Source organism: Staurois parvus, unplaced genomic scaffold (genome assembly GCF_062004578.1).
Source record: "Staurois parvus isolate SC_StPar_1 unplaced genomic scaffold, SC_StPar_1.0 ptg000860l, whole genome shotgun sequence".
In the NCBI taxonomy this organism is placed as follows: domain Eukaryota; kingdom Metazoa; phylum Chordata; class Amphibia; order Anura; family Ranidae; genus Staurois; species Staurois parvus.
Window position 1 is genome coordinate 532,672 of NW_028318656.1, and position 144,179 is coordinate 676,850.

At 44.5% G+C, this 144,179-nt stretch overlaps 1 protein-coding gene across 1 annotated transcript; it reads left to right on the forward strand.

Moving 5' to 3' along the window:
• Positions 1 to 14,962: 14,962 nt before the first annotated feature.
• LOC149443279 (vomeronasal type-2 receptor 26-like) lies at positions 14,963 to 107,707 on the forward strand. Its single transcript, XM_089655679.1, has 7 exons — positions 14,963 to 15,019; positions 17,182 to 17,326; positions 47,335 to 47,449; positions 56,220 to 56,511; positions 79,625 to 79,849; positions 92,443 to 92,566; positions 106,797 to 107,707. Exons 1-7 carry the CDS (start codon positions 14,963 to 14,965, stop codon positions 107,705 to 107,707), a joined length of 1,869 nt encoding a protein of 622 aa, XP_089511805.1.
• The last annotated feature ends 36,472 nt before the right edge of the window (positions 107,708 to 144,179 follow it).

A 144,179-nucleotide genomic window follows, 5' to 3' on the forward strand; every position in this document is an offset into this window, starting at 1 on the left:
CACGCTGCTGCTGAGCCCACAGTGTGACATGGGTCCCTGTACCGCCTCCCATTGCTCCCACTCTGCCATGTGCCACTTTGAGGTCTCCTCACACTCCTGCGGTTTTCCATTTTGTCATAGGTTGCTGGCAGATTACAGGCCTCCCATAGGTGCTGCCAGGCCCCAAAACGGCCATGGGCCCCCGTACCGCCTGGTCACGCTGCTGCTGAGCCCACAGTGTGACATGGGTCCCTGTACCGCCTCCCATTGCTCCCACTCTGCCATGTGCCACTTTGAGGTCTCCTCACACTCCTGCGGTTTTCCATTTTGTCATAGGTTGCTGGCAGATTACAGGCCTCCCATAGGTGCCGCCAGGCCCCAAATCGGCCATGGGCCCCCGTACCGCCTGGTCACGCTGCTGCTGGTCCCACAGTGTGACCTGGGTCCCTGTACCGCCTCCCATTGCTCCCACTCTGTCATGTGCCACTTTCAGGTCTCCTCACACTCCTGCTGGTTTCCATTTTGTCATAGGTTGCTGTATGGCCTCCCATTGCTGCTGCCTCCACCGCCACACTGTGGCTCCAAACACTGGTTTTGGCCCCGTGACTGGCCAAATGAGTGAAGTGTGCGGTGATTCTAAGATCGACGGCACTCATCTGCATGTCATACTGACTGACAGTATTATTTCTCTTCCCCAGCAGACTCCAAGGGCATTTAAATTAAAGGTACAGTGTTCTGCACTAATATTAAGTCTCTCTGAAGCCTAGAAACACCCTTTTTTAAGTTAAATTCACAGCGAATATATTCAACTCAAATCGAATATTTTCCACGAATTCGCCGAATCAGTCGAATCGAATTTTTGAATACTTCGCTCATCTCTACTCAATACCACCAAAAGAAGGCTCTATATATGTGAAAAAAATGGTATAAATTTAATTTTGGTACGTGCAATTGCCACTCAACGTAGTACAGTGTTGAAATACAAAAAAAAAGGCCTGGTCATGAAGGAGGTAAAACCTTCTGGAGCTCAAATGGTTAAGCTTTGACAACAAAAAGCTGGAAGCCGATATTTCTATGTGAAACTGCATCAGATTTCACACTCTCCAGTTTTAGTAAACCATCTCAAAGTTTTCACCTAAACAGGTAACTAACCCTGATTCTCATGTGTGGATTCTGATCTTCACACACCTAACTTTCCTGATCACTAGAATTATACATTTTCTATTCAAGGTTATGCGTAGATTAGTATGGATATCACATCCATAGAATGACGTTTGGTTATGCGTTACAAGTTTTCCTTCTCATTCCTTTGCTCTGCGGTTCTTGTTTGTCTCTTGTTGTTACAAGGTATCCTCACCACTGCTTACCTGTTTTATAAGGGTGTTCTTATCACTTCTCCGTTTCTCTTTTATGGATTGGATATTATTACTCTTCTTTTTCTTTACAAACAATTTTATTTTTCAAGAAATAGACTGTAAAATGATATTACAGCTTCAAATGGTGAGTAAAACAGTAACAAGGCATAACTGAAGTGTACATTTCAAAGAGGCACAATCATATAGAGTAAAGAAAAAGTTAAGAGATGAAGAGAGAATAGAGTTTAAGTACATGATCAATATAAATAAAGAGGTAGGCAGAGTTATACATCTACCAACAGAGTAAGTCAATCAACCCAAATAAGGAATGTCCTTAGTCATGTAGTAATGAGTTTTCCAAACTTCCCATTTTTTATCAAATAAGTGCATCCTGTCCAATAAAGTATAATGAATTCTTTCCATGAGCATCACAGCATCAACTCTATGTAGAACAGAGGCCAATGGTACTTTGATAGATTTCCAGTGTAGGGCGGTGGCCCATAGGGTGGATATGTAAATGGTATGGATTAGATGGCTGTTTGATCCAAGAGCTTCTGAATGTGAAGTCTATAATTTGCTGAAAAGAAGTCCTTCCCTGCTCCCAGCATGGTGAAACCGGATTGGAGGGCATCCGCCTCTTGGGCACCTCGAGAATTGGGCACCCAGCTCAGCGGTAATTGGGTATGGTAAAGATGAAACCCACACTTAAAGCTGTCCAGCAGTGTCCTTCCCTGTGGCCTATTGAAGAAAACCTATTAGCAATCGCTAATGATATAAAAAAGAGAGTTATGAGGGACATTAGAGCAGGCTTACTGAGCATCAGGTGCTTCCTTTGTGGGTTTGGTGTAGAAGTTGGAAGCAAAAACAAATTCACTGTCATCCAGGGAGCAGAACAGCTTCCTTGCACACGGCCACACTCTAGAGAGGAATAGAACCTAGGATCAAGAGAAATTGTGGCACAGAGCAAAATCAAGCAAGCGGTTGTGTGGTAGAAAGACTGTAAAAGAGGCTAGACCAGCAATGGGCAAACTACGGCCCGCAGGCCGTATACGGCCCGGCGGACCTTTTAATCCGGCCCGCGGATGTGGCTGTCAGGATGTGTGTAGGCGGGGCAACGTGACGAACGTGAGGGGAGGTGAGCTAGGCTCCTCTCACAGTCCGCCCTGAAGACCGGAACGGCGCAGGAACACGGCGAGAGGAACGCGCGGAGCAAAGGTAAGTGAATTGACACAGGGGGGAGTTGGCTTACTACTTGGGGGGGAATAGTACTGTGGGGGATGAAATACTATATGAGGGATGAATTAATATGGGGGATGAATTAATATGGGGAATGAATTACTATAGGGGCGATGAATTACTATAGGGGGGATGAATTACTATAGGGGGGATGAATTACTATATGGGGGATGAATTACTATATGGGGGATGAATTACTATATGGGGGATGAATTACTATGGGGGATGAATCACTATGGGGGATGAATTACTATATGGGAGATGAATTACTATGGGGGATGAATTACTATATGGGGGATGAATCACTATGGGGGATTAATTACTATGCTTACTATGGGGGAATATTACTATAATTACTATGGATGACACATACACATCATTCATCTACTCTTGGTCCGGCCCCCGGGTCCAATATATGAACCCATTGCGGCCCTCAAGTCAAAAAGTTTGCCCACCCCTGGGCTAGACACATCTCCAGATCATACAAACAAACAACAAAAGGTGTTAAGCCCAAAAAGTTACCAGAAGCCTGTAGCTGAAAAGCTACTTGGTGTAATGATCATTATCAGTTAAACCTCAGATCTGTCCCTGCTTCGTGGTAGTGATAGACTCAGACTTGCAGATTCACCATCTCTACGGTGCTGTCAGTCAGGTGGGGACAAAGGGTGAGAGCACCTGTGACAATTTCATTTATGCTGTACTCTTGTAATACAGTTGTTCGTCACCTCAGTCTGGGGGTCAACAATGAAAATATGGCTGTACCAGTCTGGCAGTTCCATCTTCGGTACATCCAGATTGTCACAGAAGAAATGGTGGTCATCAGGAGTGAGAAGCAAAGCAGTGCAGTCTCGTTGTGCAGCTACCAGACAGAAAGGAAATTACCAGCAATATGTAATTCTGTTCGTAGCATCTCAAGTAGAGGTCCCGAAGCATATCGCTGCTGTAGGGTAATGGAAGACAGGTCCTGGAATATTTTGATTTCAGTTCCATTATAGAGAATACTGACCAAAGCGGGTATATTACCACTGAGCTGGGTGCCCAATTCTCGAGGTGCCCAAGAGGCGGATGCCCTCCAATCCGGTTTCACCATGCTGGGAGCAGGGAAGGACTTCTTTTCAGCAAATTATAGACTTCACATTCAGAAGCTCTTGGATCAAACAGCCATCTTGTGCTAACCTGTGCCCCCAAGAGATACTATTATTTTTTTTTTTTTCCAAAAAAAATAATGTTTATTGTGAAATACAGATTGACATAATAAGCTAAGATAAACATGAAATGTGAGAAAGACAATTAGCAACACACACATCCAGTCAAGAGTGCATGAAAACAAGTACAATTACAAAAACAAAGCAGTGTGGGGTAACTAAACCACGACACGGTAGTGCCTGAAATACATTAGGACGCTTGTAATGAAACGCGTTAGGCCAGGAGGCCCCAGACCTCCTCTGATAACGTCACAAAGTGTGGATCTGCAGCGGGGAGAAGAACGCAAATGACGTCTAAGCCAGAGTCAGTGCTATAAGTTGAAAGTGGTGGAGGCGTCTGAGCGCGGATGTGAGAATGTGTGATCAAGTATACTGCTAGTATGAAAGGGGAAGTGATTCTGTCATCATAGCTAATTGTCCTTTGGGTAGTTGACCAATGCATGCAGAGGTTAGTCTGAAATGAAGAAAAGAAGCTATAGAGCGGAGAAAAACAAAAAAAGAAAGGGGGGGGGAGAGTAAGAGAGAGAAGAACAAAACAAAACAAAACAAAACAAAATAAAAACAAAACAGGGGGGGGGGAAGGAGCAGCACAGGGGGTGGGCAAATGAGAAAGGGAATAACAGAGTGAGTGTTATCCATACGGTGATACAGTCGCCAAACCTACAAAATTCCAGCCTGTCATCAGAATCGGTCGGTTGGGGGAGGAGGACAAACGGGGGTAATCTGCCCCCACAGAGTCAAACAAGAGAGAGTAGCGCCCTCAGGGGGTTCAATTGAATTCATACCGACTGGTCCATAAGAGATCGGTATACAGGAGTAGTCAGAAAATGTGTCCAACAGGCCCATACGTGAGAAAATGTTGTGGGGGTATCGTGTGCAGTTGCAATCAACTCCTCCATATCCGCTATTTTTCCCACTCGGGTGAGCCAATCACGTATAGAGGGAGGACGGGTGGAGCCCCACAGAACAGGAATACAAAGTCTGGCCGCATTGACCATATGCATGGCCAGGGATTTGAAGTATTGTCCCCTGGGAAGGGGAGAGTGGTGAAGGAGAAATTGAGCTGGGGAAAGAACTAAGGGCAAGGTAGTCACGGACACCACAAGCCGATGAACCTCTCGCCAAAACGGTTGAAGAGCCGGGCAGGACCACCAGATGTGAAGAAACGAACCAACAGAAGTTCCGCATCTCCAACAGCTGTTGGGAAAGGAAGGATTGAAACGATGAATCCTCAAAGGGGTGTGATACCATCTAGAGGCTATTTTGTAGCTGTTTTCCTGGGTCGAGACATTAAGGGAGCATTTATGGGAGTACTGAAAAATTAAATCCCAGTCGGAGTCTGATAGGTTAGTGTCTAAATCTCTATTCCAGGCCCGACAAGAGGGAAGAGAGTTGTATGTCCTGTTTTCCAGTAAGAGGGGGTAGATCTCCGAAATCAAATGTTTACATGGTTCTGCTTTAGCGCAAATAGACTCGAACAGGGTAAGAGGGCGGGACCAGTTCTGAGTGGGTTTATGTGATAGCAGGTAGTGTCTAATTTGGAGGTATGCCCAAAAGGGGAATTCGCGGATATCCAGACTCGTAAGTAATTCTTGAAGTGTTTTCAACTTGCCATTGTGGATGAAGTGTTTCGCCAAGACCTGTTTATATGGCCAGTGTTTAGATAAAAAATCTTGGTGCATCCCGGGAGGGAAATCAGGGTTAAGGCGGATAGAGGTTAAGGGGTTGGGTGTTTCAGAGATAGACGCGGATTTACACGCCAAACGAAAAATTTTTAAGGTGGGCCCTATCAGTGGGTGAGTAAGAAGGGCCAGTGGCGTATGTTTCGGTAAAAGCCAAGGGATTGAGGCCAGGGGTAGGGAGGAGGAAGCACTTTCAACATATATCCAATCCTTGGAGGACGAGTGAACGTGCCAATCGACTATCCGTGCGAGGTGACATGCCCAATAGTAGCGTTGAAGGTCAGGGAACCCAATACCACCCGCAAGTTTAGGGAGGATCAATTGGGAGTAGGCAATGCGCAGACGTTTATGGTTCCATAGGAACAACGAGCACATTCTTTTGCAAGATATGAAGAAGGTCATCGGTAACTGAATTGGTAATGTCTGGAAGAGATATAAGAGGCGGGGAAGTATGTTCATTTTGATGATCGCTGCCCGACCGCACCATGAGAAGCAAGGACGATGCCACTTACTGAGATCTTCCTGCATAGAGCGAAGCGCTGGAAGGAAATTTTTTGCATAAAGGTCACCAATGTGACGGGTAAGCTGGACACCGAGATAAGTAAAGGAATCCCTTTCCCAATGAAATGGGAATTGGGACTCACAAAAAGAGACTAGTGCGGCTGGCAGGGTCATATTAAGGGCAGAGGACTTGGAGAAGTTAATTTTGAAATTTGACAGGAATCTAAAAAAGGCAAGGTCTTTCAGTAGATTGGGTAAGGTAGTACGAGGGTCTGTAAGAAACAGGAGAATGTCATCCACGTAGGCTGCTAACTTGAACTCTTTGTCTGCTATCATGACCCCCTTAATATCAGGGTTAAGACGGATTTTCCTTAGCAGCGGTTCGAGGGACAAAACAAACAAGATGGGGGATAGGGGACATCCCTGGCGGGTGCCATTTTTCAAATGAAAGGGGTTTGACAGATGGCCGTTAACTCGCACTTGGGCAGATGGGTCAGAGTATAGGGCCATGATAAAGTTGAGCATCTTCTCACCCAATCCCAAGGCCACTAGAGACGCCTTTAGATAATCCCATGCAATCCTATCAAAGGCCTTCTCTGCATCCAAGGAGAGGTAAAAACCAGGATATCTAGAGCCATGGATCCAATGGTTGAGATTAAGAGCCTTAATCGTGTTGTCCCTTGCTTCTCTGCCCGGGATGAATCCAACTTGATCAACGTGGACCAGAGAGGGGAGCAAGGGGAGAAAGCGATTAGCAATGATCTTAGCGAATAGCTTAATATCCACGTTCAGCAAGGAAATGGGTCTATAGTTGGACACCTGGGTGGTATCTTTCCCACTTTTGGGGATAACCGTAATGTGAGCCTCCAGAAGACGGTTATGCGGTTGTGAAGGGTGGGAAAGCGTATTAAAGGCAGAAAGAAAAGGAGCACCCAAGATATCTAGAAAAGATTTGTAGTAAGCTGCCGTAAAACCATCAGGGCCCGGACTCTTACCCGACTTCATCTGTTTCACCGCGCACTGCAGCTCATTTAGGGAGATGTCTTTTTCAAGAGCGAGAACCAGGTCCTCGGAGAGGGCGGTCGGACCGTGGAGATGGAGGAAATCGGAAATCAAGGAGGCTCTGGATTTATCTGTGTGTATAGGGGGGCGCTCCGGAGGAAGATTGTATAAAGATTTATAAAAATTTTCAAATTGAGCAGCAATGTCAGGGTTAGATGTGGCCTCAATGCAGTCGGGGCCCCTAATTTTATGAACCGTCATGGATGATCGTTGTTCACGCAGAGCTCTAGCTAAAAACCGACCGCTCTTATTTGCGAATTCATAGTAGAGCTTCTGTGAGAGAATATATCTTTTCCTGACTACCTTACCAAGTTCCGAGAGAAGTTGTGTGCGAGCGTTCGTCAGGTCCAAGAGAGTGGAAGCGGCCAGGGTCCGCTTATGAGCTCGCTCCAGTGAGTGGATCCTGTCAGTAAGGAGTTTCATACGCTCTTGTTTGAGCCTTTTACGATTCGTCGCTTTAGCTATAAGAATACCCCGAATCACGCATTTGTGGGCTTCCCACTGCGTGAGAGGTGAAGTATCCGCGGAGTTATTCAAAGAAAAATATTCAGTTAGGGAAGAGCGGATCTCTTGTTCGGTAACAATATCCGCGAGCAGGGAAGCATCTAAACGCCAAAATTTAGAGCGCGGATGTGCAATGGGGAACTGCAATATCATGGTGATGGGATGGTGATCGGAGAAGATCATTGGCTCTATGGTGGCGGCGTGGAGGAAAGGGAGATCCGATTGCGACAGAAAGAAGTAGTCTATCCTAGAGTATTTATTGTGCGGCGAAGAAAAAAAAGTGTAGTCCTTAACAGTAGGGTAAAGGGTACGCCAGGAGTCGTGCAATTGCAGGTGTTGTAGCTGTATACGTATTTGTTTAAGGGCCTTGTAGGGCAAAAATGAGCAACCTGAGGAGGAGTCTAATAAAGGACTCAAAGGGACATTCACATCACCCCCCAGTATCAGCATCCCTGACTGAAAGGCGGCCAGGGAGGAGGTGAGGGAACGCATAAACGACACCTGCCTAGAGTTAGGAGCATAGACATTGGCAAGTGTGATAGGTCTGTTGGCGAAGGTCCCCTTTATAAACAGATATCTCCCTTCAGGGTCTGCAAGGGAATCAGTGATACGGAAGGGGAGGTGTCTAGCAAACAGGATGGAAACTCCCTTTGATTTAGCCAATGGGTTAGTGGCATGAAGGACCGTGGGAAAGTGGAAATTATGAAGCTTGGGGACGGAGTCTTGGCGAAAGTGCGTCTCTTGCAGGAACACCACGTCCACTTTCTGTTTGTGTAAATAGGAAAGTAGCATTGAGCGTTTTTCAGGTATGTTCAAACCCTTAGCATTAAGTGATAGGAGCTTCAAAGACAGTGGACCCGTCATAAAGGAAGAGGAAGGCATGACTAACGAGCAAGAATGAAGCCCGAAGCCTTGCTGCACCACTGCTTGGGAGAGAGAAAAAAAAAAAAAAAAAAAGGGGGGGGGGAGGAAGAGTACAGGTGATAGACGGCTCAAGGAACAGGCCCGCTGTTCCAAAAAACAGAGAGAGAGGAAGGGAACAGAAAGAAAAAAAAGAAGTACAAAGAGAGTAGCAAAGAAACCAAGAGAAGAGATAGTAATAATTGCCGAATAAGGGGTTCAGTATAAGCTCACAGAGCTCACTGTGTGGGGAACTAGATCGGCGTGAAACCAGGAAGCCGGCCGGAGGCCCCCTGTTTAAAATTATGCGAAAGGAAAGCGGAAACGAGGATGCCGGGGTCGAGAGGTGCAAGTACCGCAGGGGATCTTCAGAGTTGGTAACGTAAGAACGATCAGCGATCCTCTACGAAGGACGGTGCAGGGTGTATCGTTAAAGGGTGGAGAACCGGGGCGATAGGAGTTGTCGCGACGTGAGGCGAGCCAAGTAGGCAAGAATCATCGCAGTCGCCGTATATAAGAGGTATCGTAAAGTGTACCGGGGGAATGCAAAAAGGACAGACAATGTCGAGGCGAGGTCCGGAACGAGATGAGGCTCCTCGGTAAAAAAGGGAGTGATGGAGGATCCTCACCACTATTACAGGCAAACCGTGTCATGTAATATAAATGTAAACATAAGAAGTCAGCCAAAACAGTACAGGTATAATCAAAATCACAACAGATCGGGCATGAAAACGAAAATCCCCCCCCCTCCAGCCCCTCCCCCACCCCCCCATTCAACAAACAGTAACCCTCCAGACTCCTGAGGGACAAAACCAGATCCTAGAAAAACTACAAAAGGAGTAAACAAGTCCCCCAGGGTAGTAGAGTGAACGGGCACAACCCCCCTCAAATTAAGCATATGAGAGGGGACGAGGAGGTGGAAGGAGACCACGTATGGAGGAGGTCAGGGGCATGAGAACTTTCAGGTCAACCTCTTCAGCCCTGGCAGGGATCAGAGACCGGGCCGAGAATAAAGTACGACTCCAGTTGAGTCGGTCTGGCAGGTAGGGTAGAGAGGCGGTGCTCGTTCACTCCGCCACCCTCAGTGCTCAATATGAGCAGTTATGATCTTTAAAAAAAAACATTTACCCGACTGAGCAATCAATCACCCCATCAACCCCCACCACCCCCACAAAAAATATAATAAGCCTCGGCCAAATTTCACATATATTATACTTAACAAGGAAGCGGAGTCCTCTTTCGGTGAATCAGAAAAAAAAAAGGAGCATGCAATCCGAAGCATGTAGGGGTGGAGACATCTACAGCAGGACAGTCGCACATCAGCAGTACGACAACTTCAAAGGCAAAGAGGATGAGGTTCGGGTGTTTCAGGACGGGTGAGGCCATAGGACGGTGATCGCCCCGGAAACTCTCGGTCGACTGAAAAAGAAAACGGGAGGCCGGAAAAGGCATGGGACGAAAACTTTCTGGAGGCGGAAGACCTGTGAAGGGGTGTTGATTCGTCGGCGAAGAGAACCCGAGCAAAGCCCAGTAGTTGAATCCTACCATGGGAGGCCGAGACAATAGGAACATGGCTCAACATCTTGTTTGGCAGGAAAGAGGTACAGCGGCCCGGTCGTAGCTTGCAGGATAACAACTGTAGGTGAAGCTCGTGGAGTGATGGCTATCATTTTGGCAAATAAGTGGCGGCAACCTTAAAAGAGCTTGTGCAGTTGGTGAGGAGTGCACTGAAAAGCCATTAGCTGGTGAGAGTCGCAGACTCTTAGATTTCGCGCCTCGGCTTCCTGTGCGCCGGAGAGGCCGTTGGGCTGAGGGAAGCTGGCATGCCCCCTGCAGGGAGTCTTGGAGGAGTTGATGGGACCATCCGCCCCCTACGATGAGATTGGCCAAGCCGATCCATAGTGCTATCTTCAGTTCCTGGGTCCGGGGATGGTGGCACGCTCATGGAGCCATACCACTCAGGGAGGTCAGGCTGTGGGATGTCCAGGGAAGCGCAGAAAGATGGTAATTCGTCAGGAGTTCGCAAGTTGTGGGTGCGACCATTAGCATGCACAGAGAGGCAAAAGGGGAACCTCCATCTGTAGGGGATGTTACGTGATCGGAGCATATCCAAAAGAGGACGTAAAGCACGCCGTTGTCGCAGGGTAATACTGGATAGGTCCTGAAACAGTTGTATTTCCGCTCCCCCATATAAAAGATGCCTCCTATCTCTGGCGCAGCGGAGGATATCCTCTTTAAGCGGAAAACTAACCAGGCAGCAAACGACATCCCTAGGTGGGTCTGCGTCTCCCCTCCTGGGGCGGATCGCTCTGTGAACACGCTCGATATCAATCATGGTTGCAGGCGGGCGACCAAGGAGGTCATTAAATATGGCGATAACCGCTTTGGAGAGATCAATAGTTTCCACTGATTCTGGGAGGCCGCAAATTCTAATATTATGCCTGCGACCCCGATTGTCTAAGTCCTCAATATGCCTCTGGATGTCCCTGATAGCAGAAGCGTGGAACGCTGATTTTTGCTGCACATCCTGTATAGCGGACCTATTTTGTCTGGAGGCGGATTCCACCTGTTCCAATCTGGATCCCAGACCCTGTATATCTGCCCTTAAATCGCTAACAGCGGTATTTAGCGATGTAGTCAGGGTGGCTTTGATGTCTGCTGCCACCATCTGGAGATCCCTTAGGGAGAGAGAATGGGAGGCAGAAGGGATGTCATGCTGGGGCACTGTATCTGGGGCTTCATGTGTGGCTGAGCAGGAGGGAATAGCCATGTCTGCACACGTGGCAGTACAGGAGGGAATCGCCATATCTGCGGCTGTAGAGGGAGGGGGGGAGGGAGCTGCAGAGGGGGAAGGAGATGGCTGCTGTCCCTCTCTCTGCTGTTGGGAGCGGAAAAGCTCCTTTATGGGTCTCCCCTGCGCACTATTGCCCCGAGGGGATCGTGAAAGGGCACCGGATGATGTCCGGTCCGTCTTCCCCATCCTGTGACAGCTGAGGCTCACCCGACACCTCTGAAAGGCAGTTTAGAGGGATCCGGCCGGCGGGAGCTCTCGGGCTAAGCGTCCATCTTCCTGGCGCGGCAGACCACGCCCCCAAGAGATACTATTATAGCATGGAGAGAAATACATGAGAAATTGGGCCTTTTACCATTTATTTCCAAATACCTACCCATACAGGGCAATCAGTGCTTTCTTCAAGAATGCTGCATGAGGCCTTCACAACTTGAAAATTAAGGTAATAATTTCAGTCTCCTCAATATTTGACCTTGATTCCAGCAACTCATTTGTTTTTCAAGATTTAGCTTACAAGCTTGCTCTAACCACATCATCTTTTCAGATTATTGGCAATGTGTGAGCTAGGCAAAATCTTGCTTTCATGATAGGGACAAGAAGTTCCAGTCATCCCTGATTGATTGTCTCTTACACAATCAAACATACACTATATTGCCAAAAGTATTTGGACACTTGCCTTTACACACAAATGAACTTTAATGGCATTCCAGTCTTAGTCTGTAGAGTTCACTATTGAGTTGGCTTCAACTCTTCTGTGAAGGCTGTCCACAAGGTTTAGGAGTGTGTCTATGGGAATGTTTTACCATTCTTCCAGAAGTGCATTTGTGAGGCCAGGCACTGATGTCGGACGAAAAGGCCTGGCTCGCAGTCTCCACTCTAATTCATCCCAAACGTGTTCTATCGGGTTGAGGTCAGGACTCTGTGCAGGTCAGTCACGTTCTTCCACCCCAACAGGAGTCTGGTGGGCTCAAGGTGCCATTGCAGCACTGGGTCAGTAGTCCCCTCACCAGAACCAGTGGCAGTGGGGGGACCTGGACTGTAGAATTAGGTGAATATTGCTGCATTCACTGGCTAAGGAGGTAAAAAAAGAGTATTGGGATAGGTTAGACATGGGTGGGAGGAAAGTATAGTTCAAATTAATTATTTAATTAGAATTACCAAACAAACCATTCTACTAGTCTAGCAAAAGTCTGAGATAAAGCAGCTCACCTTATATTCTGTCACACAATATAAATATAAAGATAGTTGTCAGGACACTAATTCTCGTTATGCTTGCTCAATACAATTTAATTGTAAACTTGTTCAAAACTGAAACATGTTCCTCCACCCCAAACTCACTCATTCACGTCTTTATGGACCTTACTTTGTGCACCGGTGCGCAGTCATGTTGGAACAGGAAGGGGTCATCCCCAAACTCTTCCCACAAAGTTGGGAGCATGAAACTGTCCAAAATTTCTTTATGCTCTTATGCTGATGGTGATGCCTTAAGAGTTCCCTTCACTGGAACTAAGGGGCCAATCCTAACCCCTGAAAAACAACCCCACACCCTAATCCCCCCTCCACCAAACTTTACACTTGGCACAATGCAGTCAGGCAAATACCGTTCTGACAACCGCCAAACCCAAACACGTCCATCAGATTGCCAGACAGAGAAGTGTGATTGGTCAATCGAGAGAACACATCTCCATTGCTCTAGAGCAAGGGCGGACTGACCATTCGAGCACTCGGGCACTGCCCGAGGGCCCGGGGTCAGTAGGGGGCTCCATGAGATACCCCTGGTACCTTTTTATAGGTTTTTTTGGGTGTGATTTGAGTGTGGGCGAGGACACAGGGGCCCGATGATCCCCTATTGCCCGGGGGCCCCATGAGTTGTCAGTCCGCCCCTGCTCTAGAGTCCAGCAGCGGCATGCTTTATACCACTACTTCCGACGATTTGCATTGCACTTGGTGATGTAAGACATGGATGCAGCTGATTGGCTGTGGAAATCCATTCTATGAAGCTCTCTACACACTATTGTTGTGCTAATCTGAAGGCCACACCAAGTTTGGAGGTCTTTAGCTATTGACTCTGCAGACAGTTGGTGACTTCTGTGCGCTGTGCGTTTCAGCATGAGCTGACCACGCTCTGTCATTTTAAGTTGCCTACCACTTGGTGGCTGAGTTGCTGTTGTTCCCAGTTGCTTCCACTTTGGTATAATACCACTAACAGTTGACCATGTAATATTTAGTAGCAAGAACATTTCATGGATGGACTTATTGCACAGGTGGCAACCTATCACACTAGCACCCTTGAATTCTCTGAGCTTCTGAGAGTGACCCATTCTTTCACAAATGTTTGTAGAAGCAGTCTGCATGCCTAGGTGCTTGATTTTATACACCTGTGGCCATGGAGGTGATTGGAACACATAAATTCAATTATTTGAAGGGGTTTTCCAATACGTTTGGTAATATAGTGTATTTCGTCTCCGATATCTATTGGCCTTTCAACATGCAATTCACAAAATCTTTCAACTTGTCCTCGCAACCAATTGGGGCAAGGACTTTCCTTTTGACTCTTTTACCGACAAATACCTGAGTGGGTAAAACAGAGTTTCCCACCTGATCACCGAAATATGGCTGGAGTCTCAACTCAAACTTATTCATAAGGTTTACATCCCATTCCCCTCTGCAAACTCAGTCTGCAGGCTTCTCTCTGCCTTTTATGTAGTTTATCAAAACCAACGCTCCCATCATTTATAACCATTTCAGTTCTCTTCAGGCTTTTGGGAGTGGGTGATTATTTTATTCATGGGATAACACAATACAGAATCCCCTAGGATCCCCTTCTACTGCTCTTTATGAAAGTCAGACACCCCAATCGCTGAAATCTAAGAGGGAAAGAGCTTCTCATTTACTTTGAATCTTAATATGTTTGCTGGTGGCATTCAGGGCCATTCTGAAGAAATGGCCATCATCTGCTAATCCAACTATAACAGATGTCAAAAGGGAGTTGAAAACCCTTCTATACCAAGAAAAGCTGCACATTGAAATGTTCCCAATACCTCTAAAAAACACTTTACCTCCAGGTAGCTCAGAACTAATGTCTCTCCACTGCCTTCTGTTACAACTAGTGATGGGCTGAACACCCCCCTGTTCGGTTCACGGTCGAACATTGGAATGAAAGTTCGACTGTGAACTTTGAACCAGGACAATTCACTAAGCAATATTTTACCGCATCCGAGTATATGTAAAATACTGCGCTGCATTTTTCCCCAAAAATTGGCATTCACTAAAAACCACTACTAAAATACAGCAGGAGTTATTTTGTTAAGTCAAAGTGTATTTTAGTAGTGAAAACGTGTTAATGTTTCAGCTGTCAGTGGAATTCTCTACTGACAGAGTCTGGTATAGAATATGGGGGAGACCTCATGCTTATTAGATATAAATGGTGTTTTTGTATGACCTCAAGAGTGTGGTAGAAATTATGGAGGAACCCCCACACTATTGTTTTATCCCTAGATCCTTTGTTTACTTGGCTGAGGATTCTCTTTATCTATACCAGACTCTTATTCTAGATGAAAGTCTGATATAAATCCTAATGGGGTACCCCACACAAAATGAAGAAAGGTGTGAGGGTTTCAAAATAATTCATGCCAGGCCCTTCAGGTCTGATATGGATTTTAGGGCAAGATCCCATGTAAAATTTAAGCAACAAACAGAGGTCCCCAAAAATCTCCCTTAAACCATACTAAGCTACATGACCTAAACATGGAGAAGCACGTGGAAGGAATTGATGTGTTGGTGGAGACCGGTACAGGCTCTACGGTACAGGTTCCTAAATGATGAAGTACTCTATCCAGTGTTAACAGTGTAACCAGCTTGGACACGGGTTACAGAGAGTTAACTGTGCAACTTCAAAGTTTGGGAGATCTGCCTTAATGTTGATTTCACGTGATGGAAGCCCCCTGTCTATGTTTATGCATTAGTGAGTGCAGTTCCAATATGTCCCCACAAGCTCCACCCACATACTGCTTCCCCATGTAAATGAGTAAGGGGTACATAGTGTACCTACTCAGTCACAAAAAATGTACAAAAAATAAAAAATAAAGTGTCCATTAACAGAAAAAAAAATCGACAACCCTAACCCAATGACAGCCACTCACCAAATGACAGCTACTCGGGCTGTCATTGGCAATTAAAAGGAATGGGCAGGGATAATGATGACATATTTTCCCAAATATGTATAATAATAATAATAGTAATAAAATATGGCCATGGCCATGTTAGAGATGTGTTCATATTTAGGCAATGATGTCACCCATCCTATCCTTGCCCCTTTGCTTATATGAGCAGGTATTCCAGGCCATGTACGTGAATGGGCCAGGTGATATCAGTGGTTGGTAGGGATACCATGGGTGCAAGCACCTGCTGTCATGCTTTTCCATACTGAACAACCCAAACATTTGGCATTCAGGCGAATGTCCAAATAGCGAGTGTTTGGTCCAAACTTACATTCAGACTGAGCATTCATCCTATCTCCTGACATCTGAACAGAGCCACGTGTAAGCAAAAGGAAGGTAAGAGTACACTGCTGGGGAGGAGGGCATTAAAGTGAACTTGTTGCTTTGTCCTGCATGGACATAGTGCACATTCACTTAAAAAAATAAATAAAAAGATCATCATCAGAACCAATGTATTAAATGGCAGATCAGCATCAGAACCAATGTATTGAATGGCAGATCAGCATCAGAACCAATGTATTGAATGGCAGATCAGCATCAGAACCAATGTATTGAATGGCAGATCAGCATCAGAACCAATGTATTGAATGGCAGATCAGCATCAGAACCAATGTATTGAATGGCAGATCAGCATCAGAACCAATGAATGGAATGGCAGATCAGCATCAGAACCAATGTATTGAATGGCAGATCAGCATCAGAACCAATGTATTGAATGGCAGATCAGCATCAGAACCAATGTATTAAATGGCAGATCAGCATCAGAACCAATGTATTGAATGGCAGATCAGCATCAGAACCAATGTATTGAATGGCAGATCAGCATCAGAACCAATGTATTAAATGGCAGATCAGCATCAGAACCAATGTATTGAATGGCAGATCAGCATCAGAACCAATGTATTGAATGGCAGATCAGCATCAGAACCAATGTATTGAATGGCAGATCAGCATCAGAACCAATGTATTAAATGGCAGATCAGCATCAGAACCAATGTATTAAATGGCAGATCAGCATCAGAACCAATGTATTAAATGGCAGATCAGCATCAGAACCAATGTATTAAATGGCAGATCAGCATCAGAACCAATGTATTAAATGGCAGATCAGCATCAGAACCAATGTATTAAATGGCAGATCAGCATCAGAACCAATGTATTGAATGGCAGATCAGCATCAGAACCAATGTATTAAATGGCAGATCAGCATCAGAACCAATGTATTAAATGGCAGATCAGCATCAGAACCAATGTATTGAATGGCAGATCAGCATCAGAACCAATGTATTGAATGGCAGATCAGCATCAGAACCAATGTATTGAATGGCAGATCAGCATCAGAACCAATGTATTGAATGGCAGATCAGCATCAGAACCAATGTATTGAATGGCAGATCAGCATCAGAACCAATGTATTGAATGGCAGATCAGCATCAGAACCAATGTATTAAATGGCAGATCAGCATCAGAACCAATGTATTAAATGGCAGATCAGCATCAAAACCAATGTATTAAATGGCAGATCAGCATCAGAACCAATGTATTAAATGGCAGATCAGCATCAGAACCAATGTATTAAATGCAGATCAGTATAGAAAATATTTTTTTTATTTTTGGTGTCTGAATATCAACCCAATCTGAGTTGAATATCCAACTTATTGATTAATTCCCACATGTCTAGTCCTGACAAAATAAATACAGTTTCGGAATTTAAAAAATAACTCTTCTGTGTTATTATCTTGTCAGGTGCATCTTCGCTCCCCGTATTCCCCTGTCGATCTCTTCACCTCTCTGTACAAAGAACCTTTCTATATAAAAGAGCAAATTCTAGCCAGTGTGCTCCAGTGCCGGAGATCCCCAGACACTCTGCCGGTAGAGCGCCCTGTAACCTGTAAGTAGAATCATCTTCATCCTCTGTGTAGGAGGGAGGGAGGGGGAGATACAGAATAGAGATACACAAAGCTCATCACTTCATGTCATCTCATCTGACATATTACACAATGGGTCACCTTCATCTTAGGGGGGACATAGCACAGAGACCATCACATCTGAGATTAGAGGGACTCAGAGAGTCATAGAATAAGGAGATCCTACTAAAGCTGGCCATGCACTGATGAAAATTTGGCTGGCCAAGCAGAGACTGAATTAATTCTGATCAGTGTATGGTCATCCCAGACTGAAAAAGGTTGATTGATTGACATCTGTCAGCAGGACATACTAGAAATTTTTCATGATCAGCAGTTGCAGTCACTCAGCTGCAGCAAATGATAGTGTATTCTGGTCGTGTCTGTTTCTGAGGTCAGAATATAATGTCCTGGCCAGGGGGGGATCCCTCAATCCACCTCATTTGTGGCTAAATGGGAAAGAAAATTATCACTGTATGACCAGAGAACCAGAAAACAAATAAAATAAAACTATTGCACTTTGCCGGTTATATTACATCTGAACTATATTTAGCTATACCATAAAGCAAATAGTGAGAAGGCTCCGATAGACTCAGAAGATGCCGGACATATGGCACCTACTAGTCTCAGGGCAGTGACTTCACTTCAGTTTTTGGCCCTGGAGCTTGGAAGAGATTTGGTGATTAGAGGGTTGAGATTTCTATTAGATGCTTTGTGATATATCCCCTATAATTAAAGGGAACCAGACAATATTCCATGACCTGTGTGAGAAACCTCAGACAGAACACAGCACACAATACAGGGAGGGAGGGAGGTCTGCTCACAGACAAGGCACTGAATATTCAGGATTAGCTGGACTACAATTTCAAACATTACTAGCAGAAGGAGGTTATTGTACCAGAGACCTGTACTGGGACATTGCCACCCTTGAGGATCAGGGAGGAACATTTGGAGATCTGATCTTTGTTGGTATTTGTAGTTCCTCATCTCAGCAGCTGAGCTCCAGTTAATATTAATATGTCTTCAATGGAGGGGAAAGGGTTCTGACCTCTATCAGACTTTTATTTCTGTCTGTATTCCCACTGGGGATACATCCATGGTGTTCCTGCAGATCCTAATGCAGAAGAGCTTCTCCATGGAAGTCTTTAGTAAATAGCTGCATGTACTGTATGCAGCGTGAAGTGTGATTTTTTAAAAATCCCATTTTGTCATAAATTTAGGCCAAAATGTATTCTGCTCAATGTCTTCGCTAAAAAAAGTATTAATACGTGTAAATGAATTGGTTTACATGAAAGTTATAGCGTCTACAAATGGCGGTATAATACTGGAAAAAATTTTTTATACTAGTAATGGCAGCAAGCAATGACTTATAGCTGGGCTGAGGGACTGCGGCAGGCATTCTGACACTGGCGGGAACTGACTTGGTGTCCCTGACATCCCCAGTGACACTAATACAGTGATCAGTGCTAATAAAAAGCATGACACTGTACTAACTACACTGGGCAGGAAGGGGTTAATGTCTGGGGCGATCAAAGGGTTAACTGTGTGCTGTTTTACTAGGGGGGCATGCTGTTTTGTATTGCTCTGCTCTGCTATGCTATAGAGATGATGGAACTTGTAGTATTACAAATATTGGGTAGATATGTTGGGACTTGTACTATTTCAGCCACTGGATCGAGATGATGGATTGTACAACTTAGTATCGCATACACTGGATGGAAATTTTGGAACTTGTAGTATCACAGACACTGGATAGAGATGCTGGGACTTGTAGTATCACAGGCACTGGATAGAGATGCTGGGACATGTAGTATCACAGGCACAGGATAGAGATACTGGAAGTTGTAGTATCATAGATATTGGGTAGAGACACTGGACACTGTGGTATCACAGACACTGAAAAGAGATGATGGCACATGATGATGGGACTTGTAGTATCACAGATACAGGATAGAGATGATGGCACATGTAGTATTACAGACACGGGATAGAGATGCTGGGACTTGTAGTATCACAGACACTGGATAGATATGCTGGGACTTGTAGTATCACAGACACTGGATAGAGATGATGGGACTTGTAGTATTACAGACACGGGATAGAGATGCTGGGACTTGTAGTATCACAGACACTGGATAGATATGCTGGGACTTGTAGTATCACAGACACAGGATAGAGATGATGGGACTTGTAGTATCACAGACACTGGATAGATATGCTGGGACTTGTAGTATCACAGACACTGGATAGAGATGATGGCACATGTAGTATTACAGACACGGGATAGAGATGCTGGGACTTGTAGTATCACAGACACTGGATAGAGATGATGGGACTTGTAGTATCACAGACACTGGATAGAGATGATGGGACTTGTAGTATCACAGACACTGGATAGAGATGTTGGGACTTGTAGTATCACAGGCATTGGATAGAGATGATGGCACATGTAGTATCACAGACACAGGATAGAGATGCTGGGACTTGTAGTATCACAGACACTGAATAGAGATGCTGGGACTAGTAGTATCACATACACAGGATAGAGATGCTGGGACTTGTAGTATTACAGACACAGGATAGAGATGATGGCACATGTACTATCACAGACACTGAATAGAGATGCTGGGACTTGTAGTATCACAGACACTGAATAGAGATGCTGGGACTTGTAGTACCACAGACACAGGATAGAGATGCCGGGACTTGTAGTGTCACAGACACGGGATAGAGATACTGGAAGTTGTAGTATCATAGATATTGGGTAGAGACACTGGACATTGTGGTATCACAGACACTGAAAAGAGATGATGGCACTTGTAGGTTCACAGACACTGAATGGAGATGTTGGGACTTGTGGTGTTACAGACACTGGATAGAACTGTTGGGACTTACAGTATATTATTACAGGCATTGGGTAGATATGCTGGGACTTGTAGTATTTCAGACACTAGATCAAGCTGTTGGGACAACATAGTATCACAGACATTGGATAGAGATGCTGGGGCTTGTAGTGTCACTGGCAATACATAGGGGTCGTTGGGATTTGTTTTACATGGATAATAGAATGTGATATCAGACTCCACAAATGATGATACATCTGACAGGCGAAACAAATCAAGAGTCTACACACATCCTCTCTCCTCCCCTTCTTGCTGTGATCCAGAAAGCGATGTGTATGACATCACTTCTGAGTCATTGCTGTCAATTTCCCCGGCTAGAATAGCCAGGAAGAAATGTATTGCAATACATCCAGAGGAGCATCCTCTTAGACCCTGCATGTCCCAATAAATAGAACCTGTCACCTAAAAATCATCCCATAGGGGACTATGTGAAAGTTAAAGAGATTTGTAAAAAAATAAAGTTACAACCAAGCACATAACTCCCCCCCCAAAAAAAAAATAGTTGAGGCTCCCCCACCCCCACATATACACACATACAAACATAAACACACCCAGTGGGAGCCTACACGTGAAAATGTTGAATAGGATACACATGTTACATATTGTCATGCACAGGGGCAGACTGACAACTCATGGGGCCCCCAGGCAATAAGGGATCATGGAGCCCCTGTGTCCTTGCCCAAACTCAAAAAAGCCTATGAAAAAGGTACCAGGGGCATCTCATGGGGCCCCCTACTGACCCAGGGGCCTCGGGCAGTGCCCAAGTTTTCAAATGGTCAATCCGCCCCTGGTCACGCACACCAAACTGAGAATAATAATTCTTGCACAAGACCTCCTCATTAACACTAAACTGATGACCTGTAGGGGCTTTGAAGCATCGCCTATAGAAAATATAGGGTGCTGAAGTTTGTCGCCATTTCGCAGAGGCATGCAAGGTTTGACATGTTGGGTTTATATTTACTTGACGCAACCCCATCTTTTATATTTTACCAACAATTTGGGTAATTTATTGCATTTGTTTGCACTACACATTTGCGGTAATATTGTGTAACATTAAAAATTGGAACTACCACTATTTTGTTCTCTAGATAGTCTCCTTTCAGAAAATATACTGTATAATGTCTAAGGGTTTTGTGGAATCTTCAGGCCTAAAATTATTTTTTAAACATGTGTGCGAAAAAATGCAAAAATGGCTATGGCAGTGAAAGGAATTAACAGGCAGGGTAACAAAACAGATTTATCTAATGGCACATTTTCTATTAAACAGCTTGTCCAAAGGTGCCTCCTACCAAGTTGTGTCAGGGGTGGGCTAGAGTCGTTTTCCCACCAATACTGGGGAGGAAAGAATTTGCTTTTCTTGAGACTAATGAGCCGTGATGATATTCTTTTATGAACTCTCACCCAGTATGCCATAAGTCAGTCTTCTGGGTGGGCTAATTCCTCTCATTTGTCTTTGCTCCTTTGGCACTAATGGCCCCTCAGCAGAAGATACTTTTTCCAGCCCAGGGGGTGATTAAACAATCCTTTTTTCATTGGAATCCAGTGGAGTTGGGTCATCTTCCTGTACTTGATGGCCCTGTGGTATGAATTCCTGGGCCTCAGGAATTTAAGTCACTGATTCAGTCTATGCAGGAGGATGAGGTGGAATGGCATCCATTGGTGTAGAATAGATGATCACAACCAATCTGTGTAAACCTCTACCTCCTCAGTGATTTCTCTTTCACCCTTTCTGGCAATAGAGGCTGTGACCAAGTCACTGGAGCTTGTCTGGAGGAGGATGGGATGAGCTTGTTTCTTCAGGAATAGTATATGGTTTTATTGCCAAGTCTTCAGAGGTCCTGTCCACCTATCAGGACATATTCAGTATACAGGAAGGCCAGAAAACTGTTTGCAGATGATGTATGGCTGGGAACTATATAGTCAGGTATATTATGCTTCCCAAAGAGTCCCAGGTTTTTCAGCAGCACTTTATCTCCTGGTTGAAGATTACAAACTCTTTCTTTTTAGGCTATATGTCTTCTTGTTCCTCTGACCTCTGGCATCAGAAACATCTCAAGCTTTCTCATAGGCCTTCTTTAGATTCTTTTGGAGCCTTTTTACACAGTCCCTGTGAGTTTAGGCTGAAATGCGGGAATAGCCACTTGCATAATTTTCTATGCTATTGTAGGCATGCACCACAACAGCGATGTGCCCGCTTCAATGTTTCTTTCTGCACAGAGAATCCTTAACATATCAAGGAGAGTTCAATTGAACCTCTCTGGCTATAGGTGTTACGGTGTCGTTCTTGGATTCCAGGTGCCTAGCATGTCAAGCAGTTATTTAATGAGTCTGATTTCAAATTCTATTCCTTGGTCAGAATGGATTATCTGAGGCAGTCTGTAAGGTACAAAGAACTTTTTCACTATGACCTTGGCTACTATAGATGCTTGTTAGTCTTTTGTTTGGAATGCTTGGGCATAGTGGGTCAAATCTTCTGTCACTACCAGGACATTTCCCTGTCCATTCTAGTTTGGTTCTAGACAAAAGAAATCATGGCACAGAAACTCCATAGGACCTTGACTTTGGAGGTAGCCCATTGGGGCAGCTCTGGAAGGCAATGTCTTTTGTTGAATGCAGTGTAGGCAGTAGCTCTCAACTTCAGTCTGCATACTAGGGCAGTAAAAACAGTTTCTCATTAGCTTGAAAGTCCTTTCAGGCCATAAGTAACAATGATCATCATCTAGGTTGATCAACACTGTTTCTCTATACTTCTCTGGCAGGAACAGTTGCCACTTTTCTTTGGGATTGACCAAGGGGCCCCTTCGGTAGATCTTTCTGCATCCTGTAATCGATGCTCTGTAACTAAACCCATTTTTTATGGACCAGACATTTTTTTGACGTATTCACCAGTAGTGAACCTGAGCACCCACTTTCCAGAGTTTTCAGACTACAAAGTCAGACTACAAAGGGGGTCTTCTAACTGGTCTTTTCTCAAGTCCTTCTTAGAAAGTTTGAGTAGGCCTCAATCCCTTATTTGAGTGAGCTTGCCTGGGAACACCAGGAGCAGAGACTTTAATAGCTTCAGCCCCTGTCACTCCCTTGTCCCAGTGCTCAGTTCCCTGGCATAGAGTTTGTACCCCTTCTGATGTAATTTTGCTCCACCCTTGAAAGGGAGATTCAGGATCATATGGCCTTCTTGATAGGGCATCACCATCTCTCTTTATGACCCTTGGGCAATACTTCAAGCTGAAGTGTAAGCCAGATTGTGCAGCTAGTCATCAGTGTCCTCTAACATCCAACTTGGCTGTGGCAAAGATATACAGTATGTAAGTGGGTTGATATTGGTTTTGGCCACGAAGTCTGCACCATACAGGTAGCCTTTCAACTTGTCCACTACAGTCCACTTCAAAGCAAGGAACTCTAGCTATGAGTGAGATAGTTTTTCTCGGCAGGGGTGAGTCTTCAGCTTACATAGGCAACAGGTTGTAGGTGTCCATTATGCTCTTGGTATAACACCCCACCAAGCAGATCTTGGCTAGGATTGACATGGAGTTCATAGGACTTGGTTGGATCTGCATAAGCTAGAACAGGGGCATTCATCAGGCTCCCCTTTTGCTTATGAAAAGTCTGCTTACACAGATCAGTACATGAACTGACTCCCAAGACTTCTTGTGTCCTTTGACTTGTTTGGCTAGTTTTGATAAATCCATGGCATTTTTTTCACATTTCAGTAAATCAGTGAGGGGTTGGGTTATCCCAGCGAATCCCTCAAAAAATCTTCAATAGTATGAGCAGAACCCCAGGAATGACCAAAACTCAGTCACATTGGTAGGTCTTGGTCAGGACGTGACAGCTTCTAGCTTCTTGGGGTCAGTGACCACTTCCTCAGCAGAGACCACATGTCCCAGATAGATGACAGAAGGCTACTAGAACTGGGACTTCTCTGGGGACAAATTCAATCCCTCTTCAATACCTTCTTTAGCCAATCTGCATGCTCTTCAAGAGTTCTGCAAAAGACAGTGATATTGTCTAGGTACACAAGTACTATAGATTCATGATTTTCACTGTCTTTTTTCATTAGCTGCTGGGAGGTTGCTGGGGCTCCAGATAGACCTTGAGGCATGTTGTTGAATTAAAAGAACCCCAGTGGAGTAAAATAAAACTATCCTCTCTCTATCTTCAGGGTGCATGGGGATCTGGTAGTGCCCACTTTTTAGGTCAAGCATACTGAACCACTTTGCCCCAATAGACTCTGTAAGGAATATTTTATTCTTGGAGCAGTGTAATGGTCAGGGATAGTGTTCTCCTATCGAGAGTCTGGTAATCAATGCGCAAGCTTGGGGGAACCGTTCATCTTTTGCACCACTACTATGGGGGGAGCATAGGCATTCTATGATTCTCAAATGATGGCTCTTTCTTTAGCTCTGCCAGTTGCTCACAGAGATCATCCAGATCACCCAGTAGGATCTATTTAAGTCTGTCCCTCAATGGCTTGTCTTCCTAAAGGTGAATTCAGTGCTGGACACTCATTGCACAACCCATATCAAACTCACTCTTAGAGAACACTTCCTTCTTATGAGTTGGTTTTTGACTCACTCTTTCCATTCAAATGAAAAAAAGTTGTACTGCAGGTAGGACTTCTCTATGGGAATCCTATATTTTGCTCCCCTCTCAAGATCAGAGGGAGGAGGGGGGGGGCTGTATTCACTTATCCTAGCAGCATTTGAGCTTGTAACCTCACTGGAAAGTCAACAATGTTGTGAACACTGGCTGGAATCTTTCCATGACTCTGCTGTAAGACCCTCGTTGACACTACTTCAGGGATTACCTCCATCCCCATTTCCTCTCCCTGAGATTCATATTCTAGGACACCAAAGGGCCAGGGTTGATCCCAAATGGACTTGATTGAAGCTCATAGATTTACCACATGCCACTACTGGCTGCAGTATCTTCCTGCCTCTGTCTAGTCAGCATAACTTCCCCACTCTTTCCACTGGGGCTTTTTGTTCTTGTACCAGTTGCTGGTCTACTTTTCATAGCATAGGGTGTGTACCTTCAGCTGTTGATTCATTTCTTGCTGTAAGTTGGGTGAGTAGTCTCCTCACTAGATCTGTGTTTGTTCCCATAAATAAGGAGCTCAATTTAGCTAAAAGGGGATGACGGCATACCACGGCTAGAGTGTCAAGCATCTCAGACTGCCTAGCTACAAAAGAATCAAAACTCAACTTGATTGACAGGTCTCCATTTCAAGGGAACTTCTAGGACTCTGTACCTCAAATCTCCAGCGCTTTTAACTTCTGCAGGTGTAGGAGTTTAAGATAATTGATGTAGAAGTCCAGGTATAGTAATATCACCTCTGCTCCTGTATCTAGAAGGGACTTTGCATAGATGCCTTCTACTTGGACCGGCATGATGGAAGGGTTCCCTACTCTCACAGATCTTGCTTGGAGCAGGTAGAGCAGCAGATCCTGTAGTGTGTATCTGTGCCCCTTTGTCAGGAATGGATTTGCCAATAACGGTGGGACTCACCTGCCCTGTGGGCTGCAGTACCAGAGATGGCCAGCGGGTGCTCTCAGCAATCAGAGACTTACCCCTGTAGTCAGCCAAAACACCTGAAGCTGATTGCAGGGGTTGTATTTAAGGAATGGCCAGACTCACAGTCAGGGCCTTGGTGGGTGTTTTTCCATGGGCCCCTGTATCTTGTAACCTGCATTCCTGTTCCTGTTTCTGCCTGATTTGTTGCCGACCCTGCCTGATCCTGACCTCTGCTGACTTCTAATGTTTGATCCCTGGCTTGTGACCCTGACCATTCTCTGCCTGACCCCCTGGACCTACCTGCCCGTTAGTTGCTGTACCCGGCTCATGACCTGACTACTCTCCGCCTGCTCCTTCTGTACCTACCTGCCCGACAGTTATCGACCCAGCCTGCCTGACTACGTTGTGCTCTATATGTGTATGTACCTGTGTATCTATATCAGTTTAGGTTTGGGTTTGTTTCACCTTGTTGTATGTATTTGTGTTAGCTTGGGGTTTGGTGCACTGCGTTTATATTTGTATTGTTAGTCTTAATAAATTGTCTTATTTATACCATATCTGAAGCCTGCATTTCCCTGTGTCCGTCCACACACCTCTGGTCATACCGGGAGCCCTGACACCCTTTCTTTGGCTTTTGGTTTAGCTGGCAACTCAATGGAGCTGTAGGAGACTGGCGTGCATTGGTTTTCTGAGACTGCCTACCCAAGGTCAAGGAGTTAGATGGCCACTCACTTACAAAGGCTGCACAGGCCCACAACTTGTGCTGCCATCATGCTGTATAACAAAAAGAAGAAGTAAGAAATGGTGGGAATGTTGTTTACAAAAACATATATAGACTATATCAATCTCACTGAGATCAATTTGAACTACAAGTGGATTCATTTGGGGCAAACCTCCAAATCTGAAGTGGATTCATTTAGAATGGGCCTCCCAATAGGAATACAAAGTAGGACATAAAAATATGTATATGTATATAAATAGAGGTCCAATACAGTACTGTACAGGCTTTACAGATAAAACAATCACCAGCTAAGTACTTAAACACACTGTATCTAAAAACAAACAAAACTTCATCTATACTCACATCTCACCTTAAATTTCCAATCAAAAAATGGTGGCAGCTCTTGAAGGATATCTCCTCACAAATGCCTTCTGTTCTCCAACTGGTAAAGACTTGTACACACACAGCTAAGTCACTCCAGGTAAGTAGTATGGATCATCCACTTACCATTAGAGTGAAAGTGTATGCATGGCTCTGTGAAACAGCAAGGTAAGGAAGATCCAGAATCCGCTGCACTCTTCAATCTTTATTTGTTATATACTGTAACAAATTTGTTATTTAGTGATTGTGAATAGGCACTAGTTTTTAGCGTGAAACACGTTAACCTTTTTGTCCCTGACACTGTCTGTGATATGGATTTTACTTATAACGAATAAAGATTGAAGAGTGCAACGGATGTGTGTGTGATGGTGCGTTTGTGTGTTTCTCCGCATCTCGTTACACCAGCTCGGTAAGTGTGTATTAAAGTGTTCATATGTATTTATTGAAGTTTCCCACGACCAGTGCCATTTGAATAGTGATATGACTACATCACAGGAACACAGTGTCAGGGACAGGTTCAGTAGAACCTTACGGACTCTTAGTGACAATCCACTGAGATCTGAAGTAGGTCGATATCTACAAGTTAAATCTGATGATGGTACTGAATTCCTGACATATGAATTTAAAAAATTGGAGCATTTGATGATGAGAGATATGAGAGCATATTGGGATAAACATACATTAACTGAATACTTGGTTATGGAAATGATTCCACGAGAACTAAGAATAAAAAAGTTCCCAACTTTTGAACTCACGGATGAAAATCTAATAAAACAATGAATGTTCTCAGCAATTTTTCCTTGGAATTAATGAGGGTCATCATTACAGCCAAGGCTCAGGAACTTAAGAGACTACAGAAGGATATAGCGGATATACAAAGAAACATTACTTTTAAGAACATAGGGCTTTATGGGAGTACCCACGTTGTAGAAACTGGTGACATATAGCTTGGGATTCATGTGTGAAATTCTCTTCAGCCGAACATATATGGAGAACCCTAAAAAACTGTCCTACCAGTATTTCCTGTACTGCTCAGTAGTCTTAATAGGAGACCAGCGAGAGCACACGGTTGTAAACTTGTGTATTCGAGCTTGAGATATATGGATCAGTTCCTCCATCTCTTATTTTTTTATTCTGGAGAACCATTCCTTGATTAAGGGTACATGAGTAGATTGCCAATGGACTGGAATGCAAAGTCTAGCCCAGGGGTGTCCAAACTTTTTTCAAAGAGGGCCAGATTGGATGAAGTGAACATGGTGGAGGGCCAAACATTTTTCCGAACATTCTTTGAACCATTACAATTAAATGCAAATAAATTATTTTATGCCAAGTTAATTGCAAACGACATACTTTTCATTTCATAACATTAAGATCAACTGACAGCTGAGTTTTCACAATGTATTGAAAATAAATTTTAAAAAAACTTACCTGCACTAATGTGAAGGGTGAAAAAGGTAGCTGGAGCTGAAGTCTCTGCTCGGCAGCCAGGAGGGGAAGAGAAACACACTTCACGCTGGAAGCCCGGCCCTGACATCACCGCCCTCTGTCGCTCCCAGCGCGGCGGAGTCACGCATGCGCACTGCTCTCAAGCAGAAGACTGTCTGCCACAGAAGGGAGGGCCGTGCGACAGCCGCATTTACACAGACCAGGGAGAATGTGCCGCAGTCAGGCATGCGCACTGCCCTCTGCTCTCAAGCAGAAGACTGTCTGCCATAGAAGGGAGGGCCGTGGGAGGGCCACATTACACAGAGCAGGGAGGGCTGTTGGAGGGCCGTATTAAACCGACCCGGGCCGTAAATGGCCCGCGGGCCGGACTTTGGACATGCCTGCCCTAAAGGGACCACAACCCAAACAATGGTGACACATATCTACCATTCAGGACTTATCCCTGATGTCCTGTACAAAGGTTTAATTCAGATAGCTTTGTTCCTGTGCCAAAAAATGTCCCCTCATTTGCTTCATTATTTTATATTATTATTTTATTGAAATAAAACACAGACAGCAAGATAAATAAAACAATAATACATACATAAAGCCACAGTACACAAATAATGATGAAATACTTAAAGTGATAGTAAACTCTTAGTATGAGCTTACAGGAAAACCTTTAGTAAGTCTTATCTATAGATACCGTGAACGTCTTCTAAACTTCATTCATCATTTAGAACAGGGGTGCTCAAACATTTGATGAGCGAAGGACACTTAAGTGATTTGGTTACCGGTCGAGCCACAATGAAATGAAATGCTTCATAATTTCAAAAATGTAATTTTAAATAGTGTAATGAACATTTTCCTTGTGCAGCCTCTGAATTCCAATGGCAGGGAGAGGAGGAGAAGCCGTCATTCAGCAGTTGCAGGAGGAAAATGTAAAATGTTGTTTCCTGTACATACCACCCCTCCTGTTCTGTGTAAAACAGAATGTGACAGTGAGGCCCCCTGGAGCATGGAGAAGGGTCGCTATTGTGATCCCTGACACTGCACCAGTGGTTGGGGGGTGTGATGAAATCACGTCTCAAATATGGGGTTTTTAACCACATGCCGCCCAGCCACTGTAGAAATACGGCGACAGGGCGGCACGGCTGGGCAAAACCACCTTTTAAAACACGTGTTTTCAAAACAGGTAGGGGACACGCGCGAGGCGCGCCGCTGCCCTACCTGTCCCGCCGATCACAGCCGCGGATGTCAGTCGCCGGATCACAGCCGGTCGTTACCGGCTATGTCCCGGCGATTGGTGGCAATCGCTGACAGAGAGCACAGCTGCAGTATCTGTGCTTTCTGTCAGTTCCCTGGCAGCTCCAGGACATGCTGATTGGGACAGAAGAGTTTCTCTCTCCCGATCAGCGGTGTTCCCTGCAGTACACACCCTAGTAAAACACTCCCCCTCACACAGTTAACCCTTTCACTGAATAATAAACTTAACCCCTTCCTCCTCAGTGCCATTAGTACAGTGTCAGTGTTTTTTATTTTGCACTGATCACTGTATTGGTGTCACTGGGGATGTCAGTGACCCCAAGTCAGTACCCCCCAATGTCAGAATGTCCGCCGCAGTCCCGCAGTCCCGCCATAAGTCGCTGATCGCTGCCATAAGTCACTGATCACTGCCATAAGTTGCTGATCGCCACCATTATTAGTATAAAAAAAAACCTAAAAATCCCAGTATCTTTCCCGCCATTTGTAAACGCTATAACTTTCACGTAAACCAATTAATTTACACGTATTGGGTTTTTTTTTTAGCAAAGACATGTCGCAGAATGCATTTTGGCAGAAATTTATGACTAAATTTGATTTTTAAATTTTTTTTTAATAAAAACCGCACAGGCGATCAAATACCACCAAAAGAAAGCTCAATTTGTGGGAAAAAAAGGATGCAAATTTAATTTATGTACCGTATTGCATGACCGCGCAATTGTCCGTTAAACTAGTGCAGCGCTGTATAGCAGAAAAATGGCGTAACTTTCATACAAAGCAATCAATATACACTTATTGGGATTTTTTTACCAAAAACATGGAGCAGAATACATTTTGGCCTAAATTTATAACTAACTTTGAGTTTACTATATATTTTTTATAGCTGAAAGTAAAAAATATAGTTTTTCTTCAAAATTTTTGACCTTTTTTTGTTTATAGCGTGAAAAATAAAAAGTGCACAGGTAATCAAATACCCCCGAAAGAAATCTCTATTTGTGTGAAAAAAAAGACATAAATTTCGTTTGGGTGCAGCATTGCATGACCGTCAATTATCAGTTGAATTAGTGCAGCGCCGAGTAGCAAAAAGAGGCCTGGTCATTAAGGGGCGGTAAATCCTCTGGAGGTGAAGTGGTTAACTTCCTTCCCAAACCGCAAATGTAAATGAGCCCTTACTGTCCTCAGCCCCCTATAAGGATGCTTTCATACTGATGTGTTCTGGTCTTCCCGCACCACAGGTGAAGCATATTGCAGCTGGGGTTTCCTGGGTTATCTGTGCTTTGCCATAGACTTCTATTATATTTGCGGGTGTGGTGCACTTTCTGAAAGAGCACCAAAACTCCTGCATTCAGTTTGAGGTCGAGGACCACATCAGAGTGCTTTGAGGGCCACATGTAGGTTGAGCACCCCTGATTCAGAAGATATTTGCATTGGCTATAGCCGATGCATTCTTGGTAGCTCTGCATTTATCGCATATTGAAAGTGCAATGATTAGAGAGAGCACTATGAAGTGATGGTGACTCCTGTGCACATGTTTGAGTGACATCTTTGGCCATCTTGGGTTTGGCACCATCTGCTGCTAACAAAGCCTGTGCTTGTGATCACACTGGAAAAATAACATCAAAGGTCCAGTTCACTTCTGTTTTATTCACATTGTTGACAATCAAGCCCTGATAAAGGGGTGCTCTTGGATTCCTAAAATACATTGCATACTTTTTGGATTGTCCCCCTGACCTTTATTGGAATACAATTGTATCTGGACCTCTTAACACAGGGGTCTCCAAACTTTTTAAACAAAGGGCCAGGTTAGGGCCAGACTGAGGTCATTGGGAATAGTAATTGTCCTGGCATCAAAGGGAGTAAACAATGCATCTTTGGTATTAGGGGGAGGAATAGCACCCCATGGTTGGTGTTACTGGGAGGAATAGCACCCCATTGTTAGTATCAGTGGGAGCAGTAGTGCGCCAATTGTTGGTGTCAGTGGGAGGAATAGTGCCCTATCATTGGTGTCAGTGGGAGAATTATTGCTCTATTTATGGTGTCAGTGGAAGGAATAGTGCTCCATGATTGGTGTCAATGATAGGAATAGAGCTCCATGATTGGTGTCAGTGGGAGGAATAGTGCCCCATTGTTGGTGTCAGTGGGAAGAATAGTGTTCTGTCATTATTGTCAGTGGGAGAAATAGTGCCCTATCATTGGTGTCAATGGGAAGAATAGAATCCATCATTGTTGTCAGTGGGAGAAATAGTGCCCCTTCATTGGTGTCAGTGGGAGGAAAAGTGCCTCATTGTTAGTGTCAATGAGAGGAATAGTGCCCATACGTTGATGTCATTAGCAGAAATTATGCCCCATTTCTGGTATCAGTGGGAGCAATAGTGTCTTGTATCAGTGGGAGGAAAAGTGCCCCAGGGGCTAGATAAAAGCAAAAGAAGGGCCATATCCGTCCCCTGGGATGCAGTTTGGAGACTGTCTTAACAGTAGTGTGGTACTTCAGTTTCAATGTGGGTATATTACACCATGGCCAAGGAGGCCTTCTGGGGTGTAGAAGCTGCCTGCCCATGGATCAGATCACTTACATCAACATCAATACTCTAAGTTAGCCATACCAGTGAGATAACCATATAAGTCCACCACTATTTTTCCAATTTCCTCAACTGTGGAATCCTTAATTGGCACATTTAGGATTTTCAGATACTTTATCTCTGTATACATCTCATTTTGGTTGAGTTGGAACATTTGTGGTGATTCCCATGCGGGTCCCTAGAAAGATGAAGCCACTTTCATGTTATATTGCACAAAAATGAATGTTTATCAGTGTGTCATTAATCTTTATGCTCTATTTACAGAAAAGACTAAGGAGACAAGACCTGCTCCAGATATGGAAGTAAGCAATAAAACAAATTATTTGAGTACTTGTGAAACAATCATTTCAAAGAATGTTCCTTTTTTTTAAAAATATATTTATTTATTATTGAAGTTTTCACATATAGTAAAGTAGACCATCAAGTAGCTAGATAATAGCAGATAGCAAACATATGGTAGCATGGAGTCAGGGTCATATCACAGTGGGGTACAAAAAAATCCTTTCAAGGATCTAAATAAAATAACACTATGGTGTATGATGTACATTTGTCAAAGGCTTACTTCTGAATGGTGACAATTTGGATTGCTAGTGACCCTATACCCCGTGCTTACTCATTTGATTAAAATAAGAGGCAAAGGATATAAAGAGGTCTGAGCTGTGAAGATATCTAATGTCCCAACCAGAACATGTGCTTTTGGAGGGGACTGCAGGCTAACCTCTTGACTACCAACCATGGCTCTGGCATCTCAGGGGGCTATATTCTTTGAAAGGTGTGGGCCTGAGGGGGGACCTTTAGAGTAAAGACTCTGAGAACTGGAGGACCAGGATACAGATTTGGGATCTCTGTGCCAAAACTAGCATTGACTGCTTCAACGACCCCCCCCCCTCCCTTTCCTAGACTCATTGACTCTAAGAATATGTTGATATAATCAGCTCAACACAACTTGATGATGGGGACTCTTGCTCTAATCTATTTGTTAGGGTGTTATGTGTTTACTGTCTTTCTCCCTAGGTGTGTCTTCTCATTGTTAATAAAGTTGAGTCACCTATTGTTTCTGTCTGTCTCCTAGTCCTCCTGGAGATTTGATTAGTATTATGTGCACTGTACCTTGTTACCAAACCATTGTGGGATGTTTACCCTAATGTATAATATTTATTTTAATTGTTCATGCAGGGACTGCCCTATTCCTGAAGTGTATAAAAATGTGTATTTCTGATAAATAAACAGTTCCAGTTTTTGCACCTAAGCTAGTGTCGCTTAGTCTTGATTGTGATGCCCATCTATAATACCTTGGTTCTGTGTCGTAGCAGTGAGGAAGCAGTTCTTTGATGGAGTCTCCCAATTGGGGTGACAGGCATTCCATCCATTCCATTTGTGGCAAGCAGTGGGATTTGCTTCCTCCCTATGGGCAGTCCAAACCTCCACTGAGACCCAGTGTTGGGTGATATCAAAGAAGTGTTCCAGGAGCTGGTCGCCATGAAACTGGAGTTTCAGTGGTGAATGCAAGAGAATATTGCCCAGTATGGAGAGCCCGGTTCTGCCCTGGACATGCTGGAATTGAGAGACGTGATCTGCAGGGAGCTCTGGATGGAGGCTCTCTAAGTAGAGTGAGACTATTATGGAAATATTGTCCCTACATCTATGGATATGTACTGGCTGCAGTTGCACTTGTGTATACCATTCCTAGGAAAGCATATTGATGCTGACTGATGGAGCTGTATAGGCTGGTCCAGACAGTAATGGTGGTGTACGATAGTTATTGAACGCTGCAATGGTATGCTACCCAAGTGTGTCCTTGGCTGAAGAACACCAGTCCCAAAGAATGACTACGGCGGTCCAGGATTGATATTTGAGATGCTTCAGGAGGATCCACATTTTGGTAATGCAGCGAAGTGGAGATAAGATAACATTCAAGATTTCAGAGAGTTGGAACTATACCGTGAGCTCGGATTGAGAAGTGATTTGGACTTTACAGTTACACAAGAATGGGAGCTGGAATAAGCATATAAAAGACTGTTCAATGTAGCTCAACAGTATGCCCCAGCAACCACAGATGTTATGTATTACAAGTTACCCACTAGGCCCAAGTGCCACCAGCCCGTGCCCTTCATTTTCAGAAATTCCAGAGATTGTGGGACAACCTGCCTCCAGCAGATCGAGGAACAACCTGCCTCCAGCAGAAGAGCTGGCATCAAGGCAGAGCGCTGCTAACCTCTGCCTATGACAATCTGCAGCCTTGGAGAATTTGTGCAAGGCCACCGAATTGTCATTCTGTTTCCCTGGAGGAGAACTGGCATCAGGGCAGAGCACCACTGCCCACCAACAGCACTTCTGGAGCTCCAGGGAGCCAGGGCAGGAAGCCGTTCCCACCAGCAGCAGGCAGTAGAACGCTTAACTCCAGCTGAGGTGCTGGCAGCGGGGCAGAGTATCGCGAGTCAGTGCCCATACACAGTCCAAGAAGAAGCACTGGCAACAAGACCAAGGGTCCAAACCTCTTCCCCACACCCATAGCAGTTCTGGGGGCCCAGGGGAGGTGGTTGTTCTCCCTCCCCAGCAGCAGTTCCACAGTCCAGGAGAGAAGGTGGTTGTCCTCCCTCCGCAACAGTCAGCCAGAGCAGAGAAAACTGTCTTCCCTTCTCAGCAAGGATCCATGCACCAGTGAGACAGTGCCGGAGAAATGTTGTCCCATCAGTCAGATGAGGGTACAGGAGATGGAGCAACCGACTCATCTCCCCAAAGGCAGTTCCACAGTCAGGGAGAGGAGGTGGTTGTCCTCCCCCCAGTGGCAGATCTGCAGTGCAGGAGAGGAGATGTTTGTTCTGCCTCACCAACAGTCAGCCAGAGCAGAGGAAAATGTTCTTCATTCCCAGCAAGGATCCATGCACCAGGGAGAGAGTACCAGAGAAATGTTCCCCTGGCAACCGGATGAGGGTACAGGAGATGGAGAAACTGGCTAATTTTCTCAGCAGCCACAGTCCATGAGAAGAGGTGGTCATTCTCCCTCCCCAGTGGCAATGTAGTGACTTGGGAGTGCAGGAAGTCATCCTTGCTCCACAGCAGGAGTCCAGGAAATAGATCCACAGTTCAGGAGAGGAGGTGGTCATCCTCACTCCCCAGTGGCAGATCCACAGTCCAGGAGAGGAGGTGGTTATCCTTCCTCTGCAGCAGTAGTTCAGGGACTCAGGAGCAAAGGAAGTTGTCCTCGCTCCACAGTGAGAATCCAGGAGTCCAGGAGATAGAGCAGCCGGCTCATCTCCCAAGCAGCAGTTCAAGGACCAAGAAAGGGGGGAAGCTGTCCTCCCTCCTCAACAATCAGTCAGAGAAGGGGATGTGGGGTCTCCAGCTGAAGCACTGGCAACAGGGCCTCTGTCCAGTACCTACCATCTCTTCACAGCTCCAGGGAGTTGGGGCAGTCGGGTCCCTCTCCCCAGCAGCATACCAAGCCCTGGAATGGTGAAGATCCCCCAGCTGAAGTGCTGGCAACAGGACAGGGTGCCACTGGCCTCTGTCCAGCACCTACCGTGTCTTCACAGTTCCAGGGAGTTAGGGCAGTCTGCCCCTCTCCCCAGCAACAAGCTGAGCCCTGGAACAGTAAAGACCTCCCAGCTGAGGTGCTGTCAGCTGGACAGATGGTTCACAACCTCTGCCCCTCACCTGCCAATGAAAACTCTTTCCTATGGCCAAGAATGGAGATTGTAGGGGTTCACTCTGCTCAACTAAAGCATGGAGGTCTGAGACTAGGTTAGTTGACCTTTGAGGGGGGAGAAATGTGACAGTCCCAACCAGGATAGAGTCCTGTGTCCCAGCAGCGAGGAAGCAGTTCTCTGATGGAGTCACCCAAACAGGCGTTCCATCCAGGGGTGGACTGACCATTTAGAAACTCGGGCACTGCCCGAGGGCCCGGGGTCAGTAGGGGGCCCCATGAGATGCCCCTGGTACCTTTTTCATAGGCTTTTTTGAGTTTGGGCAAGGACACAGGGGCCTCATGATCCCCTATTGCCCGGGGGTCCCATGAGTTGTCAGTCCACCCCTGGTTCCATCACATCTAAATACATAAAAGTGCAGCACTTAAAAAGTTACAAATAATCAAAGGAAAACAGTGAAAAATGTGTCAAAAAATGTGTCAAAAAATAGTCCATCCAAAAAGAAAAGAAAAGTCCCAGATGCTATGATGAAACAAAAGAAAACCAAGGACAGTTGTCGTGTCACCAACCACTACAACAGAAGGCTTAGCAGAGAGGCATGCCCCCCTGTTAAGAATCCTCCTCCAGATCACCAAAACAGCAGATAAGGATCTTCCAAACAATAGACCATAATTAGGGTAGCTAAACCATTCAGGATACGGCTTGGACTCATAGTGGAAAATATGCAAAGAAAGAATGCTCCAGATAGTGTAAAACCATATTCACAGCATTTATTTAAAGTATGGTTGCACTCACATGTAAGCAAACATCATTAGGCATTGATTGGCAAAAAAATTTAAAATTTCCGATTCCCCAAATGGTCGCCGGCCGTTCGCATGTGCGCAGTAGCGTTTGTGCGTGGCTCCAACCTACGCATTTTGTCACAGGTAACGTCATCAGGGGCACACACTTAACCACGCTCCTTATATAGGATATGAAGCCCCAGAGGATCACACTTGATTGGCCACTCATGGTGAGTAAAGCAGGAAGTACACCTGCAAAGTAATCAGTCTCTAATCATCTGGGAACATTGCCATCTAGTGCCAGTAGATCAAAAGGCATTTAAAATCTGTATTAGTCCACCAAAGGTGTGCACAAAATGGAACACAGCTCCACCCTATGGTGACAATCAAAAATCATTGAAATTTACCAATTATTAAACCATCCTGCTGGAGCTGACTATTAGAGCACCATCTAATGTTCTTATACAGAACCACAAAAATTACAATATTAAAATATGACAAAATAAAATTATGAAAAATGTAAAATTAAAAAATTAAATAAAAAATAAATTGGGAAACATCAAAAGATCAACAATAAAAATGACCCCTCCAATCTTGAATATCAAAGGGCATGTACTGTATATATATCGGAAGCTAATCCTCTGTGACTAAAGGATCAAACAATACTATACACGATAAATTGTAGATAAATTAATAATTAGCTGTTATTGATAAAGCAGTTTATATCCCACTCAAAGTTAAGACCACATGGCAAATAAGTCTTGAGCCGATGAATCCAACTGGTCTCGGCTTTTTGGAAATCAGAAAATGTATATTTTTGTGCCAATCAATGCCTAATGATGCCTAATGATCACAAGCATTGCAGAGTATATAGTCCAATCTGGTTAATGTGTAGTGTGGGTAGGAATAGAACATGTATTCTTTACCTTCTGGGTGGGCCAGTCTCCAGATATCCACCAGTTTCATAGCATCAATGAAGCGTGACAAAGGAGTGTTAGGGTTGAGTGTAAGAGAGTTTTCCAAGAGATCTGTCTTCTGTCAGACGGATAACAGTGTTGAAGTCTCCGCCCACTATAAGGGGTGTGTGTAAGTATGGAGACAAGTGGGAGAACATCTTTTGAAAGAATTTATTGGTAGGAGAGTTTAGTGCATGAATGTTAGTGACAGTTAGATCTCGTGATGCAAAATGTAGGCAGATAGACACTAAACAGCCCTCCCCACCACTAGTTGTGGTTACCACTATGCAAGGCACATTTTTATGAATGAGAATGAGCACAACTGCTTTCTCTTTTACCGAGGCCAAGTCATATACATGACTGACCCACATTTTACACATTCGGTTATAGTCCTCTTCAGGCAAGTGGTTCTCATGCAATAAGCCTATATCCACTTTTAGCCGCCGCAGATGACATAGAACTGAAATGAGTTTGTCGGGTGAATGAAACCCTTTAACATTCCATATTACGATCTTCGCACTGATACTGATATAAAATGAGTGTATATTTGACAGATGTATAATCTAATCAAGACTAACCTAGAGGGTGTTAGAGTAGGTAGTATACTTGAGAGAGCTAAAAAAAATCGTTAGTATGTACACTATATTGCCAAAAGTATTGGTCGGCCTGCCTTTACACGCACATGAGCTTTAATGGCATCCCAGTCTTAGTCCGTAGGGTTCAATATTGAGTTGGCTCCGCCCTTTGCAGGTATAACAGCTTCAACTCTTCTGGGAAGGCCGTCCACAAGGTTTAGGAGGGTGTCTATGGGAAGGTTTGACCATTCTTCCAGAAATAAGTATAAAAGGTGCAGCACTAAAGTAATGAATGAATCAAATGAAATACTTCTACAACATGTACATATACATAAATAAATAATATAATAAGATAATGCAAGCGAGCACTAATTGAAAATAGATCTAAGTATTAAAGTAGCTGCTAGCACTCAAGTTGTAGGCAACGATCCCAATGTAAACATGTATAAATAAAAGTGCAGCACAATAAATGCACAATCTGTATATAAATAATGATAAAGTAATAAATATAAATATACTCCTATTAGGTATATAAAAAAGAATAAAGTGCCAAAAAGTGCAATAGTGCAATAAAGTGAATTAAGCAATGTTCGCAATATTGCTTGATATCAGTCAGCAAATATCAATCGATAATAGTCCTCAAATCAATTGCAATGTATCCAAGTACAAGCGTGCAAAAATCCACGAAGGGAATCCACCACCTTGGATGGATGTACACTCAACGGAGAGTAAGCATTAATAGGCATTTATGTTTAAACCTGTCACATCTGGAGGTGAAAAGGCACAGAGGCAGCCGAGGGGTTAATCCTACTGCTTCATCCGTATGAAAGTGGGGAGGGTATCCCTTGTCCTGGGAAAGATAGCTCAACTACAGGAGCCAGAAATGCTAATATAGTGTAGTATTTATTGTGATGTAAATTGTATCACAAACAGCTTAAAATTCCACATGGAGTATGATATAAAACAAATACCAAGATGGCCGCCGCTCCGTTCCTTGGCAGCGGCGGCGTTACGGCAGCAATGTAGACTCCACCCTACGAAACGCGTCAGTGAAGGAGCCTGCGCATTGACGTCATACCACACGAAGGACCGGAGGCCATCTTAGTGAGTTGTTTTACACTTTTTGTTTGTACTCTCCACGTGGATACTTTGTACCTTTAATAAAGTGCTACACTGTTAGCCGATTTTCTCTGGCTCTTTTGTGAGGTAACTCCTCAGGATTTCTCATCGCGGTTTGCATGCTGCTTGGTGTCATCGTCTCTATCTGAGATCATCCTGGCCTTCATGGTCCTATGACTGATGGGTGTGCTGCCTGACTTACCTGGGGAAGAAACCAGCTGTTCATGCGCATTTTATATGCGCTTCTGGTGAGTGCATATAAAGGAATACTTTTCATGGATCCACCAGCACTGGATGTCACCTGTTCACGGATTTATTTTCTGGACTTTTTTATAACTATTTTGTCATTTGATATATGTTCACTATCAGTCACTATTCATTTTATATCACCCAACGCTGACCGTGTCATGGATACCATCACCACAGTTATCAGTATATTAATTATTGTTATATTAATAACTCATGAACTCTCGCACATTAGACTGGTAGCGCTGTTCAAAGTGCCTCACTGTGTCTGCTTTTTAATATTGCTGCTATTTGTTCTATTGCTGATTCTATTCACCTTATCATCATTTATTATTTATTTATGTATATGTACATGTTTTAGAAGTATTTAATTTTGTTCATTCATTACTTTAGAACCATACCTTTTATATTTCATTCACTAATGAGGACACCAAGGGCGGTCCTTTAGTGCCAGCAGCTTATACCTTTCTACACACCCATAGTGCTCACTGACGCTCCATATACATTCTCCATTCTTCCAGAAGCGCATTTGTGAGGTCAGGCACTGATGTCGGATGAGAAGGCCTGGCTCGCAGTCTCCACACTAATTCATCCCAAAGGTGTTCTATCGGGTTGAGATCAGGACTCTGTGCAGGCCCTTGAGGTTCCTCGACCCCAAACCCGATCATCCATGTCTTTATGGACCTTGCTTTGTGCACTGGTGCGTAGTCATGTTGGAACAGGAAGGGACCATCCCTGTTAGGATAACTCAATTTTGTTCCAGCACCCTCCGTCCAATCATGCCAGATACAAAGCACTTTGGGAATAATGCAATTCAGACATTGAGGTGTGAAGTGCAGAATTCAAAGTCTTTATTATTGTTTGAGTTTAAATACAGAGATAACACCGAATACTTCGAGTGTTATCCATAAAGCATCAATCAGAATACGTTATAGATGTTACAATAACTCACCATATGGTGCGTAATGGAAATATAGCAAACAAGATCATAAGTTCTGCAAATCTTCATGGCCGAGGAAACTTATATAGATAACAACATTCCAGTCCCCAGAGAACATTCTGTTTATGAAAATAAAAGTTGGTTAGTTAGTACAAAGCAAAGGTTAGTTAACTATTAACCCTTTCAATCCCCAAACTGTTCCCACAAAGTTGGGAGCATGAAATTGTCCAAAATGTCTTGGTGTGCTGACACCTTAATAGTTTCCTTCACTGGAACTAAGGGGCCAAGCCCAACCCCTGATAAACAACCCCATACTATAATCCCCCCCTCCACTAAACTTTACACTTGTCACAATGCAGTCAGGCAAGTATCGTTCTCCTGGCAACTGCCAAACCCAGACATGTCCATCGGAGTGCCAGACAGAGAAGTGTGATTGATCACTCCAGAGAAGACATCTCCGCTGCTCTAGAGTCCAGTGGTGGCATGCTTTACACCACTGCATCCAGTGCTTTACATTGCACGGCCATGGAAACCCATTCCATGAAGCTCTCTACACACTGTTGTTGTGCTACCCTGATGCCACATAAACTTTGGAGGTCTTTAGCTATTGACTCTGCAGACAGTTGGCGACTTCTGTGCACTGTGCGCTTCAGCATTCTCTGACCCCGCTCTGTCATGTGACGTGGCCTACCACTTGGTGGCTGAGTTGCTGTTGTTCCCAGTTGCTTCTGCTTTGTTCTAATCCCACTAACAGTTGACTGTGGAATATTTAGTAGCAAGGACATTTCATGGATGAACTTATTGCACAGGTGACAACCTATCACAGTACCACCCTTGAATTCACTGAGCTCCTGAGAGCTACCCATTCTTTCACAAATGTTTATAGAAGCAGTCTACATGCCTAGCTGCTTGATTTTATACACCTGTGGCCATGGAGATGATTGGAACACATGAATTCAGTGATTTGGAGGGCTGGCCCATTACGTTTGACAATAAAGTGTATTTATAAAAGTAGGGAAACTTTTTGAAGACCCCTGGTATAACTTGTTGCTTTACTGGCAATTAGGTGGCACATACAAATGGTACCTCATAAGGAACAAGGGTGATACCAAGTCGCACACTATCTTGCCACTGCTCCCCATGAAGTCTGGGCATTTGGGGGGCTCCACATGACTGTCATTTCCCTCATAAATTCTTAAATGACATGTATAGCCCATTGCCCTCTCACAGAGCCTATACAGTTTGACTCCATATCTGGCACGCTTACTAGGGAGATACTTCTTGAATTCAAGGTGGCTAGAAAAATGTATGATAGACCGGTCTATGCAGATGTTTTGTTAGGGCACATACACATCTGCAAATTTTTGGAACAGATAATTTATGAGGGGCCAACTTTTTTGGAGTAAATTATATTCAGGGTCACCCCGAGGATGATTCTATTGTTTTTGAAATGTAAAATTATTGGGAAATGTAAAATCATTGATATCCTTGGACCATAATAGAATAGCTAATGCATTTTAGACTGCAGGTATCATTAAGGCATTAGCTGATATAATGTTTTGTTTTATTTTTTATTTCAGAATGCTAATATGCTGGCAAATTTTTTCAGTCCAGCCCTAATATTCTCTATTCTTAATGCTACCAAGCACTCGGTTAAATATTCAAGGTGTCATATGCAGGAAATCATACTCCCCAGGCAACGATACAGGGAAGGCGATGTAATTGTAGGTGCAGTTCTGCAACTTACTTATAGAGATTCCATCCCGAGTAACATTTATTTCTCTCGCCAACCTTCAGCCCAACCTTGCATTTTGTAAGTATGGACAAAATTTATCTGTAATATTGACATTGTTTTTTATTATATAGGTTAAAGTGTTACTAAACCCACAACAGTAAAATCAGTCTATATATGCAGTAAAGCATGCTTGTTATACTCACTGTGGAATCTAAAGGGTAATCCTCTGAATTGTGTAAAAAGGCTGATCCTTTCGTCTCTGCCCCTCCTCTTGTTGAAATGACCTTCTGATACAAACTGAACCCGTGGTCACATGCACATGCTCATTTTGGCATATATTGCGCAACGGATCAAATTCAAAATCCTAACACTGAAGTACAAAGCCATCCACCATACTGCCCCAAATTACATCACCGACCTAATATCCAAGTACCACCCAACACGCACACTCCGCTCGCTCCTCACAAGACCTCCTTCTCTCTAGTTCCCTGGTCTCCTCCTCCCATGCCCGCCTCCAGGACTTCTCCAGGGTGTCACCCATCCTCTGGAACTCCCTGCCCCAACCCATCAGATTATCACCTACTCTCCTCTCCTTTAGGCGCACCCTGAAAACCCATCTCTTCAGGGAAGCATACCCCACCCCCTGCTAACTTGCCAACCTCCTCCACTCTTCCTACCACCCCATCCCCCACAGCTATCTCCTCCTGTGCTACCATCCCCCCCTCCTAGAGTGTAAGCTGGAAAGAGCAGGGCCCTCAATCCCCTCATGTTTTGCATTGTATTGTTGTTGTTCTGTCACATGTTCTGTCCCCCTTTGTAATGTACAGCACTGAGTGAACTATTGGCGCTTTATAAATACTGTATAATAATAATAATATTGTTAGAGAGGAACTTAGCACTGCTAGAGAGCACAGTGACCAATGAACAAAAGGTAAAAAATACAGTTTAGAATAATCTTTTTTTTAAAAAAAGGTTTAAAGTAAAAAATTTGCTTGAATGAAGGCTAACCACCATTATTTTTCTAAATTTCAGCTTCCCTATGTAAAAATATACCATTAATGTACCTTTGTTGTAGAAAAGCAAAAGCTTTCTATGTATTTTAGGGCAGGCATCACCTCCCAGTTTGTTCCATAGAAAACTTCTCCATTATTTTCTGATATTAATCCTGGTATTTGGTGTAGCGCACCCCTGAATGAGCCATTAAGTGAATAAACCCTCTGAGACTAATCTGATATTTGAACTATTGATGTTACCTTTCTAACCACTCTGGCACACTCTTACTCAGTGAAATAGACAACACCAAATCAGTAGAAGATGTAGTTCTAATAATGTCAAACATCTCAAAGAAGAATGAAATAACACAATCAATGAACAAGAGAATGCAATGACCCCTAATACTATACAGAGACATGATACAGGTGTTTGTGGACAATAAGGCAAAGAATACCCAGGCCTGGGTTTCACCAGACACTAAGATCAGTTTAATCTATAATAAGGTCACAAGGGGTGCAATGATGGAAGCTAAGAAATATGGTAGCAATCGCACTATAGACTATGCCACCATCAGACCACCTGGAGTGACCTCGCTATGTTCAAGTTTGCCTGCAGGACTTTACTTTATACATATTAAACAACCCTTTATTGAAAGTGCAAGGCTTGGAAGATAAAGCCCTTGGGGGGGGGTGGATATATAAAAAAAAGAATTTGGTTTTGCCAGCTTGGTTGGGGCCCTTACGGTGGTGCACAATGCTGAAGTTCAACGGTTCATTGTCTGATGTACAGTGCAAGGAATGAGTTAACAATGCTCTCACCAACTCCTGCACTTCAGCTGCAGGTAAATTGATGCGATGACTTCAGCAAACATGCTTAGCACTTCTGGAACAACTGGGAGCAGACTGGTGATACCGCTTTGTGTCTCTGGAACAGCCAGGGACAGACTGGCGATCCCGCTAGGTGTCTCTACAAATAGACCATGCTGCTAGACAGTTGCTAGCAGATTCCATCTCAATCACCTGTTTCCTTGCCCGGTCTGGCACCAAGTACCCCAGATCTGCTCAGGCAGTTTGTAAAGGTTCTCTCCCCTCCCCAGTCACCGAGCCCCTTGGGTGCTGTAGTTTCTTCTCAACAAAGGGCAATTCCACCTAAATGTGATGGAACTACACATTCCATGATTCCCTCAGCACATTTTCCCCTCTGGCACACGATGTTGGTCAATCAGAGGAAAGCAATGAAAGTCAATAGTATCACAGAAGGGACGTGCTGGGACTTGCTGTCCTGCAAAAGTTTGCTGTAGTTCTATTGAACTTTACTTACAGAGGCTTTGTGCCAGTACTTGGGTACACAGGTGTTTGGGATGTGAAAACTGTTAAGAGTCATACTTTATACTTATTCTCATACTTATACTTTAAATCTAATCATACATTATGCAATCTGATTGTACAATCTCTGTAAAATTTCCTAGATTTACTAGAACTATGGAACAGGAGAACCTACGTGATCCATTTAATTTTTAGTAAAATCAGGCAGATCCTTGCACTACATAGTGAGCTGAGCGCAGGGCTGAGCTTTATCCAAATAGATGTAAACAGCCTGACTCAGGATTGAGCAAGTACGAGTACCCCCATAGGAAGCAGATTCCTATGGGGGCCCTTGGCGGGGGGGGGGGGGGGCAGCCAGGAGCACCGGTGGGGACTCCAAAACAGGAGGTTCTGGAACACTCTGTAAAAACATTGTGCAGACAAAATAAGTATGGCATTTTTGCTATTTTAATTAACCGCATAAGGACCGGCAACAGTGCATTTACTGCTGCAGGGTGGCCCCTGTGCCCCAAATTACTTATATACGGTATTTTTCGCTCCATAAGATGCACCTAGGTTTTAGAGGCAGAAAACAGGAAAAAAAAATTCTGAACTAATGGACTGCAGACATAGTACAGGAGATGACCAAAGACTGCGGACATAGTACAGGAGATGACCAGAGACTGCGGACATAGTACAGGAGATGACCAGAGACTGCGGACATAGTACAGGAGATGACCAGAGACTGCGGACATAGTACAGGAGATGACCAGAGACTGCGGACAGTACAGGAGATGACCAGGAACTGCGGACATAGTACAGGAGATGACCAGAGACTGCTGACATAGTACAGGAGATGACCAGAGACTGCTGACATAGTACAGGAGATGACCAGAGACTGCGGACACAGTACAGGAGATGACCAGAGACTGCGGACATAGTACAGGGGATGACCAGAGACTGCAGACATAGTACAGGAGATGACCAGAGACTGCGGACACAGTACAGGAGATGACCAGAGACTGCAGACATAGTACAGGAGATGACCAGAAACTGCGGACATAGTACAGGAGATGGCCACAGACTGCGGACACAGTACAGGAGATGACCAGAGACTGCAGACACAGTACAGGAGATGACCAGAGACTGCGGACACAGTACAGGGATGACCAGAGACTGCAGACATAGTACAGGAGATGACCAGAGACTGCGGACACAGTACAGGAGATGACCAGAGACTGCGGACACAGTACAGGAGATGACCAGAGACTGCGGACACAGTACAGGAGATGACCAGAGACTGCGGACATAGTACAGGAGATGACCAGAGACTGCGGACACAGTACAGGAGATGACCAGAGACTGCAGACACAGTACAGGAGATGACCAGAGAGGTCATTATGGGACGCATAATGGATTTTCTGCACAATATGTCCTCTAACCCTTCGGCATGGATTATAGCCTCCAAAGGCATTTCAGGTAATATCTCCCTACATAAGGGAACAAGACAGGGATACTCTATATTCCCCCCCTTATTTTTAATTTGGCCTTAGAAACTATTTCAAGATACCTGTTAACATCGGCTCTCTTCATGGCATCTGCATAGGCACGAGAGAGCTGCATACGGTGCTGTTTGCTGATGATATGCTAATCTTTACATAGGACCCCTTTTCTGATTTAGAGGCTCTGTGAAGCACCCTGGATACGTTTCTCAGTTTTTCTTGTTTAGTTGTAAACTATGAGAAAAGCAAAGTACTACCCCTCACATGTTTGATCTCACCAAAGTGGAATACACTATCCCATTTCTCGCTGGCCCACCATCACATTGTGCATTTGGGTATTAAAATACGGAGGGATCCATCTTTATCATCTTAACTTCCCCCACTGTTTCTGAAAATTTGGACAGAACTGCGGGCTTGGATAACTCTCCACCTATCGCTCTTCAGAAGATGCCACCTTGTTTAAATGGTGAGTTTTCCTTGCCTAATATACCATCTACAAACTATCCCCGTCCTCTCGAAACATCAAGACGTATGCAGACTCAACACAGCTGTCATTGCATTGTTCAAAATAAGTCTTCTGAAGAGTGAGGGAGGTGCTAATTTACCTGATATTAGGCTATATGTGGCTTGTCTAAGGAGGTATGGTTTAGATTGGCTTTCCCATTCTTCGACATATGCTAACTATGTTTTAGGATCTAACCGTACAGCAGTCTCTCCCTACCACCTGTCTGGCATTTTACACAGCAAATTGCAAACCCTCCCAAAAACCTTGCAAAAGAATATCTGTGACACTGGTATTGACTGGAGGGAGATGAGGAAGACACTCAGTCTTTCCCCACACATTTCCAGATACTGGATATACAAAGCATAGAATACAATTCCTGTGGCCTGTGGCACACAAAAAGCCTGGTAAAGGCGATCGCCCTGTTCCATTTGGTTACTTTGAAAACCAAAATCCTTTTCCAAGAAAGGCACTGAGTTCCAACTTCCTTCCACACATCTTTTATATTACCATCAGGTGCTCTTCTACATAAAGTCATGCTGTTCTGATCATTTGAAGGGAATCGGTCTCTTTCCTGTTGATCGCCTATTAAACAAATGCTCATATTCCTTCACTTCCCACTCAGCATCATGCCCACAATGCAGGATCTCTAAGCCCTCGTTGTTTTAATTATTTTGGCTACGCTCTCCAATCTCAACCTTCTGGGACCAAGTTATCACTTTCAGTTAATGCATTACTGGGATGCTCCTTTATAAGATGTTTCTCTTATTAGTATTTAGTGATAATAGTCCCTGGACACATACTCCCGGGTGAATGCAGTGCTTCTGTTCCCCAATGGACACATCTAAGCCTCTTAGCAGCCTGCATTAACATATTGAAGGTGTTGACATCCACTTCTCCACCTACAGTCACCACAGTTAAAAAGGATCTCACAAAACTTGTCTATCCGGAGAAACTAGACACCAATCTGAAGAACTATTTCTCTACAAATACAATCTTTACCATACATATCTTCTCCACTATGTAAACGATGTCTTTAATTCAATCTTTTCAATATAGAATGGTACCTCAAAGCTAATTTGACCAATTCCCTGGGCAAATTCAAACTCAACCCCCCATGACAGCCGATCAGTTGTTTTTTTCAATCTGACCACTTAATTTCCCCATCCCCATGAACAGGGTTCTTATGGAGGGCCAACTTCTCTCTCCACACCCCCCCCCCTTTTATCTTTTATTCTGTTTCCTTACCTCTAGATGCTATTAACCACTTGACCTCCAGAGGATTTACCCCCTTTAATGACCAGGCCTCTTTTTGCTACTTGGCGCTGCACTAATTCAACTGATAATTGCGCGGTCATGCAATGCTGCACCCAAACAAAATTTACTTCCTTTTTTCCACACAAATAGAGCTTTCTTTCGGTGGTATTTGATCATTTTTATTTTTCACGCTATAAACAAAAAAAGGCCAAAAATTTTGAAGAAAAACAATATTTTTTATTTTCAGCTATAGAAAATATATAGTAAACTCAAAGTTGGTTATAAATTTAGGCCAAAATGTATTCTGCTCCATGTTTTTGGTAAAAAAATCCCAATAAGTGTATATTGATTGCTTTGTGTGGAAGTTATAGCGTCTACAAACTATGGTATAGATACTGCAATTTACGCCATTTTTCTGCTATACAGCGCTGCGCTAGTTTAACGGACAATTGCGCAGTCATGCAATACGGTACATAAATGAAATTTACATCTTTTTTTTCCCCACAAATTGAGCTTTCTTTCGGTGGTATTTGATCGCCTGTGTGGTTTTTATTTTTTGTGCTATAAAAAAAAAAGGCTGACAATTTTGAGGAAAAAAAAACAATATTTTGGACTTTTTGCTATAAAACATGTCCAGTAAAAAAAAATGCAAAAATCAAATTTAGTCATAAATTTCTGCCAAAACGCATTCTGCGACATGTCTTTGCTAAAAAAAACCAATACGTGTAAATTAATTGGTTTACGTGAAAGTTATAGAGTTTACAAATGGCGGGAAAGATACTGGGATTTTTAGGGTTTTTTTTATACTGATAATGGCGGCGATCAGCGAATTATGGCGGCGATCAGGGACTTATGGCAGCAACCAGCGACTTATGGCGGGACTGCGGCGGACATTTTGACATTGGGGGTACTGACTTGGGGTCACTGACATCCCCAAAAACACTAATACAGTGATCAGTGCAAAAAAAAAAACTGACACTGTACTAATGGCACTGGGGAGGAAGGGGTTAAGTTTATTTTGCAGGGAAGGGTTATAGGAGTGAGGGGAGTGTTTTACTAGGGGGCGGGGTGTGTGCTGCACGGGACAAGGCTGATCGAGAAAGAGAAACTGTTCTTTCTCGATCAGCTCATCCTCGAGCTGTCAGGGAAGTGACAGACAGCACAGTTACTGCAGCTGTGCTCTCTGTCACTGTTTGCCGCCAATCGCCGGGACATAGCCGCTAAGGAGCGGCTGTGACCCGGCGACTGACATCTGCGGCAGAGAACGCCTCACACGCGCCCCCTATTTGTTTACAAAACACACGTCTTAAAACGTGGTTTTGCCTGTGAGTGCCGCCCTGCAGCCGTATATGTACAGTGGCTGGGCGGCATGCGGTTAATGATGGGCTCTATGTTCAAGTCGACCATGGGCTGTTCGTGTGTTCAGCGAAGGGCTATTTTCCTGCCGTGCCCCACAATCCATTGTGCCCTGACAGAGCATTGTGATTGGCCAATCAATTGGACATCATCACAGTAATAAAGAACTGTCAGACGGTGGGAGCCAGTGTTTTTTTTCGGGTTGGCGGTGGCGGCAGGCATCGTGATTGATGTTGGATCTACTTCAAGGGAAATTTTTTTTATTTTTGTTTTTAATAAAGGAATGTCAAAGACGGTCTCCTGTCATTTTTTACTACACTTTTTTTTTCATGAATGGGTACCGGTACCATGTACTGCATACTCATTCACATGGCAAGGGAGGAATCTGGGGGTCCCCTTGTTAAAGGGGGCTTCCAAATTCTGATAGGCCCCCCCGCCTGTAGACCCCCACACCCACCGGCCAGGGTTGTGGGGAAGAGGCCCTTGTCCCGATCAACATGGGGACAAGGAGCATTGGGGGTGAGCCCCCCAAAGCACCCCCCATGTTGAGGGCATTTGGTCTGGTATGGTTTGGGGGGGTGCTCTCTTGCCCCCCCCTTTCTTGACCTGCCAGGCTGCATGCTCGAATAAGGGTCTGGTATGGATTTTGGGGGGACCCCACACCAGACCCAACAGGCTTGGTATGGATGGGAGGGGTCCCCTTGCCATTTTTAACCACTTCAAGTCCGGACACTTTCACCCCCTTCCTGTCAAAGTCAATTTTCAGCTTTCATTGCTATCGTACTTTGAATGACAATTGCGCAGTCATGCAACACTGTACCCATATGAAATGTTTTCTATTTTTTTCAGACAAACTTTATTTTGGTGATATTTATTCACCACTGGGATTTTATTGTTTTTGCTATATAAATGAAAAGTCCAAACATTTTGAAAAAAAGTGTTTTTCTTATAACATTTTTGCAAATAAATAATCTTCATTCATAAAGCTTGGCCAAAATGTATTCATCTATCTTTTTAGTAAAAAAAAAAAATAAATAACCCAAATTAGTTTATAACCAAAAATTATAATTTTTCGAAAATGTTTTTGACATTTTTATTTTATTTTTTTATATTATTATTTATGTTTTTTTTTTCAACATACTGTCACCCTAGCAGTACAGTATCACTATAGTGACACTGTACTACTTGTGGGGGTGATGAAGCTTTTATTTATTTTTTTTTTACACTGATTGCTTTTACACCCATAAAGGCTGTAAAAGCAATAATTTCTCCTTCTCTCTGGCTTCATTCTTGCAGCCATTGAGAAATACTGTGTGAGATGTGATTGGTCACAGCTTGTCACATGGTACAAGGCTGTTGTGAATAGCCTTGCACCATGTGACCTCTGTGATCATTCACAGATTTCACAAGTAGTAAGCAGTGATGTCAGGAAGTGACATCTTGCTTACTACTATTCATGTGATCACTGATTGGCCAATCAGTGATCACATGATCAGGACCTCAGACAGAGGTCCCGTACAGCGATCGGTTCACAGTGCAGCACGCTCCCAGGGAGCGCGCACAGGCGGGGAGCCACCTGCTCCTGCAATGCTCCCGTTCGGCCTTTTATATACATGGGCCGGATGGAAAGTGGTTAAAAAAAAATAATTAACTATCCGGCAATGCTGACAATTCTTTTGACATTCAGCTATGATCGGGGGAAACCTGCTGACAGATAAAACATTAACCGCCTCCCGCCTGCCATATAGTCCAATGACGGGCACAAGGTGGTTCTCTCGTTCTGGGAGGACGTCATATGATGTCCTCCTATTCTCACCGCGCATGCGCGGCTTCGGGAGCGCGCAGCGCGGCGATCGGCGGTGCGTTATGTCCCTCGGACACAGCAGATTACTGATCCATGGAAAGAGCTGAAGATGTCGGCTCGGTCATGTGATCAGCTGTGCCCAATCACAGCTGATCGCATGTAAACAGAGAAATGCCGGTTATCGGCATTTCTCTCCTCACGAGCTGTCACGCTGACAGCTCGAGAGGAAAGCAGAGCCGGTAATCGGCATTCTGCGGAGGGGACATGTACACTGATCATCAGGGCACTGATGATCAGTGTGCCCTGATGGTCAGTGTAGCCCCTGCAGTGCCACCTGTCAGTGTCCATCAGTGCCAGCTCCCAGTGCTGATCCATGCCACCTGCTAGTGCCCATCAGTGCCACATCAATGCCACATATCAGTGTCTACCAGTGCACATCAATGCCACATATCAGTGCCCATCTGAGCTGCCTTTCAGTGTCACCCATCAGTGCCAGTCAGTGCCACCTAACAATGCCAATCAGTGCCACCTATCAGTGCTGCCAATCAGTGCCACCTATCAGTGCCAGTCAGTGCTGCCTATCAGTGCCACCTAACAGTGCCGCCTATCAGTGCCATATATCAGTGCTGCCTTTCAGTGCCCATCAGTGATGCCTGTCAATGCCCATCAGTGCCACCTACCAGTGCCTCCTCATCAGTGCCCATCAGTGCCACCTATCAGTGTCCATCAGTGCAGCCTATCAGTGCCCATCACTGCAGCCTCATTAGCGCACATCAGCGAAGGAGAAATATCACTTATTTACAAAAGTTTATAAATAAAACTAAGAAAAAACTTTTTTTTTTCAAAATTTTCAGTGGTTTTTGGTTTGTTTAAGAAAAAATAAAAAACCCACAGGTGATTAAATACCACCATAATAAAGCTATATCTGTCACAAAAAAATTATAAAAATGTCATATGGGTACAGTGTTGCATGACCGCGCAATTATCATTCAAAGTGTGACAGCGCTGAAAGCTGGAAATTGGCCTGGGCAGGAAAGGGGTATAAGTGCCCTGTAGGCTAGTGGTTAAAGAATGTTTCACTACTAAAATACAGCATGACTTAATAATATAACTCATGGGGTATTTTAGTAGCTGAGCGGTATCTTATCGCTTACTCAGGTGTGGCAAGATACCGCTCAGTGAATTGTCCCTGTTCGAAGTTTGCGGTCGAACTTTCTGTAGGTTCGAATGCTCGACCGCGAACCGAACAGGGAGGGTGTTCGGCCCATCACTAGATGCTTGGTTTAAACCTCTGGCTATGTGTTCAGACTAATTTACACTAATTTGGTTATTTTTCTTTTGCAACTTCCTTTTGTTGAGAGTCATCCAGCCTTCATGTTAGTTTTCTATCCACGTTCCATGCAAGAAAATGTATCACTATGGTATTGCAGGAATATTTTGCCTATACTATACATTATAACACTTTTACTTCTATTGGATCATACAGTGTTCTTGTAGCTTAAGTTCTTGGTATTGTTTTTCCATACTGCTGACCAGGTTCTATTTAACCTTATTGTTCTGTTAATATCTTAAACTCCTAATAAACATTATTTGAAAAAGGAAAAAAAATACATTTAAAACTTTACAATCACTTTAAAGGAAGAAGTAGGAAAAGTGGGTGGAAAAAAAATATGTGGTATAGTAATAAGAGAAGTGTAGTCCAGGGAGGTAAACATGCCCTATTCTGTAATGCAGTGAAGCAGCGAATGATGGGCTATGACATTTCTTAGTATGGTCACATGATGATACAGGAAATTATGGGTTCAGAATGCATATTTAAAATTTTGAACAGAGAGGTGAAGATTCAAAGCTGCCATGGACTAGGTAAGTGAACGACAAGCACATTGGGATGGCCTGGGCAGAAAAAATATTACAAAGGTCTTCTATTTATTATGGAAAGTGAAATTGTGTCTTAAAAGGGGACCTTAGCCTTTAAACCTGCCTGTGAAGTCACTCATCTTTATGATGTATTACAAAAAAAGTGACATTTATGATTCCATTTACCTCTAAATGACCTGTCTTTGCCAGCTTGTTTTTTTTTCCTCTATAAAAAACATGTATCTTCCTCAAAACAAACAGCCAAAAGGTTGCCTCAGTGAGGAGGGGGACACATCACTTAGTTCTCCCATTCAACGATTTGTAAACATCCAAAGTTCATGGCAAATGCTGTGCCACTGTCTACCTAAGCCTCATCTCAGCAGATCTCTTTGAGCACCTCATTGCAAGATCGCTTTTGGTTTTGCTTCCATTCTTACAATGTTACAGGTCCCCATGTTTTTCTATGCATTTGTCTGCTCCTTCTCTTTCTAAAGTCCTACAAATCCCTGAAACTGCATAGCAAGGAGGGTGTGTACTCCACAGTCACCATTTTCTGATTTCTTCAGAGATAAAGATTGAGAGGGATCTCCATCTCCATTCCAATTTCTACTGGCATCCAACATCAAATAAAAGCATAAAAAGATTCTTTGGAAAGATTCATTGGAATGCATGTGGATGTGGCTTATTGCCCAATGTGGAGATCAGTCACGAACATGCTTTCTAATGCCTGGGAAACAAGCTCGGAGCTTCGGTCATGTGTCCCGCTCCACCAGTGCAGTGATGATTGCCACCTCACTTCCAGTGAAAATGTGGGAATCCCATCATTCCTACAGCACAGACCTCTGTTGCTAACAAGATCTAACACTTTACTTGGATCCACTTCCCTCCCCTTCCTCATGACCTCCAGTCTAAGCGCTTATGTTTCCCGTGCTCTAAGTTAGGTCCTGGAAATGTGGGATAGCGATCACTAGAGGGGGGGTTCAAGTTCACCAACCCCCTCACTACCAGGGTCACCATCTCTCATGACAAGTCACATGACTACCTGCTGGCTGGCTGCTATAGCATTCTTCACCACTTCCCAGTTATTTATGGTGATGGCAGTAAATCCATTCTCCTCCAGACTACCTTGGATGGTCAATCCTTCCATGGTGGCCCTCTAGTATCTCCTCCTCATCCTCTTTGTACACAAGCCCTGTTCTTTGGATACTCTGTTATTGCACCCATTTAGTAACTTCAGATCAGGCAAACTAACAGAGCTTTTACTGAGGCAACTTCCAAACATTTTCCTGTACAAAGCTGTCTAGTGCCCCATAAAGTTGTCATACCATAGACAGACAGCAAGTTTATGAAAGTACAGTTGCAAGAAAAAGTATGTGAACCCCTTGAGATTACGTGGAGTTTTGTATAAATTGGGCATAAAATGTGCTCTGAACGTCATCTAAGTCACAACAATAGAAGAACACAGTCTGCTGAACATAATACTACACAAACATTGATGTTGCCATGGTTTAATTGCACATAACATGTAAACATTCACAGTGCAGGGAGGAAAAAGTATGTGAGGCCCTAGCTTAATGACTTCTCCCAGAGCTAATTGGAGCCAGGAGTGAGCCAACCTTGACTCCAATCAGTGTGATGATATTGGATGTGTTGCTGACAGCTGTCCTGCCCTTAAAAGACACACACCTGTTTTGGGTTTACTGGTTTCAAGAAGCACTGTCTGATGTGAACCATGTCTCGCAGAAAAGAGCTCTCAGAAGACCTACGATCAAGAATTGTTGACTTGCATGAAGCTGGAAAGGGTTACAAAAGTATCTCCAAAAGCCTTGATGTTCATGTGTCCACGGTAAGACAGACTGTCTACAAATGGAGAAAGTTTAGCACTGTTGCTACTCTCCCTAGGCGTGGTCGTCCTGTAAAAATGACTGCAAGAGCACAGCGCAGAATGCTGCATGAGGTAAAGAAGAATCCCAGAGTGTCAGCTAAAGACCTACAGAAATCTCTGGCACATGCTAACATTTTTGTTGACACATCTACAATAAGGAAAACATTAAACAAGAATGGAGTACATGGGAGGACACCTTGGAGGAAGCCATTGCTGTCCAAAAAGAATATTGCAGCACGTTTGAAGTTTGCAAAAGAGCACCTGGATGTTCCACATCACTACTGGCAAAATATACTGTGGACAGATGAAACCAAGATTGAGTTGTTTGGGAAGAACACACAACACTATGTGTGGAGAAAAAAAGGCCCAGCACACCAACATCAAAACCTCATCCCCACTGTAAAACATGGCGGAGGGAGCATCATGGTTTGGGGCTGCTTTGCTGCCTCAGGGCCTGGACGGATTGTTGTCATTGATGGGAAAATGAATTCCAGAGTTTATCAAGACATATTTGCAGGAAAACGTACGACCATCTGTCCGCCAACTGAAGCTCCGCAGAGAATGGGTGATGCAACAGGACAATGACCCAAAGCATACAAGTAATTCAACAAAACAATGGCTGCAACAGCACAGAATACGCCTTCTGGAGTGGCCCAGTCAGAGTCCTGACCTCAACCCGATTGAAATGCTGTGGCATGACCTTAAGAGAGCGATTCACACCAGACATCCCAAGAATATTGCTACACTGAAACAGTTTTGTGAAGAGGAGTGGTCCAAAATGACTCCAGATCGTTGTGCAGGTCTGATCTGCAACTACAGGAAATGTTTGGTTGAAGTTATTGCTGCCAAAGGAGGGTCAACCAGTTATTAAGTCCAAAGGTTCACATACTTTTTCCTCCCTGCACTGTGAATGTTTACATGTTATGTGCAATTAAACCATGGCAACATCTAATGTTTGTGTAGTATTATGTTTAGCAGACTGTGTTCTTCTATTGTTGTGACTTAGATGTCGTTCAGAGCACATTTTATGCCCAATTCATGCAAAACTCCACGTAATCCCAAGGGGTTCACATACTTTTTCTTGCAACTGTAATCCATAGCAAGGCATTGAGTGGCCATACAAAGTTCAGCAGCTGTAAACATAAGTCCATACAGTATCCTTTGGACCCCAGCTGGGATCCAACAAAAGGGGTAAACCGACAGCATACATCTTGTCAGTGTGCCCAAGAGCTTCTTCTCTTCCCACAACCACCACAGGAAACTAGTAAGCCCATATTTATATGGGTTGACCTGCAGGGGGTGGTAACCTAAAAAAAAAGCCTGGGAAGACTGAACAGAACCCTTCCTTCTCAAATCTGCCAGCCCAGCAGACCTACCCAGGACACATGTTACAACCAGTTAAAGTACCTTATACCATAGTGGATCTAAACGGCCTTAAACATGAACACAACAGAAGAAAGCTGTTAACCCCTTAGTAGTACCTGCTTACATGCATGTTTAATACGCCTCATACATTGTCATAGCTCATTTGTTGTAATTAGAAATTATGGTTCCATTTAGTAAAACCATAAGGTGGTTGGGGAGCATTGTTTGTTTTCTATACCTTGTATACAGTAAATAATTGTCTTTTGCAGCCCTTTATCACAGTATATCCAGCACATGCTGGCGTTCATGTTTACAATAGAGGAAATAAACCAAAGAATAGATATCTTACCAAACATAACCCTGGGTTGCTCCATCTATGATTCCTGCGCTTCACCGCTGAAAGCCTTGCGTGGTACTCTCAGTATTATTTCGGGAACGGAGAATATAGTGCCAAATTACAACTGTTATGAACAGGGCAAACTGGCTGGATTTATTGGGCACAGGCTATCCTCCTCATCTACCGCCATGGCCAGTGTGACCGGAATCTACAGGTACCCACAGGTGAGCAATGATTATACATACTCAGATTGGCATATTCACAATAATGTTTATGTATTTCTAAAGAGGTTGATTACAGACCACAGCTTTGCTAGAAACCAATATTCTAAGTTATTGCCAGCAATGATTCATGAAAGACCAAATGTGTCAAATAAATATGATTTTTTAGGGGGAAATATAATTGATTTAAAATGGAAAATATCCCATTTGGCCACTAAAAGGGTAATTATTATAAGAGATCCCTAAAATCTGTTGAGTAGCCAAATGCGGTATAATTCCATTTTTAATAGATGATTTAAAATGTGAACAGCCTATTTACATTCATTATCTGCTTTGTTCACACAGAATGTGCATATACATGTTCTTTCACTGGGTAAATGGCTATACAAATTATTTGTAAATTAAGCCTTTGAACCTTGCAGAAGGGGAAAGAAGAAAGTGTGGGGTCTCCTCACAATCTACACCAGAAAATTGCCAGGAAAGGGGGGTGTCACGTACCTTAGTAGTAAGCCTGACGTGAAGAGGCAGACCTCTCGTACAACCCCGGCTCGGGAACCGCTGAGAGTGAGACAGCAGTCACAGGAGCAAGGTGGGGTATGAGCAGTGGCGGACTGACCATTTCGAAACTCGGGCACTGCCGAGGGCCCGGGGTCAGTAGGGGGCCCCATGAGATGCCCCTGGTACCTTTTTCATAGGCTTTTTTGAGTGTGAGCAAGGACACAGGGGCCCCATAATCCCTTATTGCCCGGGGGGCCCCATGAGTTGTCAGTCCGCCCCTGGGTATGAGGGCCTGGGATCCGTCTGGTGAAGTAGCAGGACTGGGCAGGAGCAGACCAGAGCAGAATGCGGATGCATCCGTGTAGGATGGGTGGATGAGGCAGAGCAGACCAGAGCAGGATGCGGCTGGATCCGTGTGGGATGGATGGATGCGGATGCACCGTGAGGCCAGTAGTAGCAGAGTCAGGCGGGCTGGGTTTGGTATCCGAGGAGGCAGAGCAGACTAGAGCAGCAGGCAGAAGGATAGTCGGGTCACAGGCCAGGTTCAGCAACAGGAGGTCAAATGATCAGGAGCAGGCAGAAGAATATCCAGAGGCAAGCCAGGGGTCAGGGCAGTAGATGGTCAACAGTAGTCAGGAGCAGGCTGGGTTCGGCAACAAGAAACAAATCAGAGTCAGGAATCACAGGCAAAGGAATAAGACCATACGGCAATTTGGATCCTGCAGTGGCCTGTTTAAATAGCCAGCTCATCATTGGTGACAGGCGTGCATCCGTGAGCGTGAGTGCGCATGCGCGGCCACAAGTGCCGCCGTGCGTGCCTTGGTCCTAAAGCCCGCACGCCTGTATGCCTTGCCGGGATCCCGCACATGCACGATCTTCTTATTCCCTGACGGGGGGGGGGGATACTGAGCATGCAGCTTTCAACTCCTGAACCATACCAGGCCACATACCCTCAATATATACACCGTGTTCCAAATTAGTATGCAAATTATATTTTTCTAATTTACCTAAATAATTGATGTAATTAACAGTCAGCATAATTCTCATGTTATCAACTATTAAGAGTACAATTCACATTTTATTGAACAAACCTCCTAATGATAACAGGATTTTTTTTTAAACATAAAACACTTCCAATGACTGTTCCAAATTATTCCGCACAGTAAGTTTCAAAACACTTTATAGGTTGTAAAGAACTGAAAATTGTCATTTGTTGTGTTTGCAGCATATTTACTGAAATCAAAAGCTAATACAATCAAACTTTTAACAACATTTTAACTTTTTAAACATTTTAACAGGTCACGTTACATTGTAACATAGGACCCCTTATTTGATAGCAGCTTCACAAGTCTTGCATCCATTGAACTTGGGAGTTTTTGGACAGTTTCTGCTTGAATTTGTTTGCAAGATGTCAGAATAGCCTCCCAGAGCTGCTGTTTAGATGTAAACTGACTCCCACCCTCATAGATCGTTTGCTTGCGGATGCTCCAAAGGTTCTAAATAGGATTGAGGTCAGGGGAGGATGGAGGCCACACCATGACTTTCTCTCCTTTTATCCCCATAGCAGCCATTGATGCAGAGGTATTCTTTGCAGCATGAGATGGTGCATTGTCATGCATGAAGATGATTTTATTACGGAAAGCATAGTTCTTCCTTCTGTACCACGGAGGAAAGTGGTCAGTCATAAACTCCACATACTTTGCAGAGGTCATCTTTACACCTTCAGGGACCCTAAAGGGGCCGACCAGCTCTGTTCCCATGATTCCGGCCCAAAACATGACTCCACCACCGCCTTGCTGATGTCGCAGCCTTGTTGGAACATGGTGGCCGTCCACCAACCATCCACTACTCCATCCATCTGGAGCATCCAGGGTTGCACGGCACTAATCAGTGAACAGGACTGTTTGAAAATTAGTCTTCATGTATTTTTCTGCCCAATGCAGCCATTTCTGCTTATGAGCATTGGTTAGTGGTGGCCGAATAGAAGGTTAATGCACAGCTGCAAGACTCTGGAGGACTCTACACCTTGATGTCCGTGGGACTCCAGAGGCACCAGCAGCTTCAAATATCTGTTTGCTGCTATGTAATGGTATTTTAGCAGCTGCTCTCTTGATCCGATGCATGGATCTGGCAGAAATCTTCCTCAATGTGCCTTTATCTGAGCGAACCCGTCTGTGCTCTGAATCCGCCACAAATCTCTTAATAGTGCGATGATCACGCTTACGTTTTCGTGAAATATCTAATGTTTTCATACCTCGTTAAAGGCATTGAACTATTTCACTCTTTTCGGCAGCAGAGAGATCCTTTTTCTTCCCCATATTGCTTGAAAATGGTGCTCTGCTTAATAATGTGGAACACCCTACTTTAGGAGTTTTTCCTTAAATTGGGCTCTCCGGCCAATCTAATTATCACAGGTGTCCGAGATTGTTTTCAGTGATCAAAAGAGCCCTGACACACAATGCCATCCATGAGTTACACTGAAAAACAAAATATTTAATCTTTGTGACACTTAAATAGAATTTGCATAATAATTTGGAACACGGTGTAATAGGGATGTTAAAATCTCCGAGAATGATAGTGGGTAGTTCAGAGGAGAGAAAGTAGGGTAGCCAGGTGGAGAAATCATCAAGAAAGCGGGACACCGGTCCAGGAGGCTGATAGATCACTGCAATCCTCAGAGAAATGGGAGAAAACAGCCGGATTCAGTGAGTCTCGAAAGAAGAGAAGGATAGAGAGGGAGGGTTAGGGAGGACTTGAAAGGTGCTCAGTGGGGAGTGGGGATAGAAGCAAACCAACTCCACCACCTTTCTGGCCACTGGGTCTGAGTGAGTGGGTCCAGATGAGGCCTCCATAGGAAAGTGCTGCGGGAGAAGCAGAATCTGCTGCTTGGAACCAGGTTTCTGTAATTGCTAGTAGGTTAAGGGAGCGGGAGACAAAAAGGTCATGAACAGAGGTGAGCTTATTACAGACAGAGCGGGCATTCCAGAGTGCACATGAAAAAGGGAGGGTGGTTTTTGGGAGCATGGGGACTAATGTTAAATTGAGGGGATTGCGGCTATTCCTGGAGGAAAGAGGATGCCTGGTGTGGGGGTGAGATAGTGGAGGGCCAGGGTTTGGGGAGATATCCCCAGAGATTAGGAGAAGAAGAATGGTGAGGAAAGTAAGATGGGAGTGGGATGTAGATGAGTGCACATGCATTCTAGTCCTGGTGTTTGGGTCAGCAGGAGAGTGAAGTATCAGCAGGAGCTGATGAGAGCAGTAGTAGGGAGATGGTAGCAGTGAGGGTGAGATGTACAAGTTTTGGGGTGGAGCAGAGGGGTAAAGAAGTGAGATTTTGGGAACGCAGGAAAGTAATATGAAAAGGGGAGTAGAGGGGACATATTAAAAGGTACATGGAGTGGGACTCAGACTTGTAAGAGATGTTTCCCCTGGGTGTTTGCTTGCAGTCTGTCCAGAATGCAGTAGAGTTTCTTGTTGTTGTATCTTCCTGATGCTTGAGTTATCCTGCTTTAGTTTAACTGCTGTCTTTAACTGCTGTCTTTAACTGCTGTCTTTAACTGCTGTCTTTAACTGCTGTCTTTAACTGCGTCTTAGCACTCCATCAACGCAGCACTCATGCAAAAAGCAGCACCCCATCTGTGATTCCCCCCATGAGCAGATCTAAATTTATAGGGAGATGGTGAAATGAGCACTCTTCTCCGCCCCAATTAGGAACTGATAAGGGTCACATGAATGGGGGGGATGTTTCTCAAACAGACCAGACACAGACTACAGTCGTAAAAAGAGTGCAACTAGAGGTGAGAACTAATCAACATAGTCAAAACTATATATACACTATTTGTTCTGAAATTAACAGGAGTTTATGCATTGCAGTTGAGAGTAGAGAGGAGATTTACCCAGAGAAAAGCAGGAGTCTATGCGTTGTTGAGATGATCTAAGCTTTGTTACATGGTGCATTATCCTGCTGGAAGTAGCCATAAGAAGATGGGTACACTGTAGTAATAAAGGGATGGACATAGTCAGCAACAATTCTCAGGTAGTCCATGGCATTTAAAAGATTCTCAATTGGTACTAAAGGGCCAAAAGTTTGCCAAGAAAATATCCCCCACACCATTACACCAATACCTCCAGCAGGATGGATTCATGCTTTCATATTCATGACAAATTCTGACCCTACTATCTGAATGTCGCAGTTGAAATCGAGACTCATCAGACCAGGCAATGTTTTTCCAATTTTCTATCATCCAATTTTGGTGAGCCTGTGCGAATTTCAGCCTCTGTTTCCTGTCCTTAGATGACAGAAGTGGCACACGGTGTGGTCTGTAGCACATCTGCTTCAAGGTTCGATGTGTTGTGCATTCAGAGATGGCATTCTACATACCTTGTTTGTAACAAGTGGTTATTTGAGTTACTGTTGCCTTTCCATCATCTTGAACCAGACTGCCCATTCTCCTCTGACCTCTGACATCAACAAGGCATTTTTGTCCACACAACTGCCGCTCACTGGATAGTTTCTCTTTTTTGGACCATTCTCTGTAAACCCTAGAGATGGTTGTCCATGAAAATCCCAGTAGATCAGAAGTGTTTGAAATATTCAGGCCAGCCACCTGGCACCAACAACCATGTCATATTCAAAGTCACTCAAATCCCATTTCTGCCCCATTCTGATGCTCAGTTTGAACTTCAGCAAGTCATCTTCACCACGTCTCAATGCCTAAACGCATTGAGTTGCTGCCATGTGATTGGTTGATTAGCAATTTATGTTACCAATCAATTGAACAGGTGTACCTAATAAAGTGGCCAGTGAGTATACTGTATGATTCATAGGTAAGTTGAATGTCAGACATTAAACTTTCGTATTTTTAATGTTTTTATTTTTTACTAAAACAAATGTGTCATGTTTACAATGGTATTGCACAGAACAGCCTGAATCCTCCTCTTCTGTGCTCCTCCAGCAGAGCTCCAGTCTCCTCCTCTTTGGTGGGTGCCCCCATGGAAAGCTGCTTTCCACGGGGGCACCCATGAGGGCTCGCTTCTGAGCAGCCCTGTCTGAGTCCATTGACATAGAGGGGGCTGGTCAAACTCGCCCCCCCATTGGCATGGCACAGTATTTGATTGACAGCACTGGGAGCCAGTGGCTCCCTCTGCTATCAATCTGCCCAGGGAGGAGGGAGATAGTGGCGAGAGCTGCTACTCTTGTGCACATTGCTGGATTGGATCAGGATCAAGAAAGTACGAGGGGATTGAGGAGCATCCTGCAGCACAGAAGGTTTTTCACCTTAATCCATAGAATGCATTAAAGTGAAAAACCTTAAGGCTTTAGAACCACTTTACGTTTCCATGCAGTTATACAGTCATTAGGTTTAGCAATGAGGTACAAAAGGGACATATTTGGTAGTAGACTCAGTTGATCAATTGTTCATGGCCACCATTGTGTTTTCACAGATCAGCTATGGGATCAAGGATTCTTTTTTTAATGACAGAATTCAATTGCATTCATTTTACAGCATAGTTCCACCTTGGAGAAAGCAGTATAATGCTGTCATTTGGTTACTGAAGCACTTTGGCTGGACCTGGGTGGGTATTGTGTTCTCAACTGATGAGAGTAGCCAACGTTCAAGTATTGAGCTTCAGCAAATCATGGCTCAAAATAAGATCTGTGTAGAGTTCACATTGAAAATCCATAATATGCTTAACACGTATGAGAAGACATCAATACAAAGAATAGTAACAAAGTCCACCTGTACTGCCATCATCTTCATTGGAAACCAAGAATACTTTGAGCTATTTTCACAACTGACCAGTAAGACAGACCTAAGAAATGTCTTCATTTTTGTCTTTAACTTTCCGGACTATTTATCCCTTCCCCAAATTGTCGGACTGAATGGCTCTTTACTGTTACATCTGGGTAAAGCAAAAGTTCCAGGACTTAAAAACTACTTGCTGACTGCCAGCCCTGAGAATTTGCCAGATATTCCCATAATGAAAGACTTGTGGATGGACTTATTTGATTGTTTGCCTAAAAAAGTATCACCATACTTGACGAAATTCTGCAATGGGACAGAGAACCTCAGCTCCTTGCCACAGATTGATTATGACGTGGAAAGTTTCCGATTTGTCTTCCAGGTGTATGCTGCGGTCTATGCTCTGGCACATGCACTGCATGAGATGCTTTCTTACAAATCTAATGGCAAATCAGTCAAGAAACAGGAAAGCTGGAATCCATGGGAGGTAATACTCAGGCTGAGACATCATGTATTACAAGTTAAAGAGACAGGATTATCAGAATATAAGAAATGTCTGTGAAGATTCTCATTTCTCCAGGTCACGGTACAGCTAGTAGTAGTTAGTTACATTTAAATGGACATATTGTTAAATGTAACTAACTACTCCCTCAGCAGAACTCCTCATCCTTTCACAATCCCCCTCCCTTCAAATCCCCCCAGTACAAATTCCCCTTCTCCCAATCTCCCTTCCCAGCACAAATCCTCTCTCCATTTCTAGCACAAATTCACCAACTCATCTTGGCACAAATCCTTATTCCCCATCTTTTACCACCATCCTATAGGAGAAATACTGCTACAGGACGGCAGGGGTGTGCAAATTCACGTATATATACGTGGTTTTGCATTTCTGGCTAGGGGACGTGCACGCTGCCATTCACGGCCTCAGCTGTCAATCACCAGGTCCTGGCCAGTGATTACTCTCTGGCACCCGGTGATCACTGAGTAATAATGACCGGGGGAGAGAACTGTATGTAAACAATACAGATCTCTCCCCTGTCATCCTCCAGCACACTGCTTTGTATGGCTCTGCATAGCACAGCCATGCAAAGCAGTGTGCTTACAGTGCAAAGCACAGACACAGCCCAAGTAGGGAAACAGCACACAGTTAACCCTTTGATTGCCCCACGTGTTAACCCCTTCCTGCCCAGTGTAATTAGTACAGTGTCAGTGCTTTTTATTAGCACTGATCACTGTATTGGTCTCACTGGGGATGTCAGTGACAGCAAATCAGTTCCCCCCAGTGTCAGAATGCCTGCCACAGTCCCACTATAAGTTGCTAATCGCCACCATTACTAGTATAAAAAAACTTCCAGTATATACCGACATGTGTAAACACTATAACTTTCACATAAATCAATTAATTTACATGTATTGGGATTTTTTTTCAGCAAAGACATGTAGCAGAATGCATTTTGGCCTAAATTTATGAAGAAATTAGATTTTAAATTTGTTTTTACTGGATATGCTTTATAGCAAAATGTCTCAAATACCACTGAAAGCAAGCTCCATTTGTGCCCTGGTCAGGAAGGGGGGAAATCCTCTGGAGGATGTAAATCCTCTAGATGCCCTCAATGTGAATAGTTCTAATCTTGGAATATCCTACTAAATTCCCCATCCCTATCCCCAGTTCTACAATAAAACTCCAAAACAAAACATTCCCCTGGACTGGTCATTGAAGACATCGCGCGAAAGAGTGTGTGTACCTGTGTAAAATTCTTTGTGACTGACTGTGGGATGAGGCAAAGGGAGACCTGGGCGAAAATACAACCGTTCCTCCGGGGGGTAGTACTACACTAGCGCAAAAAATTATTAAAAAGAATGTTGGGATGCCTCACCAGGATAATTCCCAAAGTGTGGGAAAATCTCAAATATTGTAAATAATAATAATGATTAGGCCGACTCACCAAATCTTGCGGTGGTGTCCTCAGGACCAGAGAACATGCAATAAAAAGGAAAGAAACCAGGGGGGAAAAAAAAGGGGAAAGGAACCCACTGGCACAGAAGTCCTAATGAGAACAGACAGTGGCTGAAAATATAATATAATGTTTATTAACCACTTGCCGCCCAGCCACTGTAAAAATACGGCGGCAGGGCGGCACGGGCAGGCAAAACCACGTTTTAAAATGTGTGTTTTGTAAACAGGCAAGGGGCGCGCACGAGGCGCGCCACCGCCCTACCTGTCTCGCCGATCACAGCCGCCGATGTCAGTCGCCGGGTCACAGCCGGTCCTTACCGACTATCTCCCGGCGATCGGCGCCAATTAGTGACAGAGAGCACAGCTGCAGTAGCTGTGCTTTCTGTCACTTCCCTGACACCTCGAGGACAAGCTGATAGGGACAGAAGAGTTTCTCTCTCCCGATCAGCCTGTCCCCATCCAGCACACACCCCCGCCCCCTAGTAAAACACTCCCACTCACACAGATAACCCTTCCCTGAAAAATAAAGTTAACTCCTTCCTCCCCAGTGCCATTAGTACAGTGTCAGTGGTTTTTTTTTTGCACTGATCACTGTATTGGTGTCACTGGGGATATCAGTGACCTCAAGTCAGTATCCCCCAATGTCAGAATGTCCGCCACAGTCCCGCAGTCACGCCATAAGTCGCTGATCGCTGCCATAAGTCGCTGATCGCCACCATAAGTCACTGATCGCCGCCATAAGTCGCTGATCGCCGCCATAAGTCACTGATCGCCACCATAATTCGCTGCTCGCCGCCATTATTAGTATAAAAAAAAAACTAAAAATCCCAGTATCTTTCCCGCCATTTGTAAACGCTATAACTTTCACGTAAACCAATTAATTTACACGTATTGGGGTTTTTTGTAGCAAAGACATGTCGCAGAATGCATTTTGGCAGAAATTTATGACTAAATTTGATTTTTAAATTTTTTTTTACTGGACATGTTTTATAGCAAAAAGTCCAAAATATTGTTTTTTCCCTCAAAATTGTCAGCCTTTTTTTTATAGCGCAAAAAATAAAAACCGCACAGACAATCAAATACCACCGAAAGAAAGCTCAATTTGTGGGAAAAAGAGGATGTAAATTTCATTTATGTACCGTATTGCATGACCGCGCAATTGTCCGTTAAACTAGCGCAGCGCTGTATAGCAAAAAAATGGTGTAAATTGCAGTATCTATACCATAGTTTGTAGACGCTATAACTTCCACACAAAGCAATCAATATACACTTATTGGGATTTTTTTTACCAAAAACATGGAGCAGAATACATTTTGGCCTAAATTTATAACCAACTTTGAGTTTACTATATATTTTATATAGCTGAAAGTAAAAAATATTGTTTTTCTTCAAAATTTTTGGCCTTTTTTTGTTTATAGCGTGAAAAATAAAAAGCGCACAGGTGATCAAATACCACCGAAAGAAAGCTCTATTTGTATGAAAAAAAGGACGTAAATTTTGTTTGGGTGCAGCATTGCATGACCGCGCAATTATTAGTTGAATTAGTGCAGCGCCGAGTAGCAAAAAGAGGCCTGGTCATTAAGGGGGGTAAATCCTCAGGAGGGCAAGTGGTTAACAAAATAGAACAAATTGGAAAAAACATACGACCTCCACCTAACACAGAACTTAAATTAAAATTAAAATGACAACGTTGTCAAATGAAGGACAGCCCACGTTCCGGGATCCCAGCCACTCTGACATACACACATGCACGCACAGAGCAATCAGCCTTCACTAAGGAATAGAATAATGGACTCAGATGGAAAGGATGGAACAATGAAAAATGGAAACAGGAATAGGCCAGGAGAGAACGAGAATGAATATAAATAAATAAAGGAGGAACATATGCAGCAAATTCAGTACACAGTAATGGCTCTGAATATGAGATATGATGCCGGGTCTCACAGAGTACAAATATCTGATATAAAATCAACAATCAATAAATGGCACAAAATTGTTCAGTGGTAGAGGTCAGATGGATATAGTGCACTTTGACTCCCCAGTTGGGGGTGAATGGTCACTAGGTACTGCCTGATTCTCCAATCATGGACGTGGCCTCATACAGAAGTAGAGTATGCACCTAGATTGGTGCTATATAAGTAAATGGAGAGGCAGTAATTGACTGTGACCTACTGATTGCACAGTGGATCTGAAATTTGCAGATGATAATCACAGCATTTTGTCAGGCTGGTATAAATCAGATGGAATCATGTGGAAATGGCATGCATGCAGAGTCCAGCAATATGTACACTAGAGTGTGTTGTAGTTAGTATTAATTCAATTTCTTGATATCATCAATGTAGATAGAGTTGGTCATGAATAAACTGCTAGTATTCCCAGTATGGTCGCCCAGTAGGGTATATCTGAGACACCTGAATGTTGGTGCTGCACCCAATATAGGAAAGACAGTGTATATATATATATTTTTTTTATGACCACAAATCCTGTATTATCTATTAGATGGCAAGATGATAGGCTGCAGTAATTGGGATCCAAGATCTAGTAAATATCCGGTACACAGAAGTAGTGGAACATTTCCAAAATCCGCCCCTTCCTGACCAATGACACCACAAAACAACTCATCCATGCCTTGGTTATATCCCGCCTCGATTACTGCAACTCCCTCCTCACTAGTCTACCATTACACAGGCTACCCCCCTTCAGTCTATTATGAATGCTGCTGCTAGACTCATACACCTTACCAACCGATCAACGACTGGTGCCCCTCTCTGCCAATCCCTCCACTGGCTTCCACTAACCGAACGTATAAAATTCAAAATACATGGCTTACAAAGCCATCCACAACACTGCCCCTAGCTACATCACCAACCTCATCCACAGATACCACCCAAATTGCCCACTCCGCTCCTCCCATGATATCCTCCTCTCTAGCTCCTTCATCGCCTCCTCCCATGCTCGCCTCCAGGACTTCTCCAGAGCCTCTCCCAACCTCTGGAACTCCCTACCACAGCATGCCCGGTCAGCCCCCACCCTGTCTGCCTTTAGGCGATCATTGAAAACTCACTTCTTCAGGGAAGCCTACCCCACCTCCACTGTACTTGAATCACCTCCGCCAGATCATCCCCCCCAGCTATCACCTTTTGTATCACCTCCCCCTTCCTTTAGATTGTAAGCTCCACGAGCCGGGCCCTCCTATTCTTTCTGTACTGAAATGTATTGTAATTGTATTGTCTCCCTTATATTGTAAAGCGCTGCGCAAACTGTTGGTGCTATATAGATCCTGTATAATAATAATAATAAATTGAATGGCTGATGGTAAGCTTGATGTAAAGCTAAATAGCCTGGGGGTGATTCATCAGTATGGAGCAAGCCAAGAATAGGTGTAAATGTGGTAGTACAGTCCTGGTAAGGTCACAATGTTCTGCAATCAGCCTGTGAATGCTAGAATATTATCCCCATAGTATGATATGGGGTATTGCAGGTACAGTGGTCATACAGGGTAATGGCAATGATTGCCAGGATACTCTCACCCAACAGGAAAACCCCTGATTGCCAAGAATCCACGATGTGTGGTTCCCGAAAGAACATCCAGTTACTGCAGCCAGTGAGCGGTGTGAGGGCCAATCTGGTCAATACTGCTGAGAAATCAGTGTTGTGTACAGGCGCTGAGTGCGGACATGGCAATCAGGACGACAGGCCTTGTGGGCGGGCTGGGATGTTGGGAGCGTGGGCGTCACTGGACTGTGACATCAACGCGTTTCGCCCACCGGGTCACGTGGGCTTCTTAAGGATATGGCAGCCATGTCCTTGAAGACTTATATACTGTACCTCACGAGAACGTAATTTCCGGTTCTCGTAGAAAAAATGGCCGCCAGCAGACACACAAGTCAGCAGAATCAAAGAGACTACAAATGTCATGTAAAAATATTAACAATATTGCACCATAGATGAAAGATAACTGACCAAAATAGCTATATAGTCTATCCTGTATATGATGACAAAAAGGAAAACATACTAATGTGTGGTGTGATGGGAGCAGTGGGGGCAGGCGCCAAATCAACAACAATCAAAAATCCAAAAATAGAAAAAGCACACCAAAAAATGAAAAATGAAAAAAATAATAATAAATAAAAAAAAATAAACACAAGGTAAAAAAAGGAGATACCAAAGTTTCATGGATCCAAAAAGACCTGCAGGCTGAACTCATTATTCAGCCCTACTGGTGCTAATGATCCCAATTGAAATATCCATTCTTTTTCTTTACGTAGCAAAACTGTATCAAAGTCCCCCCACCTAGATGACAATTTCGAGGCATATATGGCCTTTACATGCAGTCCACTGGGAGATAAGCTGTGTGCTAGGGCAAAGTGTTCTGCCACGGGAGTACAATCATGATAATTTCATATACTATTAATATGTTCTCCAATACGTACATGCAGTGAACGTTTAGTTTTTCCTATGTAAATTTTGTCACAGGGGCATTGTAGCATATAAAGTATATATATAACCCTAGTAGTGGCACAGTTAATAAACTGCTTGATGTAAAAAAGGCCGGTACCGGCCGTATCGCTAAAGGTATCGGTGCGATCAATAAATTTACATATTCCGCAATGTCCACTTGGGTACATACCTTTAAGTGGCACTAAATTAGTGAGACAGTTTTTCTGAGGAGTGTGCGTAAATTCAGACTGGACAAGATTGTCACGTAAATTCATGGCCTGTTTGGCTACTATAAATGGTCTGGGACCTACAAACGAGGATAATTCAGATGTTTGGGTCAAAATGTGGCAATGTTTGGAAAGAATGGCAAGCACAGCTTTCCATTGAGTTCCAAATCTGGTAATAATATGAAATGGAGCTGAGTTATTAGGGGTAGGGGTAGGTTTAGGCCATTGCTTAACTAGTAGTTCATCACAGTTCCGTTTAGAAGTTATCGCTCAAGATCGTCAGAGATTACTATGTGACTAACCTCTTTCATGAAACTGCTGGTATAATTCATGGGCCTCATGAAGATAATCCCTACCATCACTACAATTTTTACGAATCCTGAGGAACTGCCCAGTAGAGATTGAGAAGAGAAACCACTTTGGGAAATGGATTGTAGTTAAGTTTAGAGTATGTTAATGTATCCAAGAGTTGACGTCTAATCTCACATTCATAGCTTGCCTCGGTCATGAGTACTACATTACCCTCTTATCACTTGGCTTAATGACCAAATTAGGGGCCTCTCTGAGTTATTTTAATGATTGTCGTTCAATTCGGGCAAGGTTATCTGTTCCTTTTGGGCCCCAGTCTAAGAGGGCAAGGTCACGATGGACCAGATCAAGAAACACACTTAGCCATCTATTTTTTCTAATTTGAAGCATTTTAGTGGATCTGATAGAAAGATAAGCTGATCTCAGCCAGGGGTCAAAAGAATCTACATCAGCATCAGAGTCGGATGTGACTTCATCCATCAGAGATAAAAGATCATTGAGGGATTGTTGATCATTTTTTGAAGAGCAAAATTTAAAGAATCAATGTCCATAGTGGTCTGAGCATTCTGATCAAGAGATCTTAAATACACCTTTCTAAGAAAGAGATAGATGTCTTTGTATACTTCAAAATGATTCATAGTATTAGTAGGTGGAAAAGACAGTCCTTTACGAAGTAGACTGAAGTGTCTATCAGAAAGTGGAAATTGGGACAGATTAATAACTCGAAAATCATCCAAATGAGATGGATGTTGGTCAGCAGAGGGTAATGTTATTTGCGTTTCTGGCTGTGAGTGATTGTTTTGGCTATATCGAGAGTGGATTTGTGACCCGGATTGTTTTCTCTTTCTTTTCCTTTTCCTATTCCGTCGTTTAGGTTTATACCCTTGTTTTTGTCCATCATCTTGAGGATACCACAAGTGGTTCCTCCAGCAGGGTTGTCTAAAAAACTGACAGACTTAGATTCATCATCCTCACTTGCTGAGTTAAGTCTATTTTTTGTAGAGGAATGTGAATGATAGTGATGGCGGCGTGAACGACTACAGCTGCGTGTATTCATAAGATCTAAAATTTCTCCCGGAGACCAATCATCCAAGTACCTTTGGAATTTGGTCTGTTTAGTAGATCGAAGGTTCTGTTGTATTTAATCTATCTCTTTCCTAAGAAGGTAATTCAATCGTATAAATTCAGAATTATCTTTATATGGTTCTAACGCTTTCTTGCTTTCCTCTATAGAATTTTTAAGTTCAGTAAGCTGAGTTTGTTCCTCCTCAACAATCAATTGCATGACTGCCAAACCATGTTCAATACATTGCTATTTCCATTTAGTCGAAAAGCGATCAGTGTGTAAGTGCTCAGCAGGAACCACCCTCTCCCGTAGACCTTGGGGGATAATTCCACTCTCAGTATAGGATTCCAAGAAAAGGATGTCCCACCTCCGCTTAAGATATTTTATAGTTAGTTTTTTATGATGTTTGCATAAACACTGAAGGGTCCTCAAACTTTTTAAACAAGGGGCCATTTAACTGTCCTTCAGACCGTTAGAGGGCCAGACTATAGTTTTAAAAAAAAAACTATGAACAAATGCGGACACAGTACAGGAGATGAGCAGAGACTGCGGACACAGTACAGGAGATGACCAGAGACTACAGACATAGTACAGGGGATGACCAGAGACTGCAGACAGTGCAGGAGATGACCAGAGACTGCGGACAGTACAGGAGATGACCAGAGACTGCGGACAGTACAGGAGATGACCAGAGACTGCAGACATAGTACAGGAGATGACCAGAGACTGCGGACATAGTACATGAGATGACCAGAGACTGCGGACACAGTACAGGAGATGACCAGAGACTGCGGACATACTACAGGAGATGACCAGAGACTGCGGACACAGTACAGGAGATGACCAGAGACTGCGGACATAGTACAGGAGATGACCAGAGACTGCGGACACAGTACAAGAGATGACCAGAGACTGCGGACACAGTACAGGGGATGACCAGAGACTGCGGACACAGTACAGGAGATGACTAGAGACTGCGGACACAGTACAGGAGATGACCAGAGACTGCGGACACAGTACAGGAGATGACTATAGACTGCGGACACAGTACAGGAGATGACCAGAGACTGCGGACACAGTACAGGAGATGACCAGAGACTGCGGACACAGTACAGGAGATGACCAGAGACTGCAGACACAGTACAGGAGATGACCAGAGACTGCGGACACAGTACAGGGGATGACCAGAGACTGCGGACATACAACGGCAGTGGGAATACTGGGCCGGCCGCTCCATAAGACTCACAGACATTTCCCCCCAAGTGTGTCTTACGGAGCGAAATATATGGTAAATGCAGGACACCTTGTTGGATCAGATCTGTGTACAATGTAAAGAGAGAAAGGGGGGAAGAGATAAGGAAGGGAGAGAGAGAGAGAGAGAGAGTGGAGGGTGGAGTATAGAGAATGGAGGGGAGGAGAGAGGAGGGGGGAGAGATGAGGGGGGGATAAAAAGAGGAGGGCGAGGCAGAGAGAGAGAGAGAGAGAGAAGAGGGGGAGGGAGAGAGAGGGGGGGAGGAGAGGGAGGGAGAGAGAGAGAGAGAGAGAGAGAGGGGGGGGGGAGAGAGGGGGAGGGGGTGAGAGAGAGGGGGGAGCGAGGAGGGGGAGTGAGAGGAGGGGGGAGGGGGAGAGAGAGGAGGGGGGAGAGGAGGGGGGAGAGAGGGGGATAGAGGAGGGGGGAGAGAGGGGGGAAGGGGAGAGAGAGAGGAGGGGGAAGAGAGAGAGAGAGATGTATTTTTCTGCATGTCTTTGGTAAAACAAAATCTCAATAGGTGTATATTAATTGGTTTGTGTGAAAGTTATAGCGCCTACAAATGGCGGTATAGATATTGTAATGTATGCCATTTTTTGCTATACAGTGCTGCGCTAGTTTAACTGACAATTGCACGGTCATGCAATACTGTAAAAAAATTTAATTTATGTCCTTTTTTTTGCACAAATAGAGCTTTCTTTTGGTGGTAGTTTTATCACCTCTGGGGTTATTTTTTGTGCTATAAACAAAATAAGAGCAACATTTTTTTTAAATAATATTTTCTCATTTCTGTTGTAAAAAATATCCAAAAAACTAAAAATTTGTCAAAAAATTTAGGCCAAAATGTATTTTGATATGTCTTTGGTAAACAAAATCCCAACAAGTGTATATTAATTGTTTTGTGTGAAAGTTATAGCATCTACACACTATGGTTTAGAAAATGGAATTTACACAAATTTTTCTTTCTGACTGCCCATCACATTTCTTGACATGCTAAAATACCAGGACAGTAAAAACATCCCCAAATTACCCCTTTTCAGAAAGTAGACACCCTAGGCTATCTGCTGAGAGGCATGTTGAGTCCATGGAAGATTTTTTTCCCCCCAAGTCATTGGAAAAGAACAATTTTTTTTTTTTTTACAAAAAATTGTCACTTAAATTATATATTGCTGACACATGCCATGGGCACATTTGGAATTACACCCCAAAATACATTCTGCTACTTCTACTGAGTATGGGGATACCACATGTGTGAGACATTTTGGGAGCCTAGCCACATACAGGAGCCTGAAATCCAATGACCACTTTGAAAGCCTGAAGGTGCGTAACTTCCTCATTTCACTTCCTCACTACCTATAACAGTTTCGAAGGCCCTGAAATGCCAGGATAGCACCCTCCCCCCAAATGACCCCTTTTTGGAAAGTAGACACCACAAGGAATTTAAAAAGAGGCATGATGAGTATTTTGCAGATCTCATTTTTTCTCACAAGGTTTTGAAAAATAAAAAAGGAAAAAGAAAAAATATGTTTTTGTTTGCTTTCTTCATTTTCTAAAAACTTGTGGCAACAAACGAGATCTGCAAAATACTCACCATGCTTCTTATCAAATTCCTTAGGGTGTTTTCTTTCCTGAAAAAGGGGTAATTGGGAGGGAGGGGGTCATACTATTATGGCATTTCAGGGCCTCCGAAACTGTGATAGGTAGTCAGGAAGTGTAATGAGGAAATAAAGCCGTTTAAAAGCCTGAAGGTGCTTAATGGATTTTGGGGTTCTGTACTTTGCTAGACTGCCAAAAAGTCACTCACATGTGGTATCCCTATATAGCAGAATGTATTTTGGGGAGTAATTCCACATATACCCATGGCATGTGTGAGCATTATATCATTTAAGTGACAACTTTGTGTAAAAAAAACTATTTTTTTGTCATTTTCCAAAAACTTGTGGTGAAAAAATGAATTCTTCTATTGACTCAACATTGTCTCAGCAAATGGTTTGGGGTGTCTACTTACCAAAAAGGGGTAATTTGCTGCTGTGTAAATTTGGATGGACGTGTCTGCGTGAATGGAAGACAGAACAAAAACATCCCATTTGTCCTTCTACTTCACTGTGAGCAATTCCTCATTTCTCAAGCAGGCTTTTCCCCCCTTTCTAAGATGGGTATTTACAAGCCATTGGGGGAAGCCCTGGTGATTAGGTTGCATGGTGCCACATGACCCTGACCCAATTCCATGATTGTACAAATGTCTAAATAGTGGCACGCTTGAATAAAAATTGTCCACGTATAAGTGGTACCCCATATTGAAAAAGGATGACACTAAGTCCCAAACTATCTTGCCACGGATCCCCATGTAGTCTAGGCATCTGGGGGGCTCCAAGTGACTATCTTTTCCCTTGTAAATCTGCAATTTACATATATAGCCTGTTGGCCTCTCACAGGTCTTATACATCTTGACCCAATATCTGGCACGCTTGCTGGGAAGAAATTGTTTAAATGCAAGGCAGCTAGAAAAATTAATGAGGGACTCATCAACACAGATGTTTTGCTGGGGAGTATAAACATCTGCAAATTTTTGGTTAAGGTGATTTACCAGGGGCCGAATTTTGTGAAGCCGGTCAAATTCAGGGTCACTCCGAGGATGACAGAGTGTATGGTCATTGAAATGCATGAAACGTATTATATTCTCATATCTATGCCTGGCCATGGCAGCAGAGCACATGGGCATATGATGAATCAGGTCTGCGGACCAATATAACAGCAATTTAGTAATTCCCATGTTGAGGGTTAGGCCCAAAAAAACTTTAAATTCAGAAACCGTAATAGATTTCCATGCAAATGGTCTGGCAAGGTTTGAATTTGGGTTGGCAGTGATAAACTGTTATGCATATAAATGGCTTTGATCCACAATCAATGCATAGAGATCTTCTGTGAAAAACAGCTCCAAAAAATCAAGGGGAGTAGTTAAAGTTGCTGTTTCCACCTGAATTCTGAGTTTGGCAGTGAATGTGGGAAGTATCCTGCAGAATCTGTGGGCTGCCAATCAGGATTTGCAAGCACATTCGGAAGAACACTATGGGCTTTACGGGTCTGTGTGCACATTCTTGGGGGTTGCAGGACACTACTTTTGCTAGCCACCACACCAGCTTTTACTGCACTTATGGGACTCACCATGTCACCAAGTGATACTGCAGTGATGGTATGCAAAAGAACAGGATGTACTAGGTCACTGGTGCTCACCAGCTCACCAAAAGGTAGAGCGACACTAGTACTGGCACCCTGCTGCATATGAGAATCATCATGTAATTGTAACATCTTAGCAACCTGGGAATGGTGTCAGGTACGCCTGACCTTAGCAGGGACCTCTACTCCACCATCTGAGCTATCTGTCAGGGTGCCACTGATGTCTACAGGTTTGTATTCTTAGGCACATTCTGTCAGTGAGGCTTCCCCTTCACTCAGAATCCTGTAGGCCCCTTCACTAAAGTACCTTTTGTTAGACATTTTGGACACTAAATTTTTAGGTACCTAGTGCCCCTCATGGGAAAAAGAGCACCTGGCTATCAGGGACTGCTTGAACAACTACAAAAAAATGTACCAGCAAGTGCTAGCAGAGATCAGGCCTGATTCTATGAACACTGTGGTTTTGTGTGCAATGTATCAACTGACAGTGACCTACTGACACTGCACTTGCTGGGGCAGAAGGGGGGGGAGGTTAGGCATAGGGGCTAAATACAGGTGCTGGCCAGTGTCGGGGCAGATCCCACTAATTCTGTGTTTTTGGGGACACTATACTAATATGAATGCTGGTATAGCGCTGATCTGATCAAAGATATTGATCCGGTCAGACACTATACTAGCAATGGAGGTTTATTGTGTATGTGAGCGTGTTCCTGGCAATTAAGGGGTTAAATGTGATGACTGATGTAATGGTGGACAATCTGATGTTATCTGAGAGGGACGCTAACTGATGCTAACACTATCTGAAGTTGCCGGTAACACTAATACAGTGATCAGTAAAAAAAATCTGTACTCTCTCTGGGATGGAATGTGCCCACAGAGAAAAGATTGCATAATTTCCCGTACCTGTGTAAATGTAAACACAGGTACAGGATGATATGATAGGCCAGAGATCAATCAGCAGATCCAGGCCGAACATCACTGGCGTGAATCTGCTGATTGATCGGGTCGGACACCGAATCACGGCACCAGCGGGTCGGTCTCTGGCCCGCAATCACGGCAGGAGAGCGCATATAATGCAATTTTGCGCAGAGAGTCCGTCCTTTAGCAGTATTACTATTACAGGACCGACTTAAAGCGGTTTACAAACATTTCATTCTTTTGTTTTTCAAGAAGAAATGAGACAGAAGCTTTTACATCCAGAAGACCCAACATCCAAACAAAGCGAAGTAACTTGGTATATGCAGTAATGTGCAGTGAGAAACGTAAAGACCTATACTTTGGGGAGACCAAACAACTTCTGAACATTATGGGTGGAGCTCCCTAAGAGTGCAGCTTACAGTAAATAACTTGTGGGAGTACAGTTGTGCGACTGACAACTCATGGGGCCCCCGGGCAATAGGGGATCATGGGGCCCCTGTGTCCTTGCCTAAACTCAAAAAAGCCTATGAAAAAAGGTACCAGGGGCATCTTATGGGGCCCCCTACTGACCCCGGGCCCTCGGGCAGTGCCCGAGTTTCCAAATAGTCAGTCCACCCCTGGTTGTGCGCAAAAGTTTGCATACCCTGGCATAAAAAAAATAAAATTTTGGCATAGATATTGAAAAAATTACTGATCATGCCAAATGACTGTCTTGTATTTGAGGGCAGTGATCAGCCATTCATTATCACACAGTTGTTTGACTCCTTTTTAAATCATAATGATAACAGGAATCACCCTGAACAAACGTTTCCCTCACCTGGAATGTTTGGCCTTGATACAGACACACAAGGTGACACACACAGATTAAAATGGCAATTAAATGTTAGTTTCCCAGATCTGTGGCTTTTTGAATTGCAATCAGTGTCTGTGTGTAAATAGACAATGAGTTTGTTAGCTCTCACGTGGATGCATTGAGCAAGTTAGATACTGAGCCTTGGGGAGCAGAAAAGAACTGTCAAAAGACCTGCGTAACAAGGTAATGGAACTTTATAAAGATAGAAAAAGATCTAAAAAGATATCCAAAGCCTTGAATATGCCAGTCAGTGCTGTTCAATCATTTTTTTTATTTTTTGATGGAGATCAGAAGCCTGCCTTAATGCTTTGGCACTTGGGTTCCAAAAATACACATGCAAATTATACAGTAGGATGGGTTGCCTCTGAGAAACAGTGAAGGAAAAGTATCTTGGGATGCTTGTAGATCACAGACTTAGCAATACATGCAACGCCAAGTCACAAATGACAAAGCCAGCAACTAAAGTTGTACATTCCATAATTGTATCCCTTTACAAACAGTGGTTCACTGTCATCTTTAACCCCTTGCCCTCCAGAGGATTTACCCCCCTTCCTGACCAGGCCATTTTTTGCATTATGGCGCTGTGTTATTTAACTGACAAATGCGTGGTCATGCAATGCTGCACTCAAATGAAATGTATGTCCTTTTTTTTCCCCACAAATTGAGCTTTCTTTTGGTAGTATTTGATTGCCTGTGTGTTTTGTATTTTTTGCGCTACAAAAAAAAAAGCCTGACAATTTTGAGAAAAAAAAAGATATTTTTGACTTTTTGCTATTAAACATGTCCAGTAAAAAAATTTTAAAAATCAAATTTCGTCATAAATTTAGGTCAAAATGTGTTCTGTGACATGTCTTTGCTAAAAAAAATCCCAATACGTGTAAATTAATTGGTTTACGTGAAAGTTATAGTGTTTACAAATGGCAGTATAGCTACTGGAATTTTTTTTTAGAATTATTACTAGTAATGGCGGCGATCAGCGACTTATAGCGGGACTGCAGGACTGTGGCGGACATTATGACACTTGGGGGAACTGACTTGGTGTCACTGACATTCCCAGTGATACCAATACAGTGATCAGTGCTAAAAAAAAAGCACTGACACAGTACTAATGGCACTGGGCAGGAAGGGGTTAACATAAGGGGTGATCAAACTGTGTGCAGGGAGTGTTTTATTAGGGGGCAGTGTCTGTGTGCTTCACTGTAATCACACTGCTCTGGATGGTTGTGCTGTGCACAGCCATCCAGAGCAGTTTGCCCTAGCTGACAGGGAGGAGAACTGTTAGTAAACAAAATAGTCCTCCTCTCTGTTGGAGATGCACGGGCGCTGGTGGGTAATCACCATCTGTGATTGACAGCCACAGCCACGAATGGCAAAGCTATTAGGGATCGCGCGCATTCCCTGCCCGGAAATGCTAAATCACGTATATATAAGTGATTTTGAGCACCCCTGCCACCCTGTAGCAGTATATCTGGGAAGGCGGTTAATACTGTATGTAGTTCAGTTTTGGTCACCAACCTCTGGAAAAAATGTTTTTGAATTAGAAAGAGTTCAGCAAAGAGCTGAAAATTATGGATGAGGGAGATGGAGGACCTCAGCAATGAGGATTAATTACATGGATTCCAGTTATCTACTCTAAAGAAAAGGCAATTAAGAGGAGATATTGACAAATATATCAAAGGTGACTTCAGTAACTATAACAAACTGTTTACTCCAAGGTCCATGAAGAGGGCATGTGGCCATGATTTTAGGTTAAAAGAAAAGAGGTTTAATCCTAGATTGTGGAAAAGATTCTTTACTGTTTGAGCAGTAAAATTTTGGAACTCCTTCCCCTAGGAAGTAGTATTAGCTTAGAGTGTTGACAACTTCAATAAACCTTTAGATGTTTGTCTCCAGAAGTAGAAAATACAGGGCTATGCAAATCACATACACTCTACGTAACATAGGAGGACAAATTCTACATGTGAAGACTTGTGGACAGTGAGGTGCATATTTTGCACAGAGAGGACACATGGTTTGCACGAGGTGTGAAAATATACAGCAAACTGGTAAAAGCATTGTAAAACAAGCATGGAGGTCTCTTCATCCATTGTCTCCCACATTTAGTGGGTTCTAGATTGTTATAATTTGTTTGAGCTGGACCAAGGGCGGACTGACCATTTGGAAACTCGGGCACTGCCCAAGGGCCTGGCATCAGTAGGGGGCCCCATAAGATGCCCCTGGTACCTTTTTCATAGGCTTTTTTGAGTTTGGGCAAGGACACAGGGGCCCCATGATCCAGTATTGCCCGGGGGCCCCATGAGTTGGCAGTCCGCCCCTGAGCTGGACTTCTACTTTAGGTCTCTCAGTGCCTATAAATGATCATTGCCTGGGTAGCTAAGCCCTAAAAGGACAGATGTACCTTGAACCAAATAAACACTTACCCACTCTCCAGCCACCAGTCTTGGAGTATTGCCCTATACTAATCTGTGATGGTGTAGACTACAGGTATGGCTGGTGATGAAGTGACTATCCATCCATAAAGAAGGTTACTGAGGTAAATAGGTAGCGTAGATGGGGGAGTTTGAATGTAGATTTGTTTAGGGGCCTAGGAAGGAAGTATTAATTTGTTAAACAAACAGCTGTACTTTGGACAAAGTTTTCAAAATATTTAATTAACACATTATTTTTCTTTTCCATAGCTCAATCACTATCTGAAAAATGTTTATTTCAAGACCCTTGGTGAAGAAGAAATGTATTTTAATGAAGATAGGAGTTTTCCTGCAAAGTTTGACATTTTAAACTTTGTGGCATGGCCAAATAGTACAACAGAAACAAAGATGGTTGGATATTATCAGGAAAAAGGTGGTGACTATGAATTATACATTAATAACAGAGACATCCACTGGTACCCGCTTTTCACTAAGGTATACAGGTGTAAATTCTTAGCCTAGCAGTATCCTCTTAATTAGGGATGATGTATGTATTCGCTGCCACCATGGGATTGAGGCAAATCAGGATCAAGATTTGTGGTCCAACAAATTTATGTGCAGATTCTCCCAGAAGAATTATTTTAAACTAAAATGGACTGCATAACGAGTGAACTATAGCTAGCAGACTTAGAAGGACCGATAAGAAGCTTTTGGTTAAGCCAGCCCCCTCACAATAAAAAAAGGGGGTAGAGCATAGCCATAGTGTCAGTTTATTGGAAGTTGTTGTAGGAAGAAAATAAGGAAAGCTGACAAATACAGAAGGAAAAATTAGGGTGAGATAGGAAACTGCACTTTAATTTTGATTCCTAGCTCTTTGGGCAGTCAACCCTGGATCATCTCTTCTTGGAGCTGCCTTTTGGAGTAATACACTACTCAAAAAAATGAAAGGAACACTTTGAAAAAACATCAGATCTCAGTGGGAAAAAATCTCATGCTGGATATCTATACTGATACAGTATGGACGGGGTAATGTGTTAGGAACGTAAGGATGCCACATCCTTTGATGGAAATGAAAATTATCAACCTACAGAGGACTAAATTCAAAGACACTCTGAAAATCAAAGTGAAGAAATTATGCAGCAACTTACTCCATTTCGCTGAAATTTCATTGCAGCAACTCAGAATAGTATTCAGTAGTTTCTATGGTCCCCATGTGCTTGTATGCATGCCTAACAATGTCAGGGCATGCTCCTAATGAGACGACGGATGGTGTCCTGGGATATTTCCTCCCAGATCTGGACCAGGGTACCACTGAGCTCCTGAACAGACCGAAGTGCAACCTGGTGGTGTCGAATGGACCAGAACATGATATCCCAGAGATGTTCTATTGGATTTAGGTCAGGCGAGCGTGAGGTTCATTCAATTATATCAATTCCTTCATCCTCCAGGAACTGCCTGCATACTCTCGCCACCTGAAGCTGGGCATTATCGTGCACCAGGAGGAACCCAATACCCACTTCACCAGTGTAGGGTCTAATAGTGGGTCCAAGGATTTTATCCCGATACCTAATGGCAGTCAGGGTGCCATTGTCTAGCCTGTAGAGGTCTGTGCGTCCCTCCATGGCTATGCCTCCCCAGACCATCACTGACCCACCACCAAAACGGTCATGCTGAATGATGTTACAGGCAGCATAACATTCTCCATGGCTTCTCCAGACCCTTTCACGTCTGTCACATATGCTCAGGGTAAACCTGCTCTCATCTGTGAAAAGAACAGGGCGCCAGTGGCGGATGGTGTTGGGCCGTGAGCACAGGGCCCACTAGAGGACGTGGGCCCTTAGGTCACCCTCATGAAGTCTGTTTCTGATAGTTTGGTCAGAGACATTCACACCAGTGGCCTGCTGGAGGTAATTTTGTAGGGCTCTGGCAGTGCTCATCCTGTTCCTCCTTGCACAAAGGAGTAGATACCAGTCCTGCTGATGGGTTAAGGACCTTCTAGCTCTCCTAGAGTAACTGTCTGTCTTCTGGAATCTCCTCCATGCTCTTGAGACTGTGCTGGGAGACACAGCAAACCTTCTGGCAATGGCACATATTGATGTGCCATCCTGGAGCAGTTGGACTGCCTGGGCAACCTCTGTAGGGTCTAGGTATCGCCTCATGCTATCAGTAGTGACACTGACCCTAACCAAATGCAAAACAGTCAGAAAAGATGAATTGGGAAAAAAATGTCAGTGGCCTCCACCTGTAAAACCATTCCTGTTTTGGAGGTCATCTCATTGTTGCCCATTTAGTGCACCTGTTGTTAATTTTATTAACACAAAAGCAGCTGAAGCTGATTAACAACCCCCTCTGCTACTTAACTGACCAGATCAATATCCCAGGAGTTTAATTGATGTGATGCTATACTCTGATTAAAAAGTCTTCCTTTCATTTTTTGAGCAGTGTACATCACTGCATTATTTGAAAAGAAAATGTAAGTGCAAGAACTGTATGCACCTAAACCACTTCACATTATGTCACTAACATTCACTGCACAACACATCCCCATAGTTAAAATGTAAGTTAGGAATAAACCAGTTAGGCTTGTTATCCCTGATTAAACGTGTCCTGCTGTTGGCCAATTTTCCACTACTGTATTCTATGCAGTATGTTAATTCTTGTTGTAAAGTCACAGCCTGTGCTTTTTGCATTCAGTACATTTGGGCATAGCCTTGTCCATTAAAATTGTCCTGCTCCAATTATACACTACTGTGTCATTTGCAAACTTTTACTTCTTGTAGCGAAACACATGCTTCTTATTTTTGTCTCTAGTATATTTTGCCCTATTATGCCTGATAAATATGGTTCTGCTATTTACATTGCGTTATCCATTGCAGTGTCATAATTCTTGTAGCAAAGTTCCAGGCTGTGCTCTTTCTCTGGTAAATTTTGGACTAGCCTTGCTCATTTAAATTATACTGCAAATTTTATAGTGCACAGAATAATTCCCACCCCCTCCACATTTCTCTTTCACACATGCAGATCACAGTCACATGCACCACACCCTTCTCTTTTACAAACCTCCCTGCTGTCATACCTTCCATATATCTTTACTACCAACTGTCACAACAATGGCACTTTCTCCTGCATATATATTGACCCTATCACGCCATTAGCACTCTCGCCAAACTTTGCAAGCAAACATTAAGATTACATGGAAATCAGTAATGATAGCTTACAAGCTTAATATAGCTAAATTGAAATACACCAGAACAGTAATACACATACTAGAAAGTCAAATTCATATCCCTTTGTCATGGGGGTTACAGAGCCCACAAATCAGAGAAAGTTAACTTAAACAACCTTATATAGCTTTCTTCTAAATATCGACACTGATCCCTTCTATAGTGAGTGCATAATACTGTAAAACAAAAATTTATCTATTACCAGATCCACAGGCGCTAAACCAGGAATCCACTGCTGCAGTGTAGGGGGAGCTTGGAAGGTCCACTGTAATAGAAAAAGCCTGCGGGCCTGAAACAGGGCTTTGGAGGCTGCCTCTCTACTATACTTGTCTGATTTTACAGCATCTAGGGTATCTAGGAGACAAAATTTAGAATCCATTGGAATGGACACCTGAAGTGCATTGTTAACAGTGGCAACAACCATTTTGCAGTAGCGATGAAGCTTTGGGCATCTCCAAAATAAATGCATTAGGTCCCCTGTGTCTCTGTAGAGCGAGACTGCTGCATAAGACCAAAGACTGGGTTGGTGATATCTCCTGGGTCTCCAAAAACTTCTGGGCTTTCACCGCATGTTTCAGTTCTAAGTAATTAAAAAAACATGTTATGGGGAATACCATATCTAGCCTGCAGTTGTGCAAAGGAGAGTAGCTGACCCTGTGCAAAGATATGTTTAAGATGTATCATCCCATACATCGCCACTTAGCAGCATGCTGTAACTTGGCCAGTTCAGGATATGTATGGTTGTTCCAGATAGGGCTATAATTGGTATATCCCTTTACTTTAAAGTTGCTTCTCTTTTTCTCATTTTTTTTGTAGTAGCCTATATTTTGGGTATTGCTTATTAGGTTTAGAAAAAATGTTGCGCTTCCAGGCCCTCTGCAAGATTGTTAGCCCCAATAAAATGTAACATAATAGACAAGGCAGAGTCCTGAACCACACACTCATTTTCTGAGTCCTCCATCATCCCTCCGATCATATGTTATAGTTGGGAAAGCCCTCCCTTATCTTTAGAATTCTGCCATGGTTCCAGTCTAATTCTAGCACTACCCCCCTTCCAAAGTAAGGAACGAAAGATGAAATGAACTAGTAAGATTTTTAATTAAATAACTAATAGGGAGTTGTGACGAGAATATAACAGTTGGGGCATCAATATCATTTTAGTTAGATTTGCTCTACCTGCTACCGAGAGCCATAGTTTGGTCCACAATTTCACTTTATGTGGAAACTTTGTAAGCAATGGTAAAATATTGAGTCAACAGTAGTCTATTGGGCGAGGTTACTATCCCCAGATATTTAAATTAGGTTACCACAAGTACAGGGTAAAAAGATGGAATCTGCGGGTCAATTTCTTGGTCAAAAGGTAATAAAGCAGATTTTTCCAAATTTACAGTATTGTAAGCCCTGAAAATTTTCTAAAATCGGTTTTAGTTGATATAACAGTTCTCAGGGTTGGCCCTTATCTATGCATACAATGGCTTTATGACAGGGGCAAGGGTGGGCAGCCCTGACTAGTGCCTCTGCCCAGTGCAAATGGAAGGGATGTTTTGCCCCCCTCTCTGATGACCGCCTGTGGTTGGTAGTACAGAAGGCAAACCAAGGAGATGAAGATATCACCAAAAGCCAAATCTCTCTAACACTGCCCACAGATACCTTCACTCCACGCTGTCAAAGGATTTGTTGGCATCCAATGACAGAAGGACCCTGGCTCCTTCATTATCTGCTGGGGTCTGCATGTTAACAAACAGCCATCTAAGATTAATCACTGAAGACTTATTGGACATAATTAATGATATCAGCAATCACAGAATTTAGTCTTTTGGCTAGTAACTTAGCTAGAATAATGATGTGAGATTGCAGGAGAGATACAGTATGTAAGCGTTAGGCTCAGTGGCTCTTTTATCTGGCTTCAGCAATAAAATTATGTTAGCCCTAGACATTGAAGTTTGTAATTGTTGCCTAACCTGGGCTTTCTTATATACCTTCATGAGTCGTGGTAGAAGCAATTCTCGGAAAGGTATGGAGGGACTGAACCATAAGCCCTAGCACAAGTGGAGAATGGTCAGATGCTCCCCGTGTAGCATATTGTATCTTCCTTACATATGGGATGGCAGATAACTTCCCCACACAAAGATCAGTGCGGGAAAAGGATACATGTTATGGAAAAACAAGAAAGTTGAAGAGTGTTTCAGTCTCCAAATGTCTATCCATCCCATTTCCCCTAGGAAGCAAAATAGAGCTTTGCCACTAGTGGGAGAAACTTGGGATGCCTATCCAGCCCTGAATTTAGAATGCTAGTAAAAATCACTCATTCCATAAATATCAGGTTTAGTAAGTATATAAGACACCAGTTTCTACAGCACTACCATGGAGAACAGAGGAGGAATATATACTGTATCATTGCTTTTATGCAAGTGATGGTAAACAATCTACAATACAGGAATACATAATGACCATCAGTGTCCAACATGGACTGGAATTTCTGGAAATCCATGGAGCTATGTACAAGAATACTCACACCCCTTGAGTACATGGTGGGAGTAGAGTGGAACACATGATCCACCCATGAGTATCTCAAACAGCATAAAGTGTCCCCTGTAAGGTGCATGTCCTGTAGGCCAATAATGGTGGGGTGATTTTTACAGAGGACAGAATTCAACATTGCTCTATTCATTGGGCTACGCAGTCAGCTAATGTTTCAAGTGACTATTGGTATGTCAGCCATAATTTGGCAAAGGTAAATCTTCTAGGAGGGGATCCAGCACCCATAGCAGGATGATATGAGCATTAAATGTAGGACATTACTTCCTAGCATGCTGCGATAGAGAGGAACTTAGGTGACATCTCCAACAAGAAGCCTCTGGAAAGACCACAACTAGTCCCAGAAGGCGCAACAGTGCCTGGGAAACTAAAAAATGCATACAGCCTGTAGCACCCTTTGTATTGCAAACTGTGCAATCTACAGAAACATAGCAACTCTTTATAGAACACTTTAGTGTGTGCATTGAAAAATGCTTTGTGGAGCAAAGTAAAGTAGAATCCCATTATTGGTATCCCCAGCCAGGATGGATGTGCATCAACCAAGTGACCCTTTGTTACCAGGCTACAATGTAGAGTCAGAAGGGAGACTGTTGCTTTCAGGTGTCCATATTCTCCTGGGGTCGTGCTCGCACAGTTTGCTTGTTGACATCCAGCCATTCCACCGCTTCAGTGGCTGTATTAAAGTGTGTTCGGCCTCTTGCAGTAACTCACAGTCGAGCTGGATAAAGAATGGCATATGATAAACCCAGGCTCTGTAACCTTTGTTTGACATCCACCAATTTGGCTCTTTTACGTTGCACTTCGGCCGAGAAATTAGGATAGAATGAAACCTTCACGCCATTATATTTGATGTTTGGTCTCTCTCTCACCATATGAAGCACTTTTTCTCTGTCACAGTAGTAGAGGAGGTGAGAAAGAACCAGCCATGGGGTATTGTCAGGTATAGCTCTAGTGGGGATGGGGGGCACCCTTTCTACTGCAAACAAGGGTGTGAAATTATCCTTACCAGTAACCAGTTCTCAATTAACTCTGTAGGATCTCTGCCCTCCACCTTCTCAGGGAAGCCCACTATATGGATATTATTGCACCTTAGCCTGTTTTCAATGTCATCAGACATTGCGCACTGATGCAGGGCAACAGGATGCCAAAATTCTTGCCCCATGGTCCACAGCTGAGGATTCTTTTGCTGCTATATATAGGGGTTTTCATTATTACAGAACATATGTAGAACAATAGCTATAATGTATGTAGTGCTACCCCTATAGGAGCCACTAGTAATTTTGGGTCCCCTGCTCTCCCTGGCTCTAGGCGAGACCTCACATTCACTGACACCACCAGAATACCTTGTCTGGGAACTCCCAGCAGACATACAAGAATTGCGCACACTGCTCTTTAAATAGATAAGTAGATTGTATTGGCAGATTAAAGTCACAAATAAAATTGAGCAAATTGGTACATCAGCATCAATGTACATGAGCACAATATTAACAATTACAGTGTACTCAACAGAGGTACCCCTAAAGTTAAACCCAGCTTATACTGCAGTATTTGGAGCATAAACAATATCTCTCCACATGAGAGGTAACACCTCAAGTGACCAAAAAAAGAATTATGAAAGGTACAGTGAACTAACTCACTTGAGGGCTCTCAGACAAAGTGGCTAGGCTTGAACCTTCAATTTAAGCTCAGTAACAGCAACCTATTTCTGCCCTCAGGAATGAAATGACTCAGACAAGTCTTTCTGGTGAACTTTTGCTAACTATGTTGGGGTCCATTTACCACTTCAATACTGAGCACTTTCCTGCCCAGGCCAATTTCAGCTATCAACACTGTCACACTTTGAATGGCAATTACTCAGTCATGCAACACTGTACCCAAGCTGTCTTTTTTTCTATCTAGACAGATAGAGCTTTCGTTTGGTGCTATTTAATTGCAACTGTTTTTTTAAATTATTTTTTGCTATATAAACAAAAGATTCCAAAACAATTGGAAAAAAAACAAATTTGTCTTTGTTTCTTTTATAAAATTTTGCAAATAAGTAATCTTTCTTCATAAATTTTGGCCAATATGTATTCTGCTACATTTGTTGGTAAAAATAACCCAAATCAGTGTAATTGTTTTAGCCTGTGTACTGACTGGCTATATAATTTCTTGAGGCCCTAAAATCACAGGATAGTACATATAGCCCCCCCCCCTTCCCCCATGACTCCTTTTTTGTAGACAGTCCACTGTATTTATTTAAAAAGGATAAGCAAGCGTGTGCTAATTAAAATTGATATAAATATTAAGGTACAGTCAGGTCCATAAATATTTGGACATCGACACAATTCTAACATTTTTGGCTCTATACACCACCACAATAGATTTGAAATGAAACAAACAAGATGTGCTTTAACTGCAGACTGTCAGCTTTAATTTGAGGCTATTTACAACCAAATCAGGTGAACGGTGTAGGAATTACAACAGTTTGCATATGTGCCTCCCACTTGTTAAGGGACCAAAAGAAATGGGACAGAATAATAATCACAAATCAAACTTTAACTTTTTAATACTTGGTTGCAAATCCTTTGCAGTCAATTACAGCCTGAAGTCTGGAACGCATAGACATCACCAGACGCTGGGTTTCATCCCTGGTGATGCTCTGCCAGGCCTCTACTGCAACTGTCTTCAGTTCCTGCTTGTTCTTGGGGCATTTTCCCTTCAGTTTTGTCTTCAGCAAGTGAAATGCATGCTCAATCGGATTCAGGTCAGGTGGTTGACTTGGCAATTGCATAACATTCCACTTCTTTCTCTTAAAAAACTCTTTGGTTGCTTTTGCAGTATGCTTTGGGTCATTGTCCATCTGCACTGTGAAGCGGCGTCCAATGAGTTGTGAAGCATTTGGCTGAATATGAGCAGATAATATTCCCGAAACACTTCAGAATTCATCCTGCTGCTTTTGTCAGCAGTCACATCATCAATAAATACAAGAGAACCAGTTCCATTGGCAGCCATACATGCCCACGCCATGACACTACCACCACCATGCTTCACTGATGAGGTGGTATGCTTAGGATCATGAGCAGTTCCTTTCCTTCTCCATACTCTTCTCTTCCCATCACTCTGGTACAAGTTGATCTTGGTCTCATCTGTCCATAGGATGTTGTTCCAGAACTGTGAAGGCTTTTTTAGATGTCGTTTGGCAAACTCTAATCTGGCCTTCCTGTTTTTGAGGCTAACCAATGGTTTACATCATGTGGTGAACCCTCTGTATTCACTCTGGTGAAGTCTTCTCTTGATTGTTGATTTTGACACACATACACCTACCTCCTGGAGAGTGTTCTTGATCTGGCCAACTGTTGTGAAGGGTGTTTTCTTCACCAGGGAAAGAATCCACCACAGTTGTTTTCCGTGGTCTTCCGGGTCTTTTGGTGTTGCTGAGCTCACTGGTGCGTTCCCTCTTTTTAAGAATGTTCCAAACAATTGTTTTGGCCACGCCTAATGTTTTTGCTATCTCTCTGATGGGTTTGTTTTGTTTTTTCAGCCTAATGATGGCTTGCTTCACTGATAGTGACAGCTCTTTGGATCTCATCTTGAGAGTTGACAGCAACAGATTCCAAATGCAAATAGCACACTTGAAATGAACTCTGGACCTTTTATCTGCTCATTGCAATTGGGATAATGAGGGAATAACACACACCTGGCCATGGAACAGCTGAGAAGTCAATTGTCCCATTACTTTTGGTCCCTTAACAAGTGGGAAGCACATATGCAAACTGTTGTAATTCCTACACCGTTCACCTGATTTGGATGTAAATACCCTCAAATTAAAGCTGACAGTCTGCAGTTAAAGCACATCTTGTTTGTTTCATTTCAAATCTATTGTGGTGGTGTATAGAGCCAAAAATGTTAGAATTGTGTCCATGTCCCAATATTTATGGACCTGACTGTAGCTGCTGGAACTCAGGGTGTAGGCAACGATCCCAATGTAAACATGTATAAATAAAGTGCAGCGCTATAAACACACAATCTTTATACAGATATAGCTACAGTAATCAATACAAATTATGCTCTTAGTAGGTCCTATTTGTGTAATCAAAAGGTATATAAAAAAAAGTATAAAGTGTGAAACAATGCAACAATGCAAATGAGTGAATCATGAATGTCCACAATATTAATAGATATCAATCAGCAAATATCAATTGATAATAGTCCTCAAATCAATTGACATCCAAGTGCAAAAGTACAAACGTGCAAAAAATCCACCACCTTGGACGGATGTACACTCACCAGAGAGTAAACATTAATAGTCATCTGTTTAAACCTGTCACATCTGGAGGTGCAGAGATAAAGAGGCAGCCCAGGGGTTAATCCCACTGCTTCATCCGTATGCAAGTGGGGAGAGTATCCCTTGTCCTGGGAAAGATAGCTCAACCACAGGAGCCAAAAATGCAAAATGGTCGTCGCTCCATTCCTCGGCAGCGGCGGCGTGACGTCAGCAATGTAGGCTCTACCCGATGCGTTTCGTGCAACAACACGTCTTCAGGGGTACGCCTGAAGACGTGATGTCTCACGAAATAAGTTTATAGCTCTGCACTTTATTTATACAAGTTCACTGTATTTAGTAAGAGGAATGGTGAGTTTTAAGAAATTGTCATTTTTCTAAAAATTGCTTTGGAAAATAAAGTAAATAAATAACATTAGCTTTTTTTCACATTTTTTATACTGTCACCACAGCAGTACAGCATCATCATATGACTGGTGTGATGATGATCCCCTTACTGATTGGTGACAACAAGTTAAATAATTAAAAAAAAAAAAACAACATTTTTTTTTAACAAAAAAGTGACACTATTACTCTGGGAAGGTGATCAGGATTTTGCACAATGATTGCTTATAACAGCGATGATCGCTGTTACACTGTAAGCAATCATTTTTATGAATGGCATCCATTCATGTGCCATTGTGTACAACTGTGATAGATGCGATTGGCCACAGCTATCACATGGTACAGGTGCACTATGATTGGCCCTGTCTGTACCATATAATCACTGTGACCAAACAGAGATCACAATAGTACACAATGAATGCCTATAAATAAAAGCCGTTATGCGTATTTGACATGTGACCGCTATGATTTGCCAGAGTGATTACATGATACCAGGGCTGGCTCTGTAAAATGATTTGTCATTAGATCACAAAGCTGCACAGACCCTAGGGCTCTCAAGAGGTGTACAACTGGTAGAATATCATATGATGTCCATCTGGAATAATGGTTCCCTGCCTGGTTGTCTTTTTACTATAGACCAGGAAGGAATTGGTTAATTTGTTGGTGTGCAGAATAATGGATATGGCTAAGAGGTGGACAGTCTAGTGTAAACTTAGGCTCAGTGGATACACTAGATTGCCAAAAGTATTGGGCCAGCCCTCCAAATCATTGGATTCAGGAGTTTCAATCATCTCTATGACAACAGGTGTATAAAATCATCACCTAGGCATGCAGACTGCTTCTACAAACATTTGTGAAAGCATGGGTCACTCACAGGAGTTCAGCAAATTCAGGTGTGGTACCGTGATAGGTTGCCACCTGTACAAGTCCATTCGTGACATTTCCTGGCTACTAAATATTCCACGCTCAACTGTTAGTGGTATTATAACAAAGTGGAAGCAACTGGGAACAACAGTAACTCAGGCACGAATGATAGGCTTCATGTGGCCTTCAGATTAGCACAACAACAGTGCGTAAAGAACTTCATGGAATGGGTTTCCATGGCCAAGCAGCTGCATGCAAGCCTTACATCACCAAGTACAATGCAAAATGCCAGATACAGTGGTGTAAAGCATGCCACCACTGGACTCTAGAGCAGTGGAGATGTGTTCTCTGGAGTGACCAATCACACTTACACTTCTCTGTCTTGCAATCTGATGGACGTGTCTGGGTATTGCGGTTGCTAGAAAAATGGTACTTGCCCAACTGCGCTATGTCTGGCGTAAAGTTTGGAGGAGGGGGGATTATGGTGTGGGGTTGTTTTTTCAGGGGTTGGGCTTGGCCCCTTAGTTCCAGTGAAGGGAAATCTTAAGGCGTCAGCATACCAAGACATTTTGGACAATTTCATGCTCCCAACTTTGTGGGAAGAGTTTGCGGATGGCCCCTTCCTTGTCCAACATGACTGCGCACCAGTGCACAAAGCAAGGTCCATAAAGACATAGATGAGCAAGTTTGGGGTGGAGGAACTTGACTGGCCTGCACAGAGTCTTTACCTCATTCTAATAGAGCACCTTTGGGATGAATTAGAGTGGAGACTGTGAGCCAGACCTTCTCGTTCGACATCAGTACCTGACCTCACAAATGCGCTTCTGGAAGAATGGTCAAACGTCCCTAAACCTATAGCTGCAACTCAATATTGAACCCTACGGACTAAGACTTTGATGCCATTAAAGTTCATGTGGGAGTAAAGGCAGATGTCGCAATACTTTTGGCAATATAGTATATGTAGACTCCTTGAGGGAGCCATGTATAAAGTGGAGCCAGCACAAAGGGAAGTTGAGAGTATAGGGATATAGGATACTGAATAGCAATAGTAAGAAAGTGAAAGGCAGGGCAGAGTCACTGTTCTGGAGTACTAATGGCCTTATGCACTAGAATTGACTTTGGTGGGAGTGGCTTAGTGTTGCATGCAACAGCAATTGTGATAGATCTCTTGAGGCAAAGGGTCAATAGGAAGAAATGGCTCTTTAACAAAACTAAACTAAAGAAAGAGTTAACAGGTGGTGGTAAGACACTCTCACCAGATTTCTCCATAGGCAGTCATCTAATGGCCGCAAGTGATCTGTATAATGGGGTGGGCCCTAAACAGTGATACAGCTCAATGCAGCATATGCAGTTCACAACAACTCTTTATGCAGATGTCTCCAGTTGGATCAATCTCCTGGTTCCAGCATCCAGCACAGCAACCCACTCTCTCTCTGGGGCTACACAGCTTAACATGGCACAGCTCAGCACAGCATGGTTTAGCACAACATGGCTTGACACAGCACAGCTTTTTATTCTACCCAATTGGCATGCTCCCTCAACTGCCTGGCTTTTTCCCAGTCTTTTACTTTTATACAGTCCCTCCTGCTCTCAGGTGCTTATGGGCCTTGTAGCTGTAGTCCATGAATGACTGTAGAGAGACTCCTCCTTCTAGACTACATCTTCCAGACTGGTCCTAGCAACCTGTAATCAGTCACGGTTAGACAAATTTGATTGACAAAGTCATCTTGTGGACATACAAGGTTTTGCAATTCAGTAACATTGCCTCGTGTTACATGTAAAATAATATCTTGTAACCTGGATTTTGTCTTTAGACTCCGCGTTCCGTGTGCTCTGAGAGCTGCCTCCCTGGATACCAAAAAGTTCAGCACAGTGGAGGACATTCCTGCTGTCACCAATGTGTGCCATGCCCCGAGAATGGGATCACTAATCAAACTGGTTGGTACCTCTAAGGCTATAATTTTGTTCAACATATTTATTGGTTTACAGTCATAGAATTCTCAGAATACAAGTACAATAACCAAGGATACATTTAACAATGAATGGTACACACAACACAGCTGTTCACAGAGAACCAGAGACTGAAACAAAAACAGTCTGTGGCCAATGAGTCAGGTAATAAAAACAAATGAGCATAGGTAGAGCATCGGAAAGGCCCTTCATAGATAGAAATCTCCATGGACAATGACAAAGAACATGGATGTGTGGTTAAACACAACAAAGTACCAATGGTGTTGATGGGTGGTTAACTGGGGAGACCTGGTGGCCTAAAGGTAGACAAGGAGGCAGGAAATTGGGAAGGAGAGAGGGAGAAGAGAAGCGAAGGGTGAAGTAGTGTCTGGTGGGCAGCAGTGCTGAGTAGACAGTACAGTGATAATGGGTGATAGGCCATCCGTATTTCCGAGAGTGAGCTATAGTTTTTTTAGCAGCTGTTGTTACTAAAAGTAAAGCAAACTGGTCCTTAGTGATGTTATCCATTTTTTAGTTCATGAGGGCCAACAGTGGATCAGGGGTGACCGGGTTCATAAACAGGCCAGAGATTATCTGAAAGATTTCTGTCCAAAATGAACTAGCTATGGGGAAGAACCATTATATATGGAGGTGGGTGCCTGGGGTTCAGCAACTGTGAAAACAAGCTGGCGAATAATGGGGAACAAATTTAGATATTCTGGTGGGAACCAGATACAATGTGTTATAATTTTATAGTTGATTTCCAGTGCTGCAATGTTTTGAGATGAGGATTTAGTGCTAGTCTATATTGCATTCCAGTCATCTAGTGTTAGTGTGACTCAGAGTTCTTTTTCCCATTTGCATGTATTTGTTGGGGGCTCTAAGGTTGTATTTATTTAGGGCTGAAAGTCATGTTTGCAATGTGGTGCCTTGCAGTAATATTCTTGTTAATACACATTAGATCAGTGCATTGCAGTGCTATTCAACTCTGTTCATTCAAAATGAAACAGCTGCCTTATTGCAGCGTGTGTTAACACTGGTCTCTGCCCGAATCACACACCTACTGAGCGACATATCAGACTGGATGTCGCTCCACTTCCTTAAACTGAACCTCTCCAAAACCGAGTTTCTTGTCTTCCCCCCAGCCCGGACACCACCCCCCATTGACTTCTCCATCACATCCAACAATGCCATCATCAAACCCGCCCCGCAGGCCAGAGTACTTGGTGTCATTCTGGACTCCAACCTATCCTTCCAGCCCCAAGTCCAATCTTTAACAAACTCGTGCAGACTCCACCTCCGCAACATCGCCAAAATCCGCACGTTCCTAACCCCAGAAACCACTAAACAGCTCACCCACTCCCTCATCATATCACGACTCGACTACTGCAACTCCCTCCTCACTGGCCTGCCTCACCGCTGGCTACACCCGCTTCAGTCGATCATGAATACGGCTGCCAGACTCATTCACCTTTCCAACCGCTCCTCTCTGCCACCCCCCTCTGCCAATCCCTCCACTGGCTTCCGATTGCGCAACGGATCAAAATCAAAATCCTAACACTGATGTACAAAGCTGTCCACCATACTGCCCTGAGCTACATCAATGACCTAATATCCAAGTACCGCCCAGCACGCACACTCCGCTCCTCACAAGACCTCCTTCTCTCTAATTCCCTGGTCTCTTTCTCCCATGCCCGCCTCCAGGACTTCTCCAGGGTGTCACCCATCCTCTGGAACTCCCTGCCCCAACCCATCAGATTATCACCTACTCTCCTCTCCTTTAGGCACACCCTGAAAACCCATCTCTTCAGGGAAGCCTACCCCACCCCCTGCTAACTTGCCAACCTCCTCCACTCTTCCTAGCACTCCATCCCCCACAGCTATCTCCTCCTGTACCACCATCCCCTCCCTCCTAGATTGTAAGCTCAAAAGAGCAGGGCCCTCGATCCCCTCATGTTTTGCATTGTATTGGTATGGTATTGTTCTGTCACATGTTCTGTATCCCTTTGTAATGTACAGCGCTGAGCGAACTATTGGCGCTTTATAAATACTGTATAATAATAATAATAATAATGTAATGAAACAAAGTTTAACACAGAGCCCAATGTGTGAACTATGGTTGAAAATCAGGAAACAAACTGACACTTCGGGTTAAATTGACATAGCAAGACTGCCAATGCCCCCTGGCCAGTGACAGTGCTTGTGCCTATAAGGAGCTGCCATGCCTGAAAGCTGCATCATGGGATTATGTCACACTTTACTCCACACCTGGAAGCACATGGCATTTGTTGGAGCATTGGGCAAGGTGGCATCAGTAATAAAAAAGATCTACAAAGGCCATTTATCTGTGCCTTCATATTGTTATTGTAAGCATCGCAAGGCAAACAAAATAAAAAAAAAATCACTATATTCATTATCTCAAAGTTTTTTTTATGTCCAAAATGATGGCTTCTAGAGTTTATTAGTGAAATCCTCCACATACACAGTAATCTGGAACAGTGGGGTTGAATTACTAAAACTGTAGAGTGCAGAATCTGGTGCAGTTGTGCACGGTAACCAATCTTCTAGCTTCTAACTTCAGCTTGTTCAATTAAGCTTTGACAAAAAGAAAAAAAAATTAGAAGCTATTTGTTTTTTCTGTGCAGAACTGCACCAGATTTTGCACTCTCCAGTTTTAGTAATTCAACGACATTGGGGAATCGATTGTGCTAAAATTGTGGTTATGGTAATTTTCTGAAAAATGTCCCCAAATCATTCAAAGCATTTGGTAAACCATCTATGTGGACTTTAATCATAAATGAAAAATTTGAAATTGTCCAAGATGTGACCAAATTGGCCGAAATGTAATCTCTTGCACACATCTTTTCAGCCATATTTTCCATTCATCCAAAAACCAGGTAAAATCAGACATTGCTTTTTACAAAGGTTTGGGACCAACAAATGACCTAGCTATTGGTTTTCCCCTCACTTCTTATCTCAGAGTTACCCCATCCCTCTGGTGCACAGACACAGCACACCTCTTATCCTAATAGTCTTAAAGTATAGCTAAAGGCAAAACTTAATTTTTCATTTTGGATAGAGTAATGGATGGTTATATCCCCCGTCAGTTTTTTTATTTCATCCAACTAGGGAGATTTTTCTTTGCTTCTTCTCCCATCACCAAAACAGGAAGTGAGAGGAAATTCCATCAAATGGATGAAATCTTTGGCTGTCACCAGAAATAGTGTCCACATTGGAAGATTTCCCCTTTTTTGCAATTGTTATTTTTATTGGATTTTTAAAAAAACAAAAATTTACAATAAAAAGAAAATTCAATTGTGAACACGTAGCCACACTACATGTCTCATAATGTAACAACTAACATGAATAATCAAGATCAATTAGGGTTTTTTTTTCCATTATTCAAGATCTTTCTTATGACAAGAAGAGAAAAGAAAAACCATAAGAACAAGATAGTAAGACCTTGATAATATCATAGTTTCCAGATATTAGATGATTTATTTATTTCAGGTACTTATATAGCACTGTAAATTTAAGCAGCGCTTTACATATATATTGTACATTCACAGCAGTGCCTAACCCTCAAGGAGTGTACAATCTAAGGTCCCTAACTCACATTCATACATACACATACTAGCGACAATTTATACAGGAGCCAATTAACCTTCCAGCATGTCTTTGGAGTGTGGGAGGAAACCGGAGTACCAGGAGGAAACCCACGCAGGCACAGGGAGAACATGCAAACTCCAGGCAGGTGGTGCCATGTATGGGATTCGAACCAACGACCCTAGTACTGCCAGGTGGAAGTGCTAACCTTTTAGCCACTGTGCTGCCCATTTAAAGAGATTTATCAGAAGTAAGAATAGAAAGACATTTTAAACAAACATAAGGACATCCTTCTGGAAGCTAGTACCTTTATGGAGTCCCTTCAACAATACAGTTGCAAGAAAAAGTATGTGAACCCCTTGGGATTACGTGGAGTTTTGCATGAATTGGGCATAAAATGTGCTCTGAACGTCATCTAAGTCACAACAATAGAAGAACACTGTCTGCTGAACATAATACTACACAAACATTAGATGTTGCCATGGTTTAATTGCACATTACATGTAAACATTCACAGTGCAGGGAGGAAAAAGTATGTGAACCTTTGGACTTAATAACTGGTTGACCCTCCTTTGGCAGCAATAACCTCAACCAAACGTTTCCTGTAGTTGCAGATCAGACCTGCACAACGATCTGGAGTAATTTTGGACCACTCCTCTTCACAAAACTGTTTCAGTGTAGCAATATTCTTGGGATGTCTGGTGTGAATCGCTCTCTTAAGGTCATGCCACAGCATTTCAATCGGGTTGAGGTCAGGACTCTGACTGGGCCACTCCAGAAGGCGTATTCTGTGCTGTTGCAGCCATTGGTTTGTTGAATTACTTGTATGCTTTGGGTCATTGTCCTGTTGCCTCACCCATCCTCTGCAGAGCTTCAGTTGGCGGACAGATGGTCGTACGTTTTCCTGCAAAATGTCTTGATAAACTCTGGAGTTCATTTTCCCATCAATGACAACAATCCATCCAGGCCCTGAGGCAGCAAAGCAGCCCCAAACCATGATGCTCCCCCCGCCATGTTTTACAGTGGGGATGAGGTTTTGATGTTGGTGTGCTGTGCCTTTTTTTCTCCACACATAGTGTTGTGTGTTCTTCCCAAACAACTCAATCTTGGTTTCATCTGTCCACAGTATATTTTGCCAGTAGTGCTGTGGAACATCCAGGTGCTCTTTTGCATACTTAAAACGTACTGCAATATTCTTTTTGGACAGCAATGGCTTCCTCCGTGGTGTCCTCCCATGTACACCATTCTTGTTTAATGTTTTCCTTATTGTAGATGTGTCAACAAAAATGTTAGTATGTGCCAGAGATTTCTGTAGGTCTTTAGCTGACACTCTGGGATTCTTCTTTACCTCATGCAGCATTTTGCGCTGTGCTCTTGCAGTCATTTTTACAGGACGACCACGCCTAGGGAGAGTAGCAACAGTGCTAAACTTTCTCCATTTGTAGACAGTCTGTCTTACCGTGGACACATGAACATCAAGGCTTTTGGAGATACTTTTGTAACCCTTTCCAGCTTCATGCAAGTCAACAATTCTTGATCGTAGGTCTTCTGATAGCTCTTTTCTGCGAGGCATGGTTCACATCAGACAGTGCTTCTTGAAACCAGTAAACCCAAAACAGGTGTGTGTTTTTTAAGGGCAGGACAGCTGTCAGCAACACATCCAATATCATCACACTGATTGGAGTCAAAGTTGGCTCACTCCTGGCTCCAATTATCTCTGGGAGAAGTCATTAAGCTAGGGCTTCACATACTTTTTCCTCCCTGCACTGTGAATGTTTACATGTTATGTGCAATTAAACCATGGCAACATCTAATATTTGTGTAGTATTATGTTCAGCAGACTGTGTTCTTCTATTGTTGTGACTTAGATGCCGTTCAGAGCACATTTTATGCCCAATTCATGCAAAACTCCACGTAATCCCAAGGGGTTCACATACTTTTTCTTGCAACTGTATATTCAATATTTTTTCACAATAGGATTAATGGTATTCACTCTAGTGCAAGAACGTTGGGCCTGCAGTGGAACCTAATCAGATAGAAAAGTCAGGGAGAGGTGGTATTGTGAGAAAACAAGTCAAATAGGGAGTAACCCCATGGAGCCCATATTTTATTTAAGGATTCCAGACAGTCCCCACTTGCAGCAGTATGATGTTCCAACACTCTTATATCTGCAATGGTGGAGAGGAGCTGAGATTGTGAAGGAGTCTCAGTAGATCTCCAGTATTAAGGGATACATTTCCTAGCCACCAGTAAATGTACCATGTACCATGTATGCAGCAAGACATTTTTAAATGTTTATAAATACCAAGTAAAGTCAGTCCTAGGAAATAGTGTAGCAGGTCCAGAGAAAAAAAGTATCTAATATTTTCTCTAGAATTTGTTGAACGGAGCCCCAGAAAGGTTGTATTTAGGGGCATTTCCAGAATGTATGGAACAATATGCTTCTGCCTTGTTCACATTTCCAGCAAGCCTCCAGTACCATCTGGTTGTAAGAATGTGGGATATCAGGAGTTTTATACCAAAAGACAATAATTTAGTATATGTTTTCTTTATGGCTTACATATCTTGAGGATTTAGATGCTGTGCCCCAGATTTTGTTCCAGCTTGTTAAGTATGGTTGGGTAGGACCTTGAGCACATATCGTTTCAAAGCTTGTGGGGCAGTTGAAGACTAGGAAAGGTCACTAGGCTGAGAAGAAATACTTACACTGGAGATAGGAATACAAAGTCTAAATTGTGAGGCATTTCTTCCTAGCCAGGAGCTCACAAATGATTAGTACTTAAGGGACACTGGATCTGTGATATGTCACAATTGGAAGATGCCTTCCTGTGCCCAATGTAACATTTGTATATATTCAAGATTGTACAATTTGTTAATCATAGGTGAACAAGGTAAGGCTAAGGTGTAATTTATATTGCAGGTTTTCCAAATCTGGTTAGTAAAAGCCCTAGGGGCAAGTAGAAGGTGTCACGCAAATTTTTAATGGCATCTGAAAATGACCAGATCGATGAACAGGGATGCAATGAGTACAATTGTTACAATTCTAATTCTGACCAACGATTGCTGGGGGACTTGATCATAATAGTATATGATATCGATTAGCTGCATATTAAAACTTGATAAGGTCTGGTGCCCCAGGACCACCTTTAGGAGAAGGAGAGAGAAGAATAAAACGTGATATTCTATGGGTCTTATTGTGCAAAAGGAAGTTAGGAAAGGGATTTTGTTATGTGTTTCGCTGGGCCATTGGAAGTGGGACATGTAGCGCTTCAAACGAATACAATAGCTTTGGCATTATAGACATTTTTAAAACATTAATTCTACCAAAAATAGAGATATTGTGGGTATCCCATAGTTTCAGTAATGTATGCATTTCTTGGATTAAGGAAGGTAGTTAGGTTTATAAAGGTTTGCATATTTGTTTGTGATAGGTGTGCCTAGGTATTTGATAGACTGTTGGTACCATTAATATTGATAATTGGCTTGTAACTGGGAAAGGTGGGCTGGAGGGTTAAGGATTGGCAGGGCTTAAAACTTCACAGCATACAAGATACAGTGTACAACTGGGAGGATGGTGTGAAGATATTGTCCACAAACAGTGACAGCCAGGGGCGGACTGACCATTTGGAAACTCGGGCACTGCCCGAGGGCCCGGGGTCAGTAGGGGGCCCCATGAGATGCCCCTGGTACCTTTTTCATAGGCTTTTTTGAGTTTGGGCGAGGACACAGGGGCCCCATGATCCCCTATTGCCCGGGGGCCCCATGAGTTGTCAGCCCGCCCCTGGTGACAGCTTACATTTTTTACTTTGGATTTTAATACCATGTCAGCTCTCAAGCAGATTGCTGCAGTTAGAGGTTCTAGGCTAAGAAGCAGCGCATGAGTTTTGGTCTTATTTGTCACATTTATCAGATCAACTGTCCATCTTGTATTCTCCACCACCTGCCTAGACAAAACTAAGCCCATTTAGTCTTGGTGTATAGGCTTAGGAAGCATCTAAGACAGCCTGTTGTTTTTGTAAAAATTGTTGTAATCTGAATAAAGCAGTGATATCTGTCTGTAATTGGCTGGGGATGCATGTTGAAAATGAAAGTGTGGGACTTAGCCCATAAGCAAGAACCTGTAAAGAGCCAATAAGGGAGAGGTTAAAAAAGTTTAATATTATAGGAAGAAGGAAGGCTATCCAGTCCAAGAGATTTATGAAGAGATAAGTCTTTAATGACTCTATTTCTTCTGATGAAATATCATTGTTTAATGAGGACGGATCTGCATGTGTTACTTTTGGAAGTTTAAGGTTTGACATAAAGTCATCAAATGCCCCTTTATTGAAAGGAGTATGTAGCTCTGGCGACAAGCATTTATACAGCTTACTATAAAAAGTCTCAAATGTTTTTTGCAATAGCATGACGGCAGTAAGTAGGGGTATCACATCCTGTTGAAAAAGAAACTCAGGGGCAGATTGAGGTGGTGTAGTTTTAGTTTATTCACTAACATCCTGTGGGGTTTATTGGAACTTTCAGAATTTCTGTTTAGTCCACAGGAGATTTTTTTTTAGTTTTTCCATGTCAACTGCCTTGAGCTGATTTCAGGATGACAGCTCATAACTGAGGCACTGTACTTGAAGATAACAACCGACATTCCATTTTATGTAATTGTTCCAGTAGTTCCATTTTAACCATAGCAGAATCTTGTTTAGGATGAGTACTAGCTGAGATGCATCGACCCATATTATAATATTGTGATGCATTGACCTCTAATACAATATATTGTGCGCTTCCCATAAAGTGGAGATCTGTGAGACTTATCAGTATTTAGAGGGAAGAATTCCTTCAAAGATGGATCAGAGGCTACATAAACCTCTGGGAAATATTTTACCTCAAATTTGAATGATCTCTCTTTGTGGGAATGTATTTGTTGTACACATAGATATTTCCATATGGAATTTAAATCTTTAACATTGTATGATGGGATCTGCAATGGCATTATACAATAGAGGTTTGAACAGTTGTTGGTAAGCAGGCCTAACATATCCTTATATAACATATAACTCCATATGAGGAGCCATTTTAAGACAGAAAAGTAAAACCTGGTGTGCATCAGCATCCATCTCAGGATGCCATGAATCATACTACAGAGACCAAAAGGGAACACACAGATGTCAAGCTTTAGAAAAGGCCACCTACTGCTTTTCTCCAAAAACGTTCAATAAAATGACAACCTGAAAAATGTGCAATTTGGCCCATATGGGTAGAAGACGGTATCCTCTGAGGGATACGGTTATGCAGGCATAAAGGTCCTAGTGTAACAAGGGATGGTGCTCACCCATCAGTCTCATGTAAGGAATCAAGATTGAGAGGTACGTTGAGATGCTTGAAGATATTATTTTGTCTTGGATTTAGTTGGTGTCAATGTCTTGCTAGGAGACATAATGGGCTTTGGTCATGATATAAGAATTGAAAATGCTTCTTCAGGCAAAGGTGAAAGTCTTAAGTTTTTGAGAAGTGCCTCTCTTCTTGAAGGGACAATATGCTAAGTTCCATCTTTGATCCCCATAAGTCTGAAGAAGAATCCCAAATGATATTGAATGTGATTTTTGTGCAAATGTAATGTTATGGGTCACAGTGAAGGTGACTGGTGTGTATGATAGGTGACAGATGACTAAAGATTTGGATTTTCACCCCTTTGTAATCAATCTTTGACTTGTTGTGAGTAGAATTTAGTAGTTTGTTTGCTGTCATAATAATGAAAGGGGTTGATGATGTCCCTAAGACTGGTGGCTTAGAAGGAACGGTGTGCACTATCCATACGCTAGTCCAGTATATTAGGGGCTAAACCGGTAAATAATCCCACCAAATAGGATTGAAGCTCTGCATTTTCCACAGTTTCTGGTACCTCTCTAATACAAAGTTTTTAACACCTTTCCCTGTTCTCTAGGTCTTCCTGTAGCTGAGGGACATTCTGTTTTCAAAGTGCAGTTGTCTTCCTCTAAGACATGGACACATTGGATTAAATCGTAAAATTTTGTTTACTAACAAAAAGGAAACCATCAATTGGTTATGTGGGTGGCAGGGGCACAATACCAAATGAACCACACAAATAGTGTGCTAAAGTGGTAAAAATCAGGCCATCTGGTTTGAACCATATTGCATCTGTAAAAACATATTTCTAACAGTGGTGTGCATTATAGAGTTTTTGCCCCATATTTCTTGGGCTCTTTTCCCCACTTCAGTGGATATAGTGCATGTGATATTCAACAAAAGGGTATAGAGCTTTTCATCTTAAATGTCTGCTATCAGATATGGCAATGAATTAACAGATAGACTAAGGTTATCTCTTTTGTGGGATCCAGAAGGAGTGCCAGCTCACTCTAGGCTGGGGATGCAGGCTGTGTCAGGTACCTCCATGTATGCCTCTGCCAGGGGCGGACTGACAACTCATGGGGCCCCTGGGCAATAGGGGATCATGGGGCTCCTGTGTCCTTGCCCAAATTCAAAAAAGCCTATGAAAAAGGTACCAGGGGCATCTCATGGGGCCCCCTACTGATCCCGGGCCCTCAGGCAGTGCCCAAGTTTCCAAATGGTCCGTCCACCCCTGGCTTCTGCTGTTCCCTGGAGGGTGAAGCTGTGGGCTTTTGACACCTTATTTTGCACGTAGTGATCCCTGGATGAGTCACTGTCAGGTACGGGTGCTCCTGGGGTGGTGTATGTTGATTTGTGCTGTACGGGAAAAGAGTAAAGCAGCCTAGCGATGGAGAAAAGGGATTACACGTCCGTCCTCTTTAAGATCCATGTATGCGCCACAAGAAGATTTCCCCTTTATTACTGTTCTGGTGGCAGCCCAAAATCAGGGACTTTCTGTCACTTTTACTATTTGTATTAATGGCAAACAGGACAGAGAGAGTAAATATCAAGGGGTTCTAATCTCTGTCTACTTTATTCAAAAATAAAATGAAAGTTTGCCTTTAGTAATATTTTAACCTCCCTGGCGGTATGATTACTTCAGATTTTTGGTGCTGAAAGCGGTACATTTTTTTGCATGGAAATATGTAATTTTTTTTTTTGTAGGCCTGTAATTTAAGAATAACTCACTGAAATCCGTCCGAACAAGAGTCTAGTAAACATCCCGGGTATGATAAAACTTGAAACACGAAATCATAAATTATAATTTAATAAATAATCATAAAAAATAATAATATAATAATAAATTTAATTCAATAATATAATCAAACCAAAAACACTGAAATTTGAAATATAGCGCCAAGTTCGCACATCGCTGAGCAAAGTCGCAAAATCGTTTTCAGTGTCTGATGACGAATTTCCTCACAAATCACTCAATTCTGCAAGCGGTTCTGATTTACTATCGCTGTTCTCTAGCCAGTCTAAAACTGCTTTTGACCTAAAGGGATGCTTTCTGGATGCCATGGACATTTCTAAGTTTCCAGGCAGAAAGAACAGTCAAAATGCAGGCAGGGCACAGGACAAAGCAGCAGGGACAAAATGTACAGTATGTGAAATGGTTTGAAACAGCAATGTTTTACTATGTAAAATTCGTTTTTAAAAAAATGCCATTTTTTTAAATTTTCAAATTTGCCACCGGTGCCGGCGCCCGTACGTTCCAACATCACAGGGACCGGAACACGGAACCTGGATGCCGGCATCGGCCGGAGGAGATGGCCGGGGACGCTGCAGGGGACGCATCGCGGGAGCAAAGGACAAGGTAAGCGCTGCAGGGACTCCCTATGCAACGCTGCATGGTAAGCCCGAGTGTAGCTCGGGGTTACCGCTTTTGGTACTGAAAGTCTACCCCGAGCTACACTTGGGAATACCGCTAGGGAGGTTAAAACAGATAAATTGAGACAGAAACATTGGGGTTGATTTACTAAAATTGGAAAGTGCAAAATCTGGTGCAGCTCTGCATAGAAACTGCATAGAAACCAATCTGTTTCTAACTGAACAAGCTGAAGTTAGAAGCTGATTGGCTACCATGCACAGCTGCAACAGATTTAGCACATTGCAGTTTTAATAAATCAAACCCAATTGGGCTTCCATTGCTTATCTCTCTTATAGGTCAATAAAATATGGCCAACTTGTTTTGGTGACCTACAGTCATTGAATATTAATATTAGAGTCAGTGTTCTTTGTTATTTAAGATGCCATGTATACAGTCTTATGGATGCCCTATACCATCACTAATTACTGTTATTTGTACTTATTTTATTGGCCAAATGGGTACTTAGTATATACAGTTCTCAGCATAAATGAGTACACTCTTTTTGAAAAGTAAGACTTTAATCAGTATCTCAATGAACAAAAGATCAATTTCCAAAACATTGACAAAACTGATTTTTTTAGAACATTTGTTTAGCTAGTTACATGAAAGTAAGGTTCATTTTATAACTTAGATTATAAAATCTTCAGTTTTACTCAAATTAGTTGATGCAAAAATAAATTCACTCCACAACAAAAAATACTATGTCTAGTATTTTGTATGACCTCCATGTTTTGCAATGACAGCACCAAGTTTTCTAGGCATGGAATGAACAAGTTGGCAACATATTGCAACATCGATCTTTTTTAATTCTTCAAGAACAACCTCTTTTAGAGCCTGGATGCTGGATGGAGAGTGATGCTAAACTTGCTTCTTCAGAATCCCTCATAGGTGTTGGATTGGGTTCAGATCAGGAGACATACTTGGCCACTGAATCCCTTTCACCCTGTTCTTCTTCAGAAATGCAACAGTGGCCTTAGATGGGTGTTTTGGCTCATTGTTGTGTTGGAAAAGTGCACAATGACCAAGGGCATAGAGTGATGGTAGCATTTTCTCTTTCAACATAGAGCAGTACATCTGTGAATTCATGATACCATCCATGAAATTCAGCTTCCCGACACCAGCGGCACTCATGCAGTCCCACAGATGGACGTTGCCACCATGTTTCACTGTAGACACCATGCATTCTTCATTGTACCCTTCACCTTTGAGACGCCATACAGTTTTGAAGCCATCAGTTCAAAAAACATTTATCTTCCCATCACTCCAGAGTACAACGTCCCAGTAATCATCTCCTTTTTCAGCATGGACCCTGGCAAATTCTTGGTGGGCATTTTTGTGCATGGCCTTAGGAGAGGCTTGCATGCCATTCCTCTGTAGTGTCAAAGGAAATAATCACCCCAATTTGGTTTTCTACTTCTTTAGCTAACTGCAGTGAACTTGCATGGCGATTTTATTCAACACTTCTCATCAGAAGATGCTCCTGTCGAGGTGTTAACCTCCATGGATGGCCTGGACGTCTCTGTGAGATGGTCGCAGTTCCATCTTTGTTAAATTTTTCTATCATTTTTGCAACAGTATTCTGACTGATAAGTAAAGCTTTGATGATCTTCTTGTAGTCTTCACCTTTCTTGTATAAAGAAAGTATTTTCTTTCTCAGGCCTTGTGACATTTCACTTCCATGTGGTGCCATTGCTGAAAGCATGAAATGGGAAGGGGTTTTATTTGATAAGTAACGCCATTTTATAATCAACTGTCTGCTGGACACTTGTTTAATGAATAATTAGACTAACCTGTTGTTGAATTCTTGTTAATTAGGATTTTGTTGTCTAAAATTTAACTTTGCTCCTAAGACTTTCATTGGAGTGTATACATTTTTGCAACATGGTCTTGAATTAATTTGTTAGGAAAGATACTTTTTTGTGTGTGTAAATTACCAAATCTTGTTTGCAATCAATGGCCCCATTTGTGGGAGTATTTTATAGTATAGTGTCCCATAGAAAATGTTGATTCTGCAATAAAAGTAAAGGTTTGGGGTGTATTAAAGGTAAATCTGTTGGGGTGTACTCATTTATGCTGAGCAATGTACATGCTGTAGTAAATATGAATGTACTCACTGACTGAAGTTGGGGTCTACAACTGCCATAGGGAAATACCAAAGAGCCTCTTTACCACTACACTTAGATCCATCTAACCCCAAGGAATATATAGCTTTTGTCCAGCAAATTAAATACTAGGTTTGCTTATCCCTATTATTTTTGTTACATTTCAAGACCATTTCTTATATAATAAACTTAATAAGCGTTCTTTCTCAAACACTTTAGTCAGAAATGGACTAAAATTATGACTTCTGACACATCTATTATCAGAGAGGAGATTTTTTTTAATACATGAGCCATTAAGGTCAGTATGGAGGGTAAGGTCAATGCAATATCTTGTGTCTTAGGCCATGTTATTTCTACCCTCAAAGCATTTCTCCTTCTCCTGTGACAAATCAAAACACCTATCTGATAGAAATCCCCACCAATCACTCCTTCTACTCATACGGGCAAAGAAGGTAAATCTATTCAGTGAGTTACTGTCTTCAAAAATGAAATATATCTCTAAAGTAATTGTTTAAAAAAATATAGAAGTCCTCAAGTATATCTGCAAAGCCCATACATTTAACTACTTAAAAAAATATGTTTCTCAGAATAGAACTGATCCTTCTCCCTTTTAAATTGCATGGACCACAGTACTTAAAGCTTACAGCTTGTGTCTTTGGAATTACAGTACGATACTTCAACTATATTCCGTCCTTAAACTGTTTTTTTATTTTTAAATACTTGAACTTTTTTCTTCTTTCAGACTTGGAAAGATGCTACAAGTGTCCGGAGGATCAATGGCCCAATGAGAGAAGAGACACCTGTTATCAAAGAGCAACTGAATTCCTATCTTATGGAGATACATTAGGATCATCTCTTGCAGTTACAGCTTTGTCGTTCTGTTTTGGAACTATTATCGTGTCTGGAGTGTTTTTCAAATACAAAAAAACTCCAATAGTAAAAGCCAATAACCAGAACCTCAGCTTCATCCTTCTCATCTCACTGATCCTGTCCTTTCTATGTCCTCTGCTGTTCATCGGACGTCCCACAAAGATTTCCTGTCTCCTCCGACAAGCTGTTTTTGGAATAACTTTTTCTGTTGCGGTTTCTTCAGTTTTGGCTAAAACAGTCACCGTGGTTTTAGCTTTTAACATGACCAAACCTAACAGCAAACTGAATAAATGGCTGGGGAAACATTTCTCTATATTTCTTCTGATTGTCTGCTCTCTAGCAGAGATTGTAATTTGTATCCTTTGGTTGACTTTGTCTCCACCATTCCCGGAGTATAACACCCACGTAGAGGTGGGAAAGATAATATTACAGTGTAATGAGGGTTCTGTCACTGCTTTCTACATTGTGATTGGATACATGGGAGGTCTGGCTGTTTTTAGCTTTATTGTAGCTTTTTTAGCCAGGAAACTTCCAGACGTATTCAATGAAGCTCAATACATCACATTCAGCATGCTGGTCTTCTGTAGTGTTTGGATCTCCTTCATCCCAGCCTACCTCAGCACCAAAGGGAAATACATGGTGGCTGCGGAGGTCTTTGCCATCTTGTCCTCCAGTGTTGGACTCCTGGGCTCCATCTTCATTCCCAAATGTTACATAATTCTGATGAGACCAGAACTGAATGTGAAGGCAACTGTAGCCCAAAGAAAATCAATGTTTAATTAATTATGTATAAGATATCTATATTGAGTAAAATGCAGGTATAAAAATGTTGTAAATTAGGGATAATTTTAGTAAAGCAAAATTCATGTTTCAGGAAATAATTTAATTTGGCAAAAGTCTTAGTTTGAAAAGAAACCATTGAAAATAAATATTTCTGAAAGCAATATTTCTGCAACCACCAATACTGGCTTTTAGACAACTCCGGAACCTCAGAAATAAACTAATCAGTAGGAAACTTCCTTCTGATTATGATGTCACAAAGGATGGAAGCAAACCCTGCAATAAAAAATGCTGCAAACTGTGCAACCAAATTAATCTATCAAAAAGTGTCAGACACTCAAAAGGGATCTTCAATATCATACAGCTGCACCTCCAGTAATGTTGTGTACCTTATCCAGTGCAGAAAATGTAACAAAGGATCTTACGTTGGCGAAACAGGACAGAAGTTGCAAACAAGGGTGAATTTGCACAGACATACCATCAAGGAACATAAAGAAGATGACTTCTGCACACCTGTGGGACACCATTTTGCACAACCGAACCACACTATGGAAGACCTCAATGGTTTAGTTCTTAAAGGAAATTTCAAAACTATCCAGGAAAGGAAAACTTTTGAACTAAGAATGATAATTATATTTGACACAAGAGATAACGGCTTTAATTTGGACATGGGATTCCTCACTCATTATCCAACAGTTTTATGACCCCCTCTGTAAGTGTTGTCCCAACCCCCCCCCCCCCCCCCCAGTCTTTGCTTTTGCTCTGTCTCATCTCTAGTCTAATCCTAGTTTTATAACCATTGCTGTGTACATTTGTTTGTATGTGTTTTTTTCAGTTTGTTTCTGGGTTTTTTTCTCCCCCTTTTAACATTTCTTTTAACATTCTGCTAAAACTTTGTAGTAGTACTGCCTGGACCTTGAAGAAGGGGACATACCCCGTAAGCTTGTCCTCAAAATTTTATGTTAGTACAAATAAAAAAAGTATCACGTCAGTACTCAATTGTTTCTGTCGCAAATGCACTAATACGGCTACAATCACCTCAAGAAAAAGAAACCAAAATAATAAAATTAAACAAATGTTAAACAATTTTAATTGGTCTTATTTTGTAATCATTTCAAAAACACCTATCTGGAATTGTAAAATGAAGGCCTATATGTCAACATTCTTTACTTTACATCCTTTTTTTCTTCTTATCTTTACCATGTAATTTTTCTGATGGTTTAGCTTCTGAATAAATGCATATCCTTTACCTCCCTAAACTCCTCTATATCAACAGTTAGACAGAATGCTTTCTGCTTTCATTGCACTTTTTATATGTGATGGCTGCATTAATTTTCTTTTTTGACATCAACATCATAAATATCAAAATAACAGCGCAAGATCAAGATCTCCAAATAAATATATTATAAGTGCATAAATCCAAAATCAAATGTCCAAGTGAAAAAAAATGTCCTTATTTTCATTGAATTTCAGTGTATAATTTATGCAACATATGCTGCCACCTTCCACCACGTGCAAAATAATATCAACCGCACTCACCAGATGCAGGTGAGTAATGAGCCTTATAGGATATAAAAGATCCTAAGCCCTCTAGGTAAGATCAAAACTTCTTATTCACCATTAATGGGGATAAAACGCCTCCACTTTATTCTTCCATGAAATCCTCAATATTGCAGAGAAAGAAAGAAACCACATAGTGTAATACTGCCATATACTCATAAATAAAAGGATAAATTCAGGCCACTCACATGGTCAAATACGATAAAAAAAGCCTTGTTTAATCGCCTATATGGCTTAAAAGCATCCAAGTTCCACACTCAGAAAGATAGGTAAGGATCTCACGCTTCAGTTGAATAGCAAAGGATGATCAGCCTTCCCCCTTTTTTGGCTTTCTGGCTGTATTTTCAGCTGGTGATCCTGCCAGGGAAGCCCCGTACACACTGGCTGAATATCGATCAGTATCAGCCGGTTCAATAGAAACTGGATGACATTCAGCTCGTCTGTACACCCGCCTGTCAGACAGAAGCCGGCTGAACAGCCAGCTTCTGTCGAACGAACATGCTGGAAAACCAGCATCCTATCATCATCCTTTCAGTGCTGGCAGCCAATGGCTGCCAGTGCTGACCTATGTGTTCTTGCGGGGGGGTCCCGCTGTTAGAACACTATAGCTCAGCTGGGAGATTGCTGTACTAACATTAGATAGTTAGTACAGTGATCTCCTCTTGAGGTCTTCATTTTTTTTTTCAGCCACCAGGTTGAACGAAGCAAAGCTGATTGGGTGTACCCAGCATTAGTCTGTTATTTTTCAAAAGAACAAGCTGTCCTCACAGGGGTGCTCAGGGGCATATTTACTGCAAGGCAAACAAGGTATTTGCCATAGGTGGCATTTTTGTTTGGGGGGGGGTGCGGCACTGCTCCCCGGAAGAAGGGATTCACAAGGCAGGTGATAAAAGATGGGGACCAGGTGAGGCACTGCCTGAGCTCTTCCATGGAGTCTGAGAGAGGCTGCGGGCTTCTAGAGAGTAGGTAGAGGCTGACTCTCCTTTCTGCAACACTGGGGATGGCTGCTTTCATTTTGCAGGTGGTCTCTCTTTCTCTCTCTCTCTCTCTCTCTCTCTCTCTCTCTCACAAAATACACCACTGGGGTGCTTACAATGACCAAAATGTATTTATTTATACAAAACCTGTATCCCAAAAGATAGAAAACATTTTTTGATGTGATGTTTTAAAAGTGTTAGCTGTAGTTTGGCTTTAATTGGTTATTATATCTAAATCTGCTAATACATCTAACACTACCCTCCCCCAGATTAACAATGCTCGTGTCCAAAAGTGCCCCTGTGCTCCTTCATCCAGAGTGGGGGCACTCTAATACAGGGGATGTGTTACTGGCCAGATCACCAAGTGAAAATGGAGTGAAAAAAGAAAAGAAAAGAAAAGAAAAGCAGCCACCCACCACATCTAATGATTGATAAGCTGTAACATATTACATTTATGGTTTTAGGTTTAATACCACTTTTATTCAGGTATACACTGAGAAGTTTATTTTTTTAAATATACAATCGCTTTTATTGAGAGTATAAAGCAACATAAAACAAATTACATCATATGAATAGTCTGTAGAGCAATATGTCAATGGTATGTGCATAGCAGGGGCGGACTGACAACTCATGGGGCCCCCGGGCAATAGGGGATCATGGGGCCCCTGTGTCCTTGCCCAAACTCAAAAAAGACTATAAAAAGGTACCAGGGGCATCTCATGGGGCCCCCTACTGACCCCGGGCCCTCGGGCAGTGCCCGAGTTTCCAAATGGTCAGTCCACCCCTGGTGCATAGTCAAAGGTGCATGTGACTTAAAACACTGGAAAACCTAACATACATCAACTACGTCCTACCTAGGACCAATCTATATTAGTCATGTAAGTGGCTGTACAGTAACTAGACATGGGTACATATAGGGTGTAATGAGGAAAATAAAAATTATAAAGATAGATAAGGCATCAATATTCATTACATCCCAACCAATGTTTGGTTTCACAATATAGTATCATATGAAGACCATGATTCCCAGCTACGATAAAAGATCTGCATGGTGTCTAAGATAGTGTGGTGATATTGTTCCTTCAGTTTAATGGCTTCCATTCTTTGAAATACCAAAGACCATGGTACAGTAGGATTTTTTTATTTGGGATTCATATATCTGGCAAAGGAGCAAAGAGATGGGACATAGGTAGTGTCAATGTCATTTAAGTGGCAGTAATTTGGGAAACATTAAATGTCAAAGAGGTTGAAGGGCTAGACAGCTCCAAAATATATGGAGGAAAGTATCTCTATCTGGGCAACCCCTAAAGCAGGTCTCTGGGACATCAGGATAGAACTTATGCACATTTTTAGAAGTAAAATACCATTTTGTGCAAAGTATCACCACTGTCTCCTTAATAGTTATAGGACGTGTAAATGTATGCATAATAGTGAGCATATCCATCCAGTCTTCTGTGGAGTACTTTAGATTAATTTCAATTTCCTATTGTATCATTGCATGGGATTTATCAGGTGTATATGTATACATATATATATATATATATATATATATATATATATATATATATATATATATATATATCATTTAAATAACTATAAATCTTAGAGATAACTCCTCTGTTATGGGAGGAAGTATGGCAGATCCATTCAAAGTTAGAAAATTGATCCCCTGAACTGAGTGAATAATGGGATGAGTAAAAATGTATAATCTGTAAATACTAATACAATTCCTATCATGAGAAGGCAAGTTGTTGTTAGAGATGAGCAAAAGGAACTAAAAAGTGAGCCCTGCATGAGAGAGTGAAGTGTGGTAAAGGCATGCATTTTCCACCTGGAGAAGTCATTGGGAGTGTGTAAGGTGTGGGAGATTTGGGTCCCCCATGTAGGAAGACAGGGGAGCTATGCTAGTGTAGTTTATATTTTTTGTGATATAATTTCTATAAATTAAATGTTTGATATATTATACTGTTAAGAGGTTCCATATATCTAGAACCCATAGTAGTGGAACACAATATTCCAGGTGGAATGGATGGATAGAGGTCGGTTGAAATAATAGCCATGGTATCTGCGTTGGGGAGGTATGCCATTGCACTGTTTGTGCACATCTGGCTGCCAAGTAATAGAGCCACAAATTGGGCAACCCCAGTCCTCCCTGAGAAAGGGGCGTATACACCAAAGCGGGGTTTTCTGCCCTTTCAAACAAATTTGTTTACCTTTCTTTGAATGGATTCAATAGTCTTATGGGAGATATAGAAAGGCAGTGCTCTAAAAAAAAAATAGCAGTTTTGGTAAAAAGGACATCTTGATGGCCATTACTCTGCCTAATAGAGATATAGGAAATGTAGACCATAACTGCAGCCATTGCTTAACCTAGGACTAAGCTTGTGGGTAATTAGCCTTGTACATCAGGTGTAATGATGGAGCTAGTCTGATGCCCAGGTATGGGAGGGAACCATCACATATAGAAAAGCCAAACCTATCCTTGATAGAGGAAATCATGGGCTGAGGAAAATTATTGGGGAAAGCCAAACATTTAGTTAAATTGACTCCCAATCCAGTAAGATATGTGTGGACTCTTACCCCCCATCATCTTCCCCTGCCAGGTATCATGCAATAGAGACCATGCTGTAAAAAGTGCTGTTGCGGGCTCTGTGAAACTTCCCTTGTTCTTTCTCCCCTCCCCCTGAGGATGAACTGCACTGGGGAATGTAGTTCTGGAGGATCACTGTGTAATGCAAGTTAATTGGCTGTAGACTGCAGCTCCCACAAAGCATATATATGTATATATATATATATATATATATATATACATACATAAAGTATCCCACCGCGCATGCGTGGCTCAGGGAGCGCGCAGCGCGGCGATCACCGGTGCGCTGTGTCCCTTGGACACAGCAGATCACGGAAAGAGCCGAAGGTGTCCAATCACAGCTGATCACATGTAAACACAGAAATACCGGTTATCGGCATTTCTCTCCTCTCGAGCTGTCACACTGACAGCTCGAGAGTAGAGGAAAGCCAATAATCTGCTTTCCGCGGAGGGGACATGTACACTGATCATCAGAGCACTGATGATCAGTGTGCCCTGATGATCAGTGTGGCCCCAGAAGTGCCACCTGTCAGTGTCCATCAATGCCAGCAGTCAGTGCTCATCAGTGCCACATGCCAGCGCCCATCAGTGCCACATCAATGCCACATATCAGTGCATACCAGTGCACATCAATGCCACATATCAGTGACCATCTGAGCTGCCTTTCAATGTCACCCGTCAGTGCCTCCTATCAATGCTAATCAGTGCCACCTATCAGTGCTGCCAATCAATGCCACCTATCAGTGACAGTCAGTGTCACCTATCAGTGTGCATCAGTGCCACCTATCAGTGCCAGTCAGTGCCGCCTATCAGTGCCAGTCAGTGCTGCCTATCAGTGCCGTATATCAGTGTCATGTATCAATGCTGCCTTTCAGTGCCCATCAGTGCAACCTACCCATGCCTCTTCATCAGTGCCCATCAGTGCCACCTATCAGTGTCCATCAGTGCAGCCTATCAGTGCCCATCAGTGCAGCTTCATTAGCGCACATCAGTGAAGGAGAAAAATCCCTTATTTACAAAATTGTATAACAAAAACTAAGAAAAAACTTTTGTTTTCAAAATTTTCAGTGGTTTTTGGTTTGTTTAAGAAAAAATAAAAATCCCAGAGGTTATTAGATACCACCAAAAGAAAGCTATATCTGTCTCAAAAAAATTATAAAAATTTCATATGGGTGCAGTGTTGCATGACCGCGGAATTGTCATTCAAAGTGTGACAGCACTGAAAGCTGAAAATTGGCCTGGGCAGGAAGGGGGTATAAGTGCCCAGTAGGCGAGGGGTTAAGACTTTATTTAAAAATTTGATCAGATGCCTGTTCGGGGAATAAATGTTAGCCATGGTGTATGTAGTAGAGTTGATGTCGCAAACCAAAATGTGGCAGAGATCAGAGATCTCAAAAAACACAAAAGTGACTTAATCTCTTATAGCTGTTAATACACCTCTTTTCTTTGTGTCCGCGTTTGCTAGGAAAATGTGAGGATATTGAGCCACAGAGCACTTGGGGTGGTTCTGGTTTCGGAAATGCGTTTCTTGAACGCAGAGGACATCACAGTTGAACTTTGAAGCTTCTTTCCACAAAGACCTGCGTTTTGCAGGGTGGTTCAGTCCTCTTGCATTAATAATGAGAAGGTTTACCGCCATTGTGTGTGTGATATGTAACTTGATAGGTGTGTGACTTGGAAACTTCTTTTACTATGCTCATCCAGGTGTTCCATGATGTGTAAGTCACTCTTTGGTTGCACAGACGTCGCTGCTGAAAAATATCATCCGCAATTGAGCTGGTGTAATGGTGGAGGTTAGAGATGAGCGGATCGAACATGGCGAAGTGGAATTCGTTTCGAATATTGGGAAATATTCGATTCGCGACGAATCCGAAGATTAGCCAACTTCGGGTGCGCTAATCGAATTTTCCCAAAAATGGCGGCGACATGTGTGGCGACGGAGCGGGGATCTCTGGGAAGGCACGCAGACAAGGCGCGCTGACCCATAATGCATTCATTCATGACATGTGATCGCATTAGCCAATTAGCAGCCAGCCAGCACTGTGTAATGGTGGAGCTATAAATCGCGGCCATCTTAGAATTCTCCATTAGCCTCCGATCATTCAAGAGAGACAGACCTGTCTGTATTGAGGGACAGAGTTAGGGCCACAGAGACTTTAGGGCCACAGAAAATTTACTCAGGGACACAGAACCGTTACTTAGGGACACACAATCGTTACTCAGGGACACACAATCGTTACTCAGGGACACACAATCGTTACTCAGGGACACAGAATTGTTACTCAGGGACAGATACAGAATTGTTACTCAGGGACACAGAATTGTTACTCAGGGACACAGAATTGTTACTCAGGGACACAGAATCGTTACTCAGGGACAGACACAGAATTGTTACTCAGGGACACAGAATTGTTACTCAGGGACACAGAATCGTTACTCAGGGACAGACACAGAATTGTTACTCAGGGACACAGAATTGTTACTCAGGGACACAGAACCGTTACTCAGGGACACAGAATTGTTACTCAGGGACACAGAATTGTTACTCAGGGACATAGAATCGTTACTCAGGGACAGACACAGAATTGTTACTGAGGGACACAGAATTGTTACTCAGGGACACAGAATTGTTACTCAGGGACACAGAATCGTTACTCAGGGACAGACGCAGAATTGTTACTCAGGGACACAGAATCGTTACTCAGGGACACAGAATTGTTACTCAGGGACACATAATTGTTACTCAGGGACACAGAATTGTTACTCAGGGACACATATTTGTTACTCAGGGACACAGAATCGTTACTCAGGGACAAACACAGAATTGTTACTCAAGGACACAGAATTGTTACTCAGGGACACAGAATCGTTACTCAGGGACAGACACAGAATTGTTACTCAGGGACACAGAATTGTTACTCAGGGACACATAATCGTTACTCAGGGACACAGAATTGTTACTCAGGGACACATAATTGTTACTCAGGGACACAGAATCGTTACTCAGGGACAGACACAGAATTGTTACTCAGGGACACAGAATCGTTACTCAGGGACACAGAATCGTTACTCAGGGACACAGAATTGTTACTCAGGGACACAGAATTGTTACTCAGGGACAGACACAGAATTGTTACTCAGGGACACAGAATTGTTACTCAGGGACACAGAATTGTTACTCAGGGACACAGAATTGTTACTCAGGGACAGACACAGAATTGTTACTCAGGGACACAGAATTGTTACTCAGGGACACAGAATTGTTACTCAGGGACACAGAATCGTTACTCAGGGACAGACACAGAATCGTTACTCAGGGACACAGAATTGTTACTCAGGGACACAGAATTGTTACTCAGGGACATAGAATCGTTACTCAGGGACAGACACAGAATTGTTACTCAGGGACACAGAATTGTTACTCAGGGACACAGAATTGTTACTCAGGGACACAGAATTGTTACTCAGGGACATAGAATCGTTACTCAGGGACAGACACAGAATTGTTACTCAGGGAAACAGAATTGTTACTCAGGGACACAGAATTGTTACTCAGGGACACAGAATAGTTACTCAGGGACAGACACAGAATTGTTACTCAGGGACACAGAATTGTTACTCAGGGACACAGAATCGTTACTCAGGGACACAGAATTGTTACTCAGGGACACAGAATTGTTACTGAGGGACACAGAATTGTTACTCAGGGACACAGAATTGTTACTCAGGGACACAGAATTGTTACTGAGGGACACAGAATCGTTACTGAGGGACACAGAATTGTTACTCAGGGACACAGAATCGTTACTCAGGGACACAGAATCGTTACTCAGGGACAGACACAGAATTGTTACTCAGGGACACAGAATTGTTACTCAGGGACACAGAATCGTTACTCTGGGACACAGAATTGTTACTCAGGGACACAGAATCGTTACTCAGGGACACAGAATTGTTACTCAGGGACACAGAATCGTTACTCAGGGACAGACACAGAATTGTTACTCAGGGACACAGAATCGTTACTCAGGGACACAGAATTGTTACTCAGGGACACAGAATTGTTACTCAGGGACATAGAATCGTTACTCAGGGACAGACACAGAATTGTTACTCAGGGACACAGAATTGTTACTCAGGGACACAGAATTGTTACTCAGGGACAGACACATAATTGTTACTCAGGGACACAGAATCGTTACTCAGGGACACAGAATTGTTACTCAGGGACACATAATTGTTACTCAGGGACACAGAATCGTTACTCAGGGACAGACACATAATTGTTACTCAGGGACACAGAATCGTTACTGAGGGACAGACACAGAATTGTTACTCAGGGACACAGAATCGTTACTCAGGGACACAGAATTGTTACTCAGGGACACAGAATCGTTACTCAGGGACAGACACAGAATTGTTACTCAGGGACACAGAATTGTTACTCAGGGACACATAATTGTTACTCAGGGACACAGAATCGTTACTCAGGGACAGACACAGAATTGTTACTCAGGGACACAGAATTGTTACTCAGGGACACAGAATCGTTACTCTGGGACACATAATTGTTACTCAGGGACACAGAATTGTTACTCAGGGACGCAGAATCGTTACTCAGGGACACAGAATTGTTACTCAGGGACACAGAATCGTTACTCAGGGACAGACACAGAATTGTTACTCAGGGACACAGAATCGTTACTCAGGGACACAGAATTGTTACTCAGGGACACAGAATTGTTACTCAGGGACATAGAATCGTTACTCAGGGACAGACAGAGAATTGTTACTCAGGGACACAGAATTGTTACTCAGGGACACAGAATTGTTACTCAGGGACAGACACAGAATTGTTACTCAGGGACACAGAATCGTTACTCAGGGACACAGAATTGTTACTCAGGGACACATAATTGTTACTCAGGGACACAGAATCGTTACTCAGGGACAGACACATAATTGTTACTCAGGGACACAGAATCGTTACTGAGGGACAGACACAGAATTGTTACTCAGGGACACAGAATCGTTACTCAGGGACACAGAATTGTTACTCAGGGACACAGAATTGTTACTCAGGGACACAGAATCGTTACTCAGGGACAGACACAGAATCGTTACTCAGGGACACAGAATTGTTACTCAGGGACACAGAATTGTTACTCAGGGACACAGAATTGTTACTCAGGGACACATAATTGTTACTCAGGGACACAGAATCGTTACTCAGGGACAGACACAGAATTGTTACTCAGGGACACAGAATTGTTACTCAGGGACACAGAATCGTTACTCAGGGACACAGAATTGTTACTCAGGGACACAGAATCGTTACTCAGGGACAGACACAGAATCGTTACTCAGGGACAGACACAGAATTGTTACTCAGGGACACAGAGTCGTTACTCAGGGACAGACACAGAATCGTTACTCAGGGACACAGAATTGTTACTCAGGGACACATAATTGTTACTGAGGGACACAGAATTGTTACTCAGGGACACAGAATCGTTACTCAGGGACAGACACAGAATTGTTACTCAGGGACACAGAATTGTTACTCAGGGACACAGAATTGTTACTCAGGGACACAGAATTGTTACTCAGGGACACAGAATCGTTACTCAGGGACACAGAATCGTTACTCAGGGACAGACACATAATTGTTACTCAGGGACAGACACAGAATTGTTACTCAGGGACACAGAATCGTTACTCAGGGACAGACACAGAATCGTTACTCAGGGACACAGAATTGTTACTCAGGGACACATATTTGTTACTGAGGGACACAGAATTGTTACTGAGGGACACAGAATTGTTACTCAGGGACACAGAATTGTTACTCAGGGACAGACACAGAATTGTTACTCAGGGACACAGAATTGTTACTCAGGGACACAGAATCGTTACTCAGGGACAGACACAGAATCGTTACTCAGGGACACAGAATTGTTACTCAGGGACACAGAATTGTTACTCAGGGACACATAATTGTTACTCAGGGACACAGAATCGTTACTCAGGGACAGACACAGAATTGTTACTCAGGGACACAGAATTGTTACTCAGGGACACAGAATCGTTACTCAGGGACACAGAATTGTTACTCAGGGACACAGAATCGTTACTCAGGGACAGACACAGAATCGTTACTCAGGGACAGACACAGAATTGTTACTCAGGGACACAGAGTCGTTACTCAGGGACAGACACAGAATCGTTACTCAGGGACACAGAATTGTTACTCAGGGACACATAATTGTTACTGAGGGACACAGAATTGTTACTCAGGGACACAGAATTGTTACTCAGGGACACAGAATCGTTACTCAGGGACAGACACAGAATTGTTACTCAGGGACACAGAATTGTTACTCAGGGACACAGAATTGTTACTCAGGGACACAGAATTGTTACTCAGGGACACAGAATCGTTACTCAGGGACACAGAATCGTTACTCAGGGACAGACACATAATTGTTACTCAGGGACAGACACAGAATTGTTACTCAGGGACACAGAATCGTTACTCAGGGACAGACACAGAATCGTTACTCAGGGACACAGAATTGTTACTCAGGGACACATATTTGTTACTGAGGGACACAGAATTGTTACTGAGGGACACAGAATTGTTACTCAGGGACACAGAATTGTTACTCAGGGACAGACACAGAATTGTTACTCAGGGACACAGAATCGTTACTCAGGGACAGACACAGAATCGTTACTCAGGGACACAGAATTGTTACTCAGGGACACATATTTGTTACTGAGGGACACAGAATTGTTACTCAGGGACACAGAATTGTTACTCAGGGACAGACACAGAATTGTTACTCAGGGACACAGAATTGTTACTCAGGGACACAGAATTGTTACTGAGGGACACAGAATCGTTACTGAGGGACACAGAATTGTTACTCAGGGACACATAATTGTTACTCAGGGACAGACACAGAATTGTTACTGAGGGACAGACACAGAATTGTTACTCAGGGACACATAATTGTTACTGAGGGACACAGAATTGTTACTGAGGGACACAGAATTGTTACTCAGGGACACAGAATTGTTACTCAGGGACAGACACAGAATTGTTACTGAGGGACACAGAATTGTTACTGAGGGACACAGAATTGTTACTCAGGGACACCGAATTGTTACTCAGGGACACAAAATTGTTACTCAGGGACACAGAACTGTTACTCAGGGACACAGAACCGTTACTCAGGGACACAGAATCGTTGAATTAAAGAGTATGTCAGACAATACGCAGAGGAGTGGCAGAGGAGGCAATGTTTCAGGAGCGAGCAGACGTGGCAGCAGAGGAAGGGGTCGAGGCAGCACTAGTCGCAGCCAGAGGCCAGTGCTCCCGGTGTCATCCAGCGGTCGTGTCTCCACCAACAACCCTGCCATCATCAATTGGTTGGCTCAGTCGTCTTCCTCTTCCCAGGTCACCTCTGACAGCTACAGCCAACGGTCGGTGGGTACGTCAGACACAACCGTTAGTTGGCATGGCCCGGGAGCAAGCCCACTGAAATCACGTGTCCTCTACCTGCCCCTGTCCTTTGCTGTTCCCTCACCAAGCGAAGTATCGCATGCTGTGGGCTCAGCCCCACTGTACAGTGAGGAAGAGCTAACAGAGGGCGGTCAGGAACGGGGGGAGACATCCGCCTCTTCAGCAGCCAGGCGAAGAAGTACTGGCGAGGAGAGTGGCTCGGTAGCCGGTCTAGAGACAGGTCTGTCTCCTGACCCACACGCAGCCGAGGGGGCTAGTAGTGAGGCGGAGACCCTAATTGATGATGATGAGGCTGATCGCACTTGGCAGCCTCGTCGTCATCAGGCTATTGCTTCCGCATTATCAGGAGAAGAGGGTGCCAGCTTGGCAGCGAGCAAAACAGTCGGTGGGTTGCCCAGGAGGCAGCAGGGTCGCAGCAGTGTCAGTTGAGGCAAACGGCCACGGAGTAGAGCACCAGCTCCACTGCAGCCTACCACCACGGGGGCAAAGTTTCCTACTCGGCGGTGTGGCAATTTTTCGTCAAGCCGCCCGAGGAAGTAAACGTAGCCGTATGTCGACTATGTGGCCAGAAAGTCAAGCGTGGCCAGGGGGCCCATGTTGGGACTACAGCGTTGTGTCAGCATATGCAGCGTCGCCATTCGGTGGCCTGGGAAAACCGTGATAAAGATACGGCGGTTCTGCCTGCCCCAGCCCCCGCTCCGTTACTTGCTCCGTCACCCGACGTCAATCGCCCTCTATCAGCCAGTCAAGGCTCCAACACCTCTGCTGAGGGGAGTTGTCTCTCGTTGGCATCTTCCGCTCGTTCAGATGCTCCTTCTCCTGCTACTCCTCTTCACGGATTCCGTCAGCAGTCTTTCTTGGAATCCGTTTCCAAGAGACAACAGTTTGCGAGCACGCACCCGACGGTGCAGAAGCTGAACGTCCTCCTGTCCAAGTTGCTGGTGCTGCAGTCCCTCCCTTTCCAAGTGGTGGACTCAGCACCTTTCCGAGAAATGATGGCTTGTGCCGCGCCGCGGTGGAGAGTGCCAAGCCGGCATTTCTTCGCCAAAAAGGCAGTGCCAGCCCTGCATTCACATGTAGAAGAGATGGTGGGCCAGTCTTTGAGCATGTCAGTCTCTGCCAAAGTGCACGGCAGCGCCGACGTGTGGAGCTGTAACTACGGTCAGGGACAGTACATGTCATTTACGGCCCACTGGGTGAACGTGGTGCTGGCACAGCCGCACCAGCAACTTGGACAGGTCACAACGCTTTTGCCTCCACGTTTGCACGTCCTTGGTCCAGCAAACATGTCCGCCTCTACCACCTCTTCTTCCGCCGTGTCCTCAGCCGCCACCCCCGTGCCAAGTCCCATTACCCGACTGGCATATCACATGTGCAGGGCGCAACGGTGTCACGCTGTGCTGCACCTGGTATGCCTTGGCGAACGTAGTCACACAGGGGAGGAACTTCTGAGTGTAATGAACAGAGAAATCGACAGATGTCTGTCTCCACGCAAACTGAAAATCGGAACCATGTTGACCGACAACGGAAAGAACATGGTGTCTGCTCTGCATCAGGGAAGGTTGTGCCATGCGCCATGCATGGCTCACGTGTTCAATCTGGTTGTCAAGCGGTTCCTAAAATCCACCATCCCACTGCAAGACATCCTTAAAATGTCACGTAAACTTTGCATGCATTTCAGCCATTCCTACACCGCAAAGCACACCCTCCTTGAGCTGCAGCGGCAGAACGGAATTCCACAGCATCGCCTGATCTGCGACGTTGAAACAAGGTGGAATTCAACCCTACATATGTTTGACCACCTTTACGAACAGCGAAAGGCCATCACCGATTTCCTGATATTACAAGCGGATAAAGGTACTCCCCTGTGTAACTTAGATGTCAGCCATTGGCAGCTCATGCGTGACACCTGCCGCTTGCTCAGGCCCTTTGAGGAGGCCACGCTATTCGTGAGTCGGCAGGACTATGGGATGAACGACGTCATTCCTCTGTTGCACGTCCTGGAACAAATGCTGTTAACAATGGCTGGTCAGGGTGCGGTAGACGTGGCGCACAGATCTCAACGCCACATGACCCCTGTGGGGGCAGGACAGGAAGAAGAGGAGGAGGTAGAGGAGGACATTGGTGCTCAGGAATTATTGAGTGAAATGGGTGGTTTTTCCACTCAGCGGACAGGAGTGGAGGATCAGGAGCATCTGGTAGAGGAGGAGGAGGAGGAGACAGAGGACCCAGACGCACCGTGGCAGTATGCTGTGGAGATGGAGGCAGGGAGTCCCTCGCATTCCTTGGCACAAATGGCCCATAGCATGCTCGGTTGCTTGCGTAGCGACAGCCGAATAATAACCATCAGACAGAGGGATGACTTTTGGCTGTCCACCTTGTTGGACCCTCGCTACCGTTCAAAAATGGTGGCCTTTTTCACACCTGCTGAGAGGGAGGCCAAAATAACGTACTATAAAAACCACCTATGTAGTCAGTTGGTCTCTGCCTTTCTGCACCAACGTCCATCCTCAGACACTGTGGGCCCTGTGCGCTCGCGTTCCGCTGCCATGGCAGCAGGGGAGGGGTGGGGTGGTAGGAGCAGTGGCAGCTCCACCAGCAGCGGCTGCCTCAGTCTGCAGTCGATGATGAGTAGCTTTCTTCACCAGCGCAGTGAGGAAACTACTAACCAGCCGCAGCAGCAGCAGCATCAGGTGGACCTGGAACAGGACCTCAAACAACAGGCTTGGGCCTACTTGGACAGCACCCTGCCAACCGAGGTAGACAATCCCCTTGACTACTGGGCAACGAAACTTGACCTTTGGCCCCAACTAGCTGAATTTGCCCTTGAAAGGCTGTCATGCCCGGCCAGTAGCGTGGCATCGGAGCGCGTGTTTAGTGCGGCAGGAGGTATTGTAACTCCGCGGAGGACACGACTGTCCACCCAAAGTGTGGAGAGACTCACGTTTGTGAAAATGAATCAGGCGTGGATTAGTCTGGATTTCCAACCACCAGTTCCTGACACAACTGACTAAATCTGCCATGAATCATGCCCCAAACATGTTATTATTTTTAACATAGGCCTCTGTATGGCCTTCAATTTAAGCTGCTTACACTTCGCCACTCTGCCATGGGCCCCTGTACCACCTCCTCTTGCTGCTGCCAGGTCCAGAGTGTGTCATGGGTCCCTGTACGGCCTCCCATTGCTGCTGTCTCCATCGCCACACTCTGCCATGTGCCACTTTCAGGTCTCCTCACACTGCTGGTGGGTTCCATTTTGTCATAGGGTGCTGGCAGATTACGGGCCTCCCATTGCTGCTGCCAGGCCCGTAATCTGCCATGGGCCCCTGTACCGCCTCCTCATGCTGCTGCCAGGTCCAGAGTGTGTCATGGGTCCCTGTACGGCCTCCCATTGCTGCTGTCTCCATCGCCACACTCTGCCATGTGCCACTTTCAGGTCTCCTCACACTGCTGGTGGGTTCCATTTTGTCATAGGGTGCTGGCAGATTACGGGCCTCCCATTGCTGCTGCCAGGCCCGTAATCTGCCATGGGCCCCTGTACCGCCTCCTCATGCTGCTGCCAGGTCCAGAATGTGTCATGGGTCCCTGTACGGCCTCCCATTGCTGCTGTCTCCATCGCCACACTCTGCCATGTGCCACTTTCAGGTCTCCTCACACTGCTGGTGGGTTCCATTTTGTCATAGGGTGCTGGCAGATTACGGGCCTCCCATTGCTGCTGCCAGGCCCGTAATCTGCCATGGGCCCCTGTACCACCTCCTCATGCTGCTGCCAGGTCCAGAGTGTGTCATGGGTCCCTGTACTGCCTCCCATTGCTGCTGTCTCCATCGCCACACTCTGCCATGTGCCACTTTCAGGTCTCCTCACACTGCTGGTGGGTTCCATTTTGTCATAGGGTGCTGGCAGATTACGGGCCTCCCATTGCTGCTGCCAGGCCCGTAATCTGCCATGGGCCCCTGTACCGCCTCCTCATGCTGCTGCCAGGTCCAGAGTGTGTCATGGGTCCCTGTACGGCCTCCCATTGCTGCTGTCTCCATCGCCAGACTCTGCCATGTGCCACTTTCAGGTCTCCTCACACTGCTGGTGGGTTCCATTTTGTCATAGGGTGCTGTATGGCCTCCCATTGCTGCTGCCAGGCCCCTAATGTGCCATGGGCCCCCGTACCGCCTCCTCATGCTGCTGCCAGGCCCGTAATCTGCCATGGGCCCCTGTACGGCCTCCTCATGCTGCTGCCAGGTCCAGAGTGTGTCATGGGTCCCTGTACGGCCTCCCATTGCTGCTGTCTCCATCGCCACACTCTGCCATGTGCCACTTTCAGGTCTCCTCACACTGCTGGTGGGTTCCATTTTGTCATAGGGTGCTGTATGGCCTCCCATTGCTGCTGCCAGGCCCGTAATCTGCCATGGGCCCCCGTACCGACTCCTCATGCTGCTGCCAGGCCCGTAATCTGTCATGGGCCCCTGTACCACCTCCTCATGCTGCTGCCAGGTCCAGAGTGTGTCATGGGTCCCTGTACGGCCTCCCATTGCTGCTGTCTCCATCGCCACACTCTGCCATGTGCCACTTTCAGGTCTCCTCACACTGCTGGTGGGTTCCATTTTGTCATAGGATGCTGGCAGATTACGGGCCTCCCATTGCTGCTGCCAGGCCCGTAATCTGCCATGGGCCCCTGTACCGCCTCCTCATGCTGCTGCCAGGTCCAGAGTGTGTCATGGGTCCCTGTACGGCCTCCCATTGCTGCTGTCTCCATCGCCACACTCTGCCATGTGCCACTTTCAGGTCTCCTCACACTGCTGGTGGGTTCCATTTTGTCATAGGGTGCTGTATGGCCTCCCATTGCTGCTGCCAGGCCCCTAATCTGCCATGGGCCCCCGTACCGCCTCCTCATGCTGCTGCCAGGCCCGTAATCTGTCATGGGCCCCTGTACCGCCTCCTCATGCTGCTGCCAGGTCCAGAGTGTGTCATGGGTCCCTGTACGGCCTCCCATTGCTGCTGCCTCCAGCGCCACACTGTGGCTCCACACTCTGGTTTTGGCCCTGTGACTGCCCAAATGAGTGAAGTGTGCGGTGATTCTAAGATCGACGGCACTCATCTGCATGTCATACTGACTGACAGTATTATTTCTCTTCCCCAGCAGACTCCAAGGGCATTTAAATTAAAGGTACAGTGTTCTGCACTAATATAAAGGCTCTCTGAAGCCTAGAAACACCCTTTTTATAAGTTAAATTCGCAGCGAATATATTCGACTCGAATCAAATTTATTCCTCGAATTCGCCGAATCAGCCGAATCGAATTTTTGAATACTTCGCTCATCTCTAGTGGAGGTATAGAAGGCTCTGACTGAAACTGATAGGTTGTAAATCAGAAAGAAAAAAGTAGTAATAAAACATGTATGAAGAAAAAACAAGCCACACGAATATGCAGGTCTTTTGGACCTGGGTGCAGCATTCCTGCACTCATGGTTAGAGGGGAAGAGTCCAGCTTAGGAGCTCCTTCATTGCAGGGACTGAGAAGGAAATAAAAACAAATTTTCCATTTTAGGTCAGTTATGAGCAGGGGTGGACTGACCATTCAGAAGCTCGGGCACTGGGTCAGTACGGGGCCACATTAGATGCCCCTGGTACCTTTCGTAGGATTTTTTGGGTGTGGGTTGAGTGTGGGCGAGGACACAGGGGCCCCATGATCCCCTATTGCCCAGGGGCCCCATAAGCTGTCAGTCTGCCCCTGGTTATGAGTGCATGAATTTTTAGATGTGACCATCCACCAGCTGTGATCAATATGAGCGGGGGCATTCGGAAATGGTGATTGAAGATGGATTTCGGGTAATATGTTCCAAGACTTTAAAAGGACTAAGCCCCTCACCATGCTGTCAATCAGAAAAGCAGTACCATCTTTAGTGATGGTTAGTTTTGTCAGAAATCCCCATTTATAGCTGATCTTGTGATTCCTTATGCTTTTGTAATCGTGCTGAGGTTTTGGGCTTCTGAAGCGTGTATTGAGACAAGTCGGCAAAAAATCGGAGATCTTTATATTGTGCCGGAATAAGATCCTTGACTGCCTACATTAGACATTCTTTCACATGGAAAAAATACAGTCTTAGTACAACATCTCTGGGGATATGGTCAGGGAGATGGGAAGATTTAGGCAGATGGTGGATCCTATCTACAGTGGGTTCCAAATCTAATAGGTCTAGTACAATAGCGCTGAACATCTGAGCTACATATTTCCGCAGATCATTTTGATGGACTGTTTCTGGAATCCCCCTAATTTTCAAGTTATTCCTTCAAGATCTGTCCTCAGTATCCGCTATCTTAACTTTAATGATGTCCATCTCTTCTGTTTTGTGATCATGAGCATCAATCAGATCATTTATTGTTGTGGCGAATTCTCCCATCTTTGTTTCTATGTGATCCACCTTAGATGAAACATCCTACAGCTCTGTGCCACATTTATGAACACATATGGTACTTATCAGCATGCAGAGAGCTTTTCAGAATCACAAGCATATCTTTAAGAGTCGTATCAAGTACAGGCTGATTGTTGGTAGGGAAGTTATCAATAGACTAAGGGAGCTCCCTAGTGTCATCCCCTGAAACCTGGATAGAGCTCACCTCATGTGAAGAATCCAAGCCATCCCTCCTCATCCTTGATTTCTCTGGGCTCCCAGAAAAAGGTGTAGATAGAGAAGACAGTTGTCTCTTTGATGGGCTGCTTCTTTTTTGAGATTTTCCAGGCTGTGATTGTTTCTGAGGGATACAAGGGGCCGGGATGGAAGAAGATCCGGCGCCATCTTGCTTGTGCCCCTGTGTGAAGACCACTATCAACTTCTGCGGCTGGTGCTCCTTCTTTCTCCTCCTAGTTATGATGCCCGGACACTAGGGGAGTAAACCGCTGTTGTGGGGTGAAAATAACTGACCCGTGTGCCGCTGTATCCCTGTGTGGACCGGAGCTCCGCTCTCAGGCATCCATCTTGGATCGTGGCAAGCTCCACCCCCCTTGAATGAGTCCTTCTTAAACAAGATCTAAGCAGATAGAATTCCTAGAAAATTATGCATTATATCCCATTATTATCTTTGCAGTGCTCACACCAAAATCATATCATAAAGTACTTCAAAGAATAAATTGAGAACTTTGATAATGGAAGAAGGAGAAAACATGGAACAGTGAAGTCTTTGAATTTATTGTAAAATGTATTGCCCACTTTTACCACATGTTCTCAGATTCAAGACCATTCCTTAGACAGGGCTTGACACCTGTATAAAAGAGTACAGATACAGCAATTGTGGACCATGTTTATAGAGAATGTGATCCTTGTAAATTATAGGTGGAAGAAGAAAAGGCTTTGAAAACTTTTGCCATTCAACTCCAAAACCTGAAGTAACAAGATGAACACCTTCAGATACTCTCAAGGGTTCAGGTTCAAGAGATCAGAGTCTGCTAATTTGGTTTATATATAATAGTGGAATTCTTTACCTTGTTATCCATCGGTCAATGCCAGAAGTTTGGCATTTAAAATATTCCTTTTGTTTTGCTAACTTACAGTAAGCTGTAAAAATGCAAAGAGACCATATGCCTCATTGTAGGGCACTGACAAACAATTAATTGCTATATAACATTGCCATTACATAAAGGGTAATTCCCAACTTGATATGTTTAGGTAAAGGCTAAAAAGTTGTGGAAAGGTTCACCTCCCACTGACTTCAATGCAACTCACTTCATTCACTTCAAATTACAAAACAGAAATGCAAAGTACTTGTTACTACTTCAAGGGTAATTCCAAATGTGCCACATTTAATTGAAGGCTAAGCAAGCCACTAATAAAAATATCCAATTCACATTTTCATTGTAGAAAATGGAAAATTAAAATTCTCCTCCCAGTGACGTCAATGTAATTCACCTCAAATTACAAAGCAGAAAAGCAAACAATTACTTGCTTTAACATTATTATTACTTTGAGGATAATGCCAAATCTGCCCCAATTAGGTAAAGGCTTAGCAAGCTTCAAATAAAAAAAATCCACTTGACATTTCTATTGTAGAAAATGGAAAATCTCATTTTTATCTCTTTATGACTTCAATGCAATTCACCTAACAATGTGGCAAATTTTTTATTTATTCACCAAACTCTGGGTGAATCAAAACTCTGCAGATTTGCTCATCACTACGAAGGTCATGTGACACTTTAGTGACAATATTTGAATCTAAAATCAAAGAGCAACACCAATATATTTGCCTCCATAGTACATTTTTATTCCAAATATTGCTCAAGTAAATTTGCCAGCTTGTTTTGGGGGCCACACATCTCCCCTTTTATCAAATAACTGAGGCAAATTCAGTGGCTGGTTGGACACCATGGTGGATCAAGTGGAAAACTGTAAAGAATTTGTGAACAGGCAGGAGCAGTGTCCAGAAGTGAACACACTACCACCATTTTAAAATAGGAAGGGCCTCTTAGCGGTTGCCAGCAACAGCACACTACGCTGACCACCTTTTTTACAAGTTCCATGGGGCATCAAAATTGGGGCGGACAGGAAAAATGTAAAAAGGGTTAAGGCAAAACAAGGATAACCATCCTCCCTCCTACCACCACCAGCACTAAGAACACATCACCTCATCTCAGTCAGACAGGATTCCCCAGCAGCAGTCAACATCAACAGACCCCCTGACCGCTGACATCTTAAAGAAGCCCTATGGGGGTGACCATACTGGAGTGGACAGGAAAAAAGGGAGAGAAGGCAAGAGTAAAAAAAGGCCATTTCTTCGCCCCATCGCCCCACTGCTACCCACAATACAGACACAAAGATCCTCATGTCTCATTTCCCTCAGCATGCCAAAATGACCCACAACAACAAAAATGTTAACAGACAAGAGGAACCTGTCCCAATGTCAGTGTGTGACTTGGACCATAACAAAAAGTTAACCTAATGACATATTGGTTGGTATATGTCAATACAGGTATGAGCACACATTGAAAACATCACCAAAATATATTATCTACATCAAGATAAGTGATAGCATAACTAGAATTCATTGTGAATAAAGATTAAACTCATTCTTCTCGAGTGCATGCATAAAAAGATCCTACTCCTGTCTCATGCCTGTCTACAACATTAAAACCTCATCTCTAGAATGGTACCAGGCTAAGATGCTATTTAGGCCCATTATACAAGTATCACCAGAGAAAACTGTGCTTTTCCAACCCCCCGGTACAGATTGACATATGATGAGGCATGTCCTTATCCCATTGAAAAGAAATACATTCTGCAACAAAATACGCTGTAACAGTTGTAAAGTAAATAAATTCATTAAAGCTCTATATTAGTGATAATGCTCATTAGAAAAGGACTCTATCACCTCTAATCAAGACCGAATGTACAGGAGTGCTAGGGTTGGCTGTGCCTCCCAGATTTCAATTTCTCCCCCCAGGCAACGCCCCCTGCCATGGATGTTGTGCCTGAGCAGGGTTGCCAACCATCCATCAGGAGAAGCTGTTCATAAACGTAGGGGTGGCTGGCTGCAGCTGTGGGGGCTGAGTGTCTGTGACACCCTCATAGAGCTCAGCCAGCACACTCCCTTCCCCACCCCCCCTACCTGTATAGAGAGGAGACAGAGAGAAGGATATGTGCTGTGTCTGACAAAGGGGATGTGTGGGCAGGAGATCTGAAGTACAGCAGCAGGCAGCTACATCGTGACTCCAAGTTGAAGCCTCTGTATGAGCCTTCAGATACCATCCTGGAGAGAGTGAGTAGTTTGATGAACTCTCGCCATCTCCCTCCCTTCTCTCCCCCATATGCAGGGCTGTGGATAAGGGCCAGTAGCTGGGTGAATCGGATGTGGGCAGGAAGGATGATTGGTGAGTGGGGGGGGGGGGGGGGGCAATTACTGGAACCAATCCCCTGTATGGCTTTCTCTGCAGCAGCTTAAAGCTGGCTTCTTCTCCTCTCTCTCCTGCTGGCTTTCAGCTTCTGCAGAGAGAGCCATACAGGGGATAAGTTCTAGTAATTGCCTCCTGCAACACCCATCACCCTCCTTGTGCACCCACCTTGAGGCTAACTATACTCAGTCTCATCAGGCCTTCCAAGCCACCCCATCGCCCAGTAATTGTCAGACCCTTGAGCAATCCCATTTGGAACTGGATCTCTTTCTCACTGATCAAGCAGAACTTTCTCTTCGTAGATCACGACACAAGCACTATACTAAAGTGAACTAATCAAACACATTCTTAGCCCTCTCACTCCGCAGAGTAGATCGAGCCACTAAACTGATCCGCTTACGGGTATTCCAAGGCAATCACACTAGCAATCCAGTGCATATTTTACAAGTTTTCTGCAAACACCTGTCTCATCTATATTCCCCATCAGAACCCTTTGATCTGGAGGCGTGGCCTGGCTATGGAGGAGAGAGGACGTGCAGCCTGAGAGCTCCTGCTTGCTCGGGGCTAAACAAAGTTTCACAGGGCACGACAGATCCCGCACTACACACTGAGATGCCGGAGAGGCAGCGGGTATGTTTTACCCCCACTTGACCCCCACAGACTCACTCTGGAGCACTTGATTCTTATTTTGCCGGGACCACACCACGAGGAATCCAAGATGGTGCTGGACCGCCTGCCACTCACGGCCTCTCCTCCTGCCGTTACCTATGATCAAGGGGACACCACAGGCTCAGGCCAGGTGTGCAGCAACCGCCCCACTACCTCTCATGCTTCCACATTGCCCTTGACTGCTGGTTCGGTCCTGGATGACATGGTTGGAGACTGGGATATCAGAGAGCACATTAGGGCTCTCCCTACTAAAGCTGACATGATTCAGTTAATTGCCACAGTGGAATCCTCATTCAAGGAGGCCATAGACACAGTGCGGACTGATATCACCGCTGTAGGCCACAGGGTGAAAGCTGTAGAAACTGCTCATGAAACTTTTGCTCATTCAATTACAAAACTCGGGGAGGCCTCCCGCATGCATGAACATATGCTTGACTCTTTATTGATACAGCTAGATGACTATGAAAACCGGAAAAGACGCCAAAATACACAGATCCGTGGTTTGCCTGAGGTGACTCGTGCGCAAGATTTGGTGCCCACACTTCAAGGGATTTTCAGTCTGATTCTGGGAGACTCTGCTGCTGCACCAGTTGAAATTGACCGGGTGCATCGTGCCCTACTTCCGCCGTCACAAGATGTTAATAAGCCCAGAGACATAATATATCACTTGGATAAATATGTTGTTAAAGAAGCAATCATGTTGGCTATGCAGGGCAAGCAACATGTAGATTTTGATGGGGCCCACCTGATTCTCTTTCCTGACTTGTCCAGACACACCCTTATGATGCGGAGAGCCCTAGGCACGGTCTTGGCCTTGCTGCGGCAGGAGGGTGTGCTATACCGATGGGGTTTCCCCTTCCGCCTTACTGCTCGCAGGAATGGTAAGACTGTTGTTTTGCGCACCAAAGATGATCTTTCTACATTCTTGGAAACTCTGGAGCTACCACAAGTGGACTTCCAAGACTGGCAATACTCCAGTGATAGAGACAGGAGTCCTCCTGCTTTGAAAGGAAGTCCGCTTACTGAAAGCTGCCAGCACTTAAACTGATACCCAAACAGTGTGTGAAATAATCATAAATAGTGCAGCGCTTAAAGCAATACTACGTGCAATTCAAAAAACTGTGCTCACATACAAATGTGTCAATATTAAATAATATAAATAATATTAAATATATTAAAGCATTGAATAAAATGTATCTTAAATATATAGTGCCACTCAAAATAATCTCTTGACAATAGTGCCCACACAGTAAATAAATAATAACAGCCCCCTTCAAAGGAGGATAAACAGTGCTTAAGTGTAATAAAGTGACCACACTTCAAATACCACTCAACTAATCAAACAAAATGTCCATGAAGTAATCCACAGGTGATATAAAATTCATGCAATGTGCAGATAGTGCTTGTACTCCGTGAGCGTGTCCACACTCTTCACCTACTAAGGCTAAATTGCCTCCTCACCTCCTCCAAGTGACCCCCAGGGGCCAAACAGCTTTCAGGATCACCCTGGATCCCTATTTCCTGAAGACAAGTACCTCTCCTCACGATGTGGATCTCTTAGGGGACTCCCATTGCCCTAGACCGGAAGCTTCTGAAGAATAATTGCTCACCAACCCAGTGAGCCAAAAAAAAAAATCCTCTAAGTGCAGTATTTTAACCAAGACTCTTTTTATTGTTAGTAAAAAGAAAAGAAAAACCCATTCACATGTTCCCGCAGTCCACCTTCCTCACCAATATGTGGGTGTACTGCATGTAAAGGAACTTCCTGGGTATACCAAGATGGCGGCTGGAGCCGGAAGTGCGTCACCGCGGACCGAAAGCTGCGTAATAGCATACCTACGCGTTACGTCACAGGCTACTTGTGACTTCCTCGGGGTATCACCATAGGAACGCAGCTCTTCCCTTATATACCGGACCTCCTCACTGATGTCATTGGTGGCACGCCTCCCCTGTATGCCACAGCGGGGCGGCCATTTTATTGAAGCACACCTCTATTTAAACTAATATCATGGACAAAATACAAAACGGGGAATGCAAGGAACACAATACACTCCACAATACCCCAGTATTATGTCATTAAACGAATCCTGGTTATTCAAATATATCTTTATTAAATAATAAATAAAAATAAAAACAATTAATACTAGTATATGGGAAATATAAAATAAAAATAAAAACAAAGAGTGGGAGTTTAAAATCTGATAAACAGATGATAAGTATATCATTATTGGGTATACATCCTGGAGATGCTAATAATCCTACCTGACACTCAAAATAAATAATTATAGCTAAAATGAAATATATAAATAAATATATTTTCTCGTAAAAATATCTAAAAAATGTTTACACTATATATTGCACTATATATTTAAGATACATTTTATTCAATGATTTAATATATTTAATATTATTTATATTGTTTAATATTGACACATTTGTATGTGAGCACAGTTTTTTGAAATACTCCAGTGATGTCCAAATGCCTATGGGCCCAGACAGCTGGCAATTGGCAACCGGCTCCTCAATGCACCCGTCGACATCAATGTCAGAGACAGGAGACTTCCTCCGACTCCCATGGACGGTCTACTTGAAGCGTTCAAGTTTTCTGGTTTACTGGTTTCATGTTTGTTTACAACTAATTAATTATGCAACTTAAATGCTTTTCTGCATGTTTTATTGAAGCGCTCTTCCTCTGTGCCCTCCTGGCTACATGCTTTCCTTGGCCAGTGGTCGTGGGGGGCAGAGAGAGATAGATTTTGGTTATACCTTATGGGTTTCTCCGTTAAAGTCCCTCTTCTTAGTTATTTACTGTTCAGCTTGTGTCCGTTTCTCCCTCATGGCTAGTCACTACCCCCAAGCAGGATTGTCTCTGAACCAGGGAGATATTACTGTGAATTACAGTTCTTTAGGGGATTCGGGTGGAGGTCCTACTGGGCCTTGTCCACATCCCGTTTTTCCTCTTTTTTTCTCGATATGTGGCATGTGGCCCTCTCTGTGGGTTCATTGCCCTCTCTTTCTATCCCCTCTCTGTTCTCTACCCCTTTCTATATTATGTACACATGTTTTGACGATGTCTCCCAGATCGGGATTGGAGGGGGAGTTGTTTGGCTTTTCTACTGCTCCCTGGACTGGGCCTCCTTGAGTGGAGATCTTGGTCACCCCTTATGATTGTCTGAATGGCGTCTTCATTGACGATAGTTTCCTATTATATCCATGGTCTATGCTCCCCTTCTAAGCAGGGGAAACTTTGGCAGGAATTACGCCCCATAGGCCCGACTGTGTTGCTGCTCCAGGAGACCCACTTCACGGGTGATTCCGCACCCAGGCTCCCCCAATCTGTATTTAATCAGTGGTTCTCCTGCCTGTCCCCGCTCCCTAAAACATGTGGAATGTTGATTGCAGTCCATATGTCCTGTCCTTTTGTCCCTATTGAACGGGGGTAGACCCGGAAGGTAGACTTTTGTTCCTTAAGGGTACCATCAATGGTGAGGTTTACACGTTTGCTAATTTGTATGCTCCCAACACTCAGACCATTGACTTTCTTTCTATAATGTCGAAGAAGCTACTGACTTTTAAGGAGGGCCTCCTTGTGTTGGATAGGTATTTTAATCTCTTCCTAGACACTTATCTAGACTCTCCATCTGGGAAGTCGACCTTTTCATTTAAAGTTCTTAAAGATTTTCATAAGTGCTTGCAGGAGTTTCACCTAGTGGATAGTTGGAGGGTGACCCATCCTTCTGACAAGAACTATAGCTATTTCTCCCACGTTCATAACTAGAGATGAGCGAAGTATTCAAAAATTTGATTCGACTGATTCGGCGAATTTGTGGAAAAAATTTGATTCGAGTCGAATATATTTGCTGTGAATTTAACTTAAAAAAGGGTGTTTCTAGGCTTCAGAGAGCCTTTATATTAGTGCAGAACACTGTACCTTTAATTTAAATGCCCTTGGAGTCTGCTGGGGAAGAGAAATAATACTGTCAGTCAGTATGACATGCAGATGAGTGCCGTCGATCTTAGAATCACTGCACACTTCACTCATTTGGGCAGTCACGGGGCCAAAACCAGAGTTTGGAGCCACAGTGTGGCGGTGGAGGCAGCAGCAATGGGAGGCCATACAGCACCCTATGACAAAATGGAACCCACCAGCAGTGTGAGGAGACCTGAAAGTGGCACATGGCAGAGTGTGGCGATGGAGACAGCAGCAATGGGAGGCGGTACAGGGACCCATGACACACTGTGGACCCAGCAGCAGCGTGACGAGGCGGTACGGGGGCCCATGGCAGATTTGGGGCCTGGCAGCACCTATGGGAGGCCTGTAATCTGCCAGCAACCTATGACAAAATGGAAACCAGCAGGAGTGTGAGGAGACCTGAAAGTGGCACATGGCAGAGTGTGGCGATGGAGACAGCAGCAATGGGAGGCGGTACAGGGACCCATGACACACTGTGGACCCAGCAGCAGCGTGACGAGGCGGTACGGGGGCCCATGGCAGATTTGGGGCCTGGCAGCACCTATGGGAGGCCTGTAATCTGCCAGCAACCTATGACAAAATGGAAACCAGCAGGAGTGTGAGGAGACCTGAAAGTGGCACATGGCAGAGTTTGGCGATGGAGACAGCAGCAATGGGAGGCAGTACAGGGACCCATGACACACTGTGGACCTAGCAGCAGCGCGACGAGGCGGTACGGGGGCCCATGGCAGATTTGGGGCCTGGCAGCACCTATGGGAGGCCTGTAATCTGCCAGCAACCTATGACAAAATGGAAACCAGCAGGAGTGTGAGGAGACCTGAAAGTGGCACATGGCAGAGTGTGGCGATGGAGACAGCAGCAATGGGAGGCGGTACAGGGACCCATGACACACTGTGGACCCAGCAGCAGCGTGACGAGGCGGTACGGGGGCCCATGGCAGATTTGGGGCCTGGCAGCACCTATGGGAGGCCTGTAATCTGCCAGCAACCTATGACAAAATGGAAACCAGCAGGAGTGTGAGGAGACCTGAAAGTGGCACATGGCAGAGTGTGGCGATGGAGACAGCAGCAATGGGAGGCGGTACAGGGACCCATGACACACTGTGGACCCAGCAGCAGCGTGACGAGGCGGTACGGGGGCCCATGGCAGATTTGGGGCCTGGCAGCACCTATGGGAGGCCTGTAATCTGCCAGCAACCTATGACAAAATGGAAACCAGCAGGAGTGTGAGGAGACCTGAAAGTGGCACATGGCAGAGTGTGGCGATGGAGACAGCAGCAATGGGAGGCGGTACAGGGACCCATGACACACTGTGGACCTAGCAGCAGCGTGACGAGGCGGTACGGGGGCCCATGGCAGATTTGGGGCCTGGCAGCACCTATGGGAGGCCTGTAATCTGCCAGCAACCTATGACAAAATGGAAACCAGCAGGAGTGTGAGGAGACCTGAAAGTGGCACATGGCAGAGTGTGGCGATGGAGACAGCAGCAATGGGAGGCCGTACAGGGACCCATGACACACTGTGGACCTAGCAGCAGCGTGAGGAGGCGGTACGGGGGCCCATGGCAGATTTGGGGCCTGGCAGCACCTATGGGAGGCCTGTAATCTGCCAGCAACCTATGACAAAATGGAAACCAGCAGGAGTGTGAGGAGACCTGAAAGTGGCACATGGCAGAGTGTGGCGATGGAGACAGCAGCAATGGGAGGCGGTACAGGGACCCATGACACACTGTGGACCCAGCAGCAGCGTGAAGAGGCGGTACGGGGGCCCATGGCAGATTTGGGGCCTGGCAGCACCTATGGGAGGCCTGTAATCTGCCAGCAACCTATGACAAAATGGAAACCAGCAGGAGTGTGAGGAGACCTGAAAGTGGCACATGGCAGAGTGTGGCGATGGAGACAGCAGCAATGGGAGGCGGTACAGGGACCCATGACACACTGTGAACCCAGCAGCAGCGTGACGAGGCGGTACGGGGGCCCATGGCAGATTTGGGGCCTGGCAGCACCTATGGGAGGCCTGTAATCTGCCAGCAACCTATGACAAAATGGAAACCAGCAGGAGTGTGAGGAGACCTGAAAGTGGCACATGGCAGAGTGTGGCGATGGAGACAGCAGCAATGGGAGGCGGTACAGGGACCCATGACACACTGTGGACCTAGCAGCAGCGTGACGAGGCGGTACGGGGGCCCATGGCAGATTTGGGGCCTGGCAGCACCTATGGGAGGCCTGTAATCTGCCAGCAACCTATGACAAAATGGAAACCAGCAGGAGTGTGAGGAGACCTGAAAGTGGCACATGGCAGAGTGTGGCGATGGAGACAGCAGCAATGGGAGGCCGTACAGGGACCCATGACACACTGTGGACCTAGCAGCAGCGTGAGGAGGCGGTACGGGGGCACATGGCAGAGTGGAAGCAATGGGAGGCCGTACAGGGACCCAGGTCACACTGTGGGCTCAGCAGCAGCGTGACCAGGAGGTACGGGGATCCATGGCCGATATGGGGCCTGGCGGCACCTATGGGAGACCTGTAATCTGCCAGCAACCTATGACAAAATGGACAACCGCAGGAGTGTGAGGAGATTTCAAAGTGGCACATGGCAGAGTGGAAGCAATGGGAGGCCGTACAGGGACCCAGGTCACACTGTGGGCCCAGCAGCAGCGTGACCAGGCGGTACGGGGGCCCATGGCCGATATGGGGCCTGGCGGCACCTATGGGAGGCCGCTAATCTGCCAGCAACCTATGACAAAATGGAAAACCGCAGGAGTGTAAGGAGACCTCAAAGTGGCACATGGCAGAGTGGAAGCAATGGGAGGCCGTACAGGGACCCAGGTCACACTGTGGGCTCAGCAGCAGCGTGACCAGGAGGTACATGGGCCCATGGCCGATATGGGGACTGGCGGCACCTATGGAAGGCCGCTAATCTGCCAGCAACCTATGACAAAATGGACAACCGCAGGAGTGTGAGGAGATTTCAAAGTGGCACATGGCAGAGTGGAAGCAATGGGAGGCCGTACAGGGACCCAGGTCACACTGTGGGCCCAGCAGCAGCGTGACCAGGAGGTACGGGGGCCCATGGCCGATATGGGGCCTGGCGGCACCTATGGGAGGCCGCTAATCTGCCAGCAACCTATGACAAAATGGAAAACCGCAGGAGTGTAAGGAGACCTCAAAGTGGCACATGGCAGAGTGGAAGCAATGGGAGGCCGTACAGGGACCCAGGTCACACTGTGGGCTCAGCAGCAGCGTGACCAGGAGGTACGGGGGCCCATGGCCGATATGGGGACTGGCGGCACCTATGGAAGGCCGCTAATCTGCCAGCACCCTATGACAAAATGGAACCCTGGGCTGGGGCAGGCAGAACCGCCGTATCTTTATCACGTTTTTCACAGGCCACCGAATGGCGACGCTGCATATGCTGACGCAACGCTGTAGTCCCAACATGGGCCCCCTGGCCACGCTTGACTTTCTGGCCACATAGTCGACATTAGGCTACGTTTACTTCCTCGGGCGGCTTGACAAAAACTTGCCACACCGCCGAGTAGGAAACTTTGCACCCGCTACTCCTCACTGGCTGACTGCTACTTCCTCCGTGCACACCGGCACCACTACTGGCTGTGGTGGTAGGCTGCAGTGGAGCTGCTGCTCTACTCCGTGGCCGTTTGCCTCCACTGACAAAGCTGCGACCCTGCTGCCTCCTGGCAGCAGCAATGGGAGGCCGTACAGGGACCCAGGTCACACTGTGGGCTCAGCAGCAGCGTGACCAGGAGGTACGGGGGCCCATGGCCGATATGGGGCCTGGCGGCATCAATAGAAGGCCTGTAATCTGCCAGCAACCTATGACAAAATGGACAACCGCAGGAGTGTGAGGAGATTTCAAAGTGGCACATGGCAGAGTGGAAGCAATGGGAGGCCGTACAGGGACCCAGGTCACACTGTGGGCTCAGCAGCAGTGTGACCAGGAGGTACGGGGGCCCATGGCCGATATGGGGGATGGCGGCACCTATGGGAGGCCGCTAATCTGCCAGCAACCTATGACAAAATGGAAAACCGCAGGAGTGTGAGGAGATTTCAAAGTGGCACATGGCAGAGTGGAAGCAATGGGAGGCCGTACAGAGACCCAGGTCACACTGTGGGACCAGCAGCAGCGTGACCAGGAGGTACGGGGGCCCATGGCCGATATGGGGCCTGGCGGCATCAATAGAAGGCCTGTAATCTGCCAGCAACCTATGACAAAATGGACAACCGCAGGAGTGTGAGGAGATTTCAAAGTGGCACATGGCAGAGTGGAAGCAATGGGAGGCCGTACAGAGACCCAGGTCACACTGTGGGACCAGCAGCAGCGTGACCAGGAGGTACGGGGGCCCATGGCCGATATGGGGCCTGGCGGCACCTATGGGAGGCCTGTAATCTGCCAGCAACCTATGACAAAATGGACAACCGCAGGAGTGTGAGGAGATTTCAAAGTGGCACATGGCAGAGTGGAAGCAATGGGAGGCCGTACAGGGACCCAGGTCACACTGTGGGCTCAGCAGCAGCGTGACCAGGCGGTACGGGGGCCCATGGCCGATTTGACCTCATTCATCCCATAGTCCTGCCGACTCACGAATAGCGTGGCCTCCTCAAAGGGCCTGAGCAAGCGCAGGTGTCACGCATGAGATGACAATGGCTGACATCTAAGTTACACAGGGAGTACCTTTATCCGCTTTTAACATCAGGAAATCTGTGATGGCCTTTAGCTGTTCGTAAAGGCGGTCTAACATATGTAGGGTTGAATTACACCTTGTTGCAACGTCACAGCATGAGGAGTCGGTACGGGGGCCCATGGCAGATTACGTGCCTGGCAGCAGCAATGGGAGGCCCGTAATCTGCCAGCACCCTATGTCAAAAAATTCAACACACCAGCAGTGTGAGGAGACCTGAAAGTGGCACATGGCAGAGTGTGGCGATGGAGACAGCAGCAATGGGAGGCCGTACAGGGACCCATGAGAGACTCTGGACCTAGCAGCAGCATGAGGAGGCGGTATATAGGGGCCCATGGCAGATAAGAGGCCTGGCAGCAGCTATAGGAGGCCCGTTATCTTGCAGCACCCTATGTCAAAAAATTCAACACACCAGCAGTGTGAGGAGACCTGAAAGTGGCACATGGCAGAGTGTGGCGATGGAGACAGCAGCAATGGGAGGCCGTACAGGGACCCATGAGAGACTCTGGACCTGGCAGCAGCAGGAGGAGGTGGTATATAGGGGCCTATGGCAGATTAGGGGCCTGGCAGCAGCTATAGGAGGCCCGTAATCTGCCAGCACCCTATGTCAAAAAATTCAACACACCAGCAGTGTGAGGAGACCTGAAAGTGGCACATGGCAGAGTGTGGCGATGGAGACAGCAGCAATGGGAGGCCGTACAGGGACCCATGAGAGACTCTGGACCTAGCAGCAGCATGAGGAGGCGGTATATAGGGGCCCATGGCAGATAAGGGGCCTGGCAGCAGCTATAGGAGGCCCGTTATCTTGCAGCACCCTATGTCAAAAAATTCAACACAACAGCAGTGTGAGGAGACCTGAAAGTGGCACATGGCAGAGTGTGGCGATGGAGACAGCAGCAATGGGAGGCCGTACAGGGACCCATGAGAGACTCTGGACCTAGCAGGAGCATGAGGAGGCGGTATATAGGGGCCCATGGCAGATAAGAGGCCTGGCAGCAGCTATAGGAGGCCCGTTATCTTGCAGCACCCTATGTCAAAAAATTCAACACACCAGCAGTGTGAGGAGACCGGAAAGTGGCACATGGCATGAGAGACTGTGGACCTGGCAGCAGCATGAGGAGGCGGTACAGGGGCCCATGGCAGATTAGGGGCCTGGCAGCAGCTATGGGAGGCCCGTAATCTGCCAGCACCCTATGTCAAAAAATTGAACACACCAGCAGTGTGAGGAGACCTGAAAGTGGCACATGGCATGAGAGACTCTGGACCTGGCAGCAGCATGAGGAGGCGGTACAGGGGCCCATGGCAGATTAGGGGCCTGGCAGCAGCTATGGGAGGCCCGTAATCTGCCAGCACCCTATGTCAAAAAATTGAACACACCAGCAGTGTATGAGGAGACCTGAAAGTGGCACATGGCAGAGTGTGGCGATGGAGACAGCAGCAATGGGAGGCCGTACAGGGACCCATGAGAGACTGTGGACCTGGCAGCAGCATGAGGAGGCGGTATAGGGGCCATGGCAGATTAGGGGTCTGGCAGCAGCTATGGGAGGCCCGTAATCTGCCAGCACCCTATGTCAAAAAATTGAACACACCAGCAGTGTGAGGAGACCTGAAAGTGGCACATGGCATGAGAGACTCTGGACCTGGCAGCAGCAGGAGGAGGCGGTATAGGGGCCCTTGGCTGATTAGGGGCCTGGCAGCAGCTATGTGAGGCCCGTAATCTGCCAGCACCCTATGTCAAAAAATTGAACACACCAGCAGTGTGTGAGGAGACCTGAAAGTGGCACATGGCAGAGTGTGGCGATGGAGACAGCAGCAATGGGAGGCCGTACAGGGACCCATGAGAGACTGTGGACCTGGCAGCAGCATGAGGAGGCGGTATAGGGGCCATGGCAGATTAGGGGCCCATGGCAGCAGCTATGGGAGGCCCGTAATCTGCCAGCACCCTATGTCAAAAAATTGAACACACCAGCAGTGTGAGGAGACCTGAAAGTGGCACATGGCATGAGAGACTCTGGACCTGGCAGCAGCAGGAGGAGGCGGTATAGGGGCCCATGGCTGATTAGGGGCCTGGCAGCAGCTATGGGAGGCCCGTAATCTGCCAGCACCCTATGACAAAAAATGTAACACACCAGCAGTGTGAGGAGACCTGAAAGTGGCACATGGCAGAGTGTGGCGATGGAGACAGCAGCAATGGGAGGCCGTACAGGGACCCATGAGAGACTGTGGACCTGGCAGCAGCATGAGGAGGCGGTATATAGGGGCCTATGGCAGATTAGGGGCCTGGCAGCAGCTATAGGAGGCCCGTAATCTGCCAGCACCCTATGTCAAAAAATTCAACACACCAGCAGTGTGTGAGGAGACCTGAAAGTGGCACATGGCAGAGTGTGGCGATGGAGACAGCAGCAATGGGAGGCCGTACAGGGACCCATGAGAGACTGTGGACCTGGCAGCAGCATGAGGAGGCGGTATAGGGGCCTATGGCAGATTAGGGGCCTGGCAGCAGCTATGGGAGGCCCGTAATCTGCCAGCACCCTATGTCAAAAAATTCAACACACCAGCAGTGTGAGGAGACCGGAAAGTGGCACATGGCATGAGAGACTGTGGACCTGGCAGCAGCATGAGGAGGTGGTACAGGGGCCCATGGCAGATTAGGGGCCTGGCAGCAGCTATGGGAGGCCCGTAATCTGCCAGCACCCTATGTCAAAAAATTGAACACACCAGCAGTGTGTGAGGAGACCTGAAAGTGGCACATGGCAGAGTGTGGCGATGGAGACAGCAGCAATGGGAGGCCGTACAGGGACCCATGAGAGACTGTGGACCTGGCAGCAGCATGAGGAGGCGGTATAGGGGCCATGGCAGATTAGGGGCCTGGCAGCAGCTATGGGAGGCCCGTAATCTGCCAGCACCCTATGTCAAAAAATTGAACACACCAGCAGTGTGAGGAGACCTGAAAGTGGCACATGGCATGAGAGACTCTGGACCTGGCAGCAGCAGGAGGAGGCGGTATAGGGGCCCATGGCTGATTAGGGGCCTGGCAGCAGCTATGTGAGGCCCGTAATCTGCCAGCACCCTATGTCAAAAAATTGAACACACCAGCAGTGTGTGAGGAGACCTGAAAGTGGCACATGGCAGAGTGTGGCGATGGAGACAGCAGCAATGGGAGGCCGTACAGGGACCCATGAGAGACTGTGGACCTGGCAGCAGCGTGAGGAGGCGGTATAGGGGCCATGGCAGATTAGGGGCCTGGCAGCAGCTATGGGAGGCCCGTAATCTGCCAGCACCCTATGTCAAAAAATTGAACACACCAGCAGTGTGAGGAGACCTGAAAGTGGCACATGGCATGAGAGACTCTGGACCTGGCAGCAGCAGGAGGAGGCGGTATAGGGGCCCATGGCTGATTAGGGGCCTGGCAGCAGCTATGTGAGGCCGTAATCTGCCAGCACCCTATGTCAAAAAATTGAACACACCAGCAGTGTGTGAGGAGACCTGAAAGTGGCACATGGCAGAGTGTGGCGATGGAGACAGCAGCAATGGGAGGCCGTACAGGGACCCATGAGAGACTGTGGACCTGGCAGCAGCATGAGGAGGTGGTATATAGGGGCCTATGGCAGATTAGGGGCCTGGCAGCAGCTATAGGAGGCCCGTAATCTGCCAGCACCCTATGTCAAAAAATTCAACACACCAGCAGTGTGTGAGGAGACCTGAAAGTGGCACATGGCAGAGTGTGGCGATGGAGACAGCAGCAATGGGAGGCCGTACAGGGACCCAAGAGAGACTCTGGACCTAGCAGCAGCATGAGGAGGCGGTATATAGGGGCCTATGGCAGATTAGGGGCCTGGCAGCAGCTATAGGAGGCCCGTAATCTGCCAGCACCCTATGTCAAAAAATTGAACACACCAGCAGTGTGTGAGGAGACCTGAAAGTGGCACATGTTTGAGGCATGATTCATGGCGGATTTAGTCAGTTGTGTCAGGAACTGGTGGTTTGAAATCCAGACTAATCCACGCCTGATTCATTTTCACAAACGTGAGTCTCTCCACACTTTGGGTGGACAGTCGTGTCCTCCGCGGAGTTACAATACCTCCTGCCGCACTAAACACGCGCTCCGATGCCACGCTACTGGCCGGGCATGACAGCCTTTCAAGGGCAAATTCAGCTAGTTGGGGCCAAAGGTCAAGTTTTGTTGCCCAGTAGTCAAGGGGATTGTCTACCTGGGTTGGCAGGGTGCTGTCCAAGTAGGCCCAAGCCTGTTGTTTGAGCTCCTGCTCCAGGTCCACCTGATGCTGCTGCTGCTGCTGCTGCGGCTGGTTAGTAGTTTCCTCACTGCGCTGGTGAAGAAAGCTACTTATCATCGACTGCAGACTGAGGCAGCCGCTGCTGGTGGAGCTGCCACTGCTCCTACCACCCCACCCCTCCCCTGCTGCCATGCCAGCGGAACGCGAGCGCACAGGGCCCACAGTGTCTGAGGATGGACGTTGGCGCACAAAGGCAGAGACCAACTGACTACATAGGTGGTTTTTATAGTACGTAATTTTGGCCTCCCTCTCAGCAGGTGTGAAAAAGGCCACCATTTTGGAACGGTAGCGAGGGTCCAACAAGGTGGACAGCCA

Bases quoted from the DNA above. Each gene is read 5' to 3' on its own strand.
- LOC149443279 (XM_089655679.1), top strand. From the start codon at position 14,963: ATGGAGAAGCACGTGGAAGGAATTGATGTGTTGGTGGAGACCGGTACA. The intron at 56,512-79,624 runs GTGAGCAATGAT...TCTTTTCCATAG, and splicing joins GAATCTACAGGTACCCACAG to CTCAATCACTATCTGAAAAA. The intron at 79,850-92,442 runs GTATACAGGTGT...TTTTGTCTTTAG, and splicing joins GGTACCCGCTTTTCACTAAG to ACTCCGCGTTCCGTGTGCTC.